This window comes from Ochotona princeps, chromosome 17 (genome assembly GCF_030435755.1).
Source record: "Ochotona princeps isolate mOchPri1 chromosome 17, mOchPri1.hap1, whole genome shotgun sequence".
Lineage (NCBI taxonomy): Eukaryota > Metazoa > Chordata > Mammalia > Lagomorpha > Ochotonidae > Ochotona > Ochotona princeps.
In genome coordinates this window covers 27,652,019-27,795,620 of record NC_080848.1, presented here as the reverse complement: position 1 = coordinate 27,795,620, position 143,602 = coordinate 27,652,019, and the positions used below count along the sequence as shown (strand labels likewise).

General features: G+C 48.5%; 1 protein-coding gene and 1 long non-coding RNA gene across 4 annotated transcripts; both read right to left on the bottom strand.

The window, feature by feature from the left end:
• Nucleotides 1-31,441: 31,441 nt before the first annotated feature.
• LOC131482417 (uncharacterized) lies at nt 31,442-76,282 on the bottom strand. Of its 2 annotated transcripts, none has more exons than XR_009246977.1 (3): nt 75,565-76,282; nt 73,487-73,585; nt 31,442-31,541 (listed from the first exon to the last, which is right to left on the bottom strand). It is a non-coding gene; the product is annotated as an uncharacterized LOC131482417 (long non-coding RNA). The 2 variants fall into 2 exon arrangements; XR_009246978.1 differs by having other exon boundaries at nt 73,487-73,569; nt 75,575-76,282.
• Nucleotides 76,283-80,715: 4,433 nt separating this feature from the next.
• On the bottom strand, nt 80,716-140,828 carry YPEL2 (yippee like 2). Of its 2 annotated transcripts, none has more exons than XM_058676705.1 (5): nt 140,757-140,828; nt 113,239-113,552; nt 85,059-85,102; nt 84,058-84,166; nt 80,716-81,408 (listed from the first exon to the last, which is right to left on the bottom strand). In XM_058676705.1, the coding sequence occupies exons 2-5, from the start codon at nt 113,353-113,355 to the stop codon at nt 81,319-81,321; spliced, it is 360 nt and encodes a 119-aa protein (XP_058532688.1). In that variant the 5' UTR covers nt 113,356-113,552; nt 140,757-140,828; the 3' UTR covers nt 80,716-81,318. The 2 variants fall into 2 exon arrangements, with proteins under 2 accessions (XP_058532688.1, XP_004591027.1); XM_004590970.4 differs by lacking the exon at nt 140,757-140,828 and adding an exon at nt 135,894-136,114.
• Between the last annotated feature and the right edge of the window lie 2,774 nt (nt 140,829-143,602).

The window sequence follows — 143,602 nt, the reverse complement described above, 5'->3', positions numbered from 1 at the left end:
AGACCCAGATAGAACTGTTTGTTCCTAATTTTGGCCTAGTCCAGTCCTGCTTGTTGTAGGCATTTGATGAGTAAATCGGTGGATACGAGACATATCTCTCTTTCTCTCTCTTTATAAATACATTTTCAAAAGGGGGCAGAGACAGAGCACGGAGAGATGACTATTTCAGGGAACAAAGTGGATGCCTTGGCTACTGCAACAAATCAGAAACATGAAGGGAAGGAGGTCAGTGGAGACTGAGACCAGGGACAGTGCACAGAGGGCTGTGAACAGACTACTTTGTATTAGGTCCCACTGAGGTGTTACAACGGTGAGGAAATGAAAAAGTTGAAACCTTAGCCAAAAATTGAAATCAAACCATGGCAGCCAGACAGTCTCAGCTAGTTTCCAAAAAGGCTCCCATTCCTCAGGGGAACAGCAGAAAAAGCCAAAGCCCAAACTCCAGATGTGATCACTGGAGCTGCAGAGCTTCGAGCTTGCTGAGTGATCGGCTGAAGGAGGCCCGTCAAGCCACAGCCCACGTGCAGACACACAGCCCTCGGACAGACAGGAGCCATCTGGGCCCACAGCCCTGTCTGGGGATGGGTATTCACGCACTTCCTGGGAAGGAAGGAGGGGTTCTCTTTTCCCACTACCATGAGTATGTCCACCTATAGTGAGAAAAGTACAGTTGTACTAAACCAATAAGTCAAAAGTGTAAGAAATTACGTGGTTTCTAGATACTTTCACAATATGAAATATTTCACAAATATGCATGTCATCCTTGTATTGGAACCAGGTTATTCCTCTACGTGGCATTTCACGTTCAGTATATATACTGCCAAAGAAAGCACATAGAAATATACACATTTAAGTTCTATTTATTTTAGAGGAAAAGAGATGGAGAAAAAGAGAGCTGTCATCTGCTGGTTCACTTTTCATCTGCCTGAAAAGGAAAGGCTGAGCTGGGGCCACAGCCAGGAGCTGGGGACAAAATCTAGGTCTCCCACATGCATGGCAAGTACTCAAATACTTGAGCCATCACCACTGTCCCCCAGGGTCTGTGTTGGCAGGAAGGTTGAGGCAGGGGTCTGAAGTGGAAATTGAACTCATGCATTCCAATGCTGTATATAGGCATTTTTTTTTGAAAAATAAAAAGATTTACTTATTTTTATCGGAAAGTCAGATTTACAGAGTGAAGGAGAGACAGAAAGATCTTCTATTCACTGACTCACTCCCCGAGTAGCCACAATGGCCAGAGCTGAGCCTAACCGAAGCCAGGAGCCAGGGTCCTCTGGGTCTGTCATGCGGGTGCAGGATCCCAAGGCATTGGGCCGTCCTCAACTGCTTTCCCAGGCCACTAGCAGGGAGCTAGAAGGGAAGCAGAGCAGCCAGAATACTAACCAGCTCCCATATGAAATCTTGGGCATGCAAGGTGAGGACTTTTGCCACTAGGCTACTGCACCAAGCCTGGGATACAAGCATCTTAACAAAACAAGGCTAAACACCCACTCCAGATAGATAAATAAGACAGATACAAAGAGCACCAATATTTGAAATAAAAACTAAATTATAATTCTGTAACAAGACATACATCTACATGTCCAAACACAAAGAACACTTTATATTTTCCATGTCTAAAAGCTCTATTATGAGGCTGGAGAATTTTATCCTCCTTGAATGAATTTTGCTGTAAGAGTCACATATTTATGACCACGACACGCTTTAGTTTTCAATGGCACATGGCTTCCTTTTTAAAATAGAACTTTTCATTTGATTTCATTCTAGTATATAAACTTGTACACACAAATCTGATCCGACAGTGATGGAGAGGTAGGGAGGGAAATAACCACTAGGCACAATATGCAGAACCTAGAAAAGTCGAGCTCAATAGAAACACCGTTACCTCCCCAGTGGCTACAAGCTGCTGTGGTGAGATCTGTGCTGACTTCAAGCCACATCTGAGCAAAATCCATGATATGGGCCTGTTTTGTTACATTCTCCTGTGGGTCCTTCAGCCAGCAGAATGTAAGACACATAACCTGATGGACTTTTTATTGAATTATATTCTGCATTTTAACATGTGCAAACCAGTCATGACAGTGCAGTAATGCATGAGCTAGAAATAACCACCTGGGCCCAGTGCTGTGGTACAGGAAGTTCAGCTGCTCCCTTGTGATACCAGCATTCTGTACTTACAGTGTGAGCTTAAATCATGGCTGCTCTGCTTCTGAGCTAACTTCCTGCTAATGTGCCTTGGAAGGCAACAGATGACAATCCAAGTGCATGGGCCCCTGCCACCCACAGGGCAGACTGGATGGAGTTCCTAACTCCTTTCTTCAGCCCTGTCTGATTGTTTTGACCGTTTGGGGACTGAACTAGCCTTTGGAATCTCAAGCTTTCTCTTTCTCCCTCCCTTCCTTTCTCCTTTCCTCGCCTTCCTTCCTTCTTCCTTTTCTTTCTTTCTTTTCTTTCTTTTCCTTCCTTCTTCCTCTCTCTCTCTCTCTCCCTCCCTCCCTCCCTCCCTTTTTCTTTCTTTCGTTGAATTTTGTTCTTGATGTTTACATAGTCGATTAGGGTGGGAAGGGCTGAGGATTAGGGGGAATGTGGGTGAAACCACTGTTTTCACATTTTCTTTTTTTTTTTTCTTCTTCCTGTATCTTGGGGAAGCAGGGAGACATGGGGAGAAGCTGCACCAAGCCTTCTAATCACCTCAGGACCTGGATGTGGGGAATGGTCACCCAATGCCACCCCAGAGACCCCGATGTGGAACATGCTCTAAGGGTTCTGCTCAAGTGATTTCAATAGTTCAGTAGTTCTGAAATGCTGTTTATCTTGCTGATCCAAGAATGCGGAAATCCTTCCAAGGTCCATTAGCTGACATAATCCACCTTAGAGTCTCCATTCACCTAGATATTTGCTACCAACACTTGGCTGGGGTAGTTGACCAACTTGTTCTGCCTGCCTTCCTGCTATGGTATCACACATCTTTTGCAGGCCCCAGTGTCCTCTGTATGCACCTGGGTATGCTGTCCACTGCTCCACCCAAGCCAATGCGGAGTCCCAGCTCTGACACATGCACTCCACAGTCAAACCACAGATCCTGCAATTCTCCCCATGGTTGGGGTTCTGAGTCCAGCAGTTCAGCTGGGGGGATCTTTGGGGGATCCCCAAAGAAAACTTGTCTAAAGTGATCCCAGACCTGACTCATGTGTGCTTACCAGTACAGGGTCCAGCTCTGTCCATCCTTCACATCAGCCTACACATTTACTATTAGTTGCAATTGCTCAGTCAGTTCTGTCTCCAACCCTGTCTCACACAAACCAATGGATGCTGCAGTCCAGCCCAACCCTGCCCACCACATACCTGGTCCTCACATTCACCAGTGGGAGCTGCAGCCTAGACGGAGTGACCCCCAATTACTCCCACTAGGCCAGTCCTCAGTCCTGGTTCCTGTGCTTGCCAGTGTGTGCAACAACTGGTCTGGTTTGTCCCATATCCCATTCAGCTTTCATACATATCAATGAGCACTGAAGCTTAGCTCAACCCAACCAAACCCACTATCCAGTCCACACTCATGCTAGCAGGTGCTATTGCCTGTCTAGCCAGGCCTGCTCCCAACCCTGGTTCTCATGCTCACAGTGGGAACTGCAATCCATCAGAGAGGTGCCCACAGTTTTCCTACTGGGCCCATTTCCAGTCCCAGATTTTGTACTCTCCAGGTAGTTCTGCAATCTAGCTTGACGGGATTTGCTCCCAGTCCTAGCACTTGTGGACAAGCCCAACCAGCCTGCCCTTACTCTGGCTTAGGTATGCACCTGTAGGCAACTGCCCCACCCCACCCTCAACCCCCACCTCACTGCCTGCTCCCTGGTGGGTGTGACCTAGAGCTTATCTGCTGTGGCCTAAGGTGTAACTTCCAACACTGTATATAGAATGTTATCTCTGACATGATTGGAAGGTCAACAGGATTGCCTTTTTTCCAATCACAGTGTCATTATTGGGTGAAGGAACTTACCTTCCCTTTTCTTAAGCTTTTATAAACCTGGAGCTTGGGCTGAATAAATGGACATTCCTCACCAGCTTGTCTCCTGTGGTTCCTCAAAGAACACCGTTGCCTCACCCTTGGTGACCTTGAGGTCCGTTGGCGGACTTAAACCTCAAGATACACCAGTGGAGGGGCCCTTCCTCGCCTTGAAAGCCCCGGGATCCCATATGGACGCCGGTTCTAATCCCGGCAGCTCCACTTCCCATCCAGCTCCCTGCTTGTGGCCTGGGAAAGCAGTCGAGGACGGCCCAATGCATTGGGACCCTGCACCCGCATGGGAGACCCGGAACAGGTTCCAGGTTCCCAGCTTCGGATCGGCGCGCACCGGCCGTTGCGGCTCACTTGGGGAGTGAATCATTGGATGGAAGATCTTCCTCTCTGTCTCTCTGTCTCTCCTCCTCTCTGTATATCTGGCTGTAATAAAATGAATAAATCTTTAAAAAAAAAAAAAAGATACACCAGTGGGTACAGTTGGTTATCCCAGCCTGACTCTCCCCCTAACCCAGTTCACATGCAGGCCAACAGGTATTATAGCCCTGCTAGGCTTAGTCTACCTCCTGTCCCAGTTCTCATGCTTATCAGTGGGAGCAGTGACCCAGCAGGGGAGCCTCCTACAGCACCCACTTCCAGGCTTGCAATACCCCATCTCCCCCGGGTCTCACATGTGCTGGTGGGTGCTGAGGTCCGGTCTGGCATGGCCTGCCTCCGGCATTTGCCGGTGGGTGCTGTAGCCTGGTCGGGCCTGGTCTGTCCTCAGTTCCAGGTAACGCTAGCTAGCCCAGATCAGCGAGCCTCCAGCCCCAGCCTTAATGTGAACTGGCTGGTGTTGCAGCCTGACCTGTCCTATCCTGCACCCTGTCCTGGTTTTCAGATTTGCCAGTAGGTGGTATTATGAACTGACCCAGCCTGACCCACCCCCAGACCTGACCCCCACATGTGCTGACAGGTACCATAACCTGGCCTGGGCTGGGCTGCTCCCAGCCTTGTTTTTTTTATGTTGTTGTTGTTGTTGTTTATTAAGAAAACCTACTTATTTTTCTTGAAAAGTCAGATTTCCAAAACGAAGGAGAAAGAGAAAGACCTTCCATCCGCTGGCTCACTCCCCAAGTGGCCACAAAGGCCAGAGCTGAGGTGATCTGAAGCCAGGAGCCAGGAGCTTCTTCTGGGTCTCCCACATGGGTTCAGGGTCCCAAGACCTTGGGCCATCCTCCACTGCTTTCCTAGGCCACATGCAGGGAACTGGATGGGAAGTAGAGCAGCAGGGATACAGACTGTCCATATGGGATCCAGGCACATGCAAGATGAGGATTTAGTCACTAGACTATCTGGATCCCCAGCCTTGGTTCTTACACTCATCTGCAGGGACTGTGTCCTAACAAAGGAGTTCCCCAAGTTCTTCCATTAGGTCTCCTCCCAGTGGCAGATCTCATGCACATCAGTGGGTCCTTGGCCCAGACAGACTTGGTCCACCTCTTATTCTAACAGGAACAGTGGCTTTGCCCAACCAGCCCACGCCCATCCCGTTTCAGCCACACCTGGTTCACGCCCAGACCCAGGTCTTGTGTAGTTCAGCGGCAGCTGAGACTTAGCCCAACCCATTCCATACCCACCCTTGCTCTCATGAGAACTGGTAGGTGCTGCAGTCTAGCCAAATCTGGTACACCCCAGACCAGTACACACCCAGGCCAAGGGACACTACAGTCATGCCCTGCCTAGATTGCTGTCCCTATTCTGGCTCTCACATTCACCAATGAGACCTGCAACCCAGTTTGGGTATCCCCAGCCACAGATCTTGCATATGCCAGTGGTTGCTGTGACCCAGCTTGGTATAGCCCATCCTCTGTCTTGCCCTTTGTCATCAGATGTTGCATTTACCCTGCCCTGGCCCACCCCCTCCCCCAATCCCAATTCTCACTGGTAGGTGCCGCAGCCTAGCCCTGCCCAGTCTGCTCCTATTCCTAGCTCATGCAAACTGGTAGGTGTGATAGTCTAGCTGATCATTAACACATACTCCAGCCTGGTTCCTGCACATGCCAGTGGGCTAAGGTTGGCCTGGCGCTGCCTGGTCCACATTCTCCAGAACTACCCCACACACTTGCCAATGGGTGTAGCTACCTTGCCCAGCCTGATCAGCACCCAAGCCTGAGTCACATGCTCACCAGTGGGAGCTACATCCCATGGGAAGCTTCTCAAGCGTCCCCACCAGGCCCATTCCTAGACCCAGAGCTCACATGTGCCACATGTGCTCACATATGGATGCCAATCCCTACCTAGCATAGTCTGCCCCCTCTATCCTGGCCTTTGTATGATCTGATGGATATTGCAGCCTGGCCTGCCCCACACCCCATTCTTGGATGCACCTGTGGAGTTCACCAGGCCTGTTCCCAACCCCTGTACCCATGAGCATCAGAGGGTTGCATGGTCATGCCTAACCCAGCCTATCACTAGCCCCAGCTCTTAACCAGTGGAAACTGCAGTTCCACAGGGGTGGACCCACATATCCCCACCTGCCAGAACTGCCCCCAGACCTGGTTCTCTCTCGTGCTGGTTAGTGTCATGGTCCAGCCTAACATTACCCATCCCCTGTTCCAACTCTCCCTGATGTGTACTGTGATGTAGCCCTGACAGGTAGGCTCCCCAGCCCTAGCTTTAGTGTGTGCCAGTGAGCAGTGGGTGCTGGAGTCTAGCCCAGTCTGGAGCACCCTCAGACCCAGTCCACACCAGTGATGAGGGACAATGCAGACATATCCAGTCCAGACTGCCACCCCCGTTCTGGCTCTCCCTCTCTCTATTGCTTTTTCTTTCAAATACATCAAAAGAGAGAGAGAGAGAGAAAGAAAGAAAGAAAGATAGATCCATTCTTTAGGAAAATGGTTCTTCAATGCTTTATTTAGTAATTTTCATAAGCTATAAACTACACCGTTTTCTGCATGTTGTTTTTGAAAAATTTATTTTAGAGAAATTTCCTTGGTGTAGGTGGACAATCTGAAGATGAGGCATTCTCACCTTAGGAGTTTCTCACCCAGGGTACTTTATTTAACATTGCTCTCAAACACACTCCCCTCCAACTCAGATTAATGAGCTCACAGGTTTAATCACATGCTCTTTTTAAGAAATCAATTATAAAAAACAGCAGAGCTGATCAATTTGAACAAAAATATTAGCCTTTTCCGTTTCCTTGAATATTGTCCCAGATTTGTTTCCATCAATTGTCTTAGCAATCTTCCTGAACAACCAGTGGAAAATAAGCTCATAAGGCACACCCAGCAGAGGTCAACACATGGCCCCCAACCCTTCTACTTTAAAAAGATTTGCCTGAAGCTTCACTTTTCTCCCCATTTTCCACACCTACTCATCAGCTGCTACCTTGCAACAGCAAAGCCACCCCACGCCACAGGGTCCAGCTTCCAATTCCATCCTGCCACCCTGTAACTGTGTAGTGGCTCTTCCTGTCCCTTCATTTGCTTCCAACACTGCCCACATCCTCTCAAGCTCTTGATCTGTTGTTAAAGATTCATTACCAGAAATGGCTTCCCAGCAGGAGCCTTCCTAGGGAGAAAGCTGGCTGGCGCTGCTGCTTAGAACCTAACCTGGGAATGATGGAAAACTAATTATCATCCTTGTCAAAGAGCATATGGGTTTCCACGAAGAAGCCTGCCAAGTAGGACCTTGGCTAATCCTTTCCAGTCACTGTCAGTTGAATCTCATGGACAAATTCCTGGCGTCAGAATAAATCAAAGTCCAACTCTCACACATATTTCTCCCACATGGGGTGGGTGGGGGGAGCTTTCTGAGCGAAGCCAGCTGATGCCCCTACGTACTTGAGTTTCCATAAAATGATAATGGTTTTCTTGTTCATAAACACGAACCTGCCTTATTTCTCCTGCATCCTAGAAGCTGAGAGGCCCACCAAGATAAGAGGAAATAATTTTAACATGGACCGTCCAAAACCACCACAGTTGGGCGGGGTGGTGCTGCTGGCTGGGGTGTGTGCCTGTGGCCATATGTGCTGTTTCTAAAGGCAGGATCGTGCCAGATTCATTACATGGAAGCAGAAACACCTGGTGCACGTCATGATGGGCTGAAGTCCTGAGTGATTTAATTAAGATCTTTATTGTCACAAATTAGCTCGCCAAGTATTTTTCCATCGAACTTACACTTTACCATCCACCCTGCTTCTCTTGGGATACATGCCAGGTGGTGTGTGGTTCTTACAGGAGAGAATTTCCTGTACGTGGACTCTGAACACAGGGAAATGAGAGGTGAATTTGAATTTTCTCTATCACACTTAGGTTTCAAACCGTTGAGGGCTTAGAGTGACTTGCCTGTCTTCTGCATGGGTGGAAAGGCAAAATACAACTTCTCCTAAGCCCAAATTCTATTATCTTCCAAGTATCTGTAGGTCAATGAGCACCCTAGAGCTCCTGCTTGCTTTCCCGTTACGCGATGCAGACAGCACAGGACACTCTGATTTAATATTGGGGGTTCTGGTCTCCCATGTTTAGGACAGTTAAAGAAGAAAAATTGAATTAGCATGGAGGTTGCTATGCGCTCCTGAGCACCACAGCTTTCATGAGCCGAGGTACCTCAACCAGGAAGCTGCCTTCCCACCCAAGGCCCCTGCCCCTAGGAAAGTGCTCAGTGTGGCCGTACGAGCTTTCAAGTCTGATTCTAAATCACAGATGATGAGTGGGAAGCTGGCTGGTGTCACTGTGGTTCTTCCCAACCAGCTCCTGCCGTTAATGTGGCAAAAACAAAATGCTTTCTTTCCCAGTCTGCCTCATGAGCTTCCAAGAAGACTTCCGTTTTACCTCGTATTCCCCTCCACATCACCCTCCAACGTCCCTGCTGCCCTGCCACATCCTATGCCTGCAAAAACCCTACAAAAAGTCCAAGATGCCCAGTAGCCTTCAAATAAACCTGGTATCGTGAGGAGTCAGATGGACTAAGAGGCAATTGGAGTCTCTGATCCCTAGTGAAGTTACCTTTCCTCCAATATTTCTCACCCTTCCAAAAGCACACTATACCCTTGAGGGAGTACCAAAGGACAGAATCAACAGATCAATTCCCCTCTGAGAAGAAGCCACTGGTGTCCCTTCTGATGTCCTGGAAAGGCACCACATTGCTGCCCATTGTGAATCAGATTTTTTTTTTCTTTGCCCTCTGAGTAACTCCCCTCAGATGGTGTATAAAAGATACCATTTTGGGCCCAGTGCAGCAGCCTAGTTGCTAAAAAGTCCTCACCTTGCATGCGCAGGGATCCCATGTGGGTGCTGGTTTGCATCCCAGTGGTCCTGCTTCCCATCCAGCTCCCTGCTTGTGGCCTGGGAAAACAGTTCAAGGATGGCCCAAAGCTTGGCGACCCTGCACCCGCGTGGGAAACCTGGAAGAGGCTCCAGGCTACTAGCTTTGGGATCAGCTCAGTTCTGGCCAATGTGGCCACTTGGGGAGTGAATCATCAGATGGAAGATCTTCCTTTCTGTCTCTCTTCCTCTCTGTGTATCTCTCTTTCCAATAGAAATAAATAGATCTTAAGGGAAAAAAAAAAATACCATTTCTACCAGTTCATGGGCTTTTCCTTCCTTGGAGCCCCCTCGTGCCACTGTGGCAGGAGATCTCTCTTTTCCTGTCTTAGATTTCCTTTGGGTCTTTACTCCCTTGGAGCCCCCTCCTGCCTCTACAGCAGGAGCCCTCTTTCTCCCTTTCCTAAATAAACCTTGCTTTGCACACTGGAGTTGTCTTGTTATGGAGTGCTGCACCCGCTTCCTCTCGTGCCATTCAAGCTAATTGAAGGCGTGAAAAGCACACCCCGCTCCTCCTGTGTTCCTCATCATTCAGAACAGCTGACAGTGCGGAAATTACTCCAGAGGCTCCGCACACCTGGCCCCTTCTGGCTGCTAGTATTCTAGATTAGGGTAACTGCAGAAAAGTGCTGGGCTCTGATAACTCCCTGCCTGCCTGAAACTTTGTACTGTGTGACTCTCAATCTGATTGGAGGATGAGAGCTTAAAGACACTTCACTTTGGTGGCCTAGTACAGCGGCTCCTGGAGTGTAGCAGGAGCTACTGTCACCAAGCTCGGGCAATAAAGACTCCTAACATCCCACTCTTGGGTTCAGTGTGATCTCTCTCGCACTCCGTAACAGTCTGAATGAAATTCTTCTTTCATGTGAGACAACATACAAGGTTTGCTGCTATGTTTCATGTCGAATTCGCCGCAACAGTGTGATTCTGTGTTTGTGGAGCAAAAGGAATTAGACATGGATGCAGCAACGGCTGAGAACAAGCCAAAAACTGGAATCTCAAGACTAAAGTAATTTTTGGTCCAAACAACATTCCTGCTGTGTTTTCTCAGAAGCTCAGTTGACAGAATCTAGAAATCAACTTTTCCAAAGGCCAGTCTCGGGTATTTTGTGACAACCTTATGCATATTATCAAAAGACTCCGTAAGTCAATGCGTGAGGCGGCCACATTTTTCTTGAGTAGGCTGTGCTGTGTATGAATAACAAAGCATATCACCCACTTATTCAGGCTAAAGACAGGATCCAATCCACTAGCAAACAGGGTTCCCAGTTTCTTAGTAAATCAGTTTAGAAATGAACTGAGATACAATGGTATTGAGGGTTTTTAAGTTCCAAGCATAAACCCCAACTCTGGTTGGCTTCTAAACAATAGGAGTAAGACCCACCTGCGTTCTAGCCACTGGGAGTGTATACCTGCACTGGTTCCTCTATCCCCGGCTCTGGGCCCTGGAAGCCTGGCTCCTATAGGGCTCCCCTGCTGGCTAGCTTTCAGTTGGCTTTAGTAAAGGTCAGGAATGTATCAGAGATAGGAGAGAGAGAGAAAACGGCATGTTCCTTTGGCTCTCCCTGTCCTTAGCTGTTGCCCATCTGGCCTTGGCTGTACTCTTCCAAGACTACGTGCTTGGTGGGGAGCCTCCTCCACAGCGCCAGCTCTTTCTTCATTTTCTTCTTTCCTCCCCTTTGAAAAGCAGAGTTAACAGAGCAGGGGAAAGAAAGAGAGAGGTCTTCCATCTGCTGGTTTACTTGCCAAATGGCTACAACACCCAAGGCTGGGCCAGGCCAAGGCCAGGAGCATGGAACTCCCTCTTGGTCTCCCACATGGCTCAGGGACCCATCCAAGTCCTTGGACCATCCTCTGCTGATTTCCCAGGCGCAAGAGCTAGGAGCTGGCTAGGAAGCAGAGGAGCCGGGACTCAAACTGCAGCTTGCGTTGCTGTGGCGCACTGCCCGCCACAGAGCTGCAGTTCTCACAATATCCTGGGAGCACCACTGACCCACTGGTTCAGTCCTGGGGGGCCAAGCAGTCCACTGCTCCTGCTGGTGTCTGAAATGGGCACAATCTGTGTGGGCTCTCTTCACCCTGACCACGCCCTCATCAAACTGTCTTCCCCTGTGCCATCTGAGCAGCATCACACCCAATAAGAGGTTGAGCATGAACAGAAGGAAAAGATTGTCCTGTTCCTTCTCTGGGTGCACAGGCTGCAGGTAGAACTCCCAGCTGGATCACCTGCAGCCCACACAGGGTTTCCTTATGTTTCACTTCTGTGCCCTTCACTGAGCAGACCCAATCTCTGCCCTCACAGGATTCACCTTCCCAGTTGGGAAGACCATTGTGGGTGACAAGCTAAATGTTAACGTGTTTTGGAAAATATTAATAACGGGGCCTGGTGTGATAGCCTAGTGGCTAAATCCTCACCTTGCATGTGTCAGGATCCCATATGGGCGCCATTTCGTATTCCAGCTGCTCTACTTCCTTTCCAGCTCCCTGCATGTGGTCTGGGAAGGCAGCGGAGGATAGCCTAAAGCCTTAGGACCCTGTACCCATGTGACGGGGAAGAAGCTCCTGGCTCCTGGGTTCAGACTGGCTCATCTCCAGCTGTTCTGGCCACTTGGGGAGTGATCCAGAAGACAGAAAAATTTTTCTGTATCTCCTTCTCTCTGTATATCTATCTTTCCATATATAACAAATAAATCTTCAAAAAAAAATCTTACATAAGGAACAAATGGGGTGTGCTAAAGGACAGCCAGGGACAGGAGGAAGGATTTGGAGTGGGGTGGTCCGGGTAGGGCACCCTGAAGACCTCAGGGTTGAAGAGGAGGCACTTACTGTGAAAAGATCTAGCAGAGAGCTGGGAGATGTATTCCAGGCCTAAAGAGCTAAAAACAGAAAGATGTAAAGGTTGGAAGGGAGCTTTGAAAACCAGGACCTACAGCAGCATTTTGGTTTGGGAGGAAGTTAAAGACAGATATTTACTTGCAAGCCACATAGAGAGGGAGTCAGGTGTGATTGGGTTAGGGGCCAGGTGGAGAGCGGTAGAAGAGGAGCCCGGACAGGGACCTCAGTGCAGGGAAGGGCCCCAAGGACCAAGGTGAAGAGTATGGACTTTGGTCCAAGCATAATAAACAGCCAAGCAGAGTTTATTTTTGTAAGATTTACTTTTGTTTTTGTTTGAAAGGCAGAGTTACAGAAAGGGTGGAGGAGAGTCAGAGCTTCCAGCTTCTGGTTTACTCCCTCAAATGGCTGCGACAGCCAGGGCTGGGCCAGATTAGGTCAAAGCCAGGAGCCAGAGTCGAGGTGGGTCTTCCCTATGGGTAGCAAGGACCTAAGCATGGGCCATATTCTGCTGCTTTCCTAGGTGCATTAGCAGGGAGCTAGATCAATGTGCAGCAGCCAGGACTCAAACCTGCGCTCATATGGGTTGTATGCTGGCACCACAGTTGCACAGGCTACCTCTCTAAACTGCAATTTGGAGAGCAGACTCGTGAGATCTGAATCATCTTTTTCAAAGATCCCCAGAGTCACTCTAGGAAGGACACAGGGAGAAACAAGTCAAATTGCGGAGATGAGTCAGAAGCATTAAAATACCACAGGCAGAAGATGCCTGTGTCACGGGGAGGGAGCCAGGTAGGTACCTGGAAGTTTTCTATCAGGGTAGTGCTGACAAGACTAGACAAGGGGACGAATCCAGGATGTCTCCAGGTCTGTGGCTTAGCCTACTGTCTGGTGGCTGGGAGAGCTGGTTTATGGAGAGGAAAAAGACGGTTAAAATGAAGATATCAGGCTTGGCACGGTAGCCTAGTAGCTAAAGTCCTCACCTTGCATGCACCAGGATCCCATAGGGGTGCAGGTTCATATCCTAGCTGCTCCACTTCCCATCCAGCTCCCTGCTAGTGGCCTGGGAAGCAGTTGAGGACGGTCCAAAGCCTTGGGACCCTGCACCCATGTGGTAGACTCACAGGAAGTTCCTGGATCCTGGCTTTGGATCGGTTCAACTCTATGAACCAGCAGACAAAAGATCTTTGTCTCTCCTTCTCTCTGGAAATCTGACTTTCCAATAAAAATAAATAAACTTTTTTTTTTAAAGATGAATATATCAATGAGCTATCCAAAGCCAGAGAAGCAGACTACCTGAGCCTGGTGTCACAGAGCAGATTTCCCCTGGGGACATTTCAAGCCAACAGCTTAGGTAAAGGTGAGACCGAGAAGAACCTCTATCAGGCCCATTTGTACCCATTAAGCTTTCCCTGGGCCTTAGGTGTGATGCTCTGATTAGTGAAAAGCACCCCTATTCATTTCCTATACCCTACTTTGTCGTAAGTGCACATATTTTCTTTAAAGAAAGGAAGATTAGTACAAAGAAAGATTTGAGAATTCCTGGGCCCCTGACTAAATACACGATTACAACATGACTTAATGGTATATTTATAGAGCAGTTCCCAGATTCCAGTGGGGTTGACACACAATAATGTCCTTATGGAGAGACGGGTACCCATAGTAAGAGATAAGGTTTCAGAGCTTTTCATCCTGGTTGTCATGGCAACAGCAAGAGCCCTGCTGGTGGGAGGGAGGGGAAGGGAAGAATGGGGAGAAACCAAAGACTGTTAGACCTTGGAACAAAGACAGACACTTAAATACTGCATGGCGAATGCTTCCCTATATATCACGAGTCATCACAGGCCCACGGTTTGTTTGCGGAAAACTTGCCTGTTTTTACAATGTATTCACGTATTTGAAAGGCAAAGAGCCGAGAAAAAGAGAAGTCTTTCATTTACTGATTCACTCTCCAGATGTCCTGGAACCCAACCCAAGTCTTCTATATGGGTGGCCGAAACCCAGGGTGCACATTAGCAGGAAGGCAGAATAGGAAGCAGAGCCAAGACTCGAAACTAGATACTCCAGTGTGAAACACGAGCGTCTCAAGCAGTGATTTCAGTGTTTAGCAAAAGGCCACACTGACATCATGTCAACAACCAGATAGAACCACAAATACCTTATCAAACTTGAAGGCTGGACATGTACTGTGCACCAATGGACTGTCTGGGACTCCAAGCACTTGAATAAATGAGCAAACGGGAACTCAAAAACGTGAGTCCTTCTACTTTTATTTTTATATTGTTCCTAAAATTGCTAGATGAATAATGAGTTTCTTGTACATCAAAACATTCCAGGGCCCAGCACGGTAGCCTAGTGGCTAAAATCCTTGTCTTGCACATGCCGGGATCCCATATGAGTGCCAGTTTGCATCCTGGCTGCTCCACTTCCTATCCAGCTCCCTGCTTGTGGCCTGGGAAAGCAGCTGAGGACGGCCCAAAGCCTTGGGACCCTGCACCCATGTGGGAGACTCAGAAGAAGCTCCTGACTCCTGGCTGCAGGTCAGCTTAGCTCCTTAGCCATTGCTGCCATGTGGAGTGAATCAGAGAACGGAAGATCTCTCTGTGTGTCTCTTTTCTCTCTGTAAATCTGACTTTTCAATAAAAATAAATAAATAAATAAAGTTTTAAAAAACAACAACACGTTACACATGCTGTGGTCAGTGACTACAGAGCAGCAAGCCAGGAGGGATGACTAATCCCCAACCCACGAAACCAAGTCAAGAAGTCTCACTTTTTGGGTTTGTGCTGAGAATTCTGCAACAACCCTGCACAGGGATATTACATAAGTGTGGCCCTCCCATTAGGAGGTCTGTAATGGGCTTTGGATGAGACTCTTGAGGTGATTCCATATTATCTGTAACCTGAAAATGTCATGACGTGTAGGGAATTACGGAAGGGGGACACTGTGATAAAGTATGCAGGCAACTCTCAAAAAACAGAACTGAATTAAATTTATTCAAGAGAGTTTAGGACACCCAGTGCTCACAAACATCTAGACATGTAAAAGGGAAAATTTTCAGTGCAGTAGTCTTCAAGTCTTTTTGTTTTTCTTTGGTATTATTCCACGATCAAGAAGTAAACATTTTCCTCTCTGTCTCTCCTCCTCTCTGTATATCTGATTTTGCAATAAAAACAAATAAATCTTTTTTAAAAGGAAGTAAACATTTTAATTGCTAATTCTGATGACAGGATCTTGGCTAAGAGACATGAACATCTGGGACCGTTGCAGAGGCTCAATAGGCTAATCCTCTGCCTGCTGGCACTGTCATCCCACATGAGTGACAATTCATGTCCTGGCTGCTTTACTTCTCATCCAGCTCTCTGCTTATGGCCTGGGAAAACAGTGGAAGAAAGCTCAAGTCCCTGGGAACCTGTACCCATGTGAGGGCCAGAGGAGGCTCCTGGCTACAGATCGGCTCAGCTCCAGCTGTCTATTGCAGCCATCTGAGGAGTGAACCAGTACACAGAAGACCTGCCTCTGCCTCTGCAGTCTGTAAATATGCCTTTCAAATAAAAATCATAAATCTTAAACAGCAAGAACAACAACAACAACAAAACATGCACATCTAACAGCTGTAAAATACATTCCCTTCTCCAAACTGCACTGGGAATAATATTCAGGCACCTTACCATGGTCTCCCAGTTCTGTGGATGTGCCTACCTCAGGTCCTGGCCCTGTCCTCCTTAGTACTAAATTCTTGTCATCCCAACTGTCCTATTCCTTACATTCTACAGAATCTGGTTCACCTCCCATAATTCTCCTCTCACCTGTCAGCCATTCTCCTTCCCAGATCTCCTTGTACCTGGTTACTTTCTACCTTCCAATCAGGTCTTAGCACACATGGCCCCTCAATCAATAGATTCCTGGTCCTTTTCTTACAACTTTTCTTTTTTATCTTCCCATATGGTCTCTATCTGTTCTTGGCCAGTTTTATCTATCCCTCCCAGATGTATCATTTGTTAATTTGCTGATTGTCTGACTTCCCCACAAGGATCAAAATCCAACACTGCTATAGCCCCAGCACTGAGCATGGAGTCAGCACTCAACAGAAATTTGCTTAAGTAGTTGCATGTGGGGAGGAATGAAGTATGGCTTGATGGAGAAGAGAGAATGTGCAAATGGGAAGTACAGAGCTGAGGCAGATGGAATCCTCCCCATGTCTGCAACCTTTCTAGAAGTCTTCCTTCAAGATCTGGTGGATGGCCCAATACTGCCACTCTGGTTTTGAAAAGGAGTGAACATGCAATCTTACCCACTGGTTGACACTGCAAATACCCACACTAAGTAGGACTGGGATCTTGTTTTAACTGGCATCTCAACCACTAGGCCAAACAACTGCCCCCGCCACACCAGCTCCACTTTAGATTGTGAACAACTTTGGGATAAGAACCATCTTCTTCATGTTGGCAACCCCCATGCCAAGAAAAAAACTGTAGAACCTCTCAATGCCCTGATGATGGAAATGGGAAATTGAGAGAGCCATTTTGGAAGTTCTTTTGGGTGAGCTTCCTTTTACTGGCTGGGCAAGTCCCCATCACAGGAATGGGAGGCATGTTCCAACAGTGGCCTGCAGGAACCCCTCAACCCTTCCTTCTCTGCTGTCTCCATCTGCATCCCCCAAATCATGCCTACAAAAATGCCAGGGGGAAGGCACTTGGCACAATGATTAAGACACCACTTGGGACACTCATTTCCCATACCAGATTATCTGGATTTGAGTCTTGGGTTTGCTTTCTGATAATGTACATATGGGAGGCCCAGTTTCTGGCTCCTGGATTTGATTTAACCTCTTGCTGGCTGACGGGGGCACAGAAGTACATTGAAGATTTCTCTGTCTCTGCCTTTCAGATACATACCAAGTAATAAGTAAATGAGAAAGTAAAAAAATTTTCAAGATGTTCCTTAACTTTCCCCAAGTCAACCTGACTACTGCCCTGAGCCATCTTTTCATGGCAAAGCCAGACAAAACCAGCTCTCACTTGTCCCAAGTCCAGAAAGCAGCCTAGGTAAAGGTCACAGGGCACAAAGCGGCACCAGCAAGGCCCAGCATTCGACAAGGAATGGTTGCAGGGAACTGCTCCCTGTATTGCCAATCTGAGTAACATGAGACTGAATTTGTTATTTAGCTCTACTCTGTATAATTTGCATCCTAGCATTCACTCATACCATACTTAGTGGAGCTTTATTCATGAACTTGGATGTGCACTGGACACACATGTTGTTGTGGTTCCAGAAATGAAGAGAAAATGAAAATCTTCCACAGTCCTATTGGAGCTTTCTTTACCATCACTGCCATCTTCACAATGCATGGCTGTGAAAGAGAACTAACTGGGACCAGCCATGGAATAATAGGGCAGAAGCAGGGCAAAGAAATACTTTTGTATTTGAGAGTCTCCCCACAAACAAGCCTTCGTTCAATCTCTTCTTTAAGAAGTAAAGACTGGCTCTGGTTATTGTTCAGAAATAATATGTATTAAGAGAAGAGTTTAAAGGCCCAAATAAGTACCAGCTTTTATATCAACAACAACCAAACACAAAGCAACCTACGAAAAAAGTTTATTGTCTTGTCTGACTCACAGACAATTGTATTTACTGGCTCATCAACTTTAGCTTGAGGATATAAGCATTTATTTTAACTTCTGCTCTTTCTTCATTGGAATAGCAATTTTTCTGTTCTGTTTTGAAAAGTGGAGTGTTTCTGAGTAGTCTGCTTCAGGCTGAGAAACTCTTAGATCAAGTTCAGAGTCTCAAGTCTCTTATGAAAAGCTACTTATTGCTGTCTTTCTCAAATTCAAGATGTCTGGAAGGAGTCTAACTAAATCAGGTCCCTAAGGGATAGGAAAGTCTTCTAGAAGAGGCAGAGTGAGCGTCTAGTGCAGCAGTTAAAGTGCTACTTGGGACATTCACATTCCATATCAGAGAATGAAAACTGGGGAAAAAAAAAAAAAAACCACCAAAGCCAGAATCAATCAATCTGAAGAGGTCAGAGAACTGGGCCCCAGCCGGCTCTAGCTGCCACCCCCATCCCGTGGAAAGCCAAGTTATAGAGAAGAGAGAGAGACGGGCAGAGAGACAGGTCTTCTAGCCACTGGTTCACTCTCCAGATGGCTGCAATAGACAGCACTGGGCCAGGCTAAAGCCAGAAGCTGGGAATTTCATCAAGGTCTCCCACATTGGTTGTAAGGGTCCAAACACTTGGGCCATCTTCTGCTATTTTTCCCAGGTCATTTTTGCAGGGAGTATCAGAGTGGAGAAGGTGGGACACAAACCAGCATGCAGAGGGGATTGCAGGTGGCAACTCTACTTGTTCTGCCACAGCACCAACCCCTTGGTCTCAAGTCTAGGCCTTTTCAGGCTGTCTCACTCAGGAAATGCCCAATTTGCACTGGGTTTTCTGATTCCTGCCTCATATGCAGGTGGAACCTGCTGGAAATTTAGTACTTGAGGAAGAGGAGCAATTAGGCTAAGGATTTGTGAAGCAATTGCTGGAAGAATCTACAAGAAGGGCCCAAAGATACCTTTGTGGATCCCACTACACTGATTATACAAGAGATATTTTATTTAATTTTATATTCCATGATTAGAAAGTCAAACAAGTACAAACAGGTTCTGGCTGTGTTCTTGCCCCTCACTTAATTCACTCCATGAGTCACAATTTTTTTTATTTTTTTCAAAGATCTCTTTACTTTTTATTGGGAAGTCATATTCACAGAGAAGGAGAGACAGAGAAAAATCTTCCATTCGCTGGTTCACTTCCCAGGTGGCCACACAGTCAAAGCCTATCTGATCTGAAGTCAGGAGCCAGGAGCTTCTTCCGGGTCTCCCATGTGGGTACAGGTTCCCAAGGCTCTGGGTTGTCCTCGACTGCCTTCCCAGGCCACAAGCAGGGAGTTGGAAGGGAAGCAGGGTTGTAGGGACATGAACCGGCGCATGCAGGAGAACTTCAGCCACTAGGCTATCATGCCAGGCCCATGCATTATATTTCTTGAATATCTATTCATTCAAGGTGTGCCCTTCCTTGAAATGCCATAAAACCTTTGATGATCCCTGATTGTTTACCATGCTATTTCAAGCAGTTTAGTGTCTTATTTAGCACATCCTGTCAGTTCTCTTGTTACCCTGGAGATATCTTGATTTAACACTGGAGTATAGTTCACCAGCATTAGAGAATTTGAACAAAGAATCTAGAACGTAGCATTCATTGGCAAGAGAACCAGAGTGTGCATGTGCAAGAGAGAGAGAGGGAGAGAGAGAAAAGCAAGCAAATCTGGAACATTTAATCAGAATAAAATTAATAAACGGAGATTATGGGGGGGAAGCTGTAACAACTGGAAAGTTAAAACGAGTAAATTAACACTGATAGACAGATATAAAGGCAAATATCCCAGAAATCGATATTGCAATCAATTGATCTGTGATGTTGAGTGGATTTGAACTCAGTCCTCTGGGTTGGGCAAAAATCTCTGATCAAAGTAGTACACTAACCCACTCACAGATAGCTTGCCAACAAACAGGGGCATCTCCAGGTCTTGGACAAAGCCTGATGGCCTTGATGGCCTCCAAACTGTCCACAAAATGGGCTCATTTCCTTGGGGGAAATGTGAAAGAGAAGATTTTCAAACTGAGCCTATACAGCAGATCTAAAATTAACTTCTTTCTTTAAAAAAAGTGTGTGTGTGTGAAAGAGAACATTTAAAACTATAAATTTTGATGAGACAACCAATTGCAAAAGAAAGGCAGTATAGGGATATGCTGATAACTTCTCTGAAGAGAACTTTTTTTAGGATGTGAGCAGGAGTCTTTATCAGACAAGCTTGGCAACAGCAGCTCACACCACACTTCAGGAACCACTGCCTCCCTGCAGGGAAACTTGGTAATCGCCCTGTTCCGGGAGACCTTTGGGTGGGTGGAGTCTAGTGCTTGGCACCCACTGGCTGCTAACTAGCTGCGGGTGAGTAAGCCAATGAATGTGTTCATTATTGCCCCCTAATGTCTAGAAACCAAACCAACACCTGCAGATGTTCACTTAGTTTGTTTCAGTAGTTTTACAAGCAACAATTTCTTAGTAGTATTTGGCACTGAAACTGTTTTAAGAAAAAGGAATTGTTGGGCTGGGCATGGTAGCCCAGTAGCTGAAGTCCTCACCTGGCATGTGCCAGGACCTCATATGGGTGCCTGTTCATGTCCCAGCTGCTCCACTTCCCACCCAGCTCCCTGCATGTGGCCTGGGAAAGCAGTCAGGGACGGCCCAAAGCCTTGGGACCCTGCACCCACATGGGAAACCTGGAAGAAGCTCCTGACTCCTGGCTTCTGATTGGCTCAGCTCTGGCCATTACAGTCACTTAGAGAATGAACCAGCAGATGGAAGATCTTTCTCCTCCTCTCTATAGATCTGATTTTCCAATAAAAATAAATAATTAAAAAAAAAAGTAAGTAAATAAACAAATACGGAATTGCCATTGAATATTTTTGTGGGTCACCTTTTCTTACATGCCAGACTGTAGATTGACACACTCCATAAAGGTTGATGTTTTCTCTAGATTAGATTTTAAATGAGTTGCATGAACACATTTCCATTTTCATAGTTTAATCCAGGACTTAATTAGAAGTTAAACAAGCCAGGCATTTTGCTCTTTTCTCTTTTAAAAAGTTGGCGACTCTTGCTCACTTTCCTTTTGATGCTTAAACATTCCAATTGAGCAGTTTGAAGGATCAGGAGAGAAGCATATTTTTTTCACATGTATTTGCCATTTGTGTTTTTCCAAACTATAATAAACTCCTGGGTATAAATTAAAATGCAAAACAGACATTCTCAAGGACGATACATCTTGTAACAATGTAACTATACTTTCTGTAGAACACAGCCTCCATAGTTAAGGGCTGGCGCTCCATCTCTTTGGTCCTGAAAATGAAATATTTATTTGCTGTGTGGGTGATATTGTGAATGTATTTGCAGATGTTGAGATCTTAGGAAACAATCATCAAATATATTTTATTCTAAAATATGTGTAGTTTTAAATTAAGGTACATGTTTTATGATGCTGCCATGTTTTAATAATTTTATTTTGGATACAATAAAGCAATCAAAGAAAATATATTTTAGAGCTAATACTATTATTCTAAAAGAGCACATTATTAAGGACTAATTCAGCATTTAAACTTATTCCAGTCATAAATCTGTAGACTCAAAATGTGATTTAGCTTAAGGATTTACACTTGTAAAAGAAGCAAGGTTTCAATTAAAAGTCAATAGGTTATGCCTAAGCAACAATTAATTTTTGCCCTGGGGCATACTATTTCTATATTAAGTAGTCTCATAGAAAGCCTTTACTTTCAAGGTTTTATTTCCTCACTACACACCATGTGTGAAAAATCCATTTTTGGCACAAAATATTATACAATGGAGTTTGATCACTTCCACATGTTTTTGAGGACAAAACCTGCCTTGTGCTCAGAAGGTAGCTTGGAGTATGTTGGGTCACAGAGAACAAACAACAGAGAAGTCGGTTCACCATTTGAATAGACTGGAAGTGTGTAACCAAAGAACAATGGAAACCCTCTTTCTTTGGGGCTTTTTTAGAATGCAGTAAACAACTGGTTTTTCAAGGCGGGTCACCAACCAAAACTTCTAACAAAACAAAAGCTTAAGGAAGCTTTGCTAACAACAACAACAACCTAGTATATGAGATGAATGCTCCAGAGATTATAGGAAATCATGAAATTCATCAAGGAAGCTGACTTTAGATATACTCTCTAAATACTCACAGCCTTTTCTTCTGTTATGATGCATCACTTAATTCATATGTATCCAATCTTAAAAATAAGAACAATGACCATCTCTGTCCCTCCCAACTCCCCATTTTTCTTCTCTCCTAACTGCCAGCTTCTATGTTTGCTGAACTTCCACTTCGTCATTTCTTGCTCATCAAGGACCTTTGATTCACTTTTACTCTCTACTAATTTAATTGACAATGATGCCGTTATAAATATCAAATTACCCTTCATGAAATTATCTGCTTTGTAATGACTAAATGTCACCATTAAATTCTAAATCCACTTCCCTTATAAAAATCCCTTTATGGAATGAGTCACTTTTCTTTCAGGGTTTCTTAGAGCTCCTGATCACTCACAATTTTAAAAATAGCACCAGGGCACAGGCTCATGTCATTTGATTGGGCATTTAGGTCTAATCCACATGCGTGCTTGATGGATTTGTGCCAGGGCTGTTCGTTTTGCACTGAACCGAGGTTTTACAAAGTAGTCACTGAGGCATTAAATTTAATTACAATCATATTTTTAGTCACTATTACAATATATTTTTTACTGTGTGTATATTTCAATGTATTTTCATAATACTATCCTTTTGTTACCTACTTTGTAGCAGCTGCGACTTCGATTGCCTGATTCTTTTAATTATTAAAGAGTAAGCCACATAACTTTCAAAATAATATAGATATATTTTTAAAATACAATATGTACATCATCTCATCTTTGGAGAGAGAAAGTCCAAACTAAACTCAAGGAGATGTAGACATTTCTTTGCCTGGATTCATTGATTTGCGACAGGGAATTGTTCGCTCATGCCTGATAACAAATGAAAAGTCCTAATGATCACCGTTGCCCAGGATTCCTTCCAAAAAGTCTGCATTAAGTTGCCTCTTTTTGAATACTGTTTGCATAGTTTAAGCTAAATAAAAAGGGACTGTCCTGAAAGGAGCAATGGGGAAGAAAATAAATGCTTATAATGTAAAGTTCATAAAAAATGTATCCTAACCATTTAATAGGACTCCACGCACGTGCTGCTCAGCTCAAGTTACTGAACGAATGTGGGTCCCCATAGATCAATCACATTCCATTCAGCTCAAAACACTGCCAGTTCCAGGTCAGCCATTTCCTCTTCTGTCCCTACCTCTCAACGCATCATGAATTCTGTTTCACAATATCCAGAGTGGCCATGTCCAACTTAAGTAAAACGTCCCAATTCTTAATGAGAAGAATTTTAAATGCATGGTACCTTCATAGTGGACTTGTGGCGAACAGCCAGGGCTAAAGACCTGCTCTTAGAAGGGCTGTATTTTCTTTACAGCCAGCTCTTGCCCTGGGACTGAGGCATATTTGGTTAAGGATATGAAACTGAGAGAGGCTCCTCTGTTTTTGTTTTTTTTTTTTTAAGATGAGAAGCAAGTTCTGCAATGTTTTTGCAATAATTCAAACTGAAAGCAAATAAATGTCTCATTTTTTAGCCACACAGAAAAGAATGAGAGTACATTTTATTTAGTTTTCTAGTTATGGCCAAGACATCTCTTTCCATAAACCCTGTCTAGACTAAGTTCTTAGGGAAAAAAGAAAATAGATTGAGTGTGGGTCTTAAGAGGACAGATGGTATACATGTAGGAAAAGGCAACTGAGAGATGGACAAAAATGTTTACCACTCAGCCCTGGAGGGACTAACTCTGATTTGAGATACTTCAGAATATATGCTTCTCAAAGGTGGGGGGAGTGTTGAAGTACCGTTTACCTTTCCTGCTTTCTTGCTTTAAAAGTTTGCACTCTTACTTTTACCCTCATTCTTGAGCAGCTATAAAGAGCCTCCATGGCCTCCTCTCCAACTTCTCATAATACAGGTCTTCCTAGTTTTTCCTCTGTATCATTTTCTCCTTCTTTGTCCCTTCTTACCCTTCCTCCTAAACACTGTTGGTTTGCAAGGCAGTGTAGAACACAAGCCTATTGATGACCTCAGGGCTTCCCTTCCATCTGCCCACCACGGGCAGCCCCTGCCCTTACTGCCCACTCCTCCTACTCCTGAATTCCCCTTGCCCTCATCAGTCCCTTCTCAAAGGATCAAGCAAGGGACTCTAATGCTGAAATCATATCCTACCAGAATGAGCATGAGAACTATCCAAAGAAAATGCCTCATGTCCCTTCTCGTGTTTCTGAGGAAGTGCGTGATATGGAGCTGCATCTGTGTTCGCTCACTTGGTGTACCAGTCGTGAGAGAAGGCAAGATGCTTGGCCCTGGCACTTACTGTCTGTGTGATCTTGGACCAGTTCCTTAACCACCTGTCTGGAATTTTTTCTGGGACAAGGTAATGGAATGAACAGATAACTAGCTTTGCTCAGACTTAATTTTCTAAGTATAGAGAAAATACAGCACAGAGACCTAAATCCACTTGGGTGAGGGCCCTGGGCTTTCCACTGACTTGACACATGGCCTTGATCTCCCCGTCAGTGAGAGATCATCCACAGTACAATCAGCTTCACAAAGTTAGGCTCCACATTGAATGAGATACTACACAGATAGCTTCCAAAGCAGTACCACGCACTCCATAAATGGTAACCATTATTATAGCTATTTTACTTTTTAAAAAATTGATTTATTTGGAAGGCAGAGTTACTGAGAGGGAGAGGCAAAGAGAATCTTTCATCCACCTGTTTACTCCCCAAATGGCCACAATGGCTAGAGCCGGGTTAAGGTAAAAGTTTATATGGGTCTCCCATGTGGGTGCAAAGCCTTAAAAAAAGAAAAAGAAAAACTTGTAAACACAAATAAGAACACAGATGTCCAGAGAGCTTGGTGATATTTTCAGTCAGGATGATCACAGCTTTAGAGTGAGAGCTAGGACTGGGTGGTCAGCAGTGTGGATGGCCACTTCGTATGGCATATTGTCTGCCTACCCAGCTCAGCTCCTGACTCCTGTCACTGCCTCCTGCAGATGCGGAACCCAGGAGACGGCAGCAATGATCCAAGCAACTGGGATTCTGCCCTGGTCACTGGGGGCACTGGACAAGTAAACCAGCAAATGGGGCTTGCTCGCTTCCTCTCAAATAAATCATATTTTGAAGTGCTTTCTTGCTCTGAATATCCTTAATGTTGGTTCTTAAACTGGGTCACTATTTATTACCCCAACACTTAGTGGTATAAAACAACATCAGTGCAGTCCTGTGTGTGGTTTTGTGAGTCAGGACTTGGAAGGTGCTCCGAAGGGCAATTGTTCTCTCAGGCAGCTGCAGTTCGGTGTTCTGTTAACCAGGAGGGCTCACCCATGTGGCTGGCAGGTGTTGTTGGCAATGCTAAAGGCTTAGCTGGACAGTTCCCTGGAGTGCCCACAGAAGGACTGCCTGGCATGCAGACTCAGAATTGTCAGGCTTCCTATAGGGTGGCTGACTTCCCACAAAATCAATGTGCTAAGGGAACCAAAGAGAAGTTGTAGAACCTCTCATGACAGCTGCTGGGGTCACACGCCATCACTTCCTCTGAACTCTACAGGGGAGACCAATCATGACTCTCCTAGAGTCAAAAGGAGACACAGAGCCCACCACTGAATAGCAGGAGTGGCAATGAATTTGGGGCCATGTCTTAAAAGCACCAAAATCGGACTGGTAATTTCTGGCACAGCCAGCCCACACTTAACAAGACTTTTCCTTTGGTTTAGGTTTTGGGTTGTAATGATCTCCAGACTGTATCTTTAAACTTCATCATAGAAAACTTCAAACAAATACAAAAATAAACATAAGGGTAAAATGAACCCCCTTTTGCCATTTTCAGCTTCAAAATCCATCAACGCATGGCCAACCATGTTTCATCCACATCTCCACCTGGCTCCCCCATCTTAATTCCTGCACTGAAGTAAATCTAAGACACTAAATTGATTATTCTGTAATGACTTCAGTATATAGCTAGAAAAAAATAAGGGTTTCCTTCCTTCCTTCTTCCCTCTATCTCTCCCTTCCTTTTTTCTTTGTTACTAGATAGAGACAGACAGAAACAGAGAGCTCTCTAAATGCCCATGCAGCTTGAGCTGGACCAAAGTGCAAAAAATTAATTCCACTCAAGCTCCCCATGTGTATGGCAAGGGCATGGCCGCCTTGTCACTGCTGCTTCCCAGGATCTGTTTTGGCAGGAAGCACCAGAGGCAGGTACCAAATCCCGACTATCTGATAGAGCAGGCAGATGTCTTACTTGCCAGATCAAACGCTCCAAAGTGGTGATACTTTAATTCAAACATTCTTCTTTCACTGAAATACAAATTTCAGAGCCTACATGTGGTTGAGTGGGTTAAGCTGCTCAGGGCCCTGACATCCCATGTTAAAGAGCCAGTGTGAGTCGCGGCTGCTCTGCTTCTGACCCAGCTGCTCATATACCTGAGATTACAGCAGAAGGTGATTAAAGTACCTGAACCCCTGCCACTCACGTCGGATACCCAGGCAGATTCCTGGCTCCTGGTCTCAGCCTGATCCCACCCTGGCAGTTGTAGCCATTTAGGGAATAAACCAGTATATGCAATCTCTCTCTCTTTCTTTCTCTTCCTCTCTCCCTCCCTCTTCAGCTTGCCTTCTCTTTCTCTTTGTCACTCTCCCTTTCAAATGACACATCTTAAAAAAAAAAAAAAAAAGAAAGAAAGAAAGAAGAAGAAAAATGTCCTAAGTAAGCTACCATCTCTTTAACAAGGACAAAAATAAAATAGGAAAGGCAGAATGGCTGAATTGATGTTTGGTTTCTTCCCTTTAAATTCTAAAGGGTATTTCTAATTTCAAATACGCACCACTGGGGCTGGGCCAGCCTGCAGAAGGCAGGAGATGAAATAAGTGAGTCATCATTGGCTGCCTCCCAGGATCATTCCTGCAGGAAGCTGGTTTGGAAGCAAAAGGGATTCCAACAAAGCCTTCCAACTGGGGACGCAGGCATCCCAAGCAGGACCTTAACCTACTGCACTACAATACCCGCCTCTGATTTATTTTGTTAGACTTTTTTTTAAAAAAAGATTTATTTATTTTTATTGGAAAGTCAGATATACAGAGAGGAGGAGAGACAGAGAGGAAGATATTCTGTCCGTTGATTCATTCCCCAAGTGGCTGCAACAGCTGGAGTTCAGCCGATCCAAAGCCAGGAGCCAGGAGCTTCCTCCAGGTCTCCCACGCAGATGCAGGGTCCCAAAGCTTTGGGCTGTCTTCGACTGCTTTCCCAGGCCACAAGCAGGGAACTGGATGGGAAACAGGGCCACCGGGATTAGAACCAACACCCATACGGGATCCTGGTGCATGCAAGGTTGAGGACTTTAGGCACTAGGCTACTGCGCCAGGCCCTTTGTTAAAATCTTAAGGCGGTGCTACTTTTTAATCCAATATTGGGCATGTAGAAAGCCAGAAAGCAGGTTTTGGTGACAGTGAGGCCCAAAGCAAGGGTTCAGACTGGAGGTATCAAAGCAGGAGAGGCACAGATATTTTCCAGTTGAATTCAGGAACAAGAACGTGAAACAGAGAACATGGTGGTCTCTCCATATGCAAGCCCTCCTGGGAGAGTATTCACCCAGAACAAGGATTTGCTTGTTGAATAAAACACAGATTCAACGACAGGGAAAGCAGTTGCAATGGGAGGAAAGAAAGGCTCTAATGAATGCTGGTTCTTGGATCAATCCCAAGGGCATTTGAAACATGTCTATTTAGCTGAAGAGGGAAGACCCAGGAAGAAATGAGTATATCATTGACCAGAATTTGAAAATCAGTTCCTGTGCATGGGCCCAATGTGGTGGTCTAGTGGCTAACGTCCTCGCCTTGAACACACCAGCATCCCATATGGGTGCTAGTTCTAATCTCAGCAACCCCACTTCCCATCCGGCTCTCTGCTTGTGGCCTGGAAAAGCAGTTGAAGATGGCCCAAAGCCTTGCGACCCTGTACCTGCATGGGAGACCCGGAAGAAGCTCCTGGCGCCTGGCTTCGGCACAGTTCTGACTGTTGTGGCCACTTGGGGAGTGAATCAACAGACAGAAGATCTTCCTCTCTGTGTCTCTTCCTCTCTATATATCTACCTTTCCAATAAAAAATAAAATAAACCTTTTTAAAAAAAGGAAAGAAAGAAAATCAATGCTTGTGCAGCAGCCTACGCCAGAAGAATAAGGCAGTGAAGGAGCAAACTGCATTACCATTCCAAAGGGAGAGTGAAAGAAAACAGGAACGCACAAGAATATGAACAGCCATAAGTGAAGCGTGCTGCTACGAAACAAGAATTTGAGGACAACAAGAGAAGCAGCTCAAAGATTCTGTAAGAAGCAAACGAAAGTCTTTGAAATATTGAGCAAAAAGACTAAAAAGGGCCAACCAAACTTGAATTTGCAAATGCAGTATCATCGTCAAACACAAGAAAAAAATCAAATCGGACATTTTAGCCTGTTGAAGAAAAGTATTTGCTGATTGTCTACAATTGCCTCTTGATAATGAGCTAAACTTGTCAACATAAACTAGATGACTAAACGGTACTGTGTATGAAATAGTGCTATATATATTCCATTTATGCTCAGATTCACCTAGAAGTGCAAGGATTATTGTCCATGCAAAGTGAATATTACAGAAAAGGAGAGAGAGAGAGAGAGAAAGCTGCAGAGGCAGGATTCCTGCAAGGTGAGTAGGGAACAGCACATTGAATTGTTCAGCTTGTCCTTTCACCCCATGGACTTGCTACTGCCTTAAGAAGACGGCATCAATATACACCTTTTCTACCACTGCATTCCCAAGCACCAGCTTCTGCTTTAGTCTTTCCCAGATCATTCAAAATTACTTCTTTTATCATCCTATTCTCAACTCCGAGAGCGGTTTCAGGTCAAATCATCTTCAGCAAGCAGCCTGTGAATTGCACTAATCTCCCTAAACTTGCCCCTAATCCACTATGGAATGGTGGTTAGGAATGCAGAGCTCTAGAATCCAACAGTCCCAGGCCCATCCCAGCTGGGACAACTTTGGGGTCAGATGATCTCTGGTCAGTGGCTCTCTAGGACTCAATTTCTTCATTCATCCATGGGACAGTGAGAGTACCAATCTCACAGATGCAAGAATTAAAAGAGATATGTGTCAATGAGCAAGTCTTCCAAATAAAGACTTGTCATGGTCAGACAGCTGGCCAGGCAGGCTGCCAGAGGCCTCTCTGCTGACACTTGCCTAGAGCAGGCCAGCGCAGCTGCAGTGCTCACAGGTGACTCCGAAGGACCAACACTGTGGCCCAACAGGCTAATCTCAACCTGCTAGTGCTGACACCCAGTGTGGGTGCCAGTTCGTGTCTCGGCTGCTCCATTTCCCATCCAGCTCCTTGCTAATGGCCTGAGAGAACAGTAGAGAATGGTCCAGGTCTTTGGGCCTCTGTAGCTGGAAGCCCCTGGCTCCTGGCTCCGGATCACTTGAGCTCTGGCCATTGTGGGCATTTGGATAGTGAACCAGTGCATGAAAGACCTCTTTCTCTGTGTCTCCTTCTCTCTTTGTTAAACTCTGCCTTTCAAATGAAAAATAAATAAGTCTTTGTTTTTTTTTTTCTAAGGGTGATTGACAGAGTACTGCTGAGGGTCTAGCTGAGGGCAGGCATTGGAGGTATGAGTACAACATGTCCCAGCTCGTGGGGCCTAACAGTGGTGCAGGAAACAGCCGGGCACCATGGAGGAAAAGACACAGAAGCAGAAGCGGGTCACAGCGACACGGCCGGGTGAAAGTGTTGCAACCCTCACACGGTGACAGTCATTCTGTGCAAGGTTGGAGACTCCTCCCCAGTGCCACAGAGAGACACGTCTTTGTGAAGGAGCTGTCCCTTCCCAACAAGGGGATAAAGTCATGACACTTATCACTGCAGTGGCTTGGACAGTAAGAGCTGTGATGAATCATGCCACGGGTATAAGATCTGCTAAGCTCACCATGGATGGCATCAGGCAGTTCCTGAGCCCCAGTCCAAGCTTTAATGCGACGGTCACGTGGATGAGGACAGCCCTGGGCTGACCCGGGGAGATGTAGGCACCAAAATCTACCAGAGCACGAGGGTCTGAAAGATACCAAAGGGGCAAAGTCATTGTGAAATGAAGAATTAGCTCTATGGGAAGAAAGGCCTGGCCTTTGCTCTTTGCTGCTTAGCAGTGATCTGTAACCCCCTGGGATGTACTGCTGATAGGGGTGTTTGTGTTTGTGTGTGTCTAGGGGACAGCATGTGAGTCCTTGTGAGAGCCTTAGGTCATAGCATATCAGCTCTGACCTCTGGAAACGGCTGACGGCTAACAAGTCAGCCATGTAGGCAGAATGTGCTCAAACTCCACCAAAATTCTGGGCTTAGGTAATAAGTGTCCTTTGTTGCCAACGCTGTGTATGTCTCAGCACATACCATGGCCAGGACCCTATCATTCTACAGGGAGACAATGATCCCCAGTTCCACATTTGGACAACTCAACACCAGTTCTCTCTTGCCCAGGTGTTATCCTGAAGAGCCATGTCCAACTTGTCTCTCCCAGGCAGTGTGATGACCACGAGTCCCAGAGCTTCAGGTTAGTGACCTTTAAGCCCTTGTGGCCTAACGTCAGTATTGGCATGAGGCTTGGAGTTGGTAAAAAAGAAAACACTGCTGAACCTAGACAGGGTGTCCATGCTTGCAGGTGTGGGCACAGGGTGGAGAGCAGAGCCTGCAGCATGAAGCAGGGTCTGACACTTAACACTCTGAGGACGTACATGGTCCTTTCTGACCAGCGGTGCCCAGTGCTCAGTTCACTGCACTGACTTCAGCCAGGGGAAGGGGAGGACAGTGCCTGTGGCCTAGGGCACCAGTTGCAGCTCTGTGGGTTCCCAGAAGCACCCTCACTGCGGACCAACTGGCTACAGAGTCAAAAGTTCAGAGGTAGCTACAGCCACCCTCAAACACCTTAAAGAACTATGCTTATGATTTACAGCATTATAGACAAGAATATAGATTAAGAACCAGTCATGGGAAAAGATACAGAGTTCCAGAGTTCATCAGAAAGACAAGAAGGAGATAACACAAGGAGTTTGCACAGGGGCAGGTGCTTGGCACAGCAGTTGAGATGCCATTGGAGACTCCCACATCTCATATCACAGCGCTGGGGTTCAGGTCCAGACCTTGCTTCCAATTCCAATTTCCTGCTATGTGCACCCCGGAAGGCAGCAGGTGATGGCTCAAATGATTGGGTCCCTGTCGCCCACATGGGAGAATGGGTTTATGATTCTAGTTTACACCTTCAGCCTTACCCAGCCCTGGCTGTTGAAGGCATTTGGGGAGTGAATCACCAGATGGAAACACTAAATCTCTCCAAACACAATGAAAATAAATTTAAAATAAGTATATATCAAAAGGAGCATCGGCAAAAGTATGAGTGCTGGGGATAGACACAGCCCTAGGCTCAGAGACACAAGAAGGAGGTGGAGGAAAGGGGCTTTGCACAGGTAGCCTCTTTGTGGGACAGTCAGCCCAAAGCAACCCCTTGTAGGATTCTCCTCTGACAGAGTCAAGTGGTACAAGGGAGGCTGTTGATGTAGCTGAGCAGGTCAGCCCTTTGGGGTGGGAGAGGAGCAGAATGCTGTCCTGGGAGAGAGGAAGAAGGGACCTGGGGTTATGTCCTTGCTCTGTGTTCACTGGCTGTGTCACATCTTCAACACGTTACTGAAGCTCAGTCTCTTCATCTGCAAAACAGAGTGCTTGGGTAAGCAAGGACCCCTCGGTGGGGGTAGGGGGTTGCCCGTGAAGGGCTTGGCATAGCCCTTAGTCACAGGGAGAGCTCAGTACCCAGGAGGCAGTAATATCTAGCTACATTGCAGCTGAGCCTCTTAAGCTATTCCCAGATCGCCCATCTGAGCTTCTGCCTTGCTTTTCAGATCCAGGTACCCCAAGCAGCACCTGCTGATGGTTGGCTCCAGGTGATTCTCATTGTGCTAGAGGCCTTTCTTGTTGCTTGCTTAATCCTAGGGCCTCCTAGGAATGGCACCTTGCTGCATGCTTGCGGGTAACCATGGAAACCAGCTGCCCTGCTCAGATAACTAGAGGCACATTGGTAACAGCCTGAATGATGGTAAGGAGAGAAGCTGAGAACAAAGACTCGTAAGCCATGTTAAGCAAATAAATAATAAATAACCATGCTGCCAGAATTGGGGTTGACTGTTTTGATCCCTCAAGAGGTCTGCTACCCAGCTGCACACCAGGAATGTCCACCCTTCAGCCACACTGCCTCCAGGGCCAAGTGCAAGATGGAGGAGAGGGTCCCCTTGCATTCCCGTGAGCCTGGCAGCAGTCACAGTCACAGTCACTGCTAAGCTTGTCACAGCTGTGCCTCCTGAGGCCTTGGTGTGGAGAAACCAAACCAGAAAGGACCATTCGTGCCATCTTAGAGAAAAAGGGGTGCCTGTGTTTGCAAGGGCAGCTACAGCAAAAACACCACCAAGAAAATGATCGTCTGACAGCTCTGGAGGCCAGAAGCCAAGATCAAGGCGTCATTAATGTCATGAGGAGGAGCCCTGGCTACTGGCCATTTGCTGGAGGTTGTGGGCGCCCCGGGCATCACTGGGTTTCAGCCTGTGTCCCCATGAGGGCACTTTTGCGCCTGAATTTCTCCTCCTGTAATAACAGTAGCCACGCTGGGTTCGGGCCTACCTGAACGGCCTCAGCTTGACTAATCACATCCCTAACAAGCTTATTCCCAAATAAGATCATAGTCAGATGTCCCAATCTTCCAATTTGCAGAGACGTTTGTGGAGCGTGCAATTCAAGGCATAGCAGGAGCTGTCTATGGGGAACAGTCACCCTCGCCACACGTCCTGCTGCTTAAAGGACAGGGTCCTTCAGCGATGGCTCCAGCGTAGCCCCCGTCCCTGGGTGGGCAGCTCTGGATCCCTACTCTGCTGGCACTAGCTATGTCAGTCTCAGTCATCTTCCTCCAAGTTCAGCATGTTCCTGGAGGCACAGTTAATCCAGGTTTACTTTAGCTATGCCCCAATGGCTACAGGTAACAGGGCCAAACCCAGGTGCATTCCAAGAGAGGCAGCCCTGTTTAGAAGCGGGGACAACAAGGAGGCATTTACATGCAGCAAGGTGGGCTGTAAAGCCAGATAGAAGCAAGATGCAACATGGTGCAGGTGTGTAGATCTAGAGTGCAACCCGCTGGGCCCCTGGGACGTTTCCTTCTGGCTCTGTTTCCTGTTGTCCATGTCTGGATGCTCTGGGCCACTCCACCAGGCTGCCCGTGGCCATAGGAGGGCCTGCAGATGAGTGCTCCCCCCAGGAAAGCATGAACAATCTGGGCTCTGGTTAGCAGTGTGACCTTTGCTCACTAAGCCTCAATCTCTTTATCCTTAAAATAAGACTTGCAACAACTCTTTTCTCCCGGGGCTCTATGGGGGGACTGTGTAAGCAATCCGGAGCCTGGAACAAAGAAAAACACATTCCACAGACTCAGGGGGGAAATGGGAGCTTCTGTTGGGGGCTGTAACGCCAGCAGCCTGCCTGGATTGTGACCATCGATCCAGGTCGGGAGCTGCTTATTTGCAACCCTAATGCCTGAAACAGCTTTCCTGGCCTGAGCAGGTATTTTGCTTTTCTCTCCCCGCCCACCTCCCCACCAAGAGGAGGGATCCTGTGGGTTCCTGAGATTTTAACTGCTGGGCTAGAACTGGGTCCCTCCACGCACTCACAATTATCCTACACACTTTCGAAGTTAGTTCAAAACCACCCACACTTAGCAACAGGGTCAGGGGCACCTGAGCATGTTGAAGAGATAATTTCCTCAGACGAGACAGGAACCAGACATCAGCATAATGTGCATCCCCTCCTGCCCCTAGGAAGCCCAAGTGTGATTTAATGTGTTTCAGGAACTGAAGTTCAAAACGTGAAATTTCCTGTGTAGAGAAAAGCCATCTGTCAGAAAGCACTTAGGCAAAGGCACAGCAGATGGGGAAAGTATGTTTGAAGATGCAGCCTTGACCTTCTGTTCTTCCTTCCCTGACACTGTCATTTGGACCTCAGCGTGTGATGAGGGACTCCTCCTCTTCCCTTGGCCATGGCCTTGCCTGGTCTCCACAGAGCTGGATTCTAAGTCTGCAAAGCCCACCGGAGATCCATGTACACAGCCTGTTAACGTATCTCAAACGGAAGGGTCTATTCGCCACTCCTCCAGCCAACAAGACCTCCTTAAGCCCTGCTCTGGGCCCCCTCATTTTTCATTACTCACACCACCATCCTTGGCGAATCTGTGAAGTCAGAGAGCCTTAGCTTTTCTTGAAGCCTTAGAGGTTGGACGAGGGTCTTGGGCTCTCTCTCCAGAAAAGAGCAGCACATGGCTATTCACACCAATAGTTCCTCATGCTTTTAGTCAGTCTCCTGGCTCCCCTGGCTAATTATTCCATGATAACACCTGCTCCCCCACCCCACGAAGAAATCCATGGCTCCCCATCAACAATAAAATATATTCATGATCCTTTGCCTATATGTAAAGCTTACAAGATCTAATTACAGTGTGTCTTTGCAAGGTAGATGGTTAGCAGGTGCACAGCTCGGTCCTTGGTGACTGGGGAGCCCTATGGAAGTGTTATCTGTTGCTATGAGCTTCCTTCCTTTCAGTCCACCTCATGTCTCACTATCCTAGGTTGGTCTTTGCATGCCTGTGTTTTGCTTCTTTTGTTGCTTTTTGTTTTCTGCTTGCCAATCATGCATTGTGTCCCTAACTTCCCTGGCCTCCTCAGATCACAGTTTCCTGCTGGGGTTTGTTTGGGTATGGACTGAGTGCATCCCCAGGGGCTCATGTGTTGAAAACTAATCCTCCTTATGAAATGCCAAGAGGGAAGCAATTTAATTTGAATGTGGCATTAGGAGGCCACAATCTATAAAACCATAAATAAAAAAAACTAAATTAAAATTAACCATAATTGGGTGCCAGTTCATGCCCTGACTGCTTCACTTCCCATCCAGCTCTCTGCCTGTGACCTGGGAAAGCAGTCAAAGACAGCCCAAAGCCTTGGGACCCTGCACCCACATGGGAGACCTGGAAGAAGCTCCTGGCTCCTGGCTTTGGATTGACTTGGCTCTGGCTGTTGTGGCCACTTGGGGAGTGAATCATCAGACAGATGATCTTTCTCTCTATCTCTCCTCTCTGTAAATATGCCTTTCCAATAAAAATAAATAAATCTTAAAAAAAGAAGAAGAAAAATCTCTTTCTGTGTCTCATCTCTTTGTAAAAATCTGCCTTCCAAGTAAAAACAAGCAAATGTTTTAAAACATATGTTTCAAAAAGGACTCACCTCATCATGCAGTTAGCACCAAAGGTGGGATTAGAAGGACATTGCTCCCAAGGGGAGGGAGTGTTTAGGGCGGCAGTTAGGATGAGAGACCTCCACACCATATCAGAGTGTCTGGGTTAGTTGGGGTCCCAGTCCCACCCTGATTCCTGGTTCCTACAAATGCAGATCCCAAAAGGTACCTGAAGGCTCCAGCACTTGGGTCCCCACCACTTACATGAGACCCAAGCTGAGTCCTGCAAAGCCCTAGCTATTGTCAGCATTTGGAAAGTGAATCAGCAAATGAAAAACTTTTGTCTCTTTGTCACAGTCATTCAAATTAAAAGAATAATAATCAAGAAAACAGACATAGAAATAAAATACTAAGTATCAAGCGCTGAAAATGTGGATTATTAGGACAGGAGGTTGAAAGAACTTAATTTATTTCTTTGTTTAGACAAAAACACAGAACAAATACAAATACTGAGAGGCAGGAAGAAAAGAAGTACTTTTCAGTCATTTGCATGTAGTGGGTGCTTCGGGTATGATGTCATACTACCTACCTGAATGTGTGCCCCCAAAAGGCATAGGCTGAAATCCTAACCCCAAGGTGCTACTCTTAGGAGGCTGGTTTGGGATGGAGTTAGGTCATTAAAGAGGAATCCCCGGGGAGGGACTGAGCCCTACTAAGTGAGACCCCAGGATCTCCCTGCCTGAGGACACAGTGAGAAGACATCAACCTTCAGCCTGGCAAAAGGCCCTCTCCAGAGCCCAGCCAGGGGCACTTGGCCCTGAGCTCCTAGGCTCCCTGTTTTCAGGATTCCTTGTATCAAAGCCTGAACCCTGCGGCAGGTGGAGGTAACATCACCTTCAATACTAAGGCCATTCAACAGAGGTCACTCGGTGCAAGTCACTGAGCCAGGAGGCACACCCAGGCCTCGCTATTCCCAGGGCGTGCTTCCTAAGTGCTCAGTGGATCCACTGCCCCCGACGGGTGGGAAGAAGGTGATTTTGAAGAAGCAAAAATGCCTGGATGGGTTCAATCCCGTCCCTGTGCCCTCAGTCACAGGCACCCCAGACTTCTTGTGTGGTCTCCCCTGTGAGCAGAACACACTGCAGGGAACAGGAGAGGGACCAACCCAAGGCTGGGAGGCAAGAAAGGGACCCCCCCCTTCTGAGTCCTCAGGACTGGTAGTGCTTGCCTTTGCCTCTAGCTGGAAAAGCAGAAGGGCAGGCAGAGCATGTTCTGCCTCCTGGCTGTGTGCCAGGAGGAGTCCAACTTAGCCCTGATGACAGCAGCACAGTGGTGTCACAGGATGTTCTAGGTTCTGTTTTGACTGTGACCTTTTTACTAAGTGCCTGCCTGCGCTAAAAGTTATACGTGCCCTAGCTCATTTAATCTTTTCAACAGTCCTGCGACATCAGAGTTGGATTAGCTGACTGAAGACAGTAAGAAATTGCTCCCCCCATCAGGAGCCACTGCTGGGAACCAAACAAAATATCTAGCACACACAAACCCATCAGGAATGCTGCTTCACAGCACTACCCATGCGCTTGCAGCGCCCACCACGTGATCCAGTCTTAGATTCAGCCACCATCTGTGTTAGCTGTGCCTAACACGTGACTTTGCAAGTGGAGATAGGAGGCAAAGGTGCTCAGCAAGGGCTTTCATTACAGATGTCAGTATGCTGGTCCATATACCTGGTTACAGAAAAAGCACTTCGTAATTCACAGCGTGGGAAAGAATTCAAGGGCCAGCCTCAATCAGAAGAGCCTTCCGTTGCCTGTGACAAGGCAGGACTCTCAAAGTCAGGAGCCCACAGGGATGCATGCGGTGGTGACTCTAAGCACGAATGAGTCAGATGCTGTCACTGCTGCTGGAGACAAGAAGGTGGGGCGGCACAGCTGTCCTGCCCACTGTCCCCTGCAGGTGGGTAAGGGAGCCTGCAGCTGGCTTTGCCGCAGCGTCCCACTGCCCCCTCCGCTGCCTGCCTTCATTTCCCCAGCTACCACACAGCCGGCTCTGAGGAAATGAGCGCTGATGCCAGGGTAGTGGGGCAAGGGAAGGGAACTGATCTTGGTTAAACACCCACTGGGCTTCAGGACTGTATTAAGCGCTGGGGGTAACAGGTGTCATACAAGTGGTCACCTTATAGGCAGGGCCAGGTGCAAAGTAAAACGGGGGGCATTAGTCATCAGCTCAGTTGTAAGAATTTCAAAACACGGGCAGGAGATTCATTGGGCCTAGCTGTCAAGATGCCAGTTACGATACCTACAACCCATGTTGGAGGGGCCACACCCAGCCCCGGCTCCCCATTCCAGCTTCCTGCTGATGAAGACTATGGGAGAAAGCAGGTTGTGGCTCAAGCAGTGGGTCCCCTGCCACCCACGGAGGAGGCTGGAGATGACTTCCCGACCTCTGGCTTAGGCCGGGCCCACTCATAGCTGCTGCTGGAATGAACCAATGGCGGGAGCTCTTCTCTCTCGTCCCCTCCTCCTTCTCTTCTTTTGCTTCTCAAACGAACAATTAAAAATTGCATAAAACAAACTTTGTATAAATGGAATTGTGCAGTATGGAACCCTTATTGTTTAGCCTCTTTCCCTTAGCATGTTTCTAAAGGTTCATTCATGTTGGAGGGTGTGCATACCTGCACAGGGGCTATGTTCTAAGACTCCCAGTGATACCTGAGTTACAAACTCTATTATGTACACAGTAAACCTTCTGAATTGGTGGGCTACACATCCGTTGATTCAACTGGCTATGGTAGGTGGAAAATATTTGAAAAAAAAAAAATGCATCTGTAGGGCCCAGCGCGATAACTCAGCAGCAGCTAAAGTCCTCACCTTGAATGCATCAGGATCCTATATGGACACCGGTTCTAATCCTGGCAGTCCCGCTTCCCATCCAGCTTCCTGCTTGTGGCCTGGGAAGGCAGTCGAGGATGGTCTGAGGCCTTGGGACCCTGCACCTGCGTGGGAGACCTGGAGGAAGTTCCTGGCTCCTGGCTTCGGCTTGGTGCAGCCGATAGAGAACTGTACTTTAAATTTGTTTTTAAGGTTTAAAACTTAAAAAAATTTTTACTTATTTTACATGAAAGTCGGAGTTACAGAGAGACAGATACTCTTCTCTCTCTTTTTTAAAATTTTTTTTTATTACAAAGTCAGATATGCAGAAAGGAGGAGAGACAGAGAGGAAGATCTTCTGTCCAATGATTCACTCCCTAAGAGACCACAATGGCCAGTGCTGCGCCTATCCGGAGCCAGAAGCGAGGAACTTCCTCCAGGTCTTCCACACAGGTGGCAGGGTCCCAAGGCTTTGGGCCGTCCTTGACTGCTCTCCCAGGCCACAAGCAGGGAGCTGGATGGGAAGTGGAGCAGCGAGGACATGAGCCTATGCTCATTTGGGATCCTAGGGCTTGCAAGGTAAGGATCTACCCATTGAGCCATTGTGTGGGGCCACTTTTGTGCCTTGGGCTCCGCACATTGGTGACAACAAGTGTGATTGCTTGGTTAAGATGATGTCCACCGGGCCCGGCGGCGTGGCCTAGCGGCTAAAGTCCTAGCCTTGAACACCCCGGGATCCCATATGGGTGCCGGTTCTAAGCCTGGCAGCTCCACTTCCCATCCAGCTCCCTGCTTGTGGCCTGGGAAGGCAGTCGAGGACGGCCCAAAGCATTGGGACACTGCACCCGCGTAGGAGACCTGGAAGAGGTTCCTGGTTCCCGGCTTCAGATCGGCATAGCACCAGCCCGTTGCAGCTCACTTGGGGAGTGAATCATCGGACGGAAGATCTTCCTCTCTGTCTTTCCTCCTTTCTGTATATCTGACTTTGTAATGAAATAAATAAATCTTTAAAAAAAAAAAAAGATGATGTCCACCTGGGCCCATGTTTGGACTGGGCGTTAAGATGCCACTTGGAGTACCATGTCCCAAGTCTGAGTGTCTGAGTTAGAGCCCCACTTCCTGCACACTAGGGCAACCCGGGGCATGGCTTCAGGGTTGTGTTCCTACAGCCCTTGTGGGAGACCTGAATTGGGTTCCCAACTCCTGGATCTGGCCTGAATCAGACCTGGCTACTTCAGGGATTCGAGTAAGCAACCTACAAATGGCAGCTCCATCGGTCTGTAGCTCTGTCTGTCAAACAAACCCACAGCAGGCTGATGTCTCTATAGGAAAGCTATAGTATGATTGACTGACTAATCTGTAAGCTGCTCCTTTGAAACTGAGCGACTATGTTGTTTCCCAACATGCTTTTACTCAGTAACTTGTCATCCATTGGTGATCCTCGCCAGAAGTGCTTCTGACGTGGATAGTTGTAAGCTCAAATTCTACCATTTCTCCATGTTTGTTAGTTGGTACGCTTCTAAATCGCTGTGAACTCAGAGTTTCTACAGGTGCCATAAACCACTGCCATCATCTTTTCTGATGCTCAAACCGTCCTAAATTTGTCAAGTGGAAGCTCTAAGTTCTTTAGAAGTTTTTATACTAATCTAGTGTATATGTCACAAAAACATGATGGTTTAAGGGCACACAAAATTCCAAAATGTAAATTACATTCACATATTCTGTGTACCTTTTGGGTAATTTGTCAGCACAAAATATTTGCTACTTAAAACAAGTTGAGAAAAAATAATTGGTTGGCAATCCCTTTGATTTTCTTAGAACTGTACTGTAAAAACATTTCCTTTGATCTTGATGTGGATGTATTATAATAGGACTTCTTCCTAAGAAATTTAATGAATTTTGACTTTTATATTTACTTGAGATTGTAATAAGATTTTAAAGAAGCTCAGCTTTTAAAGAAAGGTTTAGGGCCCGGCGGCGTGGCGTAGCAGCTAAAGTCCTCACCTTGAACGCCCCGGGATCCCATATGAGCGCCGGTTCTAATCCCGGCAGCTCCACTTCCCATCCAACTCCCTGCTTGTGGCCTGGGAAAGCAGTTGAGGACGGCCCAAAGCATTGGGACACTGCACCCGCGTGGGAGACCTGGAAGAGGTTCCTGGTTCCTGACTTCGGATCGGCACGCACCAGCCCGTTGCGGCTCACTTGGGGAGTGAATCATCGGACGGAAGATCTTCCTCTCTGTCTCTCCTCCTCTCTGTATATCTGACTTTGTAATAAAATGAATAAATCTTTAAAAAAAAAAAAAAAGGGCCCGGCGGCGTGGCCTGGTGGCTAAAGTCCTCGCCTTGAGGGCCCTGGGATCCCATGTGGGCGCTGGTTCTGGTCCCGGCAGCTCCACTTCCTGTCCAGCTCCCTGCTTGTGGCCTGGGAAGGCAGTAGAAGACGGCCCAGTGCATTGGGACCCTGCCACCCGCGTGGGAGACCTGGAAGAGGTTCCAGGTTCCCGACTTCGGATCGGCACAGCACCGGCCTGTTGCGGCTCACTTGGGGAGTGAATCATCGGACGGAGGATCTTCCTCTCTGTCTTTCCTCCTCTGTGTATATCTGGGTGTAATAAAATGAATAAAAAAAAAAAACAAAGGTTTAATTGAAAGGCAAGAGTTACAGAGAGAAGCAGAAAGCCAGAGAAAGAGAGAAAGTGTATGCTCGCATTCCCTGGTTCATTCCCCAAATGCTGGGGTGAAAGCCAGGCGCCGACGCCTTGATCCGGGTCTCCCCGCGTGGGAAGCCAACTCCTTGGGCTATCACCACGCCTTCCTATGGTCCGCATTAGCAGGAAGCTGGTGTTGGAAACAGTACCCAGCCGCAGCACTCGGTGTGGGGCCTCAGTCATTTCCCCCAGTCCCTGCCCCTCCTGACTGCCAGGTCAAATGCCTGCCTCCACTGAAGCTCCCAAGTGGGGTATCCAGGTTCCGGTCTGGAAGCAAGCAGAAAACCCACGAAGCCAAACTGAATCATCCCTATTGGAAAACTTTCTAAGAAATTCAAGCAGACACTTCTGTTCATAACTGTTGACCCAAACCGAAACATGTAGTTTTCCAACTGTGAAGAAATCTACAGAAGAAGACAGAGGAAATGGCGTGTCTTCCCTAGGCAGCACCTTACGTTGCCACGTAAGTAGCCACGAAAAGTACTTGGGCAGCTTCGATGAGCATTTCGTAACAGTGATGTCTAAAGAAGTGAACTTAACCATGGTCTTTACACCAGTCATTTGTAAAACAATTCTGGAGAACAGCTTCCCCATACCATCACTTCACTGGGCACATAAAGATGAAAATAATATGCCATTTGTTCTTTAGAACATATTCTGAGGGCCCAGCGCAATAGCCTAGTGGCTAAAGTCCTCGCCTTGAATGTGCTGGGTTCCCATATAGGTGCTGATTTGTGTCCTGGCTGCTCCACTTCCCTTCCAGCTCCCTGATTGTGGCTTGGGAAAGCAGTCGAGAATGGCCCAGAGCCTTGGGACTCTGCACCCGTGTGGGAGACCCAGAAGCTCCTGGCTTCTGGCTTCAGATCAGATCAGATCAGCTCCGGCCATTGCGGGCCACTTGGGGAGTGAACCAGAGGATGCAAGATCTTTTTCTGTCTCTCCTTCTCTCTGTGAATCTGCCTTTCCAATAAAAATAAATAAATCTTTTAAAAATATATATTTTTGAAAGTTCCAAGTTGCAAATGCTAGGACTCACAAGACAAATAGATGTGCTCAGCTTTCTGTTGCTTTTGCACAATGGTTCAAATCCCAGCCACGCAGAGAAGAATGGAATAACTCCATTCAGACGACCACATCAAGTCCAAATCCATGGTCCCCATGTAAATGGATCCCATGGTCAAAAATCTCCCTAAATTTAATTCCTTCTACAACAGCCTTGCCAAGGTAGCTTCACAGCACCACTGTCAACATTTAGATAAACTTCAGCGGGCTGCTAACGTTAGCTTGTTACACCACTCTACAAATATAGCTTGAAAATCATAGCACCCTCCCCCTAATTCCTTCTCTTAACAGGAAAAACAAATGGGTAAATTTCCTTCAAGAAAACTAACATTATGGGCCCGGCGGCGTGGCCTAGCGGCTAAAGTCCTTGCCTTGAACACCCCAGGATCCCATATGGGCGCCGGTTCTAATCCCGGCAGCTCCACTTCCCATCCAGCTCCCTGCTTGTGGCCTGGGAAAGCAGTCGAGGATGGCCCAATGCATTGGGACCCTGCACCCACGTGGGAGACCTGGAAGAGGTTCCTGCTTCCCGGCTTCGGATCAGCACAGCACCAGCCGTTGCGGCTCACTTGGGGAGTGAATCATCGGACGGAAGATCTTCCTCTCTGTCTCTCCTCCTCTCTGTATATCTGACTTTGTAATAAAATAAATAAATCTTAAAAAAAAAAAAAAAAAAAAAGAAAACTAACATTATGCTGTCTGTTCTTCCCCAAAGCTTCTAGTTCAAGGAAATTGGCTCAAATTTGGATTGCCACCCGCTTGTAAATAGGATCGTAAGTGCATTCCACACCTCCCTGATTTCAGTGGCCATCTGACCACTGGTGTGAGCTTGTTCTTGTGGATAGACGACACGTCTGACCGGGTCGGTGCTTCTAGATCCCAGGACATGCATTACTGCAGGTCCAAGTTTTCCAAGGGCTGGCCTTGAGGCTAAATACACTCACAAGCATGTTTTCTTTGGCCCGCAGTGTGCTGTTGCTGTTTGTTTTTCAAGCAACATCAGCTGCCAACATTTAAAAATGAGACGTCCCATCATAATCCAGATCTACAGCTTCTCTTGAGAATCTGAAAAATCTGTCAATGTGGGGACAGTTTTATTAGACCACCTGGAGTGGAGAAAGTATTTCCTCCTTAGGTAGAGTGAGTGGCTATCCAATTTACCCCAGTCCCCACCACTCCCTAGCCTGACTCCTGACTGCCTCTATCCAGATCCCTTATCTGCCTGCACTTGATGTTGACATTAGGATCCTTACTCTATAGGGGCACTGTTTGCCCCGGGCTACAACCCCACATGTTCCTGGTTTACAGACGGACGTGTACCTCCACAGACAAAACAGGAAGCAGTGACAATGCATGAAGACTGTTGCCTTCATTCCCAGCACAAGGCAAACTCTGTTCCCCGACCCCTCCTTCCTTGGGCAAACAGGCCCGGAACTCAGCCCTCCTCTCTCCGCCCGGTCAGCTCCGTCCACCTGCTCCGTCTCCTGCAATTTGCTCCGGGTTTTCAGCTTCCTTGCTGCCCTTAAAAACAAACACTGTGGCTTTTTTTTTTTTTTTTAAATTTTACTGCTAATTGCTGCAGGGAAACGGACAGGAAATAACAACCAGGAGGAAATTACCAAGTTTGAAAAGACTTTAGGCTTCTTAGTCATGGTCCCTGGCTCCTTTAATGAGGTGGCACCTGGTGCCACTGTTTGCATTCTTTCTGTCTCAGCTCCTGGATTACCTGCGAAGGGCCCGGAGCGATTGCACGCCCCAGCACGGGCCGGCAGGTGGCAGCACAGGGCATTTCTTCAGCCCTTCCTGCAGCCGGCGGGCAGGCCGGCGCCGATTTCTAGAAGGTCTGACTTCTTGCCACACCAGGGCCAGCACTTGGGCTCAGATCCGGTACACACCAGAACCGGCCCAGAGCCTCCCCTGACCCGGTCCCCCTGGTCTGCCAAGGAACCAGCTGTGACCTCCCTGTCTGTATGCCTTTGCACTGTTTAGCATCATGATTAGAATCATGAACCATCCCGGCTCAAGGGAATTTTCCAGCCTCAGACACCAATTTCATAGCCAAGTCAAGGCCTCCAGACTTGACCGGTGTGGGCTGGGAGCCTCCCTGGATGTTTGCGTGGTTCCACTCGTGCCAGCCTGCCCCTCCCAGTTTAAAAGCGTATGTACGAACGTCTGTCTAACTCGGATGCATTTTCCTAGTGTCACAGGTGAAGCCTTGCCTCTCAGAGAGTAGGACTGTGCCAGGAAATAGAGACCTGGCAGCCACAGGGAAATCAAAAGAAGCTCTTAGGGTCAAGCACAGTAGCCTAGTGGTTAAATACTCAGCTTGCATGTGCCAGGATCCCGTATGGGCGCCAGTTTGTGTCCTTGGCAGCTCCACTTCCCATCCAGCTCCCTGCTTGTGGCCTGGGAAAGCAGTAGAGGACGGCCCAAAGTCTTGGGACCCTGCAGCTGTGTGGTAAAAGCTCCTGATTCCTGGCTTTAGCTCAGTTCCAGCCATTGTGGACACTTGGGAAGTAAACCAATGGATGGAAGATCTTTCTCTCTGTCTCTCCTTCTCCGTGTAAATCTGACTTTCCAATAAAAATAAATAAATCTTTTTTTAAAAAAATGGGAAAAGCCATGTCACAAAGGCAGCACTGGCTTGAAGGGCTCAGGGTAAGGAAGGGGACAGTCTTGGCTACTACCCCTCAGGGAGTCTTGTTGGTACTGACATCCTGGGGGTCGCAGGCCCAACGCCCTCCTGCTGAGGCACCATCTGCATTTTAGCAGGATTCCTACTGCTTCAGGAGCCTACCAACCCCAGCCTGGCCTTACCCAAGCTGTGCCCTCCTTACTTCAGGGAGCTTAGAAACATACAGAAAATGGTCATTAAGAAAGAGCCCCCCCACCGTGTTCCTCGGGCCTAGGAATGAGGATGTCGGTACCCAACCGAGGGCACCTGTGTGTGCTGCCAGGCTGTGGCTCCTGACCCCAGCTTTCTGCTAACAGCCCTGGGAAGCAGCCGTGATGGCTTCAGCCGCTGGGCTCCCGCCACCCGATGTGGAAGACCCGGCCTGAGTTCCCGGCACACAACTTTGTCCCAGCCTAGCCCTGACCACCGGACATCTGGGGAGTAAACTAGCAGGCAAAAGAACACTCTGCTTCCTCTCTCCTCCTCCTTCCCTCTCTCTTCTCTCTCGCTGCCTCTAAAATAAATAAAATCAAAAATGCTTTGTACACCATATGGACTTTCCTGGAACATATAGGATACACACATCCGAGAAGATGGAAAGAATAAATACAGTGAAGAGGGGGCAGTGGCTGTGGGCAATCTCCCTGCAGGCGTTGAGCTTTTACTTGGCTCCTGAAGAAGATGACAGGCATGTGCTAATGACGAAGGACAGGATAGGGAAGGGCCTGTCCGCTGGACGGAGCAGGCCCCCTGGGAGGCAGTGGCCTACAAAGCTGGGTGAGTCTATGCGTGTCTGCAGGCTTTCACTGGCTCCTTGCAGCTAAACGCACCCCAGGGCCACAGCTCTCGTGGGAATTCCTCAGAGGTGCCTGCCAACATACCAAGCCCCTTTTCTTGGGATTCCTACAGGAAGGTTCTTAATTTCTTCCCTCCTTCTGCATCCGGCTGCTCGATATCTGGTTCTTCTTTTAGAACCAAAAAGAGGAGAAATACCCTACATGAACCTTCTCCCCAAATCCTGGAGCCTTCCTTAAGAGTAGTACAGATACCTTCCATAAAGCTGAGTTAACCACGCGGGAGGACCAGCAGTTCAAAAGAAAATGGAGTGAGATCCTGGTCCTCATCGCTGTCTTGCTGACTAGGGACCCTCTGCAAAGCTGGAGTGAGCCCATGGAAGCCCAAGTCCAGAGTGGGTGGTGACTTTTTTCCCACAGACAGGGAGCCATGGGGACCCTCTCCTCTTCTGCCACATTCAGAGGGGAGACGCTGCGGCTCCGCCTGCAGAACGTCAGAGTGCCCTCACTGCTGCCTGAGGGAAAGCAAGCAAGGGCAACAGGGCCCCCCCAGGTTCCCGAAACCCCCCAAGACCAGGAGATCCCGGAAGAGGACTAGGAGCCCCTGGCACCTGGAGGAAATACCATCCAGGAATTTCCTCCAGGTTACCCATGTGGATGTAGAGGCCCAAACACTTGGGTCATCCTCTGCTGCTTTCCTAGGCGCATTAGCAGGGAGCTGAGTCAGAAGTGGAGCAGCCAGGACTTGAACAGATGCGCATAGGGGATGTTGGCTACACAAGCAGAGGCTTAGCTTGCTGTGTCACAACAGTGGCCCTAATGTGATTCTTCAGAATAGTTCTCCCATAAGCTCAGGGTCTCCTCCCCTTGTCTGAGCCCTCTTGCAGGGGTGGGGGTGAGAGGGAAGCTGGAGGGGAGGGGAAGTCACTGAAACAGAAAGGCACACTGAATCTAGCCCAGTGGGCATCTGCCTCTTGGCTTCAGGGCTGCAGACCCCTCTACCCACCTCTGCAGGGATGGCCCTTCAGCATCTCTGTCAGCGCCGCTCAGCAGGCAGCTGCTCTCCAACCGCTCACCCTACCTGGAAAGAGCTGGTAACTGCAGCGACACAGATTGTTAGGGTTGACAGGAAGGACATGGGAAAGATCCCTGAGCTTCTCCAGTTAATGTCCTGCACTTGGAGTTTATATTCAGGGAACTACTGTCCTGTGACAGACAGACATTTGCTCTCAATGACGGCAAGCTCTTCTTCTCAGCCACCCACCAGCGATGGCACAGATGATAGAAACAACACACACACTCACTCACCATGAATTCTGTGCTGGTGCCAGCCCAGCTATGGGAGATGGTGCTGAGAGTGGTCCCGCATGCGTGGCACACACATGAGTTATAATAACACTGCCCTTAGCTGGTGTGGTGACTTAATAGGCTAATCCTCCGCCTTTGCAGTGCCGGCATCCCATACGGGCGCTGGTTCATGTCCCAGCTATTCCACTTCCAATCCAGCTTCTGACCTGGAAAAGCAGTGGAGGATGACCCAAATCATTAGGACCCTGCACCTACATGGGAGACCTGGAAGAAGTTCCTGGTTCTCAGCTTTGGACTGGCCCAGCTATTTGGGGAGTGACCTGGCAGATGAAAGACCTCTCTCAATCTCTCCTTCTCTCTGTAAAATCTGCCTTTCCAATAAAATAAATAAATCTTAACTGTTTTCTATAGCTGTGTCTTAGCAGCAATTCAAGAATGGGTGGATGGTAAGTAGAGTGTGGTACTTGCATAGATACTGCGGAATATTACTCAGCCTTTAAAAAGGGAGGGAGTTCTAGCACCCACCACAACATGGATAAGATTTGATTGAATTATCTTCAGTGAAAACAGAAGTCACAAAAAAGACAGATATTGTATGATTTCTCCAATAGGAAGTACCCAGGATAGTCATATTTATAAAGGCAGAAGAATGCTGGCTGCCAGGGACTAGGGGGAGGAGACCCTGGGAATTTTTTTAATACAAATGAGAATGTTCTGGAGATGAGTGGTGGGTGGCGATGGTAGCACCCTGGGTGTGTGCTTAAAGCCCCTGGATGGGCCACTTTAAAGTGATCATTTATGTTTTGTATAATTCTTATCAGAGGAGGCAGGTGCGGGCAGGGAAGAGTGACTTTTCCAGCCAGTGTGAGCTCCAGGGAGCTGTCTTAGACATGTTCAGTGGAGGAGACATGGTTTCAGCCCTGACACTTGGATCTAAATTCACAATTAGACAAGCTCACGAGCTCATTATGCAGCCATCAGTCAAACAACATATCCGTGGCTTGCATCGTGACGACACAAAGTTTATCAGCCAGGCAGTCTCCTTAGCTTGCAGATCATGGCTTTTCCAACTCCAGTGTACCTGCAGTTCTGCCTCAGTGGGTCTGGGATTGGACCTGGAGAGTTCTGTGTGTCTGATGGGTTCCCAGGCAGTGCTGCTGCTCATGAGAACCCATGTGTTGTGCAGTACCAGTGGGGATCTTTGCCCAGGTGCACCGCTGAGCGCACCGGGAGGTGAGAGTGCTAGAGTCTGCAGGGAGAGCCGTTCCTGGCCAGTTAAAGTTATTTCTAGAATCCTCCTGTTCTCTTCTCATTGCCATCCAAAGTCCAGTTTTGGGGGACCTGTAAGCTGCTTCCTTTTCTCTACACTCAGCAAATAAATCCTTTGTCTTTTTTTCTCCATAGCCATAGGCCTGATCAGCTGCCATCTTCAAAAGCAAGGAGAAAGAGAGTGAGAATGGGGAAAAAAAATAATCAAAAGCCAAGGACTTCCCTCTGAAGTCATCTACAAGAACCTGTGGTGGCTCCCACAGCAGGCAAGCTGAAGTTCACACCGCCTGGAGGTGTGCTGGGGACCTGACAGGGTCTCTGCCCACCTGCCCCACTCCACCGCTTGCCCTTCTTCCCCTTGGCCTCAGACCCACTGAGCTTTGTGTCTCTTGCCTTTGTTCACATGCATGGATTTCACAATCAGCCTCTCTCCTAACTCCATCCTCTATGGCCTGGTTACAGCAGCTCTCCTCTGGATCTAGCAGGGCATGGCCCTGGGTCATGTTCCGGGCCTCGTCTCTCCTGGGAGCCACTGTCCTCAGGCACCAGCTCCCTTACTATCCACCATGTCTGGCCATACTGTCGCGCTTTCCCTGGTCACAGCACTCTGTGGTATTTGTGAATGCAAACTCCTGTCTTTGTCCTCTGCTGGCGATGGGCTCCTGTAGGGATGGGTAGGTGTCCCTAGTGTGCTATCTGGGACACAGGAGGCACTCTGACAGCTTGGCAGGCTTCGTGTGACATTTGAGAAAGACATTGTAGAGGTCCTGAAACTGCATGTGGTTGCCCTCCAGCAATTTTTATAACTGGCCAATGTCTAGACACCCATTTTTTTTGCATTTAGCAACCGCAACTAAACTCCATCTCTCACCCCCAATAAACTGCCTCCTTGGCAGCCTCTTTCTCTGTAGCATTAACTATATCTGCATCCTGATGCAGATGAAATATACACTAGGTGTTAATGGGTTTTTTTAAAAGAATTATTTATTTTTATTGGAAAGTCAGAAATACAGAGACAAAGAGAGGAAGATCTCCCATCTGCTGGTTCACTCCCTAAGTGGCCACAACAGCCAGAGCTGAGCCAATCTGAAGCCAGGAGCCAGGAGCTTCTTCCAGATGTTCCACATGGGTGTGCAGGGTCCCAAGGCTTTGGGCCATCCTTGACTGCTTTCCCAGGCCACAAGCAGGAGCTGAATGGGAAGCAGGGCTACCAGGACACGAACCATTGCCTACATGGGATCCTGGTGTACGCAAAGCTAGGACTTTAGTCACTAGTCTACCGTGCCGGGCCCACTAACAGAGGCTTTTTAATGGAATTTGGGAGAGATTAGAACCTCTTGGACTATTAGGATGCTGAGTATACTCTTCTTCTGGCTGATTTTATCCTAACATAACGGTTATGTCTCCAATGTTGAGGTTGTTGGGCGACCAGTAGTTACTAGAAATCTCCAGATTGGTACGTCTTTATGTGGATGCACAGACTCTTGCATAATATTGCCTGCTTTAAGCCAAGTACGATGCCAAGGGCTCCTACTGCCAAAGGCTTCAGTCTTTAGCAGGGAACAGCCACAAATGCTTCGCTAGACTTCTCAGCTCTGACCACTTCACTGGCTTCGCCCCTTCTTCCTTCCTGAGCTTTCCTCTTCCCTCCTGTTTCTCTGGGCCTTTTCTGCTTCCCTCAGCTGGTTCCTCTTCCTTGGCCAGTGTGTTTGTGTGAACCCTCCCCGAGGCCTGTCCTGGTCTCTACACTTCTCACTCTTCAGCTGGACATGGTCTGTGCCATTTAAGTCCGTGTCCCTGGCATTTCTCTACCCCCACACCTGTGTCTATCACCATCCCTGTCATCAAGGCTAAATGAACATTTTAAAAAGTTTATTTTATCTGAAGGGCAGAGAAACAAACAGTTCCTCTTCTCTGCTAGCTCATTTCCTAAATGCCCTTGCAGCCAGAGCTGGGCTGGGCCAAAGCTCCAAGCTGGGAGCTTAGTCTATCTCCCACAAGTGTGAGTGGTGGAAACCCAGTGACTTGAGCCACTCTCTGCTGCCTTTCCAGGGTGTGCATTCACAGGAAGTTAGGCTCAGGGATGGAGCCAGGACTCCGCCCCAGGCCCTCTGATGCAGGATGACTGTGTCCCAGGCAGCTGGGCCAAGCTCCTCGCCTAGACTGGTGCCTGTAACTGCCCACTTGCCCGTCACGATGGCATCTTGAACACAGCATGTCATGAGTGGTTCCTCTCTTTTCTAGAAGCTGTTGTGGCTAACAGAACCTCATTTCTTCAGCTGTGTAGCTAGTGGTTTCAAAATCACCCTTAACTCCTTCCTTTCCCACACCAGCTCCTGCCCAATCAAGCCTTGTTGGTCGCTTTCCACACTCTTCCTTGAGCCCACCAGCTCCCCTTCTTTTACCCGGGAGACTCCTCACCTCTCACTCAGATTCCTGGAACGGGCTTCCTGTTGATTCCTCGGCCTCTCAGCCCGCCCCATGACAGTTCCTCTTTAGACTGCTGCCCGAAAGTCTCTCAAAAGCCCAAACCTAATATTATCACTCTTCCCTGGAAATCCTTCAATAAATCCCTCTTCTTTATCAAGCCCAGAGCACACCCCCTTCACTCCACTTACCTTATCCACCTCCTCATCTCTTGTGTCTAAGAATTTTTGGAAAGCCAGCATTGTGGTGCAGCAAGTTAAGGCACCTCTTGCTACACCCAGATCCCATATTAGAGTACTGGTTTCAAGTCCCAGCTACTTTTACTTCCCTTTCAGCTCTTTGCTAATACACCTGGGAAAACAATGGGGGCCATTGTGGCCATCTGCTGATTCATTCCCAAAAATGCCTGCAATAACCCTGGCTGGGCCAGGCCAAAACCAGAAACCAGGAACTCAAACTAGATCTCCCATGTGGTGGGCATGGACCCAACCACTTGGGCCGTCATTTGCTGCTTCCCATGCTGAGTACAATCTGCACGCTGGGATCAGGAGCAGTAAGGAGAGTTGCACTCAGACATCCCAATATGAGACTTGAGTGTCTGCAGGGATTTCTCAACCTCTTGGCCAAACACTGCCCCTCCCACCCCACCAGCCCAGCCTCTGCCCCTGACCTGCTACCAGCCCCTCCAGGCACAGTCTGGCTCCTCTTGCAGGGACTTTCCACAGACCCTGGAAACGCAATCAGGAAACAAGCTGCCTCCAAGATCCGCCCACCTGCGGGCTCCTTAGTGAAAAAGTCAAGTGTGAGCGCTCAGGGCTGCCAGGATGGTTCCACTCATGCTGTACTTTGGTTGTTTGTATGCCGCCCCACCTTGGAATGAGCTCCTAGGATATAAGACTCTTACTCTTTCATACTCTGGCCTTTGATACAGAACTTGATACATACCAGGCCTTTCACCAATGTTTAATGAGTAAGTGAAATGATCAAGGATTAAATATATAACTGCCTATGATACAAGTCTGAATAAGAGTGATGAAGTGTGACTAAATAACTGTCAATAGGGTGTTCAAAGACTGAGTCATGTTTATTTGAGATCCCCCCCCATAAAAAAGGACTGCATAATTGGTAGCCATCTCTCAATGGTGCAGGAGGAGATGCACTCCCAAAAGTTCATGCAAAATGGAATTTAAAGATGAATACATTTTGGTGCAAAGATTCCAGGAATCCATGCACAATTTTTTCATAATACACATTCTTCACAAACTTTTGGAAGCTCCCTTTTGTATGCTTGCTTATTTTCAGGCAAGGTCCGTTCACTCAGTTCACAGCATGGCCTAGTCCTTCTCCAGCTCCCTCCCTCAACATGAACCTGGCTTTGCCTTTTTCATCCCTGGGCATGACAGATCTTTTATTATCAGTAGTAGTAGTAGTTTATTTGTTTTATGATACAGTTCCACAGGCTCTGGGATTTCCCTTACTCCCGCCTCAAATCTCCCCTCCCCCACTAATTTCCCCTATATTATTATTTTTTTTTAATTATTTATTTAACTTCAGTAATTACATTGTATTATGTGACACAATTACATAGATACTTGGGTTCTCCCCACCCCTCCCCAAACCCTCCCACCATGGTGGATTCCTCCACCTAGTTGCATAACCACAGCTCAAGTTCAGTCATAGTCCTAGAGGTACTCGCTGAGGCCATAAGACAAGAAAAAGAAATCAGAGGAATCCAAATGGGAAACGAAGAAGTTAAACTCTCACTATACGCAGATGATATGATTCTTTATGTAGAAGAGCCAAGAGACTCAATACAGAGACTGCTAGAACTTGTACGAGAGTTTGGTAGAGTGGCAGGGTACAAAATTAATGAACAAAAATCAACAGCCATAGTGTATGCGAACAGCCCCAAGATGGAAAAAGACTTAACCAGCAAGATACCATTCAAAATAACAGAGAAAAGTATGAAATATCTGGGAATAAATCTAACCAAAAATGTAGGAGACTTATTTGAAGAAAACTACAAACTACTTAAAAAAGAAATTGAACAAGACCTCAAAAGATGGAGTAACATCCCATGCTCCTGGATAGGTAAAATCAATATCATTAAAATGTCTATACTGCCAAAAGCAATATATACATTCAACGCAATCCCAATCAAATTGCCCAAAACATTCTTCATGGAACTGGAAACAATGATCCAAAGGTTCATCTGGAAGCACAAAAAACCACAGATAGCTAGAACCATCCTGAAGAACAGGAAGTTAGCAGGGGGAATCACAGTTCCGGACCTCTGGACATACTATAGGGCAGTGGTTATCAAAACAGCGTGGTACTGGCACAAAGATAGAGAGGAAGATCAATGGAGCAGAATAGAAACACCAGAAGGAAACCCACACAGATACAGCCAAATAATCTTTGACAAAAAGACAAACGACAATCCAGGCAAATGGGAAGGTCTGTTCAATAAATGCTGTTGGGACAACTGGTTGATAGCCTGCAGAAACAAAAAAATAGATCCACATCTCTCACCATACACTAAGATCAGATCTAAATGGATAACAGATCTAAACCTACATCCAGAAACCTTCAAACTTTTGGAAGAAAATGTTGGAAACACACTGGAACACTTAGGGGTAGGCCCTCACTTCCTAAAAAAGACTCCAAATGCAGTAGAAATCAGGACCAAAATAAACAATTGGGACCTCATCAAACTAAGAAGCTTCTGTACAGCTAGAGAAACAATCAACAAAGTAAAAAGGCAACCCACAGAATGGGAGAAGATCTTCGCACACGACATAGGTGATAGAGGGCTGATCTCCAGAATATACAAAGAGCTACAAAACAACCAAAATGTCAAAACAAACAAGCCACTCAAGAAATGGGCACGGGAAATGGGCAAACACTTCACAAAGGAACAAACCCAAATGGCAAATAAACATATGAAAAAATGCTCAAGTTCCCTGGCAATAAGGGAAATCCAAATTAAAACATCAATGAGGTACCACCTAACGCCAGTAAGACTGGCCCACATGAATAAAAGCACCAACAACGCTTGTTGGTGAGGTTGCGGGGAAAAGGGAACCCTACTCCACTGCTGGTGGGGCTGCAGGCTGGTACAGCCTCTATGGAAATCAGTATGGAGAATATTCAAACAACTCAAATTCAACATACCGTATGATCCAGCAATAGCACTCCTAGGAATATATCCAGAACACTTGTTTTATGAGAAACCAACATGCACTCCTATGCTCATAGCAGCACAATCAGTAATTGCAAAAACATGGAAGCAACCAAAATGCCCATCAACAGAGGATTGGATAAGAAAGCTATGGTTCATCTACTCCATGGAATACTACTCAGCTATTAAAAAAAAACAAAATGCAGTTCTTTGTGGCCAAATGGGCCAAACTGGAAACCATAATGCTAAGGGAAATGAGCCAATCCCAAAAAGGTTAAATACCACATGTTTGCCTTAATTTAAGATGATATGATGTTATGTATAACATGTTATGTTTTGAATGTTATATGTTGTGTATAAACTAAAATTGAAGTATAGGTGAGGTGGTCACAGAAGGTGACTGGGAACTCGCATTTACTTTTAACATATTGGTTACTCATTACTATGTCAATTAATTCCATAATGATGTAAATTTTTGCTGATGGTATGTTGGAGCTTTCAATTGACTGGGATGATACTCTGCTGGCTCTGTCTTCAGACCAGAGAGGGTATACCTAAGAAGCCGTTGAACTTGACTGGACAATGGGGGAATTTCCCCTATATTATTATAACAGTATAGTCCTTCATAGCACAGTCATTAAGTCCATCATTCTAGCAGCAGGTCTTTATTTTAGTTTTGCATATGGTTTCTGGTAATTATTTATCTATTTTCCAAGAGAGCTACCCTACTGATTCTAGAGGGGATTTAAGGGCCTCTCTGTATTTCTACCAGAACTTCTTGTATGCAAGGAGCTCCAGAAATGTGTGTGTTGAATGAGGAAATAAAGGACTGCTCTGGCTCCACCAGTACTGGCACGGGCCCCTCGAGAGCTGGCATGGTCAGGGCTGGAACACCTTCCCTAGCCTGTGGGATTTGCACAGCTGTCTACTTGCACTTTCTTTGGATCTGATCTTATTCTGCAGATCTTTAGAACTTGGAATGCTGAAGTTCTAGGGTCTCCCAGGCTCGCAGCTCATGAGCGCTGACCAATGTGGTTAATGTTTAGTCCCTAAGCCAGCAGACAAAGGTCTTTACATCCAAAAGAATAACAACAGGAACGCACCAATAGGTAGTTTAGATTTCTTTGGTGAGTCATGACTGTCACCCCACGGGTCCTTTTGTAGTTCTATCAAGCATATGATGTCCCTCTTTTTCAAAAAGAGAAAAAGAGGGTGGACATTGGATGGGTAAGACCATATCACAGCGCCTCATTGGAGACCAAGCTCCAACTCCAATCCAGTTCCCTGCTAATGTAAGGTACCAGGTGATAGACAAGTGGTTGAGTCCCTGCCACCCACATAGGAAGCTCAGATGAACTTCCCAGCTCCTGCCTTCAGCCTAGCCTGGTCCTGGCTGTTGTGGACATTGAGGGAATGAACCAGTAGATAGAAATTTCTGTCTCTCTCTCTGCCTTTCAGATAAATAAGTCAAACTTTTTCAAGAGAGAAAAAAGGGATCACAGAGCAGGAGAATATGGCCCAACGGCAAGTACAGAAGGAGGGGAAAAAAGGAGTAATGCATTGCCCTCAGCAGTGTCTGTGGGCTCCGCTGTGTGTCAGAACCCACACAGAACTTCGGGTCCTGCTGCCCGAGTTCCCAGGCCTGTGCTTGGCGTGGCCGGCAGTGACAGAACATCTCCATTTTCTGCAGGCTCTGAGAACACAGAGCAGAACTTAATCGTATTGTCTTTTTCATCTCTGGTGGACAATTGTGGCTCCTTCTCCTTTCCTAACAAGTGCCCAAGTTTCTAGGTCCAAATTTCCCATGTCCAGGGATGGTTGTGACCCACTGCGTGAGGTCAGTCCATGCAGCCATCACACAGATCTCATGAACCCACATGGGCTCATCTGAGGGGAGCTTGGGACCTAGACTCCTGTTGGCCTGAGCAATGGGACGTCTCAGCTCTGCTGGGGCCATTGTGAGAAGCTAGAAGCTTCTGGGACAGAGGCATTGCATCATGTGTTAGCTGAAGAACAAATTCAACCCAGGAGAGGAAGAGTTGAGAAATGGACCCCAGCTGTCTGAACCCTGGCTCCCTTTACGCCAGTGAGTCCATGAATTCCTTTTAGTGCCAAAACCCATTTGAAGTTGTTTTATTTTGCTTGAAACCTTAAGCGTTCTAACCGATACACCCTTGTTAATTTACAGTCTGACAGCAAAAGTCCCTGACTCTTGGTCACCATCATGACCCTGGACGCACAGCAGGCACTCAATAAATAACTCAAATGGCCCCATTTCGGCTGGAAACAACATGACCTGTGAGCTCCTCTGGGTTCTCTGGCCAGCAGGGGCATCTGTGACCCAGCAGAGGGGTGATGTGGATCTGGAAGCCACATCGTACCTCCACACACCTGTTTTATTGCTAAGTCTTCCTGGAAATATGTGAGGATCTTGGAGGGTTCCCCGGGGCGGCGGCCACCTCCCTCCTTTGTGATTTTTAAGTGGAACCAGAAGCTCAACAAAGACCCACACATGATGACCAATGAAACTGAGAGCAGAGACGGTAGCTTGTCTCATCAGCTCCATGAACTTTCCAGGGCTCAAGCGCAGACTAGGACACAGCTGGGTGGGGCCTGCCCTCCCTGCAGGAGCAAAGACTCTCCCAAGAAGAGCAAAGAGAGGGGGATACGAGGCATGGCGTCTCCTTCCCAATGTACCGATCTTACTAAACCCCTTCTCCCTCTCCAGGCAGCTGCCGAGTCACGCTGGGCTCATCCAGCTCCTTTCCCAAGAATGAAAGCACCAGGAGTGGGAAGATGCAGTCTCCCTGACACCCATCACGTGCAAGTTGCTCAAGTCAATTGCTTCTGTTTTGGTTTCTATCAAAATGGTTATTTTTCAATGTGGTGGAATTTGTCCTCAGCTCAAATATCCTTCTCTCTGGAAACATTCACACACTCTGGTAATCCCAAGCTCCCAAAGGAGTCAGCGAGCTTCCTGTAAAATCACGCAGTATTTCAAAGGAAGAAACAAGAATTCACGGCAAAATTATACAATCAGGGGCCCGGGGCTGGAGGAGGGGTGCTCCTGGTACGTGCTCACTATGCTCATCAAAGGCATTTCATGAGTGCTAAGATCTCCCACACTGCCCACGCAACCGTCAGTTTCTGGATGAGCTCAGCGCCACACAGGGCACATTAGTCATTGGGAGAACAAAACCCAAGGTTAACCCTTGATAGCACAGGGGGCAATGGCCTTCCAAGAGGAATTCCAGGAAATCCAGGGAAATACCACTCAGAGGAGGTATGTTCCATGTTCCCGATTTCCCTAATGTCAAGGTTGTAGCGGCTGCGAGCATTGTCCCAAACAAACGGTCAGTCTGGCCATGTGTTTGTCTGCCACATGCTTTTGGTTTTACTCACCAAGGTCCTTTTTCCTGCTTCTGTCCTTTTCAGGGATTTTTTTTTTTTAAGGTAAACATTTGTCATCCAGCTTTCAAGAGGCTTCCTCAAAACACATAATTTGTCGCTTTGAAGTTTTGTGGATCAACCCATGATAATAATAACCCCCTAAAATGAGCCAAAATAACATCTAAGATTCAAAGAGTTTTCCTGAAAACTACCGTATTGGCTATGGGAGGCCACCAGGAGGCCTGAACCCAGCAAGGAGCTGCTCTGCACTTGTGGCTAAGTCTAACCCCTCCTAGCTCCCTGGTGACAAACTCTGCTGACCTTGAGAAGGAATCTAAGACAAGAAGGGAAACCTAGGCCACAGCAGTTTGAGACAATAGGTTGCCATCCTCTTCTCCAACTTGAAGCTGTTCTGTCATCCATCTCCTGTCCTGCGTTGTACCCTCAGCAGCTCTCCAATTCCACTGTCGCAGCTAGCCATCTTTGCCATTAGCAGCTGTCCAGAACCACTTCTGAGCCTGCCACCAAGAAACTGCTCCCAGGCAAGGATTCAAGGATTACTCAGCTGCCCACCTACCCTTGAGCCTTTTCCTTCCCGTACATCACACAGGCTGCTCGAAGAATCTGAAACTGTAACCACACATCTAACTCCCCTTCCCTGTCAGATATTTGAGAAGCACTTTGATGGCCTGATGGATTGATGTATACCTGCAGGAAGGAGACGGGCAGTTACAAGAGAAGCAGCTATATACTCCTTAATGGGAAGTGTCTTTCTTGCTGACTCATAATCCCTGTCTTAGCTCAGGCCAAAGGCCTAAGGGACAGCTTTGGGTGAAAAACCCGACCTTGGAGCCGAATGAGCCCCCACTAAGAGCAGTCCTAGGCAATGGCCAATGGGGACGTACACCTCCGGGTCTCTGCTTGTCGATCCCAGGCATGAGCCATTGCAGTCCTGTGCCCTCTCTGAGGCTGGTCCCACTCAGCCAGTGCAATCACTAAGGCTCCTGCTGGTTTCTCACAGCTCCTGCTGACCAGGGGCCAGGGAGAGCCATCACTGTCACCGTGACCTTTGACACTAACCTGTGCTGAGGGCTCTGGGGCCCCGTGAAGGGGGGAAGTGGGAGAGACATATCATAGAGACGTTCTGAGTACGTGTCAGTTCCTGCCCTGGTGGATTTGGGGCTTGCTGGGCAGCAGTGACCTTTCAAGGGACAGGGCTTGTAGAGGGGGTGGGGGACAGCCAGCCGGAGCTCCGAGCTGCTCCAGGCGTGGATCTAGGGACCTGCCATTTGCCTTGTGCTCCTCCCAGTCACCACCAGCCACCCAGCGGTCTCAGGGGCTGATGCTCCTAGCGGGAGACAGAAATGGCAGAACCTTTAAGGGGCACTCCTGGAGGTCCTAGGTGGTCATACCCTGGGCCCTAAGAACAAGCTTTGCTCTCTTGGTTCTGTGCAAAATGCCAGCGTGCTTCTGCCTGCAGGAGACTGACTCTGTTGTCAGCTGTGGGAAGAAAGAAAAAAACAGCCCGAGTTGCTATTTACACCCTGAAGTGCAAGCTGAGTAAAAATAGCGCTGGCCGCTTGGTCCAGCTTCAAACACCACTGCAGAAAGAGATTATTTTTGGAAGATAAGATTCTCCTCCCCACCCACAGATCTGAAAACGGTCACCTCTCCGGAAGAGGAGAGGAGAGACAATCCCACACGAAAGGGAAGCATCTCCTGACTCTGCCCCCGTGTAGGGCGGCACACCGCGCAACAGTCTGGAAATGCCCTCCTCCTGTGGCACCAGGGCAGGCTTGTGGATGACCTAGTTCGAGGTCCAGTGCAAGTGAATTAACCTTGACTCCAGCCAGAGGAGGCAGCTGTTGGGAGGTGGATACTCTTGCATGGTACAGCTGGTGACCTATTTGCCTCTCAAAAGAGGAGGGTAGGGACTGACCAGACGGGTCCAGCAGACCCCCAAATGACCGCTGATAGCCTGAGGGCTTGGAAGTCCCTCTGCACTCCCTGAGGATGAACATGGAATGGCCAGAAAATGATGAACACACTCCCAGAGGCCCGGCTGGGTACTGCCTCTGGGTTTGGGAACATCTGATTGTTGAGGGCTAGAAGTCTGTCCCCCACGCATTTCTCGGCACTCCGGCCTGGGTACTTCCAAGTTCAGTAAGAGAACCACACGACAGTCAGGAGGAGAACCCCTCCTTTTAAAAATACATAATGCTATTTGTTTATTTATTGGGAGCATAGGCAAAGAGCTCAAGACTGAGAACTTCCATCTGTTGGTTCACTCCCAAATGCCTGCAACAAGCTGGAACTTAACCAGGCGAAAGCCAGGAGCAGGGAGTGTGAGTGTCAGGGACCCAGTACTGGCTGCCTCCCTGGGTGCACATCAGTAAGAAGCTGCAATCAGGAGCGGGGCTGGGACAGTGACAGCTGCGAAGCCACGGCCTTTATCCCCTTGGCCACAGCCACAGTCCCAAAGAGGGGGCAAAGTGGGGGACAGCCAGTTCCAGAAGACATGCAGAAGAAGCAGTGTATGCCTCAGGTGTGAAGGCAGCTCACTGCAGCCTGGCATTTCTCCCAGGATCAGACAGAAGCCCTCCCTGTGTCCCCTGAGTGTGACCAAGTCGCCGAGGCCACAGAGAGGGGTGATGCTTCCCTGGGCTGGGCTGCTGAGGCCGAGAAGCAGCAGCTCGTGGGAAGCACATGTGCAGTGGCTGGGCCGGAGTCCAGAGCAGACTTTCAACTGTGGCATATACCAGGTCTGACTCTTAGAGGGATCTGCCTCACATCCAGCTGCCATGTGACAGCAAGTCTCCTGATTGACTAATGTCTTCACTTCTTGAGAAGTGCATTGAAAACCCTCAAAGCTTCCTGTGCCCTTAGTAAAGCGTGTCCCCCTTTCTGTAACATCCCTACCCCCTAGGCTCAGCAAAGTTGCCCAGAAACTGATTCCCTTCCTCGGATGTGTCTGGCTGTGAGAAGCTCAGGCCAGCCAGCCAGGGCCTGGGTCAGTAATGGTGCCTCAGCTGCAGGAGGCCACAGAAACATCGCCTGACCACAGGGACTGATGATGACCCCAGGAGGGGAGACCAGTAGCTCTGTAGAGTTACAGATACTCAAGCGTTTTGTCCTGGGGCCTGAGCCTCCCCAGGGATCTGGGAGACAAGACCACGTAGTCCTTTGGCCCTGTTTCAGCTTTTATTTCCAAACTCAAGAAATCCAGAGAGTGCTGACTCCTCTGGAGGGCTGAATGAGCTCAGGTGTCTCGCTGCCTTCTCTTCTCTGGGGATTGTAGGCCAAGGTGTCTGGGCTTTCCCCAGCAGCCTAGGTCAGCTTCCTTCTGACTCAGCTTTCTCCGTCTCCCTATTAATAGCCACTGCTTTGGCTAAATCCATGCACAGCGTGATTACAGATTCATAATATGCCTCTAATAACGAGTCAGCTACCAGTGTGCAGCCGGCCTGCCAGGTCTCTACCCACACAGCATAGGCTTCAGGTTCAGGGCTCCCCAACCCCTCAAAAGGGGCAGGAGGTCAGAAGGTTGCCCCTGGTTTGGGTGGGGGACCACAGGCAGGCTAATCTGCCTTTCCCCGGAGCCTTCATGCTCATGGCTCATCCTCTTGTCTGGTGGCGTGAACCCTGCAGCGACTTGGGTTGCCCCATCCTGTGCCCACCTCTTCTCAGACCCTATAGGGACAAGGCACCTGCACAGAGCAACTTGGGTGGTCTGAACAGGGTGGGTGCTGATGGCAGATTGGACTTCTCAGCCCTGACTGGGAGGGGGAGGGGGAATGGCCCACGTCTCTGCAGGTGCAGGCCTGTGGGACAGGCAGGACAGTTTCCCCTCTCTGGATTCAGACCGTTTAGAAATCCCAAATTACAGGCTCTGTGTGGCCCTAGATGGGTCCAGTGGTAGCCAAAGGCAAGCGTCTTCCCCAGGGATGGGCTGTCAGATCTCTCATAGCTCATCCACAAAGGACACCCTGAAGATTGGGCAAGCGCCAGGCCAGAGGACCTCCACAGGGAGTCCACATATGCTTGGCCGCATTTCTTTTTTTTTTTTTTTCTTTTTTTTTTTTTTTTATTAAATATATATTTTATTATATTATTTATATATCTGAGGTGAAGGGGAATATTGAGGGAGAATCCCCACCCAGTCTCCCACCCGCCCAAGGTCCCAGATGTGTGGCATGCTGAGATACTTGCTCAAGTGGTCTTTATAGTCTTCCAGTTATGGATCGCTGCCAGTCACATCCCTCCCAGCTCGATTAGGTCATTGAAGAAGCCACTGATTGTCACAGTCCATCATGGAGTCTTCGTTTGCCCAGTATTTCGCTGCCCAACGTTTAGCTGAGGTGGTTGATTGACCTGTTCCATCCTCCGTCCTCTCCTAGCCAGGGCTCTGAGTCCAGCAGTTCGATTGGGGAGATCACCAAAGAGACTTAGAGGTATTCCCAGATCAGATTCCCGCATGTTCCAGCTAGCACCGGTTCCAGCATAGTCCATCGCCACAATCAGTTGGTGGTTGCAATCGCTGGGCTGGCTCCGTTCTCAGTCCCGGCTTGCACTGGAACCAAGGGTGTTGCAGTCCAGCCTGGTTCTGCCCAGCATGCACTCTACTCTTTCATCAACCAGTGGGGTCTGCAGCCCAGTCGGGTTGACCCACAATAACCCCCACCAGGCCCACCTCTCACCCTGGTCTGCAAGTGTACATAGCAGACTAGTCCAGTCTGTCCCACTTCCCATATGGCTCCAGTACCTGTCAATGGGCATTGAAGCTTAGTTCCCTCCAACCAGTTCAACTCTCCAGCCCTCACGGATATTGCTGAGTGCCTCTCCTTCTAGCCACCCCAGCCCCCGTCCTAGTTTTCATGCCCTCTCGTGGGAGTAGTGACCCAAGAGGGGGAACCCCACCACTTCCCTCTTGGGTCTCTCTCAGCCCCGGTTTATGATCTCTTTGGGTGGTTCTGTGGTTTGACTTGACAGAATTAGCCCCCAGTGCCAGCTTCTGCCAGCTGTCTGCGGTTAAGCCCAAACAACGTTCACCCACTCCAATTTATGCTAGAACTGGCAGGAATAATCAGCCCAACCTGGCTTTTCCCTGAACTAGTCCACGTGCGGCACTCAGGTGTTGCAGCCCTGCCCAGTCTGGTCTGTCCCCATCCCATCCCACACTATCCAATGAGAGTAGCTGTCCAGTGAGGGGACCAGCCCCTCCATCCCCCCGCTGCTCTACCCTCTCCCTTCCTGGTTCTCACGCGTGTTGGTTGGGTGCTGCATTCCAATCCAGTACAGGTAATCTCTCCCAGGAATTCCGTATCATGCACTAGTTTTAGCCGCGACCGAACTTGGCCCGACCCACACTCTGCTCCGGTGCCCGGGTTTGCCAGTGGATGACATGAACTGATTCAGCCTGGTCCGCCCCTGACCCATGCCAAATGTATGCCAATGGGAAACTTTCCATGGCCCATTCGGGGCTGTTTCCTATCATACTTCTTGCGCTTATTTTGCGCATACCAGGGGGTCCATGAGCCAGCCCTTCTCAGTTCACCTTCTGTCCTAGCAGGAACAGTGGCTTTTCATGGCTGGCTTTCACCCCACTCTGGTTCCTGTTGCTGGATGACTCAGCCCATCCATGGCTCGTCCATACCCATGTATAGCTCACACATGGCTCAGTAGGGGATTGAAACCTAGCCAAGTCAGTCCCACATCCACCCTGGTTCTCCAGGACACCAGATGGTGCTGGGGTTTGGCCCAGCCCGGTGCATCCAATCCCTGTCATACTAGAGTCATGGGAGACCACGACTGTTTCCTAGCTAGAACGCAGCCCCCATTCCAGAACTCGTGACCTTGGTGGGAACCTCAACCCAGTTAGGGTGTCCCCCCCCCGCTGACCAAATGGCCCGCTCCATGGCGGCAGATCACGCACCCGACAGTGAATGTTCTGACTCAATTGTCTCAGGGCCTCTCCTGTCTTGGCCTCTACCAGAGACACCATGGCCCAGCATCCCCGATGAAAGTAGACCTGCAGGTACAAGCGCAAACAGTTACCTGTCCCTATCACTGGCAGTCGCCAGGAGTTCATGTTTCACCTATACTAAAGTTGGCCTAATTCATGAGTGTCCCTGAGCAGCTATTACAAATAATAAAATCCCCAGAGCTCGCCGCTGGGCGGCCAGCAGGCAGAGCCTGGCACCAATTGGTGCACTGGCCGCCCTAAGAGGCAGGACGGAGCTGGATTAGTCCAGCTCCCAAATTGCCCTCATGGTTTGCGAACGTATGGGGGTCCGTTTACCGGAGGGATCGTTGCTCCATGGGCGTGGAGAAGACTAAAGGCTCGCCCACCGCCTTGCGGGGTGGTTTTGGCTGGAACCCTTAGCCGGATCCGCCTTAGCCGAGGCGCCACCCCACAGCCGCCACCCTGCGAAGTGGATCATTCCGTCCCCGGCCCCAAGCATGGGATCCGCCCTAACTCGTCCTGCCGCCATGGAGGCAGGACGAGTTAGGGCTTGGCCGCATTTCAAGGTTATTGGTCAGCCAGGCCCCAGGGTGAACAAACCCACCCATATATCAGGAAGGCCCAAAAAGACGTACGCTTGCCCTGTTTCTCGACCTGCCAAGAAATGGTCTGGCCCCAGAAGCCACCTGATTATTAGATCGCAGACAGAGAAGGATCTCTGTTGCTCAGAGCTGGTGGCTTCTCCCAGCAGACTGCTTCAGAGAGGAGAAGGAGGTGGGGGATGAGGAGGCGGGGGATGGGGAGGGGGCAGTTGGACTTTGTTCTTGCTTGCTTGCTTCTTGCTTGCCAAAAGCTCACATGTATCTGATGGGAGGCAGCCAGAGCTGGCAACACTAAGTGGGGCAAGCCCCAGCATGACCTTCCTGCCATGTATGACCCCCCACTGGGCGCCAACCAGGGCAGGTGCATGGGAGAAGGGAGCCCAGGGGGAAGCTGACTTTGATTCCTTCCCATTAGAGCAGTCCAGACTGCCCCAATTCTCAGTAGGTGAGAGCAGGACCTTCCCCGAAACCCTCCTTTTCAGGGAGGTCTTTAGCTCCCTCCTAGGCCTGTCCCCTGGTCAACGCTGCCTCCCTGCAAACGGGGGAGCAGGTGAGCACACAGTACAGGGTGCCCTAAGACCATTTGCTTTTTCAGTCACTCAACAAACAGTTGTTGAACATTGACCTTGCACCAGCACTGCTGATGGATCGGAATGTACATTGATAAATTAAAGATGACATCTACCCTAGGAGTAGAACTGGACAACGAATGTGAAAACTACCGTTATTGTAATGTGTGAGTGGTGCTTGTGGGACAAGAATGGAGGCAGAGAGAGAGTAATGGTGAAGTTTCTGCCACTGGTGGAAGGGGTTGTCTGATTTAGGCAAGATGTTAGGGAAGCCCTCCCTGTGTAGGTGACATTTAACTAAAGACTTGGTGAAATTGCAGTGGCAACTCTCCAGGAGGGTCTCCTCTTACTGCCCAGCTATAAGTTCTCTTTCTGGAGCCAGTGCTGTGGCATAGCATGTAAAGCCACTGCCAGCAATGCCAGTATCCCATAAGAGCATTGGTACAAGACCCAGCTGCTCCATTTTGGATCCAGCTGCCTGCTAACACACCTGGGAAAGCAGTAGAAGAGGGCTCAAAGTGCTTGCTTGGGCCTCTGCCACCTACATGAATGATCCAGATGAGGTTCCTGACTTTGGCCTGGCTCTGGCCTGGCCATTGTAGCCATTTGGGGAATGAACCAATGCATAGAAGACCCAGAACTGTAACTGTGCCTTTCAATATCTAAGGTCACCTCAGCTGGGGGTACAGGGAGAGCCCCACTTGCCAGTCTCCTGTCAGGTTGCACCAATCTCTGATCTTCCTCCCTCATCTGCAGCCCCCATGTCCTCTGCCCCCGTGTCCCTGATGCTGTCCCCTCCCTAGTCACACAGGTGATCTTCATCGTAGGAACACTGTCCTCCCCCAGCACAGCTGAGCTCCACAATGCTCTAGGAACCCCCACGGTCCTGCCCTTGAAACTCTGGAAGCCAAACGGCTGGGCCTGCAGGACTGTCCCTTCCTGCCAAGCCGGCAGGCTAATTAGAGAGCCTACTTTCTGTAACTCTTTATCTCAGGGCTGTTGTCTTGAACTGCATGAGCTGGCTGGCTATCGGGCCATCTACCTCCTGGGTGAAGGAGTCGCCCTCTGCAGGATTGTGAAACAAGCCCAGACCTGGGGGCCAGCAGACCTGGGTTTGAATTCTTTCTCCTCTTACTGGCTTAGTGTGTGCAAATCACAGGCCTCTGGTCCGAGGAGATAGTCCTACCTCAGCCAAGATGACAGGAAGAGACAGGGGAGTCTTTATTTTCGTATCAACTATAACATAGTCCAAGGGACATTTTGGCACGCTCATTAACTAGTGATTGCTGGCTCAGTTAACAAGGGTAGGCACTGGGGTAGCTGTTGAAGTGTAAGCGGGTTAAGTTACCCCTTGGGTCACCTGCGTCCTGTGTTAGACTGGTGGATTGATTCCTGGGTGCTCTGCTTCTGATCCAGCACCCTGCTTCTGCACCTGGAAAGACAGTGGATGACGGCCCAAGTAATTGGGCTGCTGCCACTCACAGCGAAGACCCAGATGGAGCTCCAGGCTCCTGGTCTCAGGCTGATCCTGTCTTGCCTTTCTTGTTGCAGGCATTTGGGCATGAACCAGTGAATGAAAGATCTCTCTCTCTCTGTGTCTGTCTTTCAAATTAATTAACTTCAAAACAGAACAGCAGGCAGGTCCTCATCTCACCAACCATTTGGTCACAGCAGCACTTTAATCTGTATGATGGCCAAGAAGACCTGTCAGGACCAGGAAAAGGAATGGATTGCAGAATCCTGGATTGATGAGACTCCTGAGAAATGTCTATTGCAAGCTCTTGCTGTCAGATAAGATTGAGTTTAAATATATATATAGATAGATACATATATGAAAGGCAGAGTTGAGAGGAGGGAAGGAGAGAAGGGGGGGAAGAAAGGGAGAGAAAAGGTGAAGAGAAGAAAGAAACTGAGTATCTTCTCTCTGCTGCTGCACTCTCCCAATTGCTGCAGCAGCCAGATCTGGGCGAGGCCAGAGCCAAGGACCAGGGGCCTCCTCTGGGTCTCCCACACAGATGACAGGGACCCAAGTATTTGGGCCATTATCTGACTCTTTCCAGGCAGGAAGCTGGATTAGAAACACAGCAACCAGTGCTCCATCTTACTGCACCAGTATTAGATGCTGGCATGCCAGCACCCCAAGCAGCTGACTGTGTGCAGGATCATGGCAGCACTGAATGGACGTCTCCCACAGCAGCAGTGCTGCTGCCCCTGGGATGACACAGACTTCACCCATTCAGTCCTGAATTTAAAAGTTGGACAAGCACTTACTGTGCACCATGAGCACTTCAAGACAGAGGCCCCAAGACAAAGTCCTGTCCTTCATGGAAGCAAGCCACATGCAGAGGACAAGGAAGAGGAGAAGCAGGTGTGGGGGTGGGGGGAAGGAGGGAGGGAAGGAAGGAAACGAGTGGGCAGGGACAGATGTGTGATGCAAAGAAGAAACAGGGCAACAGGATGAAGAGCAATCGGAGGAGGAGGAAGGGCTGAGGTTGGGTGGCCAAGGGCCCCTGGAAGGAGGTGGCATCTGAGCCCAGACTGGTGTGAGAGGAAACATAAACTGGGGGCTTGGGGAGCCCAGGGAGAGAATATGCCAGGCAGAGGAGACCCCCACTCAGAGACCCTGAGCAGAAACAAGCTTGCAGCTCTGCAGGCTCAGAGGGTATATGCATGTGTTTCTGGGTCACAGGCTGCAGGGGGCAGGGCGTACTGGACCTCCGGGAGCTTGAATTTCACTATGATCACAGAGGAGGAGCAACAAGGTCTGATTCACACTTTGAAAAGATCACTGTGGCTATTCTTGGAAAAGTACAGCAAGGGGTGTTGAGTGAAGGTGAGAGGACCAGTTAAGGGGGTGATGGCAGGAGCACAGGCAAAAGCCGACGGTGGCCTGAGCCAGGCCATGGCAGTAGAAGTGGGGGAAAAGTTGGTGGAGTGGAGATAGATATTTTGGAGAAGTTAAATTAAGAGGCATTGCATAGGAGTTACCCAACAGGGAGTGGGTAGGGTAGAAAAAAGAAGAATCAAAGATGTTGCCTAAATTTGAAGCCTAGTTAGCTGGGAGGAGAGTGGCACTGCTGATAACAGGAGAACTTACTGTGTTCTGTCTCCCTGCTGCTCTAGAGCTCCTGGAGCTGTTAGGAGCATCACTGATCGCATCCATGGCAAACCAGGGGTCTTGGTTACCAGGTGTGTGTCTTTGGGTCGGCCCAGGATGCTCTTGCTCTTAGCAGGTGCTCTCTAACTGGCAATCCTTTGGTCCAGGGGACCTGCATAAAGTGCACATCCACACAGTGACCTGGGTCGGAAACCTGGGCTCAGGCCAGAGCCCTTCCTATCTCTCACCAATAATAACGTAAAATAGAAACCTGTTGAGCAATCACTGGGCCATACATTATTCTAAGCGTGTGGATCTTGTTTGACCTGCACCACACTCCCACACTGGAAGTCCCCCAGCCCCCATTTCAGTGATGGAGAGACTGAAACCAACAGCTTGAGTAACTGGACCAAGTCAGACTGTCTCTGAGTATCAGGGGCCAATGCCTGTGTGTCAATTGCTGCATTAGTCCAATCCAGCTGGCCCAAAGGATAGAAATGTGCTTCCTACTGTTGTGAAGCTGGGAAGTTGAAGATCAGGCACCACTAGACTCTGTGCCTGTGGCTGTCTGCCCACTTGGCAGAATGCAGAATGGCCAAGAAAAGCGATGTGGGGTGTGAGGGGGAGGAGAATCCAGAGGTCACTGATACTCATCTGTCACCCTTGTTCCCTCCTAAAGCCTCCATTTCATAGCACATACTGGCAATTAAGTGTCCACATGGGAACTTGGGGGAACACATCATCCCATGGCAACCAGAGTGCAACCTTATAGACAAACAGTTCACAGACCTGCCAGTTCTGCCTCCTTCATCACTCGTCCCTCCTCTTCCTCTCCACCCACACAGGTGCTGCCTCAGGGCAGGCCTCCCTCCAGCTTTTATGCCATAGCTGAATGGCTCAGAATGCAATGCCAGTATGACTTTGTCATTTTTCTGTTCAAATCCTTTGGTGGCTTTGTGTTGCCTCTAATTTAAAACCCAAACTCACCACTGCACCACCAAGACCCAGCCCCACCCTCCTAATGCAGCCTCACCCTCCCCATCCAAGGTTTGCCTGGAGCCCAGCTCTCCCTGGCTGAGCACGGGGCTGTGCTATCTGCTCTTCCTTTTCCCCTCCATGCCAGCCCCCTGTGTGTACAGCAGTGTGCACATGCATGCTACTCACACACACACACACACCAGCATATTCATCTTTTGGGCAACTTCTATTTGTCCTTTAAGACTCAGCTGCGAAGACACCTGCTCTTACTTATTTTGCTGCTTTGGGAGCTCTGGGTGAAGGCGGAATGTTGAGTGGTGAAGTAGGAAGAACTGTACTAGCTGGCTCTGAGCCCTTTCGCACTATAAGTCCCCATCTCACTCAGCCTGATTTCTTTGTAGTTTGCCTGACAGCCTACCTTATAGGGTGACTGATGAACAGGCTCCCGGGGCACATTTGGTGTCTGGCACATTTCTAGTGCTCAGAACCTATTTTTAGCAGCTGTTTTCCTCACGGTGTTGTTTGACCCCATTGTGTCACTATCGCTTTTGGAACCACATGTCTGGAGTCTGGTTGTCAAACACGGTGGTCAGCTGTGGCTGGCTGTGCAACTGCCATCCCACAGGGTCCCCCTGGATACAGGACTGCGGGGGAAACGGATCTGAAGCCAGGGGTAGCCTTCTGCTTGTCAGTCTTCATTCACTGCCTAGAAGCTGAATGTGTGTCACCAATGTCACCAGCAAGTCATCAGATGGCCTGAGTTCTTCACAGTCACTACCTCTCTGGCCTGTGTTGCTCCTTACATTAGGGGAGCGGGGATAGAGGAGGTGACTAGTGTAGCCAGTTGGGAATATCAGCTACACGTCTCATGGATGAAAAGGACATGGAACAGCCGGCTCTGGGGGAAGCGGTGGGCATTTTGTTCCTCTGTTGGAGGTCCCCACGAGCCCAAGAAGCAGCCCTGGGTAAACAGAGCCCCCAAGGTGGTCCACACACAGCGGAAGGACAGGCCTTCAATTCACCATTGGGAATAGAGGCTTGCAGGACCACAGCAGACTTGGCACTTTCTGCATGTGTGTGTCAATGAAGCAAAGGGGGAGTGACAAAAAAGCACAAGAGCATTTCTCAAAAGGATTCAGACTCTTCCTGTCAAATGACTTCCCAGAGCAGCTAAGAGATAACATAATTTTGGGTCAAGGGTAGCATCTTTGTTTTTCCCCTTCGAATGCTGAAGCAAAGTTTAATGAAGAGAAATAGAAAAGGGAGTACCTGCAGCAGCCCGGGTGGGCATATCAGCACAGAACTCTGAGCAGCTGGTCTGCAGTGAGGCTGGAGCTTTTCTAGATTCGGGTAAGGGCCTCAGGTACCTCTACTGTTGTCCTCCACTGCCAGTTGCACATTCAGAAGGTCTTTAAAAAGGCAGCTCTCTGTGCAGCTTTTCTTACATGTGGCTATCTCAGTAACATTTTGTAAAGGAGCTAGGCAACAGGACAGAACAAAAGGAGATCGATTTTGTAATCTTCACTAAGAGCAAAGGCAGATTTTTTCCCAACCAATTAATCAGAAAAACTTGGCCAAAGAGTGTGTTTCGTATCCTGTGACTGACAAACTGAAATCATACTGGAAAAGTAATGAGTTCCCATACCTTGGTCCTTCCTCCCGGTACCTTCTCTCTCACTCTGTGTCTACTCTTATGCTTGCGTTTTTTTGTTTTGTTTTGTTTTGTTTTATGAAGCAAAAAATAGGTTTGAACTACAATGGAAAATTATCCTTAAAACTCTTGGCATTTTGTCTCATTTGGTCAGACAGGATTTTTTTGTACATCTTCCTAATGGAGGGATGTGACAGAAATCAGAAAGAGAAAAATGGAAATCATTAAAATGAAAAATACAGAAATGGGCCATCCCAAGTTCTGACAATGACATAGAATAAAGTGGAACTCTAATCTCTGTTGGTGGGAAAGCAAAATGGTACAACTATTTGCAAAAATAGTTTGTTGGTTCTTTCCTTACAAGTTATATTTCCATTTAACCCAGCAATTCTGCAAGAAAATTGAAAATACATACACTATATAAATACTGTTGGATGTATCTTGACCCTAGGATGCGGGACTGTCTGGCATTGTCTGTACCAGCAATGTCAGGACACGCTTAAATAACAGACTGATGGACATATGACTGCTTGTGAAGGACTATACTATTGTAATAATAAGGGGAAAAGTCGGAGGTTGGGACTTTGGGGAAGGGGAGGGAAATCCCATACCCTATGCAATTGTAGCATGAAACCAAAATAATAATAATAAACACATAATTAAGGAAAAAATAAATGCACAAAAATATGTCCATAAAATAACCAGAAATTGGATATAACACAAGCGTCTACTTGCTGATAAACATAAATGATATATTCATTCAATGCAATGCTGCTCAGCAACAAAACTAACACTTAGATGCATGCAACAATTCGGATGAATCTCTGAGGCACTATGCAAAGTGAAAGAAAACAGATTCAGAAGGCTACAAAGCACACAGCATTCTAGAAAAAAATGTAGCAAGAGCAAACAGGGCTGTCAGAAACTGGGGGGAAATCTGAGGTGATGGAGATAGCTTGTCTTGACTGTAATGATGGTTACATAACTATTTACATTTGTCAAAACCCATAGAACTGCACATTTTTCCATAAAGGGTGAATTTCACATTATGTAAATTTTATCTTATTTGAAAAAGTACTTGTATCTCCTTGGATCTTTGGTTTCAAAATTCAAGGCCATCAAGACTGAGATTAAAGTACTGTAGGCAGGACAAAGTGTTTAGGGGAGAACACTGCAAATCAAAGCAGTGTTCCCCCACCTCCAACCTTGAAAGGGAGTCACAAAGAGTTTAGGGGAGAGCCAGAAAGAAAGCCAAAAGAGTGGAGCCTGGGTGTGAAGAAGTTAAACCTGGAGGAACCACAAAGGAAAACCAGAAACATGATCCCAGTCTAGGTAACCAAGTGGGCACATAGACTGCCAGTGCCCAATCTGTACTCCCATGGACTCTCCTTGTACAACACAGAGCATGCCACCCTCTGACTGCTCGCTGGAGGGACTTTCATTTGTGCCTTGCAGACTTTAGGCTCTCTGTCCAACATACCTCATGCTGAGAGATCTCTGCTGTCGCATGAGTAACTGCCAGTCACCCTAGACTCTCTGCCATTTGTTCTTAGGGTGAACTGGATGGAACCACTTTGAAGGCCTGCATTCCTACTTGGACACATGAACCATACACCTGCTCTACTTACCTGTCCTGTTCCCTAAATGCTTCATGGATCTTCCAGGCTCCAATGGAAATACCCTCTTAACCTTTCTTACATACACATTCAGCCAGTAGCTTCCTTGTGGGTTGGAGATGAGAGGAGTAATTCTTTTGATGGATGACCATCCTGACATCCACTTTGATTATTCATCCATCAGACTCACTGAGCTGTTGCTAGTCTGTGCAGCTGTGCAGAGACTGGGTTCCAGGCCTTGAGGAGGCCCCAGAGGGGGAGATAAACAAAGCCACAGGGTCAGGGCCACAACAGAGGCCTGCCTGGGTCAAGAGCTGCACGGACCCAATGGAAGAGGAACCTCAAGCAGAATTACTCCTTCTAGTTCAAACAGTGATTGCTGGGTCACCTTGGACCTTTAGTTCATCCAGCAATGATGCACTCCCCCAGTACTTCCAGAAGGGCACAGAGGAAGCTCGTAGAGGGTACTTCCTGTCTGTTCATCCCTAGCCTAACGCCTTGCTCATCAATACTTGTTGAAAAAAAAAAAAAGTGAAGGATTGTCTTTGCCAATCATTTAGTATTTGCCAAGTTCCCTGGAAAGAAACAACAACAACAAAAATGTTTTGAAAGTATACTAGGAGAAGGAGGGATAGTTGCCATCATCGTGTGACCACTGCCAAGGAAACTGCGAGAACATTGCTTTAGCTCTGGGTTCTGCCTGAGCCCTTCATGTGCATTTTTTCACTTAGTTCTCTCCAATAAGCCCTTTACAAATATATTTTTAAACATTCATTTCCAGAAATAAGATGGCACAATGAGGCTGAACCAGGCCAAAACCAGGAACCAGGAACTCAATCTAGCTGACCCACGTGGTGGTAGGGGCCCAACAACCTCAGTGAGCCTTCACTGTTGCCTCCCAGGGGAATGGAAAGCTTGGATCAGGAGTTGAGCTGGGACAGGAACCCAAGGACTTAAACCCAGCCATGAAGAAATGGGATCCCATGCCTCTTCCACCCTCACTGGCAGGAAGACTCCTCCCATTCTAACACTGGGTTCTGACTGCCCCATGGCACTTCAAGCAGGCCTCCCTAGGGCTGCTCCTGTATCTCCCCATGGAGAGACTAAATACCTGATACACTGCACCCAACAACAAGTCCACACCTGTTACCATGGTGAGCGACTGCTCCCGCCACCCCGCAACCTTTGTTAGCTGGAAGCTGCTGTCAGGGGCAGGAGAGGCCTTCATAGCAGAGACCCCAGAAGGTCAGCAGCTCCTTGATCTCCTGCTGAGGCTTCCCTCCTCTCTCATATGACTGAAATTCTTGCTGGTAAACCATTTCTTTTATAGTATCATTGAGATCTAAAACGAACTGAAATCCAAGCCTGGGCTAGTGCTGTCTCGTCTCCATGGAAACGACTTCAAGCCCGAGTGACTCCAGGAGATGTGGGTGCGGCTCTGCCGGCTACCATGACGATAAGGGACCAGGAGCTGGACCCAGCCAAGCTCGGTTCCATTGGGCTGGCAGCAGTTCAGGTCTATGTCTTCCCAGCTCTTCCCAGCCGACATTTTCAATTATTCTTGATAGTGTGCTGGCCCGGGGCAAAACAGGCAGCTAAACCAGTGACAGCTTATTCTACATTGGTAAAGAGACCTTTTAAATTCTGTGAAGGTGGCTCAAAGAATGTGGTCAGAAAGAAGCATAAACAGTAATAAATTTCAAGAACATTCTATGGAAGCCCTTTTGCTTCTGGGAATGGGAAACCAAAATTTTCCCAAGAGGCTCCCTTATTAAAGTCATAAATAACACATCCTGGTTCCACAGCGTGGTGGCTCCATGTGTCTGGCCTTGCTCCACAGAAGTGGCTTGGAATTTGCGACAGGCAGCCCAGGGGAGGCTGGGAGGCTGGGAGGCTGGGAAGCTGGGAGGTAGGCAAATCCATGGCTTTCTGCACACCAGTCCAGAGCACAAGGAAATAGGCAGATTTTGCTTTATCAAAGACCACATGAGGTGGCCACTGTCAAATTGAGGGATAATTTCCCTAGCTGAAGCCACCCCTCTCCCCCAGCACACCTATCTCTTCTTTCCCTAAACTTACACTCATCTTTAGAAGCTGAGTGGTCTGGGTTTAAGCCCCACTTGCTGCAACTCACCATGCTGCGAAGCCAAGGCTACAGAACTTGTCTTGTGTCAGGTGCTACGGAACTTGTCTTGTGTCAGGTGCTACGGAACTTGTCTTGTGTCAGGTGCTTCTGTAGAAAAGGAGTGGTTAGAGGGACAAATGTTGGCTCCCAAATGTCCTGTGCCAGCAACTCATTATAACAAATTCCAGTCACTCAGCAAAAAGAAAGTCAAGCAACCCTTGCTAAGGTCTATTTGTGCTGTGTACTGGATGGCTGTTCATTTATTTGACCTCACGATAGCTTCTGCCAAGGCTGCTTATTCTCAGCTTACACATGATGGAGACTAGCCCCAATCATAGCCGCAACTTTCTCAAAGTAGCAAATGTACAAGCCTGCAAATTTCACATCTCCATCTGTTACACTCCAGCTGAAGTTCTTCCCACTGGCCGCTAAATTCTGAGTTCCTGAGCTTGGGATAGATCATGAATGTTATTTTAAATACTTATTTTTGTTTGGATGATAGAGCAGCAGCAGCAGAGGCAGACAGAATCTCCTGGCCACTAGTTTACTCCTTAAGTGCCTGCAACAGACACAACCAGCCCAGGCCAAAGCCAGGAACCTGGAATTCAATCTGTGTTTCTCTTCTGGTTGGCAGGGACCAGACCAGTTGAGCCATCATTTGCGGCCTCCCAGGATGATTAGCAGGAAAATGGATCAGAAGCAGGGCAGACAGAACTGAAAGCAACACTCCAATATGGGTCTACTGTGCCATAATCACAATGCCCACTCCAATATTACTTTATTTCAAAGTAAATATTTGTCATTCTGCCATTGCGCTCAAATAACTTGTGAATGCATTGGGGACTTGGGTTTGTCTAGGTGTTCTCTCACTAAAATGGTCCACATCACCTGGAAACTAGAAATGTGGTCCTGTGCTGTGAGCTTCACCCCTTGGGCCTGTTCTAAGCTGGTCTGGAGACTCAGCCTTTTGGGGCCGCTGTGAGACACCATCTAGCACTGGGCATGTTAGTGACTTCTGCATGGGAAAAATTGGACCTATATCTTTTTAAGTCATTCTGGACAACTGAAAGCACTATCTCTTATCTGCTGCAAAAGGAAACAAATGGAAGATCAGGGGCTGGTGCTTTGGTGCAGCAGGGTAAGTTGCTTTTGGGATGCTCACACTGCCATGTCATAATGCTGGTCCAGGTCTCAGCTTTGTGCTAATGTGCCTAAACACAGCCCATGATGGCTCAAGTACTGGGTTTTCTATTTATTTGGGAGACCCAGATGGAGCTTCTGGCTCCTGGGCTTTTGCCTGAACAAACCTGACAATGTGGGCATTTCATTACAAGTACAAGTAAACTCTTGCTGTTGCTCTGCCTTTGTATAAATAAACCTTGATACACAAAAGCATAGTTCAACAAATGGATTCGAAATTCTGAAAAAAAAATTAAGACATTATACAGTTCAACCCTTCCTTGATTCTAAGCGCTTTGCCTCCAGGTCCTCAAAAACTAGAATTTTTCTTAGAGCAGAGACAAAAAAAAAAGTCAAAGAAAGTAATGAAATGTGAGGGAACCAAGTAGCCATGACACCATGGATCTATTTTCACATTCCCCAATAAGGCTTCTATTTTGTAGGTGTTCATAGCAGACTGGGGCCACCAGCAGGGTGTGGGCTTCCACTCAGAACCAGAATTCAAACCCCAACTCTTCTAACAGGCTTGTTATTTATAACTCTAAGCCTCGGTTTTCTCTCCTGTAAAATGGGTGATGATTGTGGCAAGTAATGCTCAGAAAGCAAATACAATGCTCTTCTTCATCCCACTTCTCAATGCAAAACCAGCATGACCAGGGATGGGTCAGTTGTTTCGCTGAGTTCTCATTAGGTGCTGGGCCCTGGGCTGAGCCTCTCACCGACCAATGCTCTCTAGGAAGGGCAATCAGTATTTGAACCCAGGTACTCCACTTCCTGCGTCCGGTCCCAGGGTAGGAGTCAGGTAAAGGGCTGGATGAATTGACTCTGCAGAGAAGGGCTGCCTGTGAGGGTCTGGGCTGATGTGGCTGCAGCCCTGGCCAGCAGAGATGAGGACACATAAAACCCACCGGGTATAACGAGGACTGCTGATACTCCGCTCTTGGTGGTTCATTTCCATATCAGAGTAGGCACGTAATCACACGTCCAAAGATGCTGTTGAATAAGAAAATGCAGATCACAAGCATCACTAATGGTCTAGTCATTTACCTGGTGTGGGAAACACGTATGTTATATTCTCCATTCTCAGGCATATTAACATTTTAAAGAGATTTTTTAAAGCTGTTAATTCGCTACCATCCCCATTAATTCAATGTCCATCAAGCATTTAGTCATCATCCACTATTAATGGGAGGTGCCAAGGATTACATACATAATCCAGCAGAGTATTAAGCCACAAATCCCAGTTTAAGCCCAGTTATAGAACACACAATACTTTTCAGGTAGCTATGTTCTTTACGCTGATTTTCTAATTTGCCTCCTCAGAACAAGCGCCTACTCATTTAGTCATCAAGGTGGGCAGACAGGGGAAGTGAACTATGAAACCATACTAGATATTTTAACAATGAGGAGGAAAGAGATGAAAATTGGGAACATGGTGAGAACTCAAGGTTGCAAAGTCAGACAGGTAATGGCCTGACTTGGTCACAGCCATGACATGCGACAGATTATCAGTGCTACACTCCAGAACATGAGAGTACCTAGGGATGGTGTGAGGAAATGCCTCCTTATGACGCCCCTGGACCAGGTCGCTCGGACAAAATACCAACCAGTCTGGGTCAGGTACAAGCCAGGGGCCACGGGAACACCTGTGCTTACTGACCTCTCACCCTAGCCCGGCCTCCTGAACAGCTCCAGTGGAGGTGGTGAGGTGGTGGTGAGAGTGGGGCAAGGGACTACCAGCCCAAGACTGGGTATCTCGCATCGCATACATGTCTCCTGGCCTTGTCTACAGGCAGCACATCCACTGTAGCAAGACAGGTTACAGAAGGCTAACACACTCAGGCACACATCCAGACAAACTGCAGCTGCAAGGGCAACAAGGAGGCTGTCCAAGTTCATGAGAGGGTGAAGCACATTGATAAAACACTTGAACAAGTAAGAAGACTGGATTTCGATTTTCCCTGCAACTGGTGGCTCAACCCCCTCTGTGAGCCAGTCAGATGAAAGCATCCCATGGGCACCGAATCTTGCTGTCTCTGGAACACAAGTGCTTCTCCACCAAGAGCTGGTGGACGTCGGAGAAACAGGAGTGGTGGGAGGCAGTGGGGTTCAGTCCCCAGGACCGGGTCAAGGTCACATGTGCACTTCTGATAGCTAAGCCAGGACCACGCTCATAGAGAAGTGGGAGGTCCTCTTTTCATTCACTGATCGCCCTTGGGAAAAATAACTACCCAGGTCGCTGACTGGGTTAGACAGACAACCATAATCCATTATGTCAGTACTTCCTGAAGAAGAACAAAGATAAAGCAGTCAGGGTCAATAAAGACAGAGACTCTCCAAACAGTTCATATTTGAAAACTTTATTTTCTCAAATGAGCACCAACACAGATTGGAAATAGGACAGAAACAATGCACTTTAATACTGAATCTCTATGTACAAATACAAGAGAAGGACAGATTATTGAAAACAATCACCGTTGTTATTGGAGCAAAGTGACCTGGAGAATGTCACTAAAGAAAACAAACAAAACAAAACAAAACAAAACAACAAGAAAAACCCAAAGAACACAGTTTGTAAACACAAGCATCAACACAGATTCTGTATTCAAGGACAGTCTCTGCTGGCGGTGAACGAAGATGACACATGGACACGAGGCCCTGGGGTGACCAGGGAGAGTCGCTTGATTCTTCGTGGCTCCAGCTTTGACTGCCAGACTTCCTACAAGTTGATTAGCCTGTCTTCTCATTGGAGGCAGGTTCTTGTAGGACATGTAAGTAGGCTGTGCTCCACGTGTGATTTCCCAGCCTCCCGCTGCCTGCACCCAGGGCAATCTGAACTCAACATACAACCTCCCCACACCACCACCCAAAGAAAATGGTTTACCTCTAAGGTATGGATATAATTTTATTGATGTTCTTTTAGACATGCTATGGCTCCTGCATCAGGCAATGGTTTTGGGACAGCCATGAAGACATGCCCATCACAGGTGCAAGCCCAGCCTGGACAGACTGCTGTTCCACCTTCACAACCAGAGTTTCCCCTCTCTCTGTTCAAGCTGAGCACAGCAAGAAAGGAGCAGCCCAGCATGTTTTCCCACGCTCAGAGAAAACAGACCCTCCAGGCTCATGCTGTTGATCCGCTCAGAAATAAAGATGATGGGGAGAAAACCTAGAAAACCTTTCTGAGCTGTAAACTGTAGTTATAGTGTCCCCGATAACAACAAACACAGGAGGCACAATCCAAAGTGTTTTGCACACGCGCACACACACACACTTAAAAAAAATCACGATTCCAATTTGTTGGAAATTCTTCCAAGCAAAGGAACCACTCTACATTATTCCTACACAATTTAATTGATTCTATTTCGTTCCTAGCTGATATTGGTGCAAGAAAACATTTTGAGTCTCATCTGGTTAGGTACTGTAGAGTCTGTCCCCGGGGGGGGGGGCACATGCAGAGGGCACTGCTTTAAAGCCTCGGTCCACAAGGACACAATGAGAGTTGTTTCGCTTTTAAAGCCTATTGGTGATCACTGTTTCCCTTAAAATACTTTGAGAAATGCACGGGGGTGGGGAGAAAACCATAGAATTTAAAAATGAAAATAAAAAGTGCTCTCAGGGGATCTGAGAAAACAGCACCAAATATATTATTTAAAAAATTAAATATTATTTACAAAAGTATATTTCACAAGCAACTTTTATATATATATATATGTATGTATATATCTCCACTTGAAGATTTGCTTCTAATGGGGACACCTCTTTCCCACACACTGATCCACCAGCAAAGATGGACTCTAACTACATGGCCTTACTGTCACTTGAGCTAGGGCATGGGCCCTCAGGGCCAGCTGGTAACCGTGGGCATCAGCTTTGGCTGTTTTGATTCAGGTCAACTCCATCCATCAGCAGCCCGAGACTGTCCTCCTGGGGGTGGTCTCTGGGATGGCCGAGGCCGTGTGACCTGGGGTGGCACAGCAGGGGGGAGATGACACTATGGGGTCTGCCGGCTGGACTTCAGTTTGAAATGAAGGCAGCTGCTGGCTGAGGTATAGTTTCAATGCCTTTCCCTTTCTCACATCTACCTGACCCCTTTCTCTACTCCCCACACTCCTGCCCAAGCACTCTGTTAGCCAACTCCCATCCCTGAACCTGCCTGGGGGGAATGGATGAGGTCTTTGGTTATGCTCAGAGTTTGATAATTTAGTGAGGAGATGAAAGAAGGATCTGACCGAGGCCAGGAGTGGATGAGTCGCCATGACACGACACGAGCTGTGGCCTCTGCAATACTGATCACGTCAGACAAGCCATGAATGCAGTTACAGGTCTAAGAAGCACTTTGGGTTTCACTGATACAAGGGAAGCCTAATGAGCTTGGTTTGGTTTGGTTTGGTTTGGTTCCTTTACTTACAGAGAAACCAACATTCATACCTTTCACATCACAAAGGATACCCATTGGGTGCCCAAAGGACAGTAACTGGAAGAAACTAGAACCTGGGTCTGGATAGGAGCCTGCTCTGATCCATACACCAGTCCAAGGCCTCATCTCCAGGGAGACCAGTGGCACAGTGGCCTCTCTTCCCCTTGGAAACTCTGGGGTACCCCACACCCCCACATTCCATTTTGAGCCAGGACTTTCCTTGAGGAAGGCTTTATACAAAAGGTGTACATGATGACCTCTTCCCCCAGGAGGGAAAGGAAGGGGAACAGCCATGGTGTCTGGCTGGTAAGCCAGCTTAGGAATGTCAAAGTGAAACAAAAAATACATTATTTGTTAAATCAGGAATTTGGGGCTAGGAGACAAAGGAATTGTTATTGCTGGGAGCAAAACTAACACTTTGAAGCCTCAGTCTACCTGGCAGGAAAGTGGGGAGCACAATTTATCCCCCAGGGCTACTAAAAGCACTGGAAAGTTCTGAAAAGGGACCGTGGAGAATGGAGTTCTATCCTTAAGGATTCTTGGCCACACGGAGGTGGAACACTGTTAACCAGGGCACTGCCCTGCTTCCTGTCTGCACCGAGCATGCAGTTCCTATCTTCTAGTCAGCACGTGGAGACACAGAAAATGCGTCTCGACTGCAGACTCCCTCCCTCTGGGAATCGGGTTCTGCTGCAGATGCATGTCCTGAAAGTGTACTGGGGGGTTGGCATCAGATTCTTCCCTCCATGACCTCATTTTGCTATGAGACTTATGAGGGACGCTCCTTTATAGGATCAGCCTGTGCCGAGAACTACATGCTGAAAATCACCCAACATGGAGGTCTTGACACCGAGTCAGCTAACAAACTCAGCTAAATGAGTTTCAGCCACAAGCCCTGCACTGGCTGAACTGTGTGAATCAAATGGGGCCAACCTCTGGATTCCTCTCAGCTGTCTTGCAGGCATCTGTTCTCCACTTCCCTAATGTAACCAAGAGTTACAGGGCAGGGTGGCGCATACTGGGATCTAAACCCTCCCCATGACTGGATCACCTGATAGGAGCTCTTCAGATCCAAGAACGGAGGGCACACCAGGAATCCACCAGCCATGTTAACACTAAGCCTGGAGGCCTCGCTTTCCACATACCACAGTGATACAACTAGAGTAAAACACCAGAAACTTTAGGAACAAAGAATCACTGCTCCCACTGATGTCACTGCGCATGCGAAGAGGCGAGAGGCTCCCTCTAACCTCGCCTGTACCGTAACTCAGATCTCAGTCATTCCTTCCATGGTCCCTACCCCCCCACCGCCTTGCCACATTGCGCTTATTAAGGGTCAGAAACAAGGTCAGACTGATAGGATTGCTAACAACTGCTTCTATTTTTATTTCCCTGGCTCAGATACTGAGCCATTTCTCCAAGAACTCCCCAACTGCAGATTCTCTTTGTTCCCTGCTCTCCTCGATTACTCATTTGACTTGGCTGCTGGCCAAAGCCTTTGGGAGAGCTGGATCCCGTGCCCGCTGTAAATGGTCTTCCTCTCTCCCCTTCGCCTACAGTGGCTGGGGCAGCGAGGAGGGTGACTCAGGGACTGAGGGAGGCCTCGGAGCTGTCAAAACCCATCCGAGTGTCTGGGAAGGTGGGAGCGCCTGCTCGCCTGCTCGCCGCTGCCAGGGCCCTCCCGGCTCAGCTCTTGCCCTGCCTGCCTGAATCATGAGGGCTTGTGCTCTGCTGCTAACCTGACACACCTGGTGTCAGAGAGAATGCAGTCATGTGAGGTATGTTTTTTTTTTTTCTCCTCTTTGTCCTTTTAGACAAGTCTATCATTTCAAGCTCACATTTCGGTGAGATTTTATTCTGCCTTCCGCCCTCCGCCCACCCCTGGGGGCCTCCAGCCTCCCCTCCTCTTCCTCCCAGACAGAAGCCACCAGGCTGCTTTTGCTCAGGGGGCCCTGGGGCCCTGATCAGGGTGGGCTGGGATCTGTTCCTGTAGATGTTTTTGTTTTCAGTCAACACTAGAACAGAGAGAAGCCAGAATCAACTCACAAACAGATACGAAGCAAAGAGACAGAGACAGCGATTTAGAGGCCAGTCACCAACAAGATGGCGTCCGGGTGAGAGGGTGCCCCAGATGGCAAGGCCCCTCAGTGGATGGAACCAAGTGTTCAGTCACTCTCTCGCGCTTGGGTAGAATGTTCGGTTGGATGGCGTTCACACGGACACTGGGGTGGGTGGCTGCTGATCAGTCCCAGCCATTGTCCTTGATCATGTGCGCTAGTTCAATGATGTATTTGCCTTCTTTATATTTCTGGCTGCTTTCAAAAGCATGTTCCTAGGAAACACAGAGCAGAGGACACCGAGTTGACACAAGAGGGCAACTCATGTAACACAGTGGCAAACGCTGCCACTGACCAGTCAGGCCTGGGCCCAGCTTTACTCCCGCGCCAGCAGAATTTCCACCACCAAAGCACTTATGCTGTGTCCCTCTCACTCAACTGCTGGTACCTGAGGCAATCCCAGAAATCCCTCAGGACCTCCGCTCCGGTCAGTCCACTCAAATGGCACCATCTCTCCAAGCTTCTTCCCACTCGCTCCACTTAAAATCAATCCCATCTTCCACGCAAGCACCCCTGGGTCTTCCCATTCCACCCCTGCTGCTTTTATTTTTTTCATCATTTTCCAACATATGTGATTATTTGAATTTTTATTTTGTTTACTATTTGTTCCCTGTGACTACCCCACAAACGTCAAGGAAGCTGGGGATTTGGGTGTTCTGCTCATTGACTGAGTCCTGGAAGATGGCCAGGCACATAACACACCTTCAGTAAATAACTGCTGAACAAACCGGTATAACACACACACACACACACACACACACACACACACACACACACACACGTCAATAACCTTAGAGCACCTTGCACACTGCTGTTGACAGGTAGCCTGTCCAGTGGATGCCTCCATAAAGTTTAGGTGTCACTCTGGCTATGTTCTGGAAACACAGGCAAGTCTAGTTGTTGTTTGGTGTGGAGAAAAGACACGCAGGAGAGGAATAAAGGCCTGTGGGGGCCAGGAGGGCCTTTTATTTCAGTTTCCTTTTCTGCCCAGTGTGTCAAGCCTGGTTTTTCTTTCCTGGCCTCTCTCCAGGGAGACAGAGCTGCAAATATCCCAGGCTGGGGAAACCTGCAGCCTGCAAGCCCCATCTGCTTCCCAGCCCCTAGAGGGAGAAGCCCACATGAGCCACTTCACCCAGGCCCTGGGAGCTCTCCCAGCTAATGAGGCCATGCAGAGAAGTTCTGCATGAGTAGGGGGTGCTGTGTTATTTATGGAAACAAAGATGTAGGAACCTTGGTGCCTCAGTAGAAAGCTCTGGTCCCAGGAGTCACCATGTGGCTAAGCTCAGTGTGCAGAGGCAGTGGAGGTTCGTTCTTCCTCCTGAGGTCCCCAGATGAGTAAAGAGCCAGGCAACCTACAGCTGGTGGGGTCTGGGCGTCAAATACGTACACTGTTTTCTGGAGTTTGGGTTTCAGGAAAGAAGTGCAAACTTGAGTTTCCTACTGAGAGAGAAACCAGTCCCCCGTATGGAAGGGGGAGATGAGTTGGGAGGGAAATCGGGGGAGAGCTGTGGGTTCTGCAATGATTCCCTGACACTGTGTTATTCATTCCCGAGTGTGTGAGTGTGACAACAGAGCAATATGGTTTAGGAATAAGACCTATTGTTTAGGCTGGCAAGAAGAGAAAAAAAGTGGGGTGGGAGGCAGCGTGATAGCCTAATGGCTAAAATCCTTGCTTTGCATTGCCAGGATCTCATATGGTTCCCAGTTCGTATCCTGTTTGCTCCACCTACCATTCAGCTCCCTGCCTGTGGCCTGGGAAAACAGTGGAGGACGGCCCAAAGCCTTAGGACCTTGCACCTGCACGGGAAACCTGGAAGAAGCTCTTGTGTCCTCCTGGCTTTGGATCAGCTCAATTCCCAGCCATTGCAGCCACTTGTGAAGTGGACCAGGGATGCAAGATCTTTCTGTATCTCCTCTCTGCATATCTGCCTTTCTGATTAAAGCAAAACAAAACAAAAAAACAAAAAAACAAATGGGTCTGGCACAATAGCATAGTGGTTAAAGTCTTCACCTTGAATGTGCTGGGATCCCATATGAGCACCAGTTTTAATCTTGGCAACCCTGCTTCTCATCCAGCTCCCTGCTTGTGGCCTGGAAAAGCAGTCAAAGACAGCCCAGTACCTTGGGACCCTGCACCCATTTGGGAGACCCTAAAGAAGCTCCTGGCTCCTGGCTTAGTATCAGCTTAGCTCCAGCCATTACAGCCACTAGGGGAGTAAACCATCGGACGCAAGACCTTCCTCTCTGTCTCTTCTCCTCGCTGTATATCTGCCTTTCCAATTAAAAAAATAAATAGTAAAAAAAAAAAAATCTTGAAAAAATAGTTCAACATTCCCAAACGACAGGAGCACTTGCTGTATGTCCCAACTGATGTCCCTGGGCTAACAGTATGCTTCCCGAGTCCCTGCCTACTGCTTCTCAGCTGGGGGCAAGCACTTTGCCACTTCTGTTCCATCAGTTATAAAACTGGGCGACTAAACCCTACTTTTCAGCATAGTTGTGAGTCAGAATAAAGAATGGAATGCACCAATAGATAGTGGGGGTGGGATCGGGGGAGGGGGATTGAAGGGAACATTCTCTGAAGTGCAGAGCACTAGTTCAATCCAACTGCTTGGCTTCAGATCCAGCTTTCTGCTAATGGGCCTGGGAAAGCAGAGGAAGACCCCTGCCACCCATGTGAAAGACCAGGATTAATTCCTGGCTCCTGGTTTCAGCCTAGTCCAGCCCTGGCTAGAGCAGCCATTTGGTGAATGAGCCTGTTCTCTCTCACTTTGTTGCAATGCTGGTTTTTAACAGTCATGCAGTGGAAGACTCGTGGCTATGGTCTTCCCAGCCCCCTACCAGGCAGACTTCTCTGTACTTACATATTTCCAGCCCAGGGTGGTTTTGCAGTTTTCACAATAAATGTCTGCGACTGCGTGCAGTCCCGTGAGCAGCACTCGCTCTTCTGCAGGCCCGCAGCCCACATTGACTCTACGCCAAGAGACAGAGAGAGAGAGAGGGAGAGCACACTGTTAGTCGCCAGTTGTTCAAGCAAGAATGAACTGGGAAAGGCTGCCCTGGGGGCGAGTCAGCCCTGAGGAGAGCCTGGGGTTTAAAGCTGTCACCAGCCACACTCCCCAAAAGGCAGCCACATGGAAACAGCTCAATTGGAATGAATTTTATATCTGTAAGTTGATTCCATGGGGCTACTAAGAAACTTGTGGCAAAGATGTCCCTTCTAAGGCATGTTTTCAGCTTTATGACTTCAGGGGGACACACTGGCACCCACTCTATGAGCCCTGCAGCCAGACACAGACATCCTCACAGCTCACTGGGGATGGCCTCTGGAAGCCAGGCTGACAGCACAGTCCCAGCCCCATCACCAGGAAGGAGGAGTGTGCCCTGAGCGCACTTGGCCTCCAGGTCTCGTGGTTGCCAGGTTGCATGAATACCCTTCCTCCCCACCCCCGGCAAGAGGCTATAACCTGGTGCCCAGGGAGGCCCAAGGGTGAGGCACACAGGTACCCTCAGGGAGCTGCTCAAGCCCTCCCTCCGTTCGTCTGTCCTCAGGCAGCTCTTGGTGTCTTTGCTTCATCCTGGCTTCCCCTCCTGGAGGACTCGGCTCTGCTCTGGCTGGGAGATCTTCCTGCCAAGGCCCGCTCTCAGCAACTCTTGGGCATCCTCTCTAATGCGCCCGTGGAAAGGCAGCATTGCCAGGCACAGAGGTGCTGCCAACCCACGTTCCCCCAAAGCAAGGGTCTCCCAGATGTGGAGAGCAATGCTCCATAGGGGTCTTGCCTTTCTTGAATTGTCACCAAGGGTTGTTTATCCCCAATTCCTCAGTTTGCACCAAGCCACACAGAGACCGGTTAGAGACACTCACACTGAATTAAAAAGGTATGCTCGTCCTTGACTTCCCTGGAACGACTGAAATGCAAGAAAAACAAATTGATTGTTAGAGATCCATATCCACTGCAGCCATGGCTCGGCAACCCAACCCCAGTCAACCCGCAAGTGTGACCTTCCAGGACAGACAAGGCTAAAGGGACCACACAGCCAGCTCACATCACGGTCTAGCTGCCAGATGGCATGGGGGGAGGGCAGGGCAGAGATAACAGAGCTCTGGCCCTCACACTGGCCCACTTGGGGACTGTGCCCAGCAGCCCAGGAGAGAAAATGAACAAAAGTCCCCAAACCCAGGCCCCACTGGGTTGTTTACAAACTTGTTCTTTCCTCCCAACTCTGCCTGACACATCTACCTGAGACAAAATTCACTGGTATTACTTTCTGAGGGTCCCACTTGATCCCAGCCATCTGTGCTGGCCCAGGCATGCACACAGGGTCCAGCACGAGACGTCCAGCCCTACCAAAGGCAGAGAAGAATCCCCAACACAAAAACTACCCAGCAAAGCCCACTCGGATCCCTTGCCCTGCTTCTCGTAGATCATCGTGGCCGCTATGACAATTCCAGCCCCTCCCGCTAGCCCTGCCAAGCAGGAGCCCAGGCGCCGTCCTTCTGAGCTCTCAGGGACGTGGACTCTGTTGCAGGACTTCTCCTTTAGCAGCTTCCATCTGGCCCCATGGTGTCAGGGAACAGGACAGACGTGGGCCTCTGCAAGTCCTGCAACTGGGTATCTGTGTCGAAGGATGCAGGCCCTGCCCCCGTTTTTCTCCTCTGGTCACACCACCATGTCTGGCTGACAAGGGTCAGACATGTCCTGTACTGCTACCTGCATTTTTTCATGTTGTCCGACAACTGGATTCAGACATCCCAGTCTGTTCTGAAAAATCGCTTTAAAGACAAACCAAAAGGAACTCTCCCATGACCTCCATTATTCCACAGCGAACCTAATGGTGCCTTGTTTGCAGATGCCCAGAGGGAAGGAGGGAAAGTGCCAGATCACTGTGTAGGGGACAGTCATTTCTTCAAGACTCCGTGGATCAGAGGCTCCAGCCAGGTGAAAAGAATTTCCTTTCAAGGAGGCAGAAGAGCGGCCCCCAGAGCAGGCGCACTGCCGGTGCAGCAGGTTCCTCACTCCCAGGCACAAGTGCCAGTACTCAGCAGATGTTCCCCAACTGCTGCCACACCTAAACCAGCTCTCTCTTTCGTCAGGCCTTGAGACACCCCTGGGGAGTGCAGGCATGCTTCAGCTGAGCTGCCCTGAGTACCACAGCTCCCAAGCCTGCAGCCCGGGACCTTGGAAACAGGTACAATCCTCACATGGGAAAAACCAAAAGCCAAGAACCTGGGCCCTGAAGGTCTATGTCAAGATGTTCAAGTTCAGACTTAGGAAGAAGGTAGCTAAACATTTGCAACTTAGGGACTATCTGGAGCCCGCTCCTGAGGTGCTGCTTTGGGACACATGAATGTGGGTGTCGGAGGGAGGAAGGAAGGATGGGAGACCCCCTGGGAGGGGGTGGGCTGGCGGGGAGCGGAGCTCCTAGGCCTTTGCTTCTTGCTTGCTGCACACGCTACGCTGTCTGTGCCTTCTGTTTTCCTGAGCCCTGACAGGGGGTCTGAACTTGTGGAAACAAGATTACTGAACATCAGATGCCCAGTGATATTTTTGTAATGGGTTCCAGAGCACCACAAAAAATTCTGCTGACCGTCAAGTGTCTACGGCTCCCACTACAGACAGAACAGACATTTTTTAATGTTTTCATCTTGTATGTGTTTTTTTTTTTGGGGGGGAGAGGGGTGCAAATTTAAAAATCATATGCTTAGGGCCAGTGTTGTGGTGCAGTGGACTAAACTGCTGCTTGTAACAACAGCATATCAATCCAAGTCCTGGCTGCGCTATTTCCTATCCAGTTTCCTGCTGATATACCTGGAAAGGCAGCAGATAATAGCGCAAGTAACTGGATCCCTGCCACCCAAGTGGAGACCAGAATGGAGTTCCGTGCTTCTGCCTTCAGCTTGGTCCAGCTAAGGTAGTTGAGGCCATTTCGGAAGTGAACCAGTAGATAGAAGTGTGCACATGCTCTTTCTCAAACAAGTAAATAGATAGATCCTTTTTTTTTTTAAACAAAAAAGTATGCATCTGTACAGAAACTGATTCAAATTATATGATATTTAGAAGAAAATCTGAAGCACCAGCATTGCGGTACATTGCGGTACAGTAGGTTAAGCCACCACCTGCAATACCAGCATCCCATATGAACCCCAGTTCAAGTTCCGGTTGCTCTATTTATAATCCAGTTCCCTGCTAATGCACCTGTGAAGGCAGTGGAAGAGAACACCAATATGTGGGCCCCTAACACCCATGTGGGAGATCCAGATGGAGTACCGACTCCTGGTTCCAGCCTGGCACAGCACCAGTCATCACAGCTACTTGGGGAGTAAATCAAGCAGATGGATCCCATTTGGGCGCTGATTCATGCCCTGGCTGCTCCACTTCCCATCGAACTCCCTGCTTGTGCCCTGGAAAAGCAGTCAAAGACCGCCCAAAACCTTGGACCCTGCACCCACATGAGAGACCCGGAAGAAGCTCCTGGCTCCTGGCTTTGGATTGGCTCAGCTCCCGCCATTGCAGTCGCTTGGGGAGTAAATCATGAATCAGTGGATGAAAGATCTTTCTCTCTGTATCTTCTCTCTGAAAATCTATCTTTCCAATAAGAATAAATAAATCTTAAAAAAAAAAAAAAAAAGGCGAGGGGATGGAGGAAGCTGACAAAAATGTCTAACAACCAGCACTCTCACCTACTGCAAAATGGGACAGCTGCCTTGGAAAGGAGGCTGGCAGCTGCATCTACCCAAGTAAAATGAAACACCTATGTTCACACAAAAACCAAGAAGGATATTTTTAGCAGCTTTATTCATAATCGCCCAACCTAAATGTCTCTCAGTGGTGACTGGGTAAACACACTGGTCCTTCCATACAGTGCTTCTCTGTAAGAACAAGATCCACGTGGATACACTGGGCAGCCTGGGGGAAGAGCCAGGAGGACCCTTGGTCACCACAGGTCATGAGTAAGGCTAAAGTGTTGGGAACAAAGGAGATGGAACTGTAATGGTGACTGCAATGGTGGCCCTATATGTCCAAACTCACAGAACCGTGTACCAAAAAAAAGTGACACTCAACATAGGCAAATTGTAAAAGCCACTTGCTGAAAAGTTAACAAAGAATCATCTCTAAAACCTCGTCTATAACACATGCCTTTATAAGCAATTTCCCTATTTAAAAATGTTTGGAAAACATGGTTTCAGGAGTTTAAACCATTGTTTAAAAGAACACTTTTTGCAAGAGGTTGCAAGAGCTGATTACATGTACCTAGGGACATACCCTTTAAACTACTATGTCAAGAATGACAAACCTAAGTTCTTTTAAAAGCCATACATATTATAAAATCAACTATTTTCCCCCTAGTTTTTAAAATTATGCTGACTGGGCCCGGCGGCGTGGCCTAGCGGCTTAAGTCCTCGCCTTGAAGGCCCCGGGATCCCATATGGGCGCCGGTTCTAGTCCCGGAAGCTCCACTTCCCATCCAGCTCCCTGCTTGTGGCCTGGGAAAGCAGTTGAGGACGGCCCAATGCATTGGGACACTGCACCCGCGTGGGAGACCCGGAAGAGGTTCCAGGTTCCCGGCTTCGGATCGGCGCACATCGGCTCGTTGCGGCTCACTTGGGGAGTGAATCATTGGACGGAAGAGCTTCCTCTCTGTCTCTCCTCCTCTGTGTATATCTGGCTGTAATGAAATGAATAAATATTCAATAAATAAATAAATAAATAAATAAAATTATGCTGACTGAAATCACAAATGTTCAAGATATGCATATTACATAGCAGAACACATATACAATTTCTATGCATACAATAGTATATTGATAGGCATGGGTAACTTCAAAGTTAAAACCTTGGGACTAATGTTATAATGTAACAGATTAAGTAACTGTTTGCTGTGCCTATATGCCCTGTAAGGTAAGGCTGGAGTCCTGGATGCTCTACTTCCAATTCGGCTTCCTGCTAGTGCACACCTGGCAGACAGAGAAGATGGCTCAAGTACTCAGACCCCTGCTACCCACACAGGAGATCCAGATAAACTCTATGGCTCCTAACTTCAACCAGGCCCAGCCCTAGCTGTTGTGGCATCTGGAGAGTAAAACGGGTGATAGAAGATATTCTCTCTCGCTCGCTGCCTCTGCCCCTTTGCCTTTGACATAGATGAAAATAAACTAAAAATAGAGAATACAAAAGGCTAGGACTGTGCTGTCAGGTATCCAGTCTTCCTCAGGGCAGGTCTGAGAAATTTCTCTGCCTGACACATCAGAATTCCTAGACAGAGTGGGGCGGGGGAGGCATGTGGCAGAGAAAAGAAAGGCCAGCAGCCAGGCCCAGTGGCACCTTCCCGGCAGGGCCCGCATGGCTCCCCCAGGCCTGTGCTGAGAGTAATCGGCAAAGGACCACGCTCTGTCAAGGGCACTGGACCCTGCCAGGACGTCCGTGTGGTAATGCCTTCTCAAGCACCCCTCAAGGGGAGGGTCTACAAACCTTCTTTGGCTCAGCCTGGCAGACAGGACCCTGCAAGTTCTTTTACCTTAGCTTCCAAACGGCCCCCAGCCCTGCCCCAGACACCCTAACTCCCACCCACAGCCCGCCAAGTCTACATTTATGATGAGAAAAACAGCTGCTGGGCGCAGCATGCTGCCCACAAGCAGACACCCACACCCACACACACCAGGGCAGTTCCAGCCAGGCTGCTGCCTTCTGTGGGGCCCAGCCAGCCTGGCGCAGCCTAGCACAGCCTTGTACTCCCCTGGGTGAGGGTGGTACCGGAAATGGGGACTCTGAGAGGAAGTTAAGGAAGCAATTAGAATCAAGCAAAAAGAGTTTCAGACCTGGAGATACCAAACGGGCTATAGGATGTGTTTGTTTGCTGTCACTCCTGGGAGGCATCGAGTTAGCTCTCTCCCAGGTCGCACATCAGCCGGAGCTGCTGCAGGGCTTCTGGGAAAGGCTTCCACTTCGCCTTTGTAAACCACACAGAACATTTCTTCTGCCTTTTCAAGTCAAGTCATGGTTCCAGGCCCAGCCCTTCCAGCCGGCTCAAAGGAACGGAAAGGGCTCTGGGCTTCCTGTTTAGTAGCCAAAAACCACAGAATCCTGGCCCCTCTGAAAGACTGGAAGGCACAGACACTCCTGTTCAATGTGGGAGAACCACTGGCAACATGAATACTTTCCATGGGAGTGGCGGCATGGCAGCCATGGGTCCCCACCTCAGAGTACCGCTTCCTGGAGCAGACTCCATCCAGCCCAAGAGGCTCAAGAGGAAGAGCCTCCCTGGCTCGGGCTGCTCCTCTCACCGTCCTCCATCAAGTCATGCTCAGGAGGTGCACCGATATCCAGCTGCTAACCAGTGGCACCATGTGGGAGCCTGATGACCACCTGTGTGAGATGGTCTAGTCTTGGCATCGGAAGATTCAGGTTCCAATCCTGCCTCGTAACTTCCGCTTACTGGCTTCTTGACCTTGGAGGGGTTCTGTAGCCTCTCTTGGCTCCCACTTATTTTTTCTACTGTAAATGGAAACCAAGCCTATTTCCTAGGGTTGCTGGGAACAATGAGTAAAACGAGGTAAATAAAGTGCAAGGTGCCTTCCCCCCGGCCTTCTGGGAAATCCAGGAGAGATGAAGGCTGACTCTAACCTGCCTTGTTCTTCAAACTCCTTTTCTCTTATGACCTCATCTCCCATTGTGCCAGAAGGCTAGGCTTCCCCTCTTTGCGTCAAAGCTGCTCCTGGTACTTCCCAGTTGTAATATTCTGGGAATCCACCCTTTTATAAATCGATTAATTTATTTTTTATTTGAAAAGCAGAGTTACACAGAGACAGAGTGATTCTATCCATTGTTTCACTCTCCAAATGGCTGCAAGAGCCAGGACTGGGCTGGACTGAAGCCAGAAGCTCCATCAGGGTCTGCCACATGAGCAGCACTTATCTAAGTACTTGGGCCATTCTCCGCTGCTTTTCCCAGGCACATTAACAGGGAGCTGGATTGCAAGGAGAGCAGCCAGCACTTGAACCTGGGATGCCAGAATCACAGGCAGGAGTTCAAGCCCCTGCATCACAACACTGGCTCCTCAATCCTGCTTTTGTAAAATCCTCAGCATGTGCTGCTGTAACCCACTATTCATACACTCAGTGTTACATGTGCGTGTGGGATTCAAAGAGTTGGACTGCCAAGGTAGTCCTCGCTTTGCCACTTACTAGCCAGAAAAATGTTACTAAGTTATGTGAGCCAAATGGCTTCTCCGAGTATCAATGTCCTCATTTATAAAATGAGCACCATAAAATATCAATTTGCATAGAAAATAGATTCTGTGTATGAAAGTGCTTCACAAACTTTTAAGACTTCCACATTTTCTGTTGCTAGAAGCTGTTTCTAGTTTATAGCTATAAAAGAACTTACTGGCACCAAGGTGGAGCCTTTAAAAACTGGTGGATAACTCACATTACCATTACCCTTTTAAAAGTATGCAATTCAGTGGTTCTTGGAACATTCACCAGGGAGTGTTAACCATCACCACTATCTAATTCCAGAACATTTCCACATTCCTAAAAGAAGTCTCACACCTTTCGCAGTCACCCTTCCTTGCACCAGCTTCTGGCAATCACACATGTTGTTTCTGCCTCTAAGGGTTTGCTCAGTGAACTGAGTTATCAAGGAGCCATTGTAATGACGTTCTTTTAAACTGGTGATCCACTTTAAGCATCTCAGAGGAAGGTGGCAGAAGCAGTTGGTAGAAATTCAAAAGAGGATTAGGAAAACTCTCTCTACTGGGGTGTTGGCTAGAGAGGCCTCCAACTCCACAGATCTGACCTCCTGCAGGCTGTGATCAAACCCTCTCCATTCTCATTTTCCCTCTAAAGTGAAGGCCTTGGTGAGGTTTCCTAGCGATGATCAAAAGCAAGCCATAGACTCCATTCTTAAGGGGTTGAAACCCAAGCAAAACAGCACTGGAGCTTGCTTGGGTTTCACCCTTGAGAAAGCTTATGGAGAAGAGAAGGGCGATGATCAAGAACAATGATGGAAACTTCCAGAAACAGGACCTGAGTGCAGCTTCCAGAAACTGCGAACATTTGTTTAGATGAAGAGGAAAGAAGTCTAAAGGGGATTTCTTCTACCTTCTCTGCAGTGAACAAGAGGAAATGGACTGGGATGGGAATCAGACAGCTTTGCTAATTAGGAAGAATTAACTCCTTGTCTGTGTGCAACTACACTGGGACACAGGTCACCAGGAAAGCTTAGATTAGAGCAAATCCATCTGCATGAGTTTATTATTTACAGAATACTTTCCTCTCACCTGCCTAGAACCCAAGGAGGTTGTGGTAGAAAACCACACTTACTTAAGGGCTTCCTTAAGGCCCCTCCCAGAGCTCAAAGCCTCAGTAGGAGGTCTCAATCCTCCCTCACATTCCCTAAGCAGATGGAGGGAGGGGCAGGGAAGGGACTGGCTCTAAAGGAGGAAATATCTGCTGTGTGCAGTCATAAAATTCCAAGGGCATGGCAACATGCGCAAAGTCTGGAGCTGCAAAAACAAAAGGTGGGGAGGGGGGCTTAGGTGCCATATTTTATTGCTGAAATGGGAACTCTTGAATAAAAGCCACTTAAGAATTAAAATTGTCTAAGACACCTTCCTGCTGGCAGCCATATACTGGGCTGCTGGCAGGGACAGAGAAAAGATTCTGCAAGGCCTGCTGCTGTGCTCTCTGATGGTCAGCAGCAGAGATGCACTGGAGTCGGGGAGGTCCTTGCTTCATCGTTCTGAGCCTCAAGGTTTCATCTACAAAGCAGAGAAACAAACCTACCTCCTGGTCCATGATGCCCCACTCCAAAGGCTATTATGCAGTACATATGTGAGTGTGCATGTGTTAAGCATAGAACCTGGTTCATAAAAAGCATGTAGTAAATGTTTGTTTCTTTTCACACTGCTGGAGGCTTTCAGAAGTCAGAATGGGAACTACAAGACAAGTCTGGGTGCAGTGGGGACCTAGAGTTCACTGTGCTATCAGACTCCCTAAAGCTACAGACCCCACCAGCTCCTTTCCCCTGGCTCTCCCCACTGTCCCCAGGACCTCAGAGTGGGCTTGGGCAGCAAAAGCAGGATAAACCTGTTGTCTGTGCCAAAGGGCTAGAGTGGCAGATGGTAATATAAACACATAGAGCAAGGAAGCAACCATGGCAGGCTCTCAGCATCCTACAACACCTCCTCTCTCTCCATGGAGAGGATGAAGAGCATGGGAAAACAAGGATTTTCCAGCAGGACTCAGAAAAGAGGATGCTCATAATCAGACATCCCCCTCCTCTATAGAACAAAAGCTGATATGTCACTCGGCTGGTGTGACTCCCAGCCCCGGGATGGCTTCATCAGGGTGTGATGACAGCCAGCCACTAATGGCTGGGCTGGTTGCAGTTCAGATATAAAACTAAGACTTGAAAAGAGGGTTTAAATTTTCCTGAAAGCCACAAAGCCTTTGAGAACTACTCAGAGTTACCAGAATCAAGAACAACCAAATTAATATGCTCAGAATGAGCAAATATCATTTCCTGGTGTGTATGTCAATGTGCATTCCTGTTCCCAAAGCCAGCTGAACACTGGCAAATGAAAACATTCCCCACTACAAAGCAGGTCCATGTACAGAGTGACAAAGGAAGTCCCCTGGGCCCACGGTGACAGAAAGCCACCCTCCAGGAGCAGGTGTTTAGGAGTCCCATCATTTGGTTCCCAGCCCTGTCATTTTGCTTCCTGTTCATGCAGACCATGGGCTGCAGGGAGTGATGACTCAAGTAACTGGGCTCTGCTGTCCACCTGGGAGATCTGGATTAGTCCCAGTACAGGAACATTTGAGGAATTAATCAAGGTGGCCATGCTCTTCTATCTTTCAAATTGATTAAAACAAAAAAAAAGGAAGAAGAAGAAATTAAGGCATCCTTTAGGACTGAAGCCACATGCCACAGACTAAATTCTTTTATAAACATCCTTGAACAAGCGATCACTATGGTGAGACTGTGGACAGTCCCTAGGTGAGAGAGGTGGCTCATTAAGTCAGAAATTGTGGGGCCCGGCACCGTGGCCTAGCGGCTAAGTCCTCGCCTTGATCGCGCCCGGGATCCCATATGGGCGCCAGTTCTAATCCCGGCAGCTCTACTTCCCACCCAGCTCCCTGCTTGTGGCCTGGGAAGGCATTTGAGGACAGACCAAAAGCCTTGGGACATTGCACCCGTGTGGGAGACCTGGAAGAGGTTCCTGGCTCCTGGCTTTGGATCGGCATAGCATCGGCCAATGTGTACTCACTTGGGGAGTGAATCATAGAACGAAAGATGTTTCTTACTTACTGTCTCTCTTCCTCTCTGTATATCTGACTTTCCAATAAAAATAAATAAATCTTTAAAAAAAGTCAGAAATTGTGAAACAGCATTGGCAATGGTGCCTACCATGGGTTAGGTGGGATTAAAACCATAATTCAAAGCAAAATAATCCACTCACAACAACTAGGTAAGTGCCAACATCATCCCCATTTTTTCAGATGAAGAAAAGAGGATGAAGGGCGGCTAAGAATTATGCCCACGTCAACCAAGGGACAAAGGTCAGAGAGCTGGACAGTCTGGCTCTGAAGTATAGGAGAGAAAGAAGGTGGAATGAGAAGGGTATTGGGAAATGAGTCCTAGCAAGATTATTGGACATCAGAATGTACAAACCACCTGCACACGCCATGAATTGACTCAACCTCTGAAACAACAGAAGGAAACTGAAAAACAGAGCTGTTAAAATAACTTCCCTGTTTTTAAGTTCAAGGTCAGAACTTGCACCTAAGCCTTTTGACTTCAAGTCCCAAGGGTTTTCTAGGAGTATTCATTCACTTGGAAAATCTGTCGCTTTGATGAAGAAGGATAGATCAATCTGTCAGAACTGCTTTAAATCCCATAGGCTATTCAAATTCCTCTGCTCTGACTCCATATTTACTCAGCAACTGTTTAAATTAAATTCTCTTGCTCCAGTGGGTTTACCTTCAAGGAAGATAACACACAGTTCCAAACCTCCAGAATTACCTGCTCTACTGTCAACTGGTGAATTAGAAGGCTGGCTTCCCAATTAGCTTCCTATTGAGTTGTGTTACACTGAAGACACTCCACCAGAGTTTGTGTCACTTTGGAGTGAATTATGTTGACTACAAAGCTTACAGCTGACTGACGAGCACTGAGAAAACATTTCTCTCAGTCCCAAACTAAAATCAGCTTTCCAGATCACCAGTGAATGCAAGAATCTTATTTCACAATCCTTGAAGAAAAAATAATTAAATGGTAAGAAGCTTCTTAAGATTCCTTCCTTTGACATCTGGCCTTCATGGGATATAAGAGGATCAGAGAACCTAGAAGAGGAACACTTGAGAAGTTGCACAGAGCAAACAATTTCAGCAACTGTAGTCTACCAGAGTTGTACCCAGTAGGTTGCAACTTAAATGCCAGAGAGGAGCTCAAACCAAAGCAGCCACCTTCCTTCATCCAGTTCTAATTTCACAGATCCAAAAGCCAGTGGGATCCAGAGAAACCCAAAGGTTAGCCAGTGGGATACCGTCAAGCACTCTACCAATACCAAAGTTCCTTCAATGAGCTGAGACGTCGGCCTTCTTAGAGCTCCTTCAACCTTCCGTCTTTGGGTCCTTTGGAATTCTGACACTTAAGGATTTACTGTCAAAATTCTTATAACTTGTCCTATCCAGGGGCTAGGTTCCTTCTAGGAACCAAGCTTTGTCCAGCTCGGTAACTAGGTATAATCAAAGAGTTATGCTCAAAAAAATAAAAAATATATATGTATAGAAAGATTTGTGCTCAATCACCAGCCATAGAATAGCATGTCAGCCAATGACAGACCACAGTCTACAAAGATTTCATAGATTATATCGTCTAGTGGCAGGGCAGCCAACTTGATTTGTCTAAGTATACCCTGTGATGCTCATAAAATGACATCATCACCTAAAGATGCATTTCTCACAACATACCCCCCCAAGTGGTAATCAATGCATATCTACAGTTGGACAAACTAGATTCAGTTCTGATTCTGGCACTTTTTCTGACATATTTCCTGGGTCTTAGATTCACCTTAGTAGTCTCTAGGTCCTTGGTTGCAAAATGAGGTAACAAAACACTTTTTTCCTTCCAGTCCCCTCTCATTTCCTCCATGTGCAATGGTCGACCTTTCTCCAGAAATGATAATGAAAGCACTGCTTAAACCTTTAACTGGGTTTCAGGCTGTATGTACACACTAAAATAGGCTGATGAATATGTTCTTTCCTGCTGTGGCACTTGGCTGGTTTTAAGACTTCCCTCCTGTGAGCATGTTCGCACACCTCTACCTTTTAACCTCTGTATTCATATACCTTAGGGAACTGAGTCCAGGAGCAGGGTTAGATGAAAGAGCTATGAAGGAAGAGAGAATCTCACTTAAAAGGGCTGTGATAGTTAGGAATCACAGTGGGAACAGAATAACATCTCAAAGAGCGCCTATGAAACAGGTAAGAGAATAAAAACATCAAAAGATTTGAGCACAGGATGCTCGCCAAACTGCAAAGCCTGGGCACTGAAGATGTTTCCCTTTCCTTCTAGAAATGGAACACAAGTGGGTCAGAATCACCAACCTGCCCAGTCTCAACCCAGCCAGGCAATGCTAAACAGTCTGCCTCTGCCTAGAACGATGTCCCTGGGCAGATCCCTGATGCTCTGAGCTGGAATTGCATCATCTGTGAAATGATGGGGTTGAGTAAGGTCTCTTGCCAGAACCAACATTCTGTGAGTCCACGTTCTCGAGAGAATAAATGCCTTGCACATTAAACGAACATTTCAGACTTAGAGCTAAGACTTCTTCTCTCATCTTTTTAAACTTCCTGTTTATCTACATAAAAAGCAGGTTTTTCTCTGCTCATCCACTGACCTATCTTATCTGGTAATCCCTTAAGACTCACATCCTCGTAACAGCAACACAGAAACTTAAATCCCTTCTATGTATTCTGGTGCTCAATCTTTTCTCTTGGCCTCCATGTTTGACAGGCTCCCTGTGAAACATCAGGCACTGGAGAACCAGCTCCTTGGCAGGAAAATTTTATGTCATACTAAAGTAGTCTGATACTCTAAAACAAAACAAACAATAAAAAAAAAAACTGGGGGAAAATCTAACGTCCCACAATAAGAGAATAGTCATGTCTCCATAATAATAAATCAAAAAATACTTAATGATCAGCTATGTCCTAGCCTTGCTGGGTACTATCTCTGCTTCCAATGAGCCAACAAGAAAATAAGACTCAAGCTCTTCAAATAAACACACACAAATAGTTCCCTCTAGTAAATTACAGATGTTAAAGAAATTCAGGGAAGATGGGGGCCCAGTGTGGTGGCCTAGCGGCTAAGTCCTCGCCTTGAACACGCCGGGATCCTATATGGGTGCTGGTTCTAATCCCAGCTGCTCCACTTCCCATCCAGCTCCCTGCTTGTGGCCTGGGAAGGCAGTCTAGGACGGCCCAAAACTTGGGACCCTGCACCCGCATGGGAGACCCGGAAGAGGTTCCTGGCTCCTGGCTTCAAATCAGCACAGCACTGGCCGATGCGCTCACTTGGGGAGTGAATCACTGGATAGAAGATCTTCCTCTCTGTCTCTCCTCTCTGTATATCTGACTTTGTAATAAAAATAAATCTTTAAAAAAGAAATTCGGAGAAGATGGACAGGATGAAGTATTGTAGGTGGGTTGACCACAGAAGGCTTTTCTTGGAAAGGAAGCAAGGATGGGAGACCATCAGGCAATGAGATGCAGCAACAGCCCAAGCTAGCCATCCCCCACCATAGCAGAGCAAGCAGCCAGTACTGCTAAGGTCTCCTCAACACCATCTCTCGCTGTCCCCTTCTTTTTCCCAGAGAAGAGTCGCTCCAGGATTAGTCAACATGGCCCAAATGGGCAGATGCAGCATACAAAAATAAAAATAAACACCTTCTACTTTCCAGAGCTTGACATGGTCTCAAGGTATTGTCTTAACTACTATTTCCTTTTTTTTCTCCCAATAAACCCAGGGGGTACGCAAGTCATTTTACCTTCATTTCACAGGTGAAGGACAAGAGGATAACTCCACTTTCAGGATCCAAATCCCACAAGCCCCTGCCTCTTTCAGCCACTGTCTAGTGTACACACTTGGCCCCCCTCTCCACCCATCTTTCCTCATGTCGAAGAGGTGGAGAAGGCATGGATCCACAACAGCACTGGGCAGCACATTTGAAGGCAGAACTTATTAGCTTTCAAACAAGGACCAGCCACATGGAGTGGAGAGTGGGTGTTTCCATGCAAACTCGGGCGCTTGCATGTTGCTCCATGAACTGAGCCCTGAGCCAACTAAAGAGTCTTTGATTAGGTCTAGGGACTCAATTAGCATCATGGAAACACAGAGCAGATTTCAGAAAGGAAAGGTCAAATGCAAGCCCTAGCATTTGCTATCCGCCATCTGCCAAGCAGGAAGTGCTGCTCAGATCTATTTTTAATCATCTTCCCTAAGCTGGGGCTCCTGGGAGAACGCAGAAGCCAGCGTTGTTCCAAGCCAAACATTTAATTGCTACCTCTCTGTACACATTTTAAAACAGTCTCTGGATGCTCAATATCAACTTCTACACTGAAGCTGGGTTCTTCAGTGCTATCATTCTGACAGCCACCTCTGTGGGCCAGCAACAAGTCAGTGGGGAAATGCCAGAGACAGTCTAGGACATAAGCTAACCCTGCACAACATGAAAAGAATCCCTACTTCCAGGTACTTATTTTTGGTGGCATGTGACATGGAAGATGGCACAGAGTAGGACCTGGGGTCCATAGAAACAAGTCCACTCCCTGAAGAAGTGAAACTGGGGAAGCCTAGTGTGCAAACTTCTTCCTTGCCACTCCCATTTTTATTTTGAACACATTTATCACTTCAGAAAGCTACATGAAAACCAGTTCATCCAGGCCGGAACCTCATTTGTGACTCAAGCTATGAAAACTGGCTGGCAAAAAGGGAGTGGTTTCATCTCCCAAAGTCCTGGCCTGCACCACTGGCGGTTCCATTTGGGCAAGCAGGCGCAGGAACATTCTGTCCACTGGCTCCTTCTCCTCCTGTTTTGGACCAGTCGAGCCCAAGGAAAGAAAACGTGGCTGAGAAGGTGGTCTGGGTAGGGAGTCTGGCTCAGGCAGCCCCCCATGGGGTCCCAGCCCACACATCCAACAGTTTTTCTGTCTCCCGACACTCACTCTCTCTCAGCCTCCCATTTCCACCCTAGGTAGAGCCTCAGCATACGGACAGTCATGCCTCAGCCAAGCCAAGTTCCGTGTGCCAAAAAAGGCCCGGGCAGGCAGCTGGCCATCGCTCATGGCCTGCCCCAGCCAGCACAATGTGGGGTGGCTGCAGGGCCCTCTGTGCATGCCGACAGAGACGTTTGCTCAGGGTTCCTATCCATCCCTCCGCACTTTCCTTCCCTCCTTCCTGGAGTGGCCAGTGTGGGAAAGCTAACCTCAAAGGGTACCTTGACCTACCGTGGGATCTTCGCCTGAGGATGTGAAACAGGAGCCTGGGTATCTGGAGCAACCTAACACCAGCCACAGCACAGCAGGGAGGGCTGGGGAGTAAGGGACAGAGCAGGCAGCCCAAGCTCCCCTGCCTGGGGCAGGGGAACTCTGCTCTAGTGAGCTGGGGCACTCTTGGCCCAAGAAAAAAGAAAGAAAAACAAAACAGAAAAGGGCCATGGCACTGGGTCACTCCTCCTTGACCCAGTTGGACCACAAGCTAATTAGGGCTTCTGAGCCGTGGCTGGCTCCTGAGTTCCTCTTCTTTGTCTGGTTTCAGCAGAAAATGAGAATTAATCAGCAAACAAATGAACAAAGGGTAACTGCCCCGTTGCTAAGGATGACCTGTGCTTTTCCTCCATCCACCCTCTTTCGTGTTTCTCAGGGCTCCAAGGGCCTGAAATCCCCCAGGAAAAGCAAACAGAAGAGAGGGAGGTACTGCGTTTCCCAGCACAGGGTAGGGGTATGGAGAGGGGACAGTACCTGGGGATTTCAGAACAAGGCTGACTGTCCGGGAAGGACCTAGGCTGATTCTCCTGTTAACTCCTGAGTAAGAAACGGGTCATGTAAGAGCACACTGGAGGACCAGACGGTGGGCTCAGGCCTGAGTTCAGATTTTGGTTCAGTCTTTTACAGGCTGGCTTTCCCCTTGGCCAACTCAATTGCAGCCTCATTTCCCTCACTGCACATCTCCCTCTGGGTTGGCACAAGACAGAAGACATGACACACACCAGAAAGGTCCAGCACAGAGGGCCTGCATTCAGACACTGGGCAGGGCTGTGTTATGATGTGTAGGATGAGGCAAGCTGGGAAGCCAGACATGAAATTGAAGAAGGTACTCACTCTGTGGTGTGATCCTGCACTTGCACAACCCAGAGAAGTGAGCACCTCCTTGTGTCCCAGAGGACTTGCTTCTCCCAGACCAGTTAAAGGCCCTGGCTCACTGTCACCCTCAGACTTACAGCACAGAATTCTTCATAGGTGGGCCCCAAAGAACTACCTTCTTATCACAAGTGATTCTGATGAGCTGCCACATTTGGGGATCATGGCCACAGAAGCCCCATTTTTGGATGTCAGTTTCAATCACTCTCAGGCAAGCCCTAAGGTACATGAAGATTCCAGAAGCCAGAAGCCATTTATTCCCGCCCCCTTCTTTTGACCATATCCCCAACGTCATGGCTATACCTCAATCATTTCGATTCTGCAACTCCATTCTTTCCTTTCAAAGAAACAGAAGGCATAAATGCAGGACTGCCATTGCTGACTCAGGATAGTTCTAAGACCCTCACTGGAGAAGCTGGTAGAGTTAGGTAAGAGAGAGTACCCAGGCCCCAAAGAACTGATAAAGGCTTCTCAGAGTCATGGCTGCCTGCTGTGTATCTGGAGGCATCACCTGGTGCCACAGCACCTTATTGATGGTGTTAGCTTCCACACAGCATCAACACAAGGTTCCAGGCCAGGACACATGGGTTTATAGAAACTGATTTCCCAAAACAGCCCATAATCTCAGTCAATCTCAATCAAAACCTATCACTTCCTTGCTTACAATCCTTGGTGGGTCCTGATGTACACTCCACAACAAAGGTTTCTAGGCCCTACTGGCCTTCTGCTTCCCTCGCATCAACCTTACCTGTTTCCCAAGGCTCCCTCTTCCCTGGTCTTTCCTCTTAGTAAGCACAGAGAATGCTGAACCCTATCACCCACTCAATGCCTGTGTTTTAGCATGTTCTAGAATAGTTAACCTGCTTGCCTTCTCCACTAGATCATAAGCTACCTTAGGGCAAGAATTTTGTTATGTCATGTCCATTTCTGCATCCCTAGTGGCTCACAGAGTAGTACTCAATCTATTATGCTGAATGATCAGAGAGATTAAATGACTTGTCCACAGCCACACTTACACTTCACTGCAAAACCAAGACAGAGTTGGCTTCACTCCTCATTCAGCACTTTGCAAATGGTGCCATTTGTGGCCTACAACACCAGCACCCTACATGGGCATGTAGGTTCATGTCCCAGCTGCTCCATTTCCAATCTAACTCCATATTAATGGCCTGGGGGAACAGCAGAAGACAGGGCCCTGCCACTCACATGGAAGACCTGGAAGTACCTCCCAGCTTAGCCCTGGCCCAGTCCCAGCTACTGCAACCACCTGGAAATAAACCATTGGACAGAAGATCTGTTCTGTCTCTCACTTGCTCACTCTCGCTCTCCCTCATTCTGTGTGTGTGTGTGTGTGTGTGTGTGTGTGTGTGTTTCAAAGAAATAAATATCTGAAGTAAACAAATGGTGTCACTGACTCTCCGTCTTTAGCAGGGCTGCATATTGTCTCCCCATTAGAGATGAGACTGTAGGAAACTATGTGCACAGTCTGGCTTGGTCACCTTGTACCCCATGTGGGAACCTGGGGGTGCGAAATGGCTGAGACTGAGGTGGCACAGTGCCTCACCCCTCTACTAGCCCTCCTGAATGGGGCCACCTGGATCACTGGGGCTTCCTCTGGAAACTACACGCACCCATTCCACAGCTCACTCCAATTATCTGGGTCAGGGCAGGGGAGTAACTGGGCCTCTCACTTGTTTTACTGGAACAGATTCACACACGTTTGTTTATGTATTCTCTCCATGGTTGACCACACACCTGGCAAAGCCAAAACTATTTACTACCTGGCCTTTCCAGCAACCATTGCTGACCCTTGCACCCATCCCAAACAACAAGGAATCTAGATACTAAATAGCTCTTCCCTCCCACCAAGGATGGCAGTCTCGATTGGAAAAGTCAGGGGACCAGCTGGTTCAGGAATGAAGTCATTTCTGTTTTTAAGCACTGGTTACAGGCCTGGGATTTTGCCTGTCAGAGGCAGGCAGGGGCCTGAAACACCTAGCACATGGCCTGGCATAATGGCTTTCCATAAATGTTTGCTGAATAAACAAACAAAGGCATGGGAAGTCAGCCAGTCTGGGCTCTCAACTAAAGTCCATCCTCTCTCCTGTCAGTTTCAAGGTGACCAGTCACACAGGTGCCTGGCAGCAGCCTGGTGACCTAGATTTGTCAGCCCTTATCTTATCAGCTTTCCTCCTTCCTCCAGCTCCTACCCCCACAGTGCCCGGGGCAGCTGGCTGGGCCTGTTTTTATAGGGAGGAAGACAGACAGGGAGGAGCTCTCTTCCCTGCATGGATATATTTTGTTGTTTTCCTTTTCTTTCCTTCCCCCCCCATCCCATCCTCCCATTCTTCTGTATAGAGGTAGATTAAGAAATACAGAGTTTGAGTTCAAAGGAACTCCAGGCCCACTTCCTCTCTTAGGTTTCCAGATGAATCTGTCTGGGATGAACCCCTGGACATTCTGCCTGTACTCAGGGGCATAGCCACCAGGACCCAGCGGTGAGAGAGGCACACACAGCTAGGTTAGGCTGAGGCTGGGGGTGTGGGTTACTACTCTGTGTGTGTGGGTATCTCTTAGAAATCCAGCACAGGGAAGGGAAGCAGTATGGAAATGTTAGCTTCTGGGGACCAGCTTCAGCATGGAATATCTCCCTGCAACCCAAGGACCCTGAGAGGGGCAAGGGCTAGGCTCCCTATCTGTTTGCACCCGGAGCATCGAACACAGAAGAGGAGCTCAGCAAATGTGGAAGTGAGGACAAGGCAGGAGGTTTTGCTCCATGACCTCCTGTTCAGCAAGGAAGCTCTTTTCTGGTTCCTCATTTATCTCTTGGAAAGCTGAGGTTACAGGCAGGGAGCACTCTCAGTGGGGCCAATTCTCACAGGGAGGAAAAGGGACTCTGGACCCTTGAAGATCTATACATTTCATCTGACACCCCAAATTGCCCCATCAATAGCTCAAGGGTGTTGGGGTGGGAAGGGGTGGGCAGGGAGAAAGCCAGTGCCACCTGCTGTGTCTCTGGACAAAACAGTGGCCTGGAGGTTAGGAAGCTTGTGGACTGCTGCTGAGATGTTGTTGTTTGCAGCAGCTGGCAGAGCCATCTCCCCTCTTCCTCATCTCCCCCTCCTTCTCCAGTGAGTCACTGTCCAGCCACCAGCAATACACTAGGGAGGGGACAGAAACCCAGATCTAAAGCTCTCCTTGGTCTGGCTACTCCCACCCCAGAGATAATACTCCCAGGGTCACCAGGTCAGGCCCTCCCCTTGGGAGTTTCTTTTAGGGTTTTGTTTTTTGTTTACTTTACTTTTTTTTTTTTTAAGATTAGGACAGCAACATCTTTTCAAAGTAGCCCACCATGAAGCACCACAATTGACAAACAATTATCAGCCACTGCTCCAGCAGGGGAATTCTCTACCAACTGCACCAGCTGCTGCTGTCACAGTGGACTGAGGTCTTTGTAAATGGTTGACAGTGGAGTCAGTGGCAAAATAACCATCTGACAAATGAAAGGGCAGGAGCAGATTCTCCCATTTGAATTCTAGAGAGGCCTGGCTGCTGCCTGCACATAGGGGCCCCAGAGAGCGGCCGCGGAAGGTGCTGCTGGTACATCACCTCCAGAGGCTGACCTGCTGGTCACTTTAGAATGTTAAATCTTCACAGAATTACAAGAGCTAGCACTGAGTACCAAGCCACATGCTCACTGTATGGCAGGCACTACGCTAACAGCTTTATGCTGATCACCCCTCATCTCAACTCCACAGAAAATCCTGGTTAGGTATCTAACACCAATATCGATCCCATTTCACCATGAGGCTGTTTAGACACGGGTGGTGATTTCACAATTACCAAGTGAAGCCAGGACTCCAAGGTCACACTGTTGCCCAAAAGTTATGTTGGCTCACGCAGCATCTCATGATTAGAACTGTCAGATCCCCAAAATGGGAAAAGCAGAGAGCCAAGAGGGACAGGCAGATCCTCCCACCTCCCTTGCGGCAACATCCTGCAGCAATGCTGGGATGTGGACAAAGGGAGGAGGATCTTCAAGAGGAAGAGGATCCAGTTGACCCAGGAGGCTTCCTATAAGAGAAAAATACTAAAGTTGGTCTTCCAGAATCAGTAAGAATTAACCAGAAAAGAAAGGATCCTCCAGGCAAAGGAAGTGACATGAGGAAAGAAAGGGTAGGATTTGCCACCGTCATTACTGAGAGAGAATGTGAAACAGCCAGTGTCCAAGGAAGCCACCTCCGGCACCACAGCAAGCGCACAGGCAGCTCTGGATCTGAAGCCATGCTGTTCCTAGTAACCTTACCTTTAGGCAAGTCACTTAATCCCCACCTGGAGGGAATGCTGTCAAGCAAGTGATGGTGTAAGTCAGCTGTCTAAAGGACTCCTTGGCACACAGCAGATGTTCAGTAAACAGTTGTCGAGTCCCGTCCAATTTTTCAGCTTGTGTGCCTTCGGTGGCACCAAACACGACCTCATCAGTTACATTCTCATGCCCTGTGCAGCAAGCGAGCCCCTCAGGACTTAGGGGTCTTCGGATGCAGAAACCATGCATCCCTAACACTCCTTTAGGGCCTGCACATTATTCTAAGCACAAGAAGAAAGATGGAAATCAACCATCGGTATGTGTCAGTGGATTCCAATCAGACCCCCAAACAGCCAAACCAGTGACAATGCTGTGATCCCATTCCAGAGGTTAGAGGGAGCACCAGGACCCAAACAAAACATGGGGGAAAGGACCCTGAAGCCATTTGTTGTTTTCCAGCGTGAACACCTGGTTGAAAAGTACTCATCTTTGTATTTCCCTGTGAACACAATCCTGCAATCACAAGAGTCTTTGTCGAATGCCTAGACCCTAAGGTACAAACTAGTCTGAAGATTAGAACCTCACAGACATTTGCAAACCACAGAGTTAATTTCCAGGGTACGCCTCATCGCTCAAGTCAACATTTCCTTTTGGTATTTAAAGTAACCACATAGAAAGAATCACATTTGAGAAGATTCGTGCTCCAGCTGCCTGCAGTTTTCTGCACAAAAACACAAAGATGATTCACCAGACTGGGTTCCCAGCAGTTCCCCTAGGAATAGGCTGCTGAGACACTCCAAGTGTGCCCAGATCATTAATTCCACAGGGCATACAGCTGTGCGGCACATCTGCCCCATGTACACAGTGAACTTTCCGGATTCAGTCTCCCTTGTTCATGTCTACAAACAACAGGGATAGATTTTTTTTCCCTTTAAAGCACAGAATGCTTGCATTATTTTTCCAGCAGTGACCAACAACTGTTTGCTGAATAACCACCATATGCCTGCCACACATTCAAGACACTGCAATGGACATACATACAAGTTTCCCTGTTCCCAGTCTCTGTGAGCAGTTCAGCTACCATGCTGTGGCAACATTCACCCTATACTGGTCCTATCATGACTTGCTCAGAAGTCAGCCAACTGCCAACAAGATAAAAGTCCAAACTTTTCATTCTTCTAACAATCTGTTTTCAACCTACTCTTTCAACTGTTTTCACACAGTCTGAATATCTAATCCCAAACAATGGCTGCTCCCTGCATACTTCCTGCCTTTGTCTCTGTCCATGCTGCTCTTTTTTCACCAGCTCCCCCCATCCACACCCAGTGCTTCCAGAATCGGCTCCAGCTCCTTCTTTCCAGGTCTGCCTGGAATTTCATTTTCTAGACCTTAAGATTTGGTTGTTTTGGTTTCTTTTTACCAGCAAGTCTTTTTACAACCTGAAAAGCGCTTCAACCGTCCCTAGAAAAATACACATACACATAATGAAACACACAATTGCAGGAATCCCTTGACAACATGGGCCCTGAGGAAGACTCTTTGGTGAGAATGTATTAGTCACCCATTCTAGTACTAATTGAAAATTTACCAGTTTTAGGTGCAGTGCTGGTGTTAAAGACACAAAAGTGACATCATGACCATCTCCTCTAGTGGTTCATGGGAGGTGTGTGCCATTTCACTGTTTTCATGACTTGTGAGAAATATAAGGTGAAGAAGCATAAACTTCAGAAAGGAATGACTTAATAAGCACCCATTAACTCACCCAACTGCATCAAGGAAGGAGGCTGGGCAGGACCACACTGTCTAATACAGACATACTGAGTATTTGTACCCACAGGATGGTGCCCGTGTGACAAAGTGGACATGGTTTCCACTTCCATCACCAACACACACACAAGATACTCCAAGATCCAGTTAAGATGGCTCTACTGTGGACCAGATGCTGTACAATTAACCCAGTGTATCTTCTGGCTCATTTCATGCTGAACCTGCTCAATCTCTGCCATGTCAAAGTGGGAACATATCAAAAAATACCACAGTTTAGAAGCCCCAGCTCCTTTCCCACCCAGAAACACTGTTCTCTAACCACATCCCTTTGGTCAGAGATTTTCTGTACAGTTTTAGTTCACCTGTCACCTCTTCCTGGGTAGTCAATCAATAGTTCTGGAAGAATACAAACAAGCTAGGAGATAGGGTGTTCTGAGATAGTTGTGTTTAAAAAAAAATGTTTTAGGTTAAAAAAAGTGAGTCTCTTTATAAAAATCTAATTGGTTGGATATATTTCAAAACTGGGCTTATTGGGTATGCTGGAACTCTTCCATAACCTGCCACTTCTGCCTTGTCTGTTTAACAAACACTGATATTCAATAGGCAAGAAGCTAAGCCACCACCACGGTTTGTGCCATACACAGCACTTGCTGGTGTTTCTTACAATCCCCACAGACCTTGGGTTCCACTATCCCAGACACTAACAAGTTTATATTTTAGCAGACAAAAATTTCAGGTTTTCATTCCATCTATTTTCCACCCTCCTGTTAAAATACAAGTACTTTATTCAAACAAAAACCTTGTCTGATCCAAATGTTTCCATGTGTCACTTATCCATTAACCATCAAATAAAATCATGGTTCAACATCTATTTCCCAAGTTAGATAATAAGTTCATAGAGTAATTCTCTTCAAGAGTCAAGTCTTGGGCCCGGCGGCGTGGCCTAGCGGCTTAAGTCCTCGCCTTGAACGCCCCGGGATCCCATATGGGCGCCGGTTCTAATCCCAGCTGCTCCACTTCCCATCCAGCTCCCTGCTTGTGGCCTGGGAAAGCAGTTGAGGACGGCCCAATGCATTGGGACACTGCACCCGTGTGGGAGCCCCAGAAGAGGTTCCTGGTTCCTGGCTTCGGATCGGCGCGCACTGGCCTGTTGTGGCTCACTTAGGGAGTGAATCATTGGACGGAAGATCTTCCTCTCTGTCTCTCCTCCTCTCTGTATATCTGACTTTGTAATAAAATAAATAAATCTTAAAAAAAAAAAAGAGTCAAGTCTTAAATCATTGACTTTACAAATTACGCCGTTTGATGTAACATGGCAGTCACTAACTTTAGCTCTACTTGTATAACTTAATGCTGCTCACCAGTAACATTTTCCAGAGTACCCATAGAAAAAGAAATGAGTAGTTTTTAAGAAATTCTGTTCCTGTGTTTATTATTTACATGACATTTTCAGAACACCAATAATTCTACTCATGCTTTAGAGAGCATTATCATACATTAAAAACACAAACTGGTGAGCAGAGGGAATCCAGAGAAGCAACTCCCTGTGCTGGCACATCCCAGTTCCTTCCCTCCCCTCTCCCCTGCCCTGGTTATGGCCTCCAAGCTCCTGCAGGGCATCTACACATCTGAGAATCACTGGTGGAGGACACTAAACTAGAGGAGAGACAGAAAGCTGAGGCTGGTGGGTCCCTCAGCAGTCACTAGATCAACACTGAGCTTTAGAACATTTGACCCCTGTCTCTTCTCTAAAAGCAGTGCTACATCTAGTCTCTGAGCAGGAAGGGAAAACCAAAATACAGTTCCACTGGAACCCCATGGGGAACAAAAACAACTTACTTCCCCAAAGTTCCCACACTTGCAAACAAGACCAGGGCTCCTCACACACGGCAGTGTGGCCGGGTCTAAGGTGGAGATCCTGGGCTGAGGCTGTGTGACCTCTGGTTGGTTACTGAGTCACACGTGGCCTGTTTCCCCGTGAACAGGCGCTTGGACCAGCTGATCTGAAGTTCTGAGAAGTCTGTGCCTGTCACAAGATCAGCTGACCTTAAGGTGTGACATAACAACAACCTTTACAATTTCAGAAGGTGTGCAAAAGACTTCCTCCTTCCATCTGCCCTAGACATTCATTCTATAGCTTCCTATAATACCTCTCCCCCAAGATCCCAGAGCACAACAACAACACATGCCGAACATGGGTCTGCAATAGATGAGTTCAACCCACCATTCCTAAATAGCTTAAAGCCCAGTGCCATTGACAGGCTGACAGTACAGAGGCATGGGAAGGGCTATTCACCACAAGCTTCCAAAGGTCAAAGTAGAATCTGTTTCTTAGTAATAGAGCCACAAATTTTGGATTATTAACAGAGCAACTAGTTCTTCCAAGTGAAGTTATTATTAATTTATATCCAAAGTACATTTTTATACTGGGGCTTGCTTCATTAAGGAAGAAACAACAGAATGAGCAATTCTTTGTGCCAACTCAAAATACCTTTGCGTGCAAACATGCCAGTGTTTAAACCACAATAGACCCTAAGAAAGAAACCGTAGGCTGCTTCAGCACATTCCCCAGAGAGCTCTCTCATCAATGTGGAGCGCCCCTCTCCCCTCCCATCGTCCTACAGAACAAATGCTGAGCTACCTTTCCCAGACATTCTCGGCTTTCAGCTTCCTTCCCTCCTCTACAGCTCCTCTGCTGTTGGGGAGGACCAATTCCCCCCCACTCACTCTTCTGCCACTTTTTCCCTGTTTCTGGATAGTAAGGCCAAGACAAGCCATCAGACTACCTTACATTTGCATAGAAGTTGTCATCTTTCAACCTTGCGCACACTCATGATCTCATCCACGCCCCATAACAACCCTATGAGGTAAGCCTGCTGCCTCCCCCAGTACTGCTTGCTTCTCCCCCATGGTGTTTCAGGCAGGGCACAGGGTAAGTGCACACTGAGTACTATGAATTAATAATCTGAAAGTCTGTACTGCCTCCCCCTTTTCCCCCAAGAAAACCTCATATTAAGGTCTTGAGCCCCAAGATTACAGGATCAGGGTGTGGGGAAGCGATGAGGTCAAGAGGGTGGAGTCCTCATGAATGAGCCTTTACAAAGCAACCAGAGAGAGCTCCCGCACCCTATGTGAGAGCACAGGCAGAACAAGCCATCCAGGAACAAGGAAGTGGGTCCTCACCAGACACTCGGGCGACCAGGGCCCTTGCTTGTACTTCCACACGTTGATTGTGTTCAGAAGTCAGTGGTGTTTTGTTACAGCAGCCCTGACATGGTTCAAGACTCCAACAGAAACAGCAAATACTGCTTTATCTGTTTTATGAGTGAAAATGTGAATTCACGGATCAGACAGCTGGTTGCAGGCAGCTAGGCCTCTGGGGATCGGGAGCAAGCTGGGAAGGTGAAAACCTACTGCAGGATTCTCAGCAGCAACTGATCCACACAGCCCCTAACTGTTTACAAGCTCACAGTTACACACTGCCACATTGAGTCACACTGGCAGCAGGGGAGCTGAGAGTTCTGGGTTCGCTCCCAGCTCAGCTCCCTGCTGGCCACACATCGAGGGAGGGCATGAGTTATCCAGGCCTTTGTGTATCCCCTTCTCCACAATGAAGGCAGATTCACTTTTTTTGGCTAAATAAATGTCAAGCTCTCAGACCTAAAGCCCTGTTACAAGTACAAAGCATCATTTAATTGTACCAGCTCCAGCTATCTGCCTCCCAGCTCCCAACTCCCACTGAGCAGATTCTAAAACTGCATGGAAGATTGAGTCAAGAGGGGAAAACAGGAGACACATTCTCTCCTTGAACTTTCTTAAAGGGAAAGAGAGGGGAAGGGGAAAAACATGAAAAGAAAGGCCCATTTTCTGAGGAGGATGGAGCAATGATCTTTCCACTAAGTGGACCTGCATAAGAATCTATAGATTATTTAAGGCTGGGGGTGGCCGTGGAGGGAAATAAAGGACTCTTTGTACAATGCCAGCTACAGTTCCCTCACTCTTTCCCTGCAGTCAGACATTTCACCCGGCTCTTTAAATCCTCAAGTTTTAAGGCATCCCATCTGCACATCGGCTGTAGCCAATGAAACCAGAGCCTCTGCTGACTTTGGCCTGGACTCATGAGTGAGCTTTTGCCCCCAAATAGAAGTAGGAAGGAAGACTTGAGGCCAACAAAGTCCTGTTGGCTCAGTATCTCCTCGCCCAAAGCTTAAACTCCAACTGTACATTCGTTTGACCACTTATAGAGCTCTCATCATAGGTCAAGCTTGGATCTGGAAACTGAAGCTGACAGGACGTGGTCCAGGGATGAGAGACAAGAAAATGACACACGGAGGTCCCTCTTGGCAGGGTCCCCCTGCATTTTCAGTTTTAACTGAGTAAAACAAAGTGGGAAGCTGGCAGAAGAGCTAAGGACTAAAAAGCTAAGTTCTTGTCCAGCAGGCCCAAGAGAAAAGACATAAACTTCGAAAGTCATTACTATCTTCATGTACCTACTTCTTCAATCTTCCAAGGCCCAGCTCAAATAACCACCTCTTCCAAAAACCCTTCCTGAACACCTGCTCGAAGTAATTACTACTCTACTCCAAACCTCCCTTTTGAGCTCTTGGACAACTTTCAGGCCTCTCAGCTTCTCCTTCCACATGAACTAAGACTAATCACCTACCTTAAGGGCTTCTTAGGTGGGTTTAGCAAGCTAACATTTGTAAAGCATCAAGTAGCAAGCTTTTAGGGCGTGGAAGGTGCTGAAACGTGGCACTTCTTCCTTGCTTGTAAGGTACACCTAGGGACTGGCATCTGGTGTTATGGGTAGAACTACACTTGAGGGGCCCAGCATGATAGCCTAGTGATTAAATCCTTGCCTCACATGTACCAGGATCCCTTATGGGCACCAGTTCATGTCCCAGCTGCTACACTTCCCTTCTAGCTCTCTGCTAGAAACCAGCAGAGGATGGGAAAACCAGTAGAGGATTGTCCAAAGATTTGGGACGCTGCACCCACATGGGAGACCCAGAGGAAGTTCCTGGCTCCTGGTTTCTACATCAGAATTCTCCGATTCAAGTACTGGCTCTGTCCTCCATTCTACCTTCCTACTTACGTGCACCCTGGGAGGCAGCAGATGATGGTTAAATGGTTGGGTCCCTGCCAGCCACAAAGGCGAGACCCAGATTTGGCCTGGCCAAGTCTCCAAGGTTGAGGGTTTCTAAAGGGTGAACCACCAGGTGGGGGCTGTGTGTGTGTGTGTGTGTGTGTGTGTCCCTGCCTTTCAAATTCTTAAAAATAAATAAATAAATAAATAAATAAATAAATAAATAAAAACCCTGCTTTAATTTCTTGATGTCTATGATAATTTTAAATACAGCAATGAGGACAACATTATGGCTTCCCTGAGCCAACACTTCATCTGGAGTTTTCGAAAATGCATGACAGCTCCCAACCTCCCACACCCAAACCTCCACATCCAAGAGAATTCTCCAGGATTCACAGGGAATCCTAGACCAAATGGATTAGTCAACAAAGTAGCTGAAGGGCAGCTTAAATGTAAACAGAGTAAAGGGTATCGATCAGCAGAAATGGACAGGGAAGGTGTGGCTGAGTCACAGTCCCACAGCACGGAACCCCCGGGATTCTGTACCATGGGCTCTGTGGCAACGTTAGACCCTGGACAAACCTGGACTGAAGAGCTCAGCACTGCGACCTGATGTGAGAGCTTGCCCTGCCACACCTGCAGTTATCCATCCAGGGGGCACACCCATGACCACTGACCCACTGACCCACTGACCCTCTTGGCTGCGGCTGCCAAACTGGGGACAAAGACGGCAGGGCTGCTTTTTCCCAGGAGCTCTTTTAAACACATCAGGAATACCAATTTTCTGTCTTTTTCTAAACTTAGCCTGGGTCTGCATGAAAGTTTGTTTGTTTTACTTGAATGGCATGAAGTTCAGGTTCTGGGGCAAGATGCTTTTTAAGGGAAAAGTCACCCAAGGTCTCTTTGTCTGGTAGCCTGGTAAAACCAGTTTCTCCTCCCTGGGGACTCCCAATGGCAGCAAGGCCAGGCCAGGAAAAGCTGCCCGGAGGAGGCAGTTTCAGGAGTGCACAACCAGGAAGTTGGGCTTATTTGTGAGTAACCACCAGCCCCAACTTCACTGCCAAGGCTCCTCAAGGTAAATGGTGAACCAATATCACCCTCCACATTCCACCCTCACGCCAAAGGCCGTACACCGCCACCCCACCCACCCCACCCACAGCTGCGTTTGACCCTTCCCAAAGACCACCTTCACCCTGAAGCTTTCCTGATAAACCTCTCCCCCAAGACTCCCCACCCACCATTCACAGCATTCACAGTTCAAGCAGGCATCAGCCCCTAAAGCCTCCTAACAAGGGATGACATCTGATTTCCCAAAGAACAAGTTCAATAGCCACCCTGTCCCTCCCACCTTTGCAAATACCCCTGGAGCTCCTGGAGACAGCTTGCACACCTCTAGAGCCTCAGAAGCACCAGGGGCTCTCCCCAGGGACAGGCAAAGAGGGACTGTGGGAAACGTGTACCTTGGAAATCAGTTCATCGTGATTGGCCAAGTGGGCTCGGCAGTGAATGCAGCTGTAGGTCCGGTGGCAGGAAGGCAGATACGCCTGGAAAGTCTTGGATCTTGTCATCTTCACCATCGGCGCTGCTGAGCGTGAGGTGAACTCCGGGGTAGCCCACGAGGCACTCCCACAGGATGGGTCGCACGGGAAACACCGGAAGACACAGGTAAAGGCCGTGGTTTGGCAGGGAGTGGGTGTGGGGCAGGCTCCACACACTGGCGATGTCTTCAGAGGAAGGACCCCCCAGCAGAGGTCTAGGGCTGGGACTCAGCACCCTGCAGTGCCAAGACAAGGGGAGGGACGTTAGCAAGGGGAGCAGGCCTGCCCACAAAGCCAGTGTGGCTTCACTGCAACCCAGAGAAGAGATAAAACAACCCCTTTCTTTATTCCTGGTACAGATCAGCCAACCCCAAACTGGAACCCAAAATCTGAAATCCAAAACTCTTTGGGTACCAACATGACACTCAAGAAGTTTCAGGTTTTGGAGTGTTTTTTTTTTTTTTAATTAGGGATGTCCAATTGGATGGGTCTATGCAAATATTCCCAAATCCAAACAGCTCTGAAATACTTCTGAACCCAGGCATTCAAAGTGAGACAACCAACCTGCACCACAGACAAGATGCCCAGGGAGAGAATGGTGACCCCAGGCCCACTGCTGTGGAAGAACTGAGAGCAGCACCCCCAGGATCCCTCCACACACACACCCTGCCACCTCCTCATTCCCAGGCAACCCTAGAAAAAGAGGGATAGCTGCAACAGGGAGTGGACACCTGAGGACCTCCGCCTCCCGGGTCAGCCAAGGAGCGTCACCATGTCCCACCAGCCCATGCAGACAGAGCTGACAGCAAGCCTCACATTCACCTGTGCTTAGGGGCTGAGCACAGGACAGAAAGGATCAACCTCAATAGGCAGGATTCCAAGGGCTAGTCAGCTCTTAGGGAAAAGAGAATCCCTTCGCAGTATCTTGTCTAGAAGCAGATGATCAGATTTTTATTTGTCTGCTGATAAAAGCCAGTGAATGAATGGTATCAGTGTTGTAACCAAACTCTTGCATCTAGGATTCAGTTTATCAGACTTCCTCCACACCGCCCATCGCTCACCCTAAAGGAACATCTCTCCTACTACACACAGCCTCAGCTCTCTTCTGCTACTAGGAACCAAGAGCACTGAGGATTACTGAGGGTAACCAAGAGGGTGGGAGGTCCAAGGGAGGGTCTGGGCACAGCACCACAGGCCTGGGAAGCAGCTGTCCCCTCTACCTCATGCTCCTAAGCTTAGCATGTGTCTGTTCTATCCCTAGGCTTCACTAGAGGGGTGATGCTCCCACCTGCCTGCCTCCTAGGAAAGCCATGGATGTTTATTAGCAACTCTGACATGCTTTGGAGATAAAATGGTTCAGGGAGATGAGGAAGGAGATGGTGTAAGATCTTCCTTGCTGGATTCTGTCTTAGACCTATCTGGATACTGAAAGCCTGCAAGTCACAGTCCACTTTTTCTTCTGAATCTGCTTGGAAACAAATCTCCAGAAGCGAAGCCACCCTTCTCCCTGGCATCCTTCCCACCACAGCATCTTCTGCACCAACTACCATCTCCACCTGCCATGGGGGACTAGAGGACCACAGAGCTCATTACCACTTACAGGCAGTGACAGTGGGTCCCTTTCTGCAGTCCTGAGCCTAGAAGACCACACGACCCTAAGGATACAGGGACCAAAAATACAATACAGATCTGGTTGTGGACAGCACCGAGGCCAATGGGGGCAAAGCATAGTGTCTTTCCTACTTAGGATTCCATGGCTCCTTTTTAAAGATGTGAAGTCAGGTACGCGGAAAACTAAGGAAGCACTAGAATGATAGGCAGAAGAAAAGTTAACTGCCTCGGCTTCTCCTTGGAGCCAGGTTGGGCCACAACAGGCACCAAGGAGGGGATCAGGGTCCAAAACCCTTTCAGCACTCCCTGGGCACACTCTGGGTAACACAGCCCACAGCAAACCAAACCGATGCAGTTGTTGCACAAGGTTAGCAGTGGCAAAAAGTACCATAGGACACTCAGGTCCCACTCTGAGGACAGAATTTCCAACAAAGGAAGGGGTGGTAAGGGAGTGAGATAAAACAAGGAAAGTCAGACAGAGAACATGAGCAGAGGTTTCCTGGGGCCCCAGACCTTGCTGCCCAGCGGGGAGGGCAAGGAGCACTCAATCCTTGTGTGTTCTACACAGCAAGGGAAGGAAGGGAAACGAGGCTGCTGGCTGCCAGGACAGCTTGACAGAACAGCCACAAAATCTGCTTTCTTTCTTTTTTTTTTTTTAAAGATTTATTCATTTTATTACAGCCAGATATACACAGAGGAGGAGAGACAGAGAGGAAGATCTTCCATCCGATGATTCACTCCCCAAGTGAGCCGCAACGGGCCGATGCGCACCGATCCGAAGCCGGGAACCTGGAACCTCTTCCAGGTCTCCCATTTGGGTGCAGTGTCCCAATGCATTGGGCCGTCCTCTCCTGCTTTCCCAGGCCACAAGCAGGGAGCTGGATGGGAAGTGGAGCTTCCGGGATTAGAACCGGCGTCCATATGGGATCCCGGGGCGTTCAAGGTGAGGACTTTAGCCGCTAGGCCACGCCGCCAAGCCCCAAAATCTGCTTTCTTGCACATGAAGACAGCTGCTCCATGATGCATTTCCTCAGAGCAGAGTTATTTCTTCTCTCACTTCTTATCTGTAACAAACTCAAAATAGTTCACAGACAGGGAGGCTTCTGCGTCGGCCCAGCTTCTAATCTGAATCTCTGAACTCACTCCAACCTACTTTCCATGCCAAAAGTGGTGGTCTTCTGTCTCCAGGGTGGGTGTCACAAACATGTGCCCATGAACACATTTCACCACAGCCCTGAACTTCAACACCCAAGGGAAAACCCCACCATACAAGCAACATCCTTGGAGTTGTGGTGAGTAAAAGCCCTGCAGAACCAACAGGTATGGGGCTTTGCCAGCACAGGGTCACTCTCACTCTCAGCCAAGAACTCACAGGTCTCCTAAACAGATGACTCAGGGGAAAAGGAGAGGAGAAGCAGTTTGCTGAAAATGAATCCTGGGGCAGCTGTAGTGGTGCATTGGTTGTGATGCCAGCATCCCATATGAGAAGCAGCCACCTGTGATGCCAATATCCCATGAGAAACCAGAGTCCCAGCAGCTCCACTATTGATCCAGCTCCCTGCTAATGCTCCTGGGAAGCAATGAAAGATGGCCCAAATGCTTGGATCCCTGCTATCCAGGTGGGAGACTGGACTGGTGCTCCAGACTCCTGGCTATGGCCTAGCCCAGCCCCATCGATTTTTGCCATTTGGAGATAGAACCAGCAGATGAAAGATCTCTTTCCCTCTCTGTCTCTCCATTTCTCTCTGTAATTCTGCCTTTCAAATAAATTTTTTTTTAAAGATTTTATTCATTTTTATTACAGCCAGATATACACAGAGGAGGAGAGACAGAGAGGAAGATCTTCCGTCCGATGTTTGACTCCCCAAGTGAGCCGCAACGGGCCGATGCGCACCGATCCGAAGCCGGGAACCTGGAACCTCTTCCGGGTCTCCCACGTGGGTGCAGTGTCCCAATGCATTGGGCCGTCCTCAACTGCTTTCCCAGGCCACAAGCAGGGAGCTGGATGGGAAGTAGAGCTGCCGGGATTAGAACCGGCGCCCATATGGGATCCCGGGGCTTTCAAGGCGAGGACTTTAGCCGCTAGGCCACGCCGCCGGGCCCTCAAATAAATATTTTTAAAAATAATAATAATAATAGAGGGGCAGATGCTATGGTGCAGCAGTTAAGCCACTGCCTGTGACACCTGCCAGGATCAAGTCCCAGCTGTTCTACTTCTGATCCAGCTCCCTGTTGATTCATCTGGAAAAGCACTGGATGACAGCCCAAATTCTAGGACCCTTCTACCCACATGGGAAACCCAGATGGAGTTTCAGGCTCCCGCCTTCTGCCTGACCCAGCCCTGCCCATTGCAGCCATCTGGGAAGAGAACCAGCAGACGCAAGATCTCTGTCTCTCTTCTCTTTTACTCTTTCAAATAAATAAAGTTTTCAAAAAAAAAACAACAACAACAACAAATAATGGAAAAACACTCTTCAAAAAAGTAAGAAAAAAGACCAACTTCACGTGGGACAGGGTGACAGGACAGGACAAGCCAGAAAAAACAAAGGGGGTCAAGGGAGCGCACAGCCCTGGAAGGTGGTCAGGAGAGGGAAAGGAGTGGGCTCAGTGAGGAGAGAAGGGCTCTTGTCCCCCAGGACTGCCACCTTCAAGAGCTACTGCCAGTGGAGCCTCAGCAAGGCCAACGAAACAAGTGGAGGTGTTTTAAGGGAAGAAATGAAGTGTGGGGCTGTAGAACTTTGATCCCTGTTAATGGGCCACAAAGTCCACAGGACCTCAGTGTCCAGCTCATAGAGCATACTGTGGAGTGCAAATTGATTTCCAACAACAATCAAATGAGCTTGATATTTAAAAGCCTTGGGGAACATGTACAAATTCAACACCGTTTTAACTGAACTAATAATCCATCCCGGTGGAAATTAAAGGAAGATTTGCTACCAACCCCAACTGGTTCCTGCTGATTGGCATGCGAAGAAAAAAAAATGTGAAATATTATGATTAAAAACAAAGATCTCAGACACACCACTGTAAATCCAAAAGCTCAGGGAGCACCCGCCAAGCGCGGTCGGCCCACCTGCCAGCCAGACCTCTTCTATAGAAGGCAAAAATGCCACAATGGCAACTCAAAAACAGAACCTTCTGGGAGCCAGCAGGATGAAGAATAGCAGGTACGATGCTTCAGCTAATGCTGAAGGAACTGGAGACATGAGGTGGATGGAAGCAAGACCAAGCCATCATTTAGGCCATGGAGCTCTAGAAATCAGCCCCCTGGAGATGAAGGCCACTGCTCCCCACACAGAAGCTGGCTGACCGAAGCTGTGCCTCTCTATTGTGGTGTCCATGATGGACTGTGACGCAGAGGAGGTGAGGACCATGAGACAAGTGGGCCCCAGAGTCACACAAACCGATTCCCATCTGTTCAAGGCAGGCGACTTTGCCAAGTTCCTCAGTCTTCCCACCCCTGGGCTTGCCAGTCTCTGAAACCCACCCACTCTGGGTTGTTGCGGATATCGCAGGGGCTGACCCAAGAATCATGAGACCTACACAAGGCCGATGCTTTAAAACGAAGGGGAAGGGAAAGGAAAAGGAAAGGAAAGGCAAATGGGGTCTGAGAGTTCAGACAGCCATTCGCTTGGGGCCCACTTGAGATGACCTTGCTTCTTGTCATTCTCTTATTCACACTGAATGAGGTGCTTGTGTGTGGCCAGTTTGTCCTAGGGGGATCAGGCCTGCCCTTTCCACCAGGACCCTTTGATCTGGTTTGGGGTACCCTGGGAACAACCAACACCTCTTCAAGCCCTGGGTTCCGTTTTCCAGGTGGGACAACATGCTGGTCACCTTGGGGGTACCACGGGCACATGCTGGTGTTACACTTGATCTTAGTCAAAAGGCCGAGAAGCAATGTGTGCTGGTGTTGACATGGCTTCTTTAGTAGTCAGGCTCTCAGCAGCCCCAGGGTAAGCGTCGCTGGCCTACCCACCCTGCTTTGCTCTTACCCCTGGAACTGACATTCTGGTTTTCCATCAGTTGTTTACAAAGCAGGTGTGACCATGCTGCCACCATTGTGGTGTTTACAAACACAGTAGTATGACGCAGTGGCAAAGAGGGCCTGGAAGTTGTCCCAAAACCCAGCTGATGTTCACCAGCTGTGGGACCCAGTGCAAATAATTTACCTGTGCTTTCCTCAGTTCAATACCCATGTACAGGGACCAGCATTGTGGCACAACAAGTAAACCTTCCATCTGCAGCGCCAGCGTCCCATGTGGATGCTGGTTCATCTCCTAGCTGCCCCACTTCTGATCTAGCGCCCTGTTAATGACCTGGAAAAGCAACAGAGGATGGCCTGAGTGCTTGTGCCAACACACTCACGTGGGAGATCCAGATGAAGCTCTTGGCTCCTATCTTGGTCCTCCAGCCGCATCACATGACCATCTCGGACAGTGAACCAGGGATGGAAGGTCTTTCTGTCTCTCTGTAAACTGACTTTCAAATAAAGAAAAACAAACAAACAAAAAACCACCCACTTACAATTTCTAACTCCAGCTTCCTGAAAGTGCAGTTTCTGGGCAGGTGCAATGATGACTCAAGTATTTCAGTTCCAGCTGCCCAAATGGGAAGCAGATAAAGTACCTGGCTCCCAGCTTCAACCCCAGCTGTTGTGGGCATTTAGGGAGTAACACAGCACACAGGAGTGCTCCCACATACTCTCACTCTAGTCTCTCCCTCCACCCTTGCCAGCTGGCAGTCTCTCTTCCTCTCTAATGGGCCCAGTTCTAATCCTGGCAGCCCCACTTCCCATCCATCTCCCTGCTTGCAGCCTGGAAAAGCAGTCGAGGATGGTCCAAAGCCTTGGGACCCTGCACCCACGTGGGATACACGGAAGAAGCTCCAGGCTCCTGGCTTTGGATCGGCTCAGCACCAACCACTGTGGCCACTTTGGAAATGAATCAATGGACGGAAGATCTTCCTCTCTGTATATCTGCCTTTCAATAAAAATAGATAAATCTTTTTAAATATTTTCTTAAATACTAATTTTTAAAACAGTTCCAATGTACCCTCAGCATGGGACTCAGTGGTGCCTGCTATGTTCCTTACCCTCCTGGTGAAACTAAAATCATCTAGTCCTGCTTCAGAATCATCTATCAAGGATAAGTTCCAAGAGCAGGGCCCATGCTGGGGTCATCCTTACACCCCTTGAGCTTTGCAGCACAAGGCACATGTAGAGGGCTTAACACCAACACAGAGCTGATCTCTACCTGCTTCTCGTGGGGCTGCCCCCTAGGCTTCTCACCCACCTGAACAGGTGCACATCCTGTCACAGGCACCCTGTCCCTTCTCCCTCCCAAAGGAGGAGGCAGAGCTACTCTGGGTCCTCACAGCCTGCTGCATGTAACTTCCAGTGGGAGGCCACGCTTAACACAGCCAGGAAAACCACAGTTCTTCTGGGTCACAGTTGATTTTCCAAATTCTGGATGTTAATCTAAGACTTGTTACTGGCATCCACACCTGTTCTTTACATGACTCAGGCTAAGGGATAAGCCTGAGGAGGACTTCATACCCCCTGTGTGGACAGGAGGGCAGGAGTCCTGAGGAGCAAGGGAAGCACTCACTGGTGACCATCCAGGTGTGGCAGTGCTGGGGGCAAAAGAGCCAGTGCCTAGTCTGGGAGTCAGGCAGAAACAGGGTGGTTATGGGAAACCTTTGTCCCAGAGGAGCCACCCTCCTTCCCTGTCCTGACCCCAGACCAGGAGACACCCAGAACCCCGGGCTAAGAGGGTGAGGGACTGGGACTCAATCTTGGTTCTTCTCATCAGCTGCATTACCGGTGGGCAATCTGCCTGAAAGGCAACCGCGACCATGCCTACCTTCCAAAAGAGTCAGAGGAGATCACCCAAGAACAGAACACTGCACCTGGAACACGATGAGGGATCAATAGCCTTGATTGTTATAGTCATCCTTGCCAGAAAGGGAGGCCAAGGGCAGAAGTCATGTTGATTCACAAGACCAAAAGGCATGGAGCTCCTGTCCCCCAGGCTGATGCATGATGGCCAGGAGAGGGCCTAGACTAATCCATTTAAAGGGATGCTGTGGCTTACTCAAGCTTTGGTTCAGCCAGGGACCTGATATGATTGCTGTCATTCTGGACAGGCCACTCTACCACTTAGTGCACTGCCAAAGTTCCCTCTGTGGTCTGAGCTGACTCTATTCATCCCAGGATGGGATGCTGCAAACAGCTCTGGAAAGTCCCCATCACAACTGCCCTGAGGCAGAAGGGTGAGACACACAGAGAAATCGATGTGATCCTGTTACAGATGCCTTTTACAGCTGTGGGGCCAGGAAGCGGGGCTTCAAATCCACCCAGTAATAAGAAATAGCCTGGATAAGCAAGAAGCCACTCTTCCCCCATAAATGAAACCATGCATGCCTCTCAACCAGGGTCACAGCGCCTGACCTGCAAGGCAGGGGTCAGCTGTCAGCCGCTAATCCCACGGGCTCTCTAGGATTTCCTCAGCCCTCAAGTCCTGATTCCGTGTTGCAAAGATGTCTGGCAGCTCAGGCCTGCCCTAGGGCAGAGCACCCATCTATCAATCTTCATCGTGTGAAGGCCTTGCTTTCAGTGAGGTCCCAGAACTTGCCAGCCTCACAGAATCTGTTACTGGCGCAATTTGCTGAGTGTTCCTTAGCTCAACACTTTACCTGGGGAAGTCTCTGCATAAGGCCCATATCTGTTAGGAGACCTGCATGGGGAGGTCTCCAACGCTGAAGCTGGCCTGCTTTTTACTGCATGGTAACAGACCATGTTACTAGTTGGCTAAGAAGTCGATATTCAGGGCTCAGCATGGTAGCCTAGCAGCTTAAGTTCTCGCTTTGAATGCACTGGGATCCCACGTGGGTGCCAGTCTAATCCCAGCGACACCACTTCCCAACCAGCTCCCTGCTTGTGGCTTGGGAAAGTAGTAGAAGATGGCCCAAAGCCTTGGGATCCTGCACCCACGTGGGAGACCCAGAACAGGCTCCAGGCTCCTGGCTTCCGATCAGCTCAGCTCCAGCCATTGTGACCTCTTGGGGAGTGAATCAGCAGACAGATCTTCCTCTGTCCCTCCTCCTCTGTATATATGACTTTCCAATAGCCGAAAAAAAAAGTCAATACTCAAGTTGTCTCTTAACCCAAAAATGTATGTAAGAGTTGTTTTCTTTTACTAGACAGGCAGTTGTAGGAGATGGGGAAGGGTAGAGATAAAAACTTTCCCTTTGCAGATTCACTCTCTAAATGGCCACAATGGCCAGGGTTGTGGTAGGCCGAAGCCAGGAGCAGCCTAGAGGAGGTCCTGAACTCCATCCTGGTCTCCCACATGGCTAGCAGGGACCCCAGCACTTGAGACATCTCCTACACTTGATCTTCATCAAAAAGCTGAAAAGCGACTAGCGCATCTGTTGCTTTTCCAGCCTCCATGGCAAGCAGCTAGATCAGAAGCAGAGCGGTCAAGACCAGAATTGGCATTCACACAGGATGCCACAGTGCTACAGGCAGACGGTTTAACCCACTGCACCACAATACCAGCCTTCTGAAATCTCAATAAAAAATAAAGAACTCAAACCACAAGGAGACAGTTTACTAAGGACACATGGCTAACCCTCATCCAAGGTGCCCTTCTTTCTTATATAGCTCCCCCTTCCATAATGATTCCATAAATGATTCATGGTGATTTACAGAAACATACACAACACAAATTAAAAGTAGATGATGAGATTAGGGTAAGTAGAGAAAGATTAACAGTAAAGGGAAAGTTCAGGCACAGAAACAGATACTGTCAAGTTGCTGAATAACTACTGAAGTTCAACTGCAAATCTGAGCCTCATAAGTAACCAGAATGAAACTGTTTGTCTTGCAAGGCATACAAGGTTTACATTTCCTATTAAACAAAAGCATCTCAGTTGTTCAAGACACAGCTTTTAGGTCAGTGCTATAGGTGCCAGAATGCCACGTCAGCACCACTTAAAGAACTGGGTGCTCCACTTCCCTTCCAGCTTCCCATTAACGTGCCTAGGAAAGCAGCAGAAGATGGTCCAAGCATCTGGGCCCCTGCACCCATAGAGGAGACCCAGAAGAAGCTCCTGGCTCTTGGCTTCAGTTTGGTCCAGCCCCGGCCAGTACAGCCATTTGGGGAGTGGATGGTAGACCTCTCTCTTTCTGTCTTCGTAACTCTTTCGAATATGCAAAATAAATCTCAAAATGCAGATTTTCTGACAGAAGTGCCTCCTGTGGATGACCAGCAATCCAGGGAATAAAATACCTCAGGAGTTGCCACCATGCTACCATCCTCAAGATTATCTCTTGGAGTGTTGCTCCGTGAAAACAGCATAGAAGACAGCGATGTGCTTACTAAATAAAGCAAATTATTCAATAGGCAGTCAGATCAGAGCGAGTCAAGAATACAGATTTCTGATGGCCTGGCAGGGCCCATGACACTCTCTCGAGGATCGGGCCAGCTACAGGGCCTTCTGGTCATGCTTCATTGAACATCATTTATCACCACCAGCCTCCAACATGCGAAGTTCAAACGCTTTTCAAGGCTCGCACTGTCTGGCCCCGGTGCTGCTTCTGGCTGTTTCCCCTAAAGCTCTCTGATGGGCTGTGCCAGCTTCTGTGGGGTCTCCGCCACCTCTCTAACAGCCTCAGCCTCCCCAGCTATATTCCTCCTTGGAGCACCTCCTCCACCCACCTCAGAATGCCTGCTCCCCTGACCATCCTCATCTACTGGCCCTCAAGCCCCTTCTAAAGCACACCCTGCACAGGGCTCCCAGGAGGGCACTTCAGACCACAAACATCTGGAGCCCAACAGCCCCCTTTCCCCCTGCTCCTGGCTCCCATCACTTCCACCCAATTCTATTTATTCCCTTTCCTTAAGTGCCTGGCTGCCCAAGCAGCAGACCCCTTTTACCCCTTCTCCCACAGCACTGATATCTGTCCCTTCAACAGTTGAGTCTGCCTCTGCGGTCCACCCTCTCACCCCATCCCTGCATCCCCCGCAACCAGCCACACAGTGTAAAATCATCCTCTCCCACTAACAGGTCTCGCTGACTCAGCTCTTGCCTCTCCCAGCCCATTCTAGAATACTATTTATACAACACAATCTGATCGCATCATTCTCGTGTTTCAAAACCTCCAGTGGTTTCCTAGCAGCCTATAGGATGTCGCTCAACCCCTCAGGTGGATCCAAAAATTCGAGCTTGCTTCTCTTTATCCTCTCATCACCTCCTCGCCCAACTCTCAACCCCACAGGCCGAGCTCAGTCACTAAGGGCCTTGTACCTCTCCAAGTTGATTCAGCTGCCTACAATGTTGAAGCCCATCTTCTCTGCCCAGTCAGCTCCCTGCTAACCCCTAGAACAGCCACTATCCAGTCCACTCAGGATCTCTAATTCCAGGTACTACATGGGACTCATGCACCATTTTAATGCTCCACTACATTCAAAAAGCCGGTAAACTCCTATTATGCCAGTTTGCCTGAGCTAGCACATGGTGTCTGGAACTCAATGTTGTGCAGCCACAGCTCAGACAAGCCTCACCACACACACCGGATGGTTTCAGACCTAGCTGTGGTTCTGCCCTGGTGCTTCCTAAGTGACCCTCCCCAGGCTGGAAGAGACTTCTAAGTCCCCACTTTCAAAGTAGAAGTCCACTCCCAGGGTAATCTGCTGAGCTTCTGCTACACGCAGCACCAAGGGAGCAAGGCCAGGAAGGACAGGAACCCTACGCTGCCTCTGCAGCACAGGGGAGGGGACCAGCCGGCCCTATCCTCCAGCGCCTGGCCATATTGATCCTTCCCCTTGTATTTGACCCTGCTAAGAAGATAATGTCAAGTAAAGCAGATGTTTCCCAAGATCCGTCCCCCAGAGTGGGATCTGATCCATTTCACCCAGAAAGGGCTGCACCTGAACTAGAATGAAAAAAACAAAAAATCATCATTTAGAAAATCAAGGAAGAAAAAGGTTTTGGAAAATAGGGTAAATGAATTGGGCTCTCTTCAGAAGTTCTGTGTCAAGGGGCCCTCCAGTACCCATCAAGTGGGCCCTCAGTTTGACATGCTCTTCACAGTTGTAGTTCTCCCTTTACGGAAGCAATTATTTGATTGTCATCTGCATTGCCCATACTCCATCTCTGCTGAATAAACTTGAACTTGGGACGCCACCATGTGACCTTGATTTCTCTTTAACTGCTCAACCCCCAAGGCTTAACTGGGGCCCCAATTAGCTATAAACCATCCCTTCCAAATCTGCCAATACAATTCTGTTGCTCAGCTGGCAGCACGCCTTTGGCTTTCTCACTTCTATCTCCCAGTTCACAGAAGTCCCAAACTCAACATCAGTGGCTGGGCTCCCTGTCTTTCTGCAACGGCGGTTTGGAAACAACTTTTTAAAACTCAAAAGCAATCAAAGGAAAGAGGTGGTCTCAAGAGATGACCACTCCTGATGCATCAGTTTGTTGGGAGCCCTGAGAGGGGTGTGTCTTGTTCTGGGAATTATTACACTGTCCAGCAGTGTGGTTTGCCAAAGCAGAGGCCACGGGATGCACAGCAGACTCCTGGATGTCTTCTTCGGGTGGAAATGGAAGACTGGTTTGGGTAAGAACTCAAAAGCCTCTCTTCCTCTCAGGCCTGGCATCCCAAAGGCAGAAATGCAGTTCTTCTTGCAGAACTTCAGAAGTCCCAGAACACCAGTTCTGTATGGCTCAGTCTTCCCAGCAGATGGTGAGCTATCCTTAGCCCAAGACCACATCTGGTTGGCCCCTGGTCCCTAGCCCCCAGCCTTGCACGACGTACCCAGGAAGACAACTTGATCAGTGCTGGTTACAAGAAGGTGAGAAGAGGGAGAAGGAGGATAGAAGGCCCAGAAGCAACCACCAATGAGACTACAGGATTCTGCCATGTACCAACTGCTCATTATGCGTCCACGAAGGGTTGAGGACTAGTTGTTCATCATCACAATCCCCCCAACACTCGGCACAGCAGGCATTATGATGACCTGCTTTCCAGATGGGGGGAAAAAGCACAAAAATAACAATTTTCCTAAGTTCAACCATCTAAAAAAGAAACAAAACCAAGATTCGAATCCCCACCTGCTACCGCATCCCCAGTGGATCCTTCCTACCCAGACTCATCAGAAAAGCAGGCGTACATCCTGGGTCTCAGGGCCTCCACAGCTTCAAGGAGAACAGGAGGAGCCTTCAAGCCAAGAAATCACAACACAAAGAAGTCAAGTTTTTTTTAAAACACCCTTCGGGGCCTGCCGTGGTAACCTAGCGTCACGGCTGAAGTCCTCGCCTTGCTTGTGCTGGGATCCCATATGGGCCCTGGCTCTAATCCTGGCGGTCCTGCTTCCCATCCAGCTCCCTGCTTGTGGCCTGGGAAAGTAGTCGGCCCAAAGCCTTGGGTTTCTGCATCCACGTGGGAGACCCAGAAAGCAGCTCCTGGCTCCTGGCTTTGGATCAGCGCAGCACCAGCCACTGCGGCCACTTGGGGAGCGAATCAATGGATGAAAGATCTTCCTCTGTCTCTTCTCCTCCCTGTATATCTGACTTTCCAATAATAAATAAATAAATCTTAAAAAAAAAAAAAAAAAAAAAAAAAAAACCTGCCCTTTAGACTCAGGGTAAGCTCAGTGCTTCTACATGAAAACCAATGAGGAAAGAGTTTGAACAACAGATGAGGCACAGGGAAAAGCTAGTTTCCCACTCTGTTTAATAGAGGGGGGAGGTTATAATTAGCTTGAAGGCTGCAGTTAAGTGTGGGGATAACTGTTTTCCTCAAATTCCAGAAGAAACAAATTAACTGCTACCAGAGTCACATTAGCTAACTAAAAGTCCAATCTCCAGTTTACCCAGCACACGTGCTTATACTGTTACTGGGCAACCATGCAGAGAGAATTCCTTCTACCTTATGGTCCATCTGGCAGCAGGTCAACTTGGAGAGGGACCCCCTCACAAAGACCAATGTGGTCAAAGCAGAGATAAAGGGGAGACGGACACAATAGGTGACACACACTGCAGTGACACAAACAAAAGGCAAGAGGCAAAAATAGAACTGGGGGAAGGGGATCAAAGGGCAAGGATCCTCGGGCTTCTGCCAAGAGACCAGCCGCCACTCGGGGGGTTTCCAGCCTTCCGACCTGACAGCCGAAGGGGCACGTGTTTTGAGGGGGTGGGGAGTCTCACTACTTGTTTGTTTTTTATGATGGATTCCCCAGTCTCAAAATTCTGCATTTGGGCCCGGCGGCGCGGCCTAGCGGCTAAAGTCCTTGCCTTGAATGCCCCGGGATCCCATATGGGCGCCGGTTCTAATCCCGGAAGCTCCACTTCCCATCCAGCTCCCTGCTTGTGGCCTGGGGAAGCAGTTGAGGACGGCCCAATGCATTGGGACACTGCACCCGTGTGGGAGACCTGGAAGAGGTTCCTGGTTCCTGGCTTCGGATCGGCGCGCACCAGCCGTTGCGGCTCACTTGGGGAGTGAATCATTGGACAGAAGATCTTCCTCTCTGTCTCTCCTCCTCTCTGTATATCTGACTTTGTAATAAACTGAATAAATCTTTTTTTAAAAAAAAATTCTGCATTTGTAGGCCTGTGGAGGAGTCCGAGAATGCTGGCGGCAGGCAAGCAGCTCTGAGAAGCCCTACAGACAGCTGGGCATTCAAGGGTCCCTGTGACACATACCATGGATTAAAGCTCATAGTTCTAGTGCCTAGCACATTGGCTGCATTGGCTAATTCTCCCCCTTCAGACGCTGGGATCCCATATGAGCGCCGGTTCACATTGTGGCCACTCCACTTCCGATCCAGTTCCCTGCCTGTGACTTAGAAACAGAAGGACGGCCCAAAGCCTTGGAACCCTGCACCCGCATCGGAGAGCTGGAAGAGGATCCAGGTTCCTGGCTTCAGATTGGCTCAGCTCCGGCTGTTACAGCCATTTGGGGAGTAAATCAGTGCATGGAAGATCTTTATATCACTTTCTCGGTGTAGATCTGTCTTTCCAATAAAAAAATAAATAGTTAAAAAAAAAAAAAACCTCACATCTCCATGTCCCTCAATGCCCTGTGAAAGTCATAGCCCATGTCCAGAGAGCTGCTCTTAAGTACAGCAATGGCAACCCAAGCAAAGGACCCCAGGTGGAAGCCCTTTTGGGGAGTAACCCAGCAGATGGAAGATCTTTCTCACTCTAACTCTGCCTTTCAAATAAATAACCCTTTATTTAAAAAAAAAAAAAAAAAACCCTATCCTCTTAGGGGCAGGGTTCACATCTTGACTCATCTTTCGCATCCAGGGGCCTTATCATCCGTTCAGCAATCGTTCTCTGAGAAAATAAAACAAAGCAAAGGTCTAGCTTCAGTTCCTGGCCAGAGTTTTCTTTTCTCTAGCTCAAACTAGGAATGGGAATATCATTCCAAGCCCATGCTCCTGGTCCCAGGAACAGCACTCCTAGACAGAACTCCTCAAGAAAACAAAACATGGACTGGCACAATAGCCTAGTGGCTAAATCCTCACCTTGCATGTGTAGGGATCCCATACAGGTGCCAGTTCATATCCTGGCTGCTCCACTTCCCATCCAGCTCCCTGCTTGTGGCCTGGGAAAGCAGTACAGTATGGCCCAAAGCCTTTGACCCTGCACCCATGTGGGAGACCCGGAAGAAGTTCCTGGCTTTGGATTAGCTGAGCTCCAGCTACTGTGGCCACTTGGGGGGTGAACCAGTGCATGGGGATCTTTCTGTGTCTCTCCTCTCTGTAAATTTGCCTTTCCAATGAAAATAAAACTTAAAAAGGCGAGGGGAGGCGACTAGGAGAAGAGGGAGAAGAGAAACAGCTGCCCAGGAACACAGCGGACAAGGGAGCCAGTGCCATGCTGACCCAACCAGGCAATGGGAACGGGGCTTCCTGCATCGCACCTTACGACACAGTCCTCCTCTTCCCACTACAGAGAGAAGGCAACCTGGGCCTGGTACTGAGATGTCACGGTCTACTTTGGGTTCAGCTTAGGAGTGCATATCCTTCCAGAATGAGCAGGAGTAAAAGAACCTTTGGCCTGAGAAGCAAAAGGTATGGTTTACAGTATTTGAAACAAGTCCTTTTGGCCTGTCTGCGCCTGAGTGTTCACATCTCTAAAATGTAAGCTCTAAATGGATTTTAACAGCCAAACTAACATCTAAATAACCGAAAGAGAAGGGCCTGGTCTCGTGGTATAGCAGTGTAAAGCCTGTTTAAAGGTGATGGCCTGTGTTCTGGCTGCTCTGCTTTGGATCCAGTTGCCTGCTAACGGCCTGTGAAAAATAACGGAAGAGTGCCCAGACCCCTGTTACCCATGTAAGAGATCTGGATGGAGCTCCTGCATTTGGCCTGGCCTGGCCCTGACCACTGTAGTCATCTGGGGAGCGACCCAACAGATGGACGATACCTCTCTCTCTCTCTGTAACTGATTTTCAAATAACATAATCACTAGAAAACACAAAAATTTGCCAGGTTAACACTGGAAAAAAAAAAAAAAACTGGAGATGCAGAGACCTACATGGTTACTGAAATCAAGCCACAGCTTTGGCTCTGTACTTCCTGGCACCCAGAGAAATATGAGCAGTTATAAATTTCCAATTGTGCACAAAGAAAAAGCATATCAATTCCACGGTCCAGCCAAAGCTTTTCCTGGCACCAGGTTCCGAAAGAATTTCTCCCATGAGCTACTTAAAGGGAACACCAAGTGAGGTTGCAGCCCAAGTCTTCCTGACAATGTTAAACCCTTGAAAGAATTCTGGTAACAAGTTACATAAAACTATTTCTGACAGCATCCTGCCACAAAAGCAGAGCGCAGCCACGGCTGTCTTCATCCCAGCAGAAACAATCTTACAGGCACTGAGATAACAGAGCGAGCTGGCCCCATCCAAAGATAAACCAAGAATGGTCAGAGGATTGAACAGGTAGCCCACGTGCCCTCCAAAATCACCTACCGATATTACTCCTCCCAAATGTTCGTTAGGAGTGGAGCAGCCATCAGACAATCTCAGATCCATCCCAGTTCCCCTACATGTAAGTAGTGTTTTTGGTCCTCACTGACTGGACCTGTGGTAGCTTTCCCCTCCCTTAAGTGCCCTCTTCACCAACCAGTGGTTTGAGAATAGAATCCAACTTGGACCGAGAGTGCTGTTCCTCACAGCCTGTTCTCATGTGCCAGGCTCTGTGCCTGCTTTCCACTGCCTTCCCGTTTAATCCTCCCATAAATCCTGGGTGATAGGAACTATTATTAGGCCCATATTTTTACAAATAAGGAGCAAAATTTAGAGAATGTTCATAGATTGTCCAAGGTCACAGAGCTAATTATCCAGGTCTTTTGATTCTAAAGCCCAGGCTCTTAGCCCTACTCACAGCCTCCTGCTATTAATGAACCGTGATTACTGATAGGCTAATGTTGGTCAGGAAAATACAGCGAGGCTGGGAATAAAGTCAGTGAGGGAGGAAAGAGATGTTTATTAACAAGAGCAGCTCCAGCAGCCTCTGGCAACCAATAAAGAAAAAAGAGGGGAGGATGAAAATATTGCAAAAGGAAGAAACTGCCAAAAGAATTGGAGTATTATCTTGTCCCAAGAAGTGGAGAATTGCTTCCTCTCAAAGTTTCTGGGCCCAGCACAATAGCCTAGTGGCTAAATCCTCGCCTTGCAAGCGCTGGGATCCCATATGGGCGCTCTATGTATCCGGCTGCTCCAATCCCCTTCCAGCTCCCTGCTTTGGCCTGGGAAAGCAGTACAGGATGGCCCAAAGCCTTTGACCCTGCATCCTGCACCCATGTGGGAGACCCGGAAGAAGCTCCTAGATCCTGGCTTCAGATCACCTCAGCTCCAGCCATTGTGGCCACTAGGGGAGTGAACCAACGGACAGATCTTCATCTCTCCTTCTCTCTGTATATCTGACTTTCCAGCAAAAATGAATAAATCTTGGGCCCGGCGGCGTGGCCTTGCGGCTAAAGTCCTCGCCTTGAACACCCGGGGATCCCTTATGGGCACCGGTTCTAGTCCCGGAAGCTCCATTTCCCATCCAGCTCCCTGCTTGTGGCCTGGGAAAGCAGTCGAGGACGGCCCAAAGCTTTGGGACACTGCACCTGTGTGGGAGACCTGGAAGAGGTTCCTGGTTCCCGACTTCGGATCGGCGCAGCACCGGCCATTGCGGCTCACTTGGGGAGTGAATCATTGGACAGAAGATCTTCCTCTCTGTCTCTCTTCCTCTCTGTATATCCACCTTTCCAATAAAAAATAAACAAATCTTAAATAAATAAATAAATAATCTTTTTTTAAATTTTTTAAAAAATATTTATCATTTTTATATTTATTTTATATTCATTTTATATTATTTATATTTATTATTTCCTACCTAGGGACTCTGAATCTGGGCTCTTTTGGTTGGTCATTCATCCATTCATTCGGTCATGGAGAGCAAATCAGAAGGGCTCTCAAACTTCTGTTCCAGAAAATGAGTAGCCAGGGTACTTCCAGATGGCATTAAAACACTTAGAAAGATGGCAAGGGGATTAAGAGAGGGAAAGGGGCAGGGAAGGGAGAAACTGACCTAGATACCTGACTGGCAGCGGTTCTCTGAGATGCAACTGGTGCTAAGATTTGGAGGAAGGGCATCCTGGGAAAAAAAGAACCTGCAGAAAAGTCCTGTATTTAAAGCAAGCCTGGCATGTTTTAGAAACTTCAGGAAAGAGAGTACAACAGATCAACTGGCTAATCCTCATCCTGTAGGTGCTAGCATCCCATATGGGTGCCGGCACCGGTTCCTTATCCCAGCTGCTCCATTTTGCATCCCGCTCCCTGCTTTTGGCCTGGGAAAACAGCAGAGGACCCCAAAGCCTTGGGACCCTGCATCCATGTGAGAGACCTGGAAGAAGCTCCTGGCTCCTGGCTTCGCGCAGCTCAGCTCCAGCCATTATAGTCATTTGGGGAATAAACCAGTGTATGGAAGATCTTTGTGTCTGTTTATGTAATTTTGCCTTTACACTGGATCAGAAACAAGCCAGAAGGGACTATAGGAGGTGAGGCAGGAGAAGCTTTTAGTGAAGGGTCAGGCCCCACAATACCAAGAAGAATGGATCCCATGCAACAAGGCAAGGGGAAGCCACTGGCAAACCACAATGGGGGAGTGGCTCCTCTGACTTCTTAGTTTAATTTTCCCAGAGCCACAATCACAGTTGTCAGGGAAATTCAAGTAGGAGCAATCCTGACATAAACTCATGTTGGGGTGGGGGGTGTGAGCGAGATCACGCCAGACATGTCTAAGGTTTAAGGAGTCTTTATTAACCAAGCTTGGTGATAACAGGGCCCATTAAAAACAGAAAAATCACAAGTCCATATGGCAATCCAGTCAACTGAAACTCCATGAGGAACAAATGGTCATTACCTATGTCCCAGCTTCCCCAACAAGTTATCCTAAGAGACATGCAACGAATAACACTTACAAAGCTGTAGACATTCACCTTTCCCTGGCTTCTCTGCCCACATTCCATTACTGCTAGGCCTCACCTCCCCCAGAACTCTCAAAAGTACACACATTAGATACAAAGCATCTTAGCATTAGTATCTTCACTGTCCTGCCCAAGCAGTGAGCAGAGGGTGAGGAATACAGACACACAGGAGCCATGGTATCTCCTGTCCTCAGAGTCTTCCACAAGGAGAGAGAGAGAGAGAGAGAGAGAGAGAGCGCGCGCGCGAGAGAGGAGTGGTTACACAACCCTCCCCTCAGGTTCCAGGTGATAGGTGAGCATCACAGGTGGGTAAGAGGGAACATCTAGGTGGTGATAGTGGAGTGGCTTCCAAGCTTGTGACCCTGAACTAGCTGCCCATCTGACCATACTCAGCAGGCATCGCTGAAAACAATCAAATAATGCAGTACCTCTAGCCTACCTATAGGCCCTGGCTGGTTTTCCATCACTATAAGCAAAATTTCAAAATGATGCTTCTTCCTTGTCCACAGCTTCATACATATCCCTTTTATACCAGAGGGAAAGCAAGTGTGGCTGGATTGACAAAGCCTCGGGAAACGCTGAGATAACGTGGGAAGGGAACAGACCCCAAGCCTCTATTGGAATCTCACTTGAGCATCTCTTCCCTCTTTTCCTTTCCAGGATATCCTATCCCTCATCACCCTTGTGTTGCCTTCCTTCCATAGGCCCACCTGAGGATGAGCTCCTGGGTCACACTGAACACAATTAAAGATAATCTAGACATGCCTACAGTTGGGCTCCCATATAAGGCGCACCTTTGGCACAGAAGACCTAGTCTAATTTAAATTTGGACAATTTGGAGCCCTTTTTGAAGCTAATTGCAGCTGTGATTAATTCAAAGCCATTTCTTCTACCAGCATGTTTGGACGCAATAATTGAGGGGAACCCTACCATGTGGCTATATTGGGATGCATGTGTACGTGTGTGCTTGGAAATAGAAGTATCAGCATCAGAAACCAAATAAAACTCACCTGTACCCACAAGCTGGGCCCTCCCAGGACCGAGGCAGACAAACACGTGTGGGAACTTGATCTCTCATTAGCCTGTGATGATAAAGGAACTCCTACATCCCCCACCATCCAAATGAAAATGCAGTCATCAGCCTGCCTTTCCCCTAGGCTATAGCCAGCCATACAATCCAGAGTAGGAAACAAAAACAACCTTTTCTTCTGCAAGCCAACTGTTAATCCCCCAGGCACAATGGCTGTGTCACTGCTCAAACCCATTAGAAATCAGGACAATGAGAAGTCACTTCATGCATGAAGTGTTAACAGTGCAGCACCTCATCAGAGCTACTCACTCCCACCCCTGCCCCAGCCCTGTACCTAGAAACATCTGGTACCAGGGAGTAGCAACTACAGCCCTCCAACGGGCTAGGTTTGGGATGGGGTTAGGACAATCTCTCATAGCCAATGATACACAGCAGCCAGAAATTAACACCATGCCCTTAGACTTTCCAGTGCAGTGTGATTAGCTGGTCAGTGGCTTTGGGACTGCATACCTGACATGGCACTTCACATCCCCGCTAACACCTTCCACAACCTTCCAATGTTCATGTGCCCCAGTTCCCACGATGGTTGGGGTTTCTTATCACCTGCACTGCAATTTCATGAGCCACTGACTACTAAAAAAATGCAAAAATACGCCCAAAGCCAACGTCTCCAGAGGAGCTGGCATGGCTACATTCTTAAACATTTCTGCACACACTTAAGCTGGAGGACCTCTGCCCTAAAGCAATGTTTCTCAAACTGTGGGTCATGACCTGTTTGATCAGGAAATCAAATTCATGGGTCATGACCAGCCTTTTTTTTTTAAATAAAGTAGAAAAGAATGTCATCACAGCACCCGTCAGGTGAGAAGGACTAACTGCTGTTTCCCTGAATTCATTTCAGTTTGGGTCCCATCATGCACATTCCCAACTGTGGATTCCACTCCAAGTGTGAAAGAAACAAAATCCTATTCTTGCCCAAGATGTTTATTTTCCATTTTCCCCCCAGCCACAGAGATATCAAAACAGATCCAAGAACTGCTGTTATCAAATCCTTAACTGATAAGGAAAAGCCCATCTGAGGAAAAAGATGCATGAAGACCTCCCTCCACTCCCAGCCAAGGGCCTGTCAGGGAGCTGGGGTCAAGGCTGGTGCAGCGCCAAGGTCTGGCCATGGTGGCCCCAGATTGCTTCTGGGGAAAGGCCTTGCAGGTACTCATACCACCGCTCTCCCTCCCAAAGCTCCTCATTGGAGGCAGGACTCAGTCTGTGCACACAGTACTACTGCTCTGGGTCCCCTGGGCCAGGTTTAGGGGAATTCAAACTCACCGATTCTGCGCTCTGTGACCCTAGAGCTAAAGCAACAAGCAACACTGCACAGCCAGGGAAAGTGGGGTCCAGGGAAGTGGCCGACTCCCCCCTTATCTCCAGTGCCCCATCTTTTGTATCATGCAAAAAAGAGCACACAGGCTGAGTAGCTGGCTGTCTGGTCGTAATTTGGATTTACTGAAAGGGAGGACACACCTTCTCACCCCCCCCCCCACCTCCTTGCAAAGACAGCAAACAAGGAAGCCCCAAAGCCAAAAAACGCTAGCAAAGCTCCGAAGTAGTTCCGTGGGACTGTGGAAGAGCCAGTTACACGACAAGCAAAGAAACGGGACACAGTCACCATCTCGCTTGGCTTTTTACCCAATGAGTGTCTTGAAGCCAAGAGTGAAATCAGAGGCGATGGTACCCCTGGGCAAGAAGTCCCAAAGAACAGGTGTCCCCGCTGCTCAGATGGGAGAAAAGCCAACCCAACAATGGAACAAGGAGATGGGCGGGAGTTGGGGGAGGAATTCGGCCTCGAGGCACCCGAGATGTCCTCGCTGGAGAGGCCCCCACGTTCGGCCTGGCAGGAGCGACTCGCGCCCACCCCCATGGCAAGGGCACTGGGAAGGTGCCAGGAACCGCCAGGCGGGGCTGGTGAAGCGCTCCAGGGAGTTTCGAGTGCGCCTGGTCCCCACAGGCAGGACTCCAGACCCCAGGTTTCCCCAGAAGGCACAAGGGACAGGAGCACCAGAAGCCCCCACGCTTGCCCAACGTGGCCCAGCCGTAAGTGGATGAACTGCGGAGATGCGGCTGGCTACCCGGTGCCCAGTCCCCTGCGCTGAACTCTGCTGGCGCACTTGTTGGGCCCCTCGCCCAGTCCCAGGACCCCCGCGCCTCGGGGCCTCTCAGAGTCGCCGCTGGGGCCCGGCAGTGTTTGTAAACAAACCGGTCACGTGGCCGCCGCTCGCTACCCGCCCCCCACGGGGACCCCACGCGGGCCGCTCCACAGCCCCGCAGGACACCGCGCGCCCCCGCGGGAGCCGGGCCCGAGGCGCTCCGGGCCCAGTGTCCCAAGCGAACGCCAGGAGCCCGCGCTGCCCGCCCGCCCGCCCGCTGTCCGCGCGCCCGGCTCGCTCACCCGGCAGCAGGCTGTCCCGTCCGGCCCGCGCCAGGCTCGGTTCAACTGGGGTGCGCAGTGGCGAAGCTCGGCCCGGCTGGAGCGCGGGCTACCGGCGCGCCCTTAAAGCTACAGTCTCCGCCACTGCCGCGGCCGCCACTCCGCATCCCTCCGAGTCCGGGCCGGGGGCTGCCCCATGACGGACGCGCCCCCGCGCCTATCCGCTCGGCTCAGCACCTAGCAACACGCCGCGGGTTGGCCAGGGACGGCCGCAGCCCATTCGTCTGGAGCCAATCAGCGAAGGACGAAACTCCGCCCTCCTGTCTGCCTGCCTCCCACCCCCGCCCCTGTGCCTTGGCCGGGGCTCGGGTGCGTGGAGAGGGGCGAGCGCCGGGGCTCAGCACTGGCTATAGAGAGGGGCAAGGAGAAAAGGGGATGAGGGCGCAGCGCCGGGGAGGAAGCAGCTTATGGGACCTGGGGGAGGGGAGGTGTCTGTTCTCAGATCCAACCTGGGATTCCCAGAGCTGGAGGGTGGGGGTGTGTGGCCCTGCTGCTTGGAACGCCTAGGAGAGCACTTTATTCCCCCTGCACCTGAAGCTGTCCCCAACGCACAGTTTCAGTTCAGAAATGCCCTGCAGGCTCCAGGACAGTTGGAATCTGCAAGATTGCGCCCGTACCAGGGACCCAGCTCTGCTCTGCTCAGAAGCAGGACACCCTCCCCCAGCACACACACACATATCCCATTCTTCCAGGTCCTTAGAGTAGGAAACGGGCCTTCGGACTCAGCAAACCTCTCCCGCCCCCAGCCTCCAGCTCCACTACCATCGCTTCTTGCTTTCAAGGTAGCTGAGGATAGAAGGGGCAGTAGGGTGGTGCCCTTAAGAGAAGAGGAGGTTAAAAAATAAGCTCATGGCAGACAGGAAGTCCAGGGAGGTACCAGGTGGGTGGAGTGGGGTAGAGCCTCCCAGCAGGAAAACAGGTCAGTGTGATAAAGACATGAGGACCATGACCAGGGGCCAGAGGAGAGAGAGCAGAGCTGGCTGACGTTCTGCCATTGCTCCAAAGGGAAACTGGTTCGGGGTGGGGGTATGCTTCCAGGGGTGCAGCTGCCCGCTGTTGGGGCATAAACTCCTGCCTCCACCTGACGCAAAGTTTCACCCTGCACTCCCACTCAGCTGTCTTCAGAAGATATTTGGCGAACCAAGTTCTACTCCGTCATCACACATGACCCAGTGGAGCATGAAGCCAGTCCCACTGCCACTGAAACCAACCAAAACCGCCCTCTCCTTATCAGCCCCCCACTCGCCTATGTCAGCATAAACAGAAGCACGTGGTTTCAAGGCAGACAGGAAACGCTGTCAGGTCAGAACCACAAACAAGGTTTTGCAGTTGAATCCTTGCTCAAGGAGAGGTGATAGGATTCTTGAGATGACCAAGATCTTGCTATCAAACACGCTCATCTGCCTCTGGGGCCAGTTTTTTGTTTTTATTTTGTTTTTGCCTAAGTCCTGAGTTTCCACTGTTTAAAATAGGGAGGGTTGGAATCAGGTGATCTGTGGAGTCCCTTTCAGCTCTGAAATTCCAAGTAGGGCCAGAAAGTCAAACTTGTTAAAATGTTTCTGCAATATCCTGCTATGGGGAATGTTTGTGTTGCCACATCACCACTCCCCAACAGGAGATGCAACTCCAAGTTTCCCACCCTGGGATACTGGTAGGTTATGTAACAACATTGGTGGCTACTGTTTCCGTTTAAATAAAAGATAATGTCAGCTGAGGACTGGCCACATACAGCGTTTTCCAGGGAGCTCTGAGGACCCCTGCAGGCCTCCTGTGTGTCTGCAGCTGGGGGGGATTGGCCCACCAGATGCAAGGCTGGGAGACAAAAACATGAGCCAGCTTAGGGCAGACCAGCAAGAGGACTGTGACTTGAGAAGCAAAAAGGAAGAAGTGAGACACAGAAGAAAGCCACTTCTCCTCAATGACCCCAAGGGCCTTTAGCTGTCCTTGGGCACCTGTCGTGGGCAGAAATGTCCTGGGGACATTAATGACAGCATTCTGAAGAATCTGCTGAGTGGACAGGAGCTGAGACCAGTGGGGATGTTGCAACAATAGACAGATATTTATCCTGGGGGCCCAAAAAGAGGAGAAGACATGCAGATAAAGGCACCCACAGACTTACTCAGAGCCACACAAGGCTTTTTTAAAAAAAAAATACACCTGGCCAAATCCATCCATTCATGCATTCTTTTCCTGCCTTTCCACTGCTGAGACCTGGGCCCTGCCACCCACTGTAAACAAGGTCACTTTGTTCCCCCCGATTCAGTCACTCACCGAAATCCTTCCCTTCCTCTTCCCTCTCACCTCAGTCAATCCATCAGCAAGTCCTGTCAGCCTCACGTTCAAAATCCCTATTTACTCTGAAACAAAAGAAATGGGAGGGGGGGAGTGAAAACCTTTTTTTTGTTTCTTGTGTTGAATATGTCCATCCTGTGTGTTGCCACCACCCTGTTGGGAGCCACCAGCACCCCTGGCAGCCACCTCCCAGCTGGGCTCCCTGCTTCCCACCCATTCTCTCCGCAGCAGTCAGCAGGGCTTCTTCCAAACTCCCATGGTCCACAGGCCTTCCTCACCAAGGCTGGCCCTCTCCTGCCCCTTCCCCCCACCGCGCCCGCGCCCAGCTCAAGGTGCTCCTGGCACACTGACTCTCTTTCTTCCTCAAATGTGGGGATGGCAGGAAGTCAAGTACTTGGGCCATCATCTGCTGCCTCCCAGGCACATTAGCAGAAAGTTGAATCAGAAGTGGAGGGATCAGGCCCGGCACGGTAGCCTAGCGGCTTAAGTCCTCGCCTTGAACGCACTGGGATCCCACATGGGCGCCGGTTCTAATCCCAGCTGCTCCACTTCCCATCCAGCTCCGTGCTTGTGGCCTGGGAAAGCAGTCAAGGACGGTCCAATGCTTTGGGACCCTGCACCTGTATGGGAGACCTGGAAGAGGTTCCTGGTTCCCGGCTTCGGATCAGCACAGCACCGGCCGTTGCAGCTCACCTGGGGAGTGAATCATCGGATGGAAGATCTTCCTCTCTGTCTCTCCTCCTCTCTGTATATCTGACTTTGTAATAAAAAAATAAATCTTTAAAAAAAAAAAAAAGAAGTGGAGGGATAGAATCGGACCCCAGACACGCCAACAGGGGGTACAGGCACCCCCAGCCATGCCCTAATGCGCTGCGTCACAATGGCCTTCCCACTTTGTATCATCTGCATGCAATACCTATTGGGATATGAATGTGACATAAATAGTTGTAATACTGCATTGTGTAGGAAAGCACAGCAAGGAAGTCTGTTCAGATGGAATATATTTCTCAAATATTTTCAGGGCAAGGCTGGTTGAATCTGAGGTTGGAAAACCCAAGAATACCTTAGTATTCCCTCTCTGCTGGGAACACTTTGTCCTTAGAAAGCTGTGTCCTCAACATTTGGTTCTGAGGTTTAAGGCCCGCTCTGGATGTAGCTCCCTGACTACTCAATGTGCCCTGCTCTTCTAGGATATTCTTTTTGTTTGTTTGTTTTAAAGATTTATTTTATTTTTATTATAAAGTCAGATATGCAGAGAGGAGGAGAGACAGAATCTTCTCGGAAGATTTTCTGTCCAATGGTTCATTCCCCAAGTGAGCACAATGGCCGGTGCTGTGCCGATCCGGAGCCAGAAGCCAGGAACTTCCTCCAGGTCTCCCATGTGGGTGCAGGGTCCCAAGGCTTTGGACCATCCTCGACTGCTTTCCCAGGCCACAAGCAGGGAGCTGGATGGGAAGTGGAGCTGCCGGGATTAGAACCGGTGCCCATATGGGATCCCAGCGTGTTCAAGACGAGGACTTTAGCCGCTAGGCCACCAAGCCAGGCCCCTAGGATACTCTTAAAAAAAAAAAAAAATTGATTTGATTTGAAAGGCAAAGTTGCAGAGAGAGAGAGAGATTTATCTTCCATCCACTAATTCATTCCTCTGTATGGCTGCAATAAGCAGAGATGGGTTAGGCTGCAGTCAGAAGTCAGGAACTTCTTCCAGGTCTCCCATATGGGCACAGGGACCCCAATACTTGAGCCATGTTCTGCTGCTTTCCCCCACTAAATTAGCAGGGACCTGGATTGGAAGTGAAGCAGCCACAACCCAAACCAGCATCCATATGAGATAATAGAATATTATTACATCTTCCAATTTATTTTCTTTACAAGACACATTATTCTTTGGTATTGTCCTTTAAAAAAAGAAAGTGTTTTCTGTCCCAGCTCTAAGAGGTAAACTCCTTGAAAACACCAGAGACCTCTTTGTCTTGCTTCCTCTTACATCCCGTATCCCCCAAGACATGAGCCGTGTCTGTCACTCCAGCGTGCCCAGGCCTCCCACCTTCGCCCCTACGGTCCTGTGTCCCCCTGACCTCCCAGTGTTTTCCTGCTTTTGTCCCACCTCCAGGCCATTTGCTGGTGACTCAGCCGCAGATCAGCCCAGAGGAGCTTCTCCCAGCATCCCTCACAAGACTCATTTTTCTCTTCTCAGACCCTGCCTAGTGCTCTATTCATAGCTCGCTGACATCATCAGCACTCCACTCAGAGAGGAGCTCTCTGTCATCTGCTGTCTCGGCTCATCTCAACGTTTGCAACACCTGCACCCTGGAGGGCCCTCCTAAAGGCTTGCATCTGAATGGGATCCAAGGAGAAGCCCAGCAGGCGTGGGACCGGGTCTGTTGTCTTGGGTACCCTGATCAACAGATAACAGCATACTACCTTTGTAGTATGACATTAAACCTGAAACTTCAGGGTATTCTAGGACGGGGGGGGGGGGGGGGGTGCAACTTACATTTTAAAACTCACAGTACAATGCACCTTTCCTACCTGCTGTCCCTGGGACCTTACCATCTGGAAGAACGTGCAGCTCTGCCTGTGTGGGCAGGGGACGCGGACTGTACCCTCCCCCCAGGAACGTCCCCTCACATGGCATCACACAGGAGGGCCTGAGGCCACCTGCTGCCCAGGAAGACACGGTAATCATGCTCTGTTTTTGTGCAGTAAACAGTATCTCTGATCCCTGTCCAAGGGCCTCCTTTGAGTCCTGAAGTTGACTGGCAAGCTTTTCACACTGCTCCTGAAGAAGCACCATGCTTTGGCGCTCCCGGCATCTTAACAAAACAGCAGCTGCCATTTAGGGAGAAAAGAATGTGTCTTGAGCAGCATTACACAGACTCAGGTAGGACTGAACCTCAAAGCAGTCTGAGATTTTTTCCCCCACAGATCTCAAAGGAGTAAGGGATACTAAGGAAACTAAGGAATTTGAGCCCTGGTATCTGGCTTCAAAGTGCACGCCTACTCCTCCATCAAAGACTGAAACTGCTTATTCCCCAAGACATGCCACTGAGCTTTGCATAAAAACTCACCCAGAGCTGGGATTTACCCCTCAAAGCAAAACCCAAGCCAAGCTAAAAGCCGAGTGACGAGGGCTTAGCAGCAGCAACAGCAATGAGAAAATATGTGTTGCTTCCCATATTCGAGGACCTGGTAGAGACATTTCACATGCAGCGTAATTGAATTTAATTGAATTGTCCCATCAACTTGATGAGGAAGATAGCACATATCTGTGTCTCTTAACCGAAATCCCAAAATAAAAATAAAACTTTAAAATTTAAAATCTGATAATCTAATGACAACCCTTACCTGACATGAAGTCATTTATGGGCTTTATTTGTTCCTCCTGATATAGTCATGCATGTTGTACAGTAATGCTGTTTGGGGTGGCGCAATAGCCTAGTGGCTAAAGTCCTCACCTTGCATGCGCAGGGATCCCATATGGGCACTGGTTCTAATCCCAGCAACCCCACTTCCCATCCAGCTCCCTGCTCGTGGCCTAGGAAAGCAGCAGAGAATGACCCAAAGCCTTGGGACCCTGCACCCATGTGGGAGATCTGGAAGAGGTTCCGGGCTCCAGAGAGGAGAGACAGAAAGATCTTCCATTCATTGGTTCACTCCCCAAGTGGCCACAACAGCCAAAGATGAGCCAATCTGAAGCCAGGAGCTTCTTCCAGGTCTCCCACATAGGTAAAGAGTTTCAAGGCTTTGGGTCATCTTTTCTGATTTCCCAAGCCACAAGCAGGGACTTGGATGGGAAGTAGAGCAACTGGGACATGAACCAGCACTCATGTTGGATTCCAACACTTGCAGGTTAGAGGATTAGCCTGTTGAGCCACTGCACTGGGCCCAAATCTCACTTTTTTATTTTCTTTTTATTTTTCTTTTTTAAGATTTATTTATTTTTATTGGAAAGGCAGACTTACAGAGAGAAGGAGAGACAGAGAGAGAGGTCTTCCATTCGCTGACTCGCTCCCCAAGTGGCTGCAACATAACTAAGTTGACCCAACACCAGGCCCAGGAGCTTCTTCCAGGTCTCCCAAGTGAGTGCAGGGTTCCAGGTCCTTGGGCATCCTCTACTGCTCTCCCAGTCCACAAGCAGGGAGCCAGATGGGAAGCAGAACAGCTGGGACACGAACTGGCGCCCATATGGGAGCCCGGCGCATGCAAAACGAGGACTTTAGCCACTAGCCCATTTCTGATCCAGGTCTCTCCTCATGTGTCTGGGAAATCATCAGAAAATGGCCCCAAAACTTGGACTCCTGCCATCCATATGGGATGGAGTAACAAGCTCCTTTGACTTCCCACTGGTCCAGCCAGCCCCAGCTATTGCAACCTGTTGAGGGGTGAATCAGTGAATGGGATATATATTTTTCTGTCTCTTTAGCTCTGCCTTTTAAATACGTAAGTGCATCTCAATTTCTTTAAAAAGACTGTCTGTTAGCTAAGACATGCTTTTTGGTTTTGATTCACTACAGACCGACAGGCACAAGCTCTCCTAGCTCTCGTCACTGCCGATGTGCTTACGCACAGCCCTACCGGTACTGACACTCCATCTCAGCCGAGTTTTGTGTGTTCTAAAGCAGGACTTTTCCCATCACACCCACATCCCTTCAACCACATGAGCTCTTCTAGTTCTGTGCCTTCTGAATCTCAATGACATTGTTCCTTCAGGGGCCTACACTGTGACAGGATGCCTGCAGCACCGGCATCCCATACAGGCACCAGTTCATGTCCTGGCTGCTCCATTTCCCATCCAGCTCCCTGCTAATAGCCCAGGAAAGCAGCAAAGGATGGCACAAGCCTTTGGAAACTTGCACTCACATGGGAGACCCTGAGGAAGCTCCTGGCTCTCGGTTTCGAATTGGTTCAGCTCTGGACATTGCAGCCATTTGGGGAATGAACTAGCAGATGGAAGATCTTCTGTCAATCCCTCCCTCTGAAAATCTGACTTTCCAATGAAAAATAACTATTTTTTTTTTAAAATTAGATTCCTTCCGGCCCAGCATGGTAGCTAAAGTCCTTGCCTTGCACGAGCCAGGATCCCATTTGGGTGCCAGTTTGTATCCTGGCAGCTCCACTTTCCATCCAGCTCCCTGCTTGTGGCCTGGGAAAGCAGAGGATGGCCCAAAGTCCTGGGACCCTGCACCTGTGTGGGAGATCTGGAAGAAGCTCCTGGCTTCGGATCGGCTCAGCTCCAGCCATTTGTGGCCACTTGGGGAGTGAACCAGCAGAAGGAAGATCATTCTCCTTCTCTGTAAATCTGACTTTAAAACAAAAATAAATCTTTTTAAAAAAAATTAAATTCCTCCAGAAATGCCACAAATTGAAAATAATAA

What these genes read in the sequence shown, in the direction of transcription:
- YPEL2 (XM_058676705.1), bottom strand. Translation starts at nt 113,355, where the DNA reads ATGGTGAAGATGACAAGATCCAAGACTTTCCAGGCGTATCTGCCTTCC. An exon ending in GCATACCTTTTTAATTCAGT is followed by an intron (nt 84,167 to 85,058) that starts GTGAGTGTCTCT and finishes CTCTTGGCGTAG; the next exon opens with AGTCAATGTGGGCTGCGGGC. An exon ending in CCACCCTGGGCTGGAAATAT is followed by an intron (nt 81,409 to 84,057) that starts GTAAGTACAGAG and finishes TGTGTTTCCTAG; the next exon opens with GAACATGCTTTTGAAAGCAG.